The sequence below is a fragment of the Condylostylus longicornis genome, unplaced genomic scaffold (genome assembly GCF_029603195.1).
Source record: "Condylostylus longicornis isolate FDR11 unplaced genomic scaffold, ASM2960319v2 ptg000135l, whole genome shotgun sequence".
Taxonomy (NCBI): Eukaryota; Metazoa; Arthropoda; class Insecta; order Diptera; family Dolichopodidae; genus Condylostylus; species Condylostylus longicornis.
Genome location: NW_026578103.1, coordinates 8,909,352 through 9,053,530, shown reverse-complemented (window position 1 = coordinate 9,053,530; position 144,179 = coordinate 8,909,352). Strand labels below are relative to the sequence as shown.

Genomic DNA, 144,179 nt, shown 5'->3' with positions numbered 1-144,179 from the left:
CCGTTTCTTAAACAAAAGGGTGTTTTATGTGTTTTATAAGTTAGAAACCTTGTATACTTATACATGCAGAAAATGTCCTTTTTGAAATTGTGTAATTTTCTTATTTTGTTTTTTTTTTTTGTTTTAAATCACACTCTTTTGTATTTGTTTTTTCTTCTTTATTTTTTACTTTTCTTTTCACTATAAACTTTAATTTATTTTGTTTTAATTTTTGTGTTTTGTTTTACTTTTTGCCACTATACTGTTTGTTTGTTTCTTGTTATTTGTTGTCGAAAATTTATTACAGTTACAGTTATTTCACAATGTTTTCTTTCCATTTTTTTTTGCAAATATTTCTACGCATGGGAAATTCCATGTCAGTTGTAAATTACATGTGGTAAAAACTACAGGCAAAAAAGAAGGGAAAATTGAAGGGTGAATTATGGTGTTTACACAAAGTATGTGCACCTAGGTAGGTAGTTTTCAAATGTGCTATGCACAAGAATTAATTTCTTTCAACTTGTAATTTTTCGAGTATTACATAATAATATGTGTGTATTTTATAATTCAAATCAATTTACATAATATTTTTGTTTTATGCTTGGAGACGTCAAATGTGAGACTTGCAAATTTGATATAGTTTAGTACATTATAAGAAAATTGAATTTTATTATAATGTAGAAGGGTTTGGAATGTTTTTAGAATTTTAATTATAAAAAGTATAGTTATAAGGAAAATTATCTTACCTAAATATTAAATAATTAATACATTGATGGGTGATAGTAACTTACTTGAATTACATATTGTACCTTATTCAATAATGAAACGTGTTTAAAATACACGTTTTCATATTCATATTCTAAATACAAAAGTGAATGTTTTAATATTTTTAATACAAGATATTTGCTAGTAAGTTTCTAAATTTTGCTGATTTTAAATAATATTTATCAAACTTGTTGGACCAAGAGTATATCATTTTATTCATAATTTTTGTCTAACTTATACCTGACCTTAACATTATTATTTTTATACCCGTACCAACGTATGCATACTTAATTTGCTTTACCGCTTGTAACACTGAGAAAAACGGTGCGAGATATAGATTCATAGAACTTGACGCTGATAGAAAACATTCCGTCTGTCCATCTGTCCCACCGATAACTCAAAAACTAATTGAGCTAAGTTGGACATATTATTTCCAGAGAGCATAAATTAAAATAAAATGTACAGAGAGCATAAAGTTAATTGGTATAAGAGAGGATATCCAATACATTCCAAGAAAAATTTAATGCTACTTTTTAAAATTTTCTTAATTTTTTGCATAATCTCTACAATTCTTCTTTTATACTTCCAAATATGATAAATTTTTTAGGAATCTCTCATATTATTTTATTCTTTACATTTTTGTAATTTATCCCATTTTGTATACAACATTAATTCATTTTTTTTAAACAAAAGATCTTATATCTTTTAATGAAAATAGTGAATTTCTTTTTATACATTTTGATAAAAAACAATAGGAACAGATCCTTTTCTCTTTTTCTTTTGGGATGAAGCCAAAATATAAATTTAATAAATAATTAAATAAAAATAATAATAATTTGAAGTATAAAATGAGGAAATTAGTATAGATTTTTTTTAAGACAATATTGAATAATTAAAAATATGATCGTAATAAAGAATTAAAGTAATAAAGAATTTCTCGTTTAAAAATTAGGATAATGAGTATTCGAAAAATTCTTTGTTTCCTATTTTTAGTAAGGAAATTTTTATTTGTTATTGAAGTGAATAGAATTTCAGCTGAAGTAGTTATACCACAATGCTTAAATTGTTTTCATTTTAAATTGAAACTTATTAAGTTTTCTAGGAATTTGAAGCTATTTTAACGTAATCCTTATTCAGTTTATTGGCTACAGAATAATAAATATAAAAACTTGATTCCAAAATTATGTTATTTTTTTATTTCGGTTAATAAAAAGGCGATATAAGAGCTTATCTGTTAAGATTACTGTTTTGTTGGTTAGGAAATAATAAATTTCGGAAATACTGACTGATTTTTTCATGTTTCATAAAAATATTTGCGGAAAATTTTGAAAATTATTTACTCCTTGTTCTAAATTGAAAATTCTTTTGAGTTTAAAGTATTAACAGTTTTAATTTAGTTTAAACTGTTTCAAACAAGTTTCTAAAATGTTGAATTACTTGAGATGCAACAACAAGGTGTAATAAATTATGCGTGATTATAAAGTATTGGAAAGTATGAATAATAAGTTATTGTTTCACAATCATACAGGCTTCTGGTACAATACCTAAGAATTTTATTTTTAAGACAAATAAAATACATATTTAGAATAATTTGAAAAGTGAATTTAGAACAAATTGAAATTGAACCGAATAAATTTGTTGAAACGATTGATAATGTGATGAAAATATCGGAACTAATAACTTTCAATAAGTGTAATAAGTTTAGATAGATTTATCAAAATTTTTTGCATAATCAATTTTTGTTATCAGAAAGACTAACTTTGTTTAATAATATTTTGAATGCTATATGGATCCTTTTCTTCTGAACTTCGTTTAGATTTAACAACATATTTTGTTTTTTTGTTACGTGTTTTAAGGGCTGAAGCGAACAGCAATTAAATATCACATATTTTGCCTTGCAACATAAGTTTTAGAAGAAAGTTATTATATCAATAGATTGAACCTAAGAGAAGGAAAGCAAATTTTTTTTTTGTTAATTAAAGAAAAATATTCTACTTGAAGAAGGAAAAACTAAAGTCTAATTTTGGTTTTAATAACCGTTAGTCTCTCAACAAATAATCTCCAATATAGCAAAAGAGTTCCAAATTTTTTGCCCTTATTTAAGCAAATCTGAATTGCTCCTATTGCGTTCGATAATAGCAAAATTTATCTTAAAGCTATTTAATTTAAATAAAATGTAAAGATTAAAATTGTACAAGTAAAAGCTTAAATAAAGTTTTCCATAAACAAACTATAGACATCGGGCTTATTTGATTGCATAATTAAAATATAAAATAAATAATGCAAAATATTAAAATAACTTTCCTAATTATTATCGAAATTATAGAAGCTGCTATGTTTTTCTCACGCCAAAGAGTTCTATGAAAATTGACATTAATGTGCCTTAACTATGGGTTTGTAATTCATGTTGCTTAACTTTAACATTGTTTGTTACAAAATGTTACTTAATCTTGTTATTAAATGTAACACAATTTTTTATTGGAAATTGTTTTACAATTTTAATAACATTATGTATAAGTGTATTGAATTCCAAATAGGTACATAATTTTCTTATAAACATAAAAATAAAAGGATGAATGCATTTTTTTTTCATTTTCCTCTTGTTTTGAAAGCCCATGAAGTACATGTCAACATGTGACAAAGATAAGTGCAATATTATGCATAACATTTTTACTGTCTCTTTCTTACTACTTTTATTTTCTGTTTCTCTTTTTTCTTCTACTGTATCTTGTCTTGTGTACCATTTATTTCTTAAAATATTTTGCACGTATTTATTTTGTTTTTGATGTCAGGATGATATGCATATAATAAGGACATTCGCATGTGTACAGGTTTTTTAATATTGTAAATGCTCAAAAGACTTCACATCAAGGACTTCAAAAAAGAGAAAAAAAACCGAAAGAAAGAAGGAAAGGAGAGAAAAAATAAAAAATACCTATTATGGAAATGGAGATAATTTTCGAATTTGATAGCAAACAGAATCAAAAATTGTGTATCTGTGTATACATTTGCATGCACGTATGCATGTTATACACATAAAATATACCAAATTGCACGCTGCGATAAATAGTTTAAAAAAGAATGAAAAATGATGAAAGAATCTCATTTTAAAGACATCAAGGACTAAAAAAAAATAAATACATATCGTCTTTCTCCGATTTTATATACTTAAAATATAATGTGCAAATATATATGAACGTGGTACAGGTAGAAAAATAAAGAAAAATGAATATGTGAAGTAAGACAATATGCGTTCAAATATAGTATAAGTATGCAAATGTATGTATATATATGTACAGGGTGTACCGCATAAGATGGCAAATCATTTCAAGAATGATTCTTTGATTAATTTCCAGCAAAAAATTGTATAGGTGGGGGGAAGGGGGGTTCAGCAGATATATTCGTTTTCGAGTTACAGCCTGTTGAAAAAAAAGTACCGCACTTTTGCTGCATATAAAATATAAATGCTTATAAATTCGGAACGATACAACATAGAGTTATCATTGAGTGCTTGTTTTACAGGCGATTGATTTTTCTTTATTTTTGGTCTTACAATACTCTTGGTCTTTTTATTTTTTTAAATTTTTTGTTACAAAACTCTAAATTTCTCGAAAATTTTTCTTATTATATTTTTTATTTTGTTTGTTTTTTTTCAATGCGCTACGATGAGATCTAAAAGTTAACCCATATAATATTTTCCTTTATCTCCCACAGACTCCCACCCTCAAACACAATTTTTTGCTGGAAATTGATCAAAGAATCATTCCTGAAATTATTTTCCATCTTACGCGAAACACCCCGTATATACATACATATTAATGTAGAGATGAAATCAGAGAAGATGTTTAATAATATTGTTGTTATTTTTGGTCTTTAAAACTTAAAAAATATGCAAAAAACATCCTTAATCAATTTCTTTTCACATAACATAATAAAAAGTACAATACAAAATGTCTGAATATTAGAGCAATGATGGATATTTTTGGATGAATTGAATACTTGAGAAAAAAATATGTTCGTTTGTAGCTACTTTTTTTTTGGATTGGTACTTATGTCATCATTTTTCATAAGTTCATCCTTTAGATATTCATCTCAAATAAACTTTAAGTAACAACATTCCACATGTGGCCTTTTTTTCTTTATTGATGATTCAACCAACATAATATATTATACAATTATGCAGTTCAGTGTTTCGTAAATTTAGATATTTAACCCTATCATGAATATGGTTCGTAGTGCTGAAATTTAGAAAATTACGGATGTCATATTGTCAATTCTGAATTTCCAAAATTCTGCTCTGAATGTAATACAATAGTTCCAGTGTTTTGATAGTTGAAATAAAAATACCGAATTTGAAACTACAGAAAATGATGTTGCCATTGCTGATTTATAATCTCTACGAAAGGCATTTGTGATCATTCAAAAATCTATGAGGTAGCTAATTTTGTAATTTGTAGTATTCTGTGAATAGAATTCATGATAGGACTGATTTTTTAAATTTAGAAAAATATATTTTCAGGTGATTAATTAATAAATGAATGCAATGACGTAGCGTCACTATCATTTGTGCTTATATAGCTGGATATAACGAGTGTTTAAATCGTTTACAATTTTAAAAGAGCTCAGCTGTATATTGATACATAAGAAATAGCTTATAAGTGTGGAGAAAGCCATAAACATTGTTTTTCTGTTATTTTTTATAAATTTTATAATTATATCAATGACAATTAAAATGACTAGAGATTTTGTAATACAATAGTTCCAGTATTTTCCTTTATTAATTAAAGGTGCTGGTTTAACTGTTAGACATTTTTACTAATATTCTACCCAAACAACTGAACTCAAACAAGAAATTCTATTTTTAAACTAAAACCTTATTGTTCTTTGTTTCCCTTGAGATTCACATATTTTTTATAGCATATTCAATAATATTAGTTTCTATCCAGATATTAAGATCCATTCATTCCAAAAGTAGATTTAATCAAACCTTAAGATATTGTTACACTGGTAAGAGTGCTCCACAATGAAACTCATTAGATTCTTCCTTTAGCTCACATCCATTTTCCTTGAGCTGATTTTTCTCTTGCAATTGCAACTAGTATGGTAATCTGTACTTCATACTTTAACCATCACTGGATATATTCCTCCAATATTATAATCATATCGTAAATTATATTCTCTTATTAAGGTATTATATTATGCATATTTCAGTTATATACATGCCTATGTACTCGTAATACTTAATCTACCTATACGTGTACACGCAAATAATAATGGTAAACAAAGAAAGAGGTGAAATTAAGGCACTTTTGTATTGTAAATTTCCCACCTTGAAATGTTTACATCTTGTGTCTTTAATTTTAGGTGAATAATAAAGTTGATGTTGATTGTGATGGCTTAATAACATCACAATAATAATAATATAACATTAATGTTAAATATAACATATGCTTCATAAAAGTTACTAGATATTTTTTCAACATGCATACATACACACATTAAATAATATAAATGTTTTGCTCATTAAAAGTAAAATCCTTCTAAAAATGGTTATATACAAATTTCTTCCTTTACAGCAGCATTAACTAGTGAAAACAGAGCGGTTTTATTTGACAAACAAAGTCCTTATCTTTACAACAAATACATTTAAAAGCTACAATTCACTATGTGTCTCATTTTTTAAGTGTTGATATCTTCCTAAAAAGGAAAGACAAAAAAACAACAAAATGAATTTTATATTGTAAACGACGATGTTATCGAAGGTGATGGGGAAAGAGCTGAAATCTGCATTAGTAGATAATTTTGTTTTTGTTCTTCTTCTTATTTTTATAATTTTTTCTACATTTTTTTCTGTTGTGCTTGTATTAATCGTCATATGACACTTAATATTCAAGGATAACAATTTATAATCATACTTGGAAAGTTGATGAGTAAAGAAGTACTTATAAATCTTAAATGCTTATAAAAAGCCTCACATTCAAGGCTTAATAAGAAGTGGAAAAAGAAAATAAGAAAAGTAGAAACAAAAATTTAATGAGAAAGGAAAAAAATAAAAGATGAGGAGCTCCAAAAGAAAGCAATGCTACAATATAACCTTTCTGTACATGGAATATTTTTTTAAGAATCTACTAGCTATTTTTGTATTTTTGTATTGCCATTTTTGAGTATTATATTATAATAAGCTCTGAAGATAATCAGTTTTGTATTTGTTGACATCAATTCCTATGGCACAATTGTACATACATACATAAAATCCCCATAATTTTGTTTGGTCCACGTGCCACTTTTAGTATTTTGGAGTTACGCATTGTTTCATAGGTTTTGCAGAGTGCTTAATCGTATGCTCAAGTCGAATTTTGTGTAAGTGTTGTAGTTTTCGAGATTTTTAGTATACAGTTTGCCTCAACGTTGACACTTTGATCCAATTTTTAAATATTGGAATGCACCACATCACAATTTTTGGGGCACTCTTTTTCAAAATTGATATCCTCTACGTGTACAACAATTTTTTTGTGCACGTGGAAAATTGCAAGATCGAAATTACAAAATCTGTATTTGGTTCATGTTGTTGGAGAAAGAAAAAAAAATTACAGGAATTTATTATAAAACAAAATATGTTATAGAGTTTTAGCGAAGATTTCCACTTTGTTTAGTGAAAATCAACGCTCGTTATGACGTTGTTACCGCCTCCAGGAATAACTGACCCGCTTATAAGTGCTTCTTAAAATATACGAATTTCTATTGCTTATAACCAAATACTAAAAGCAGTTTTTCTATCTTTACTTGCACTAACATATTAACGAGTATTCTTAAAATTCCGAGAAATTCACGCAAATCAATTAAATTTTAAAAATAGGACAACTAAGATATTAACACTTATGCAAATTTTGAAAAAAATTTTTTGGACAAGTCTCTTTTATAACAAAACTTTGACTTCGTTTTTTTCAAAAGATTGTATATGGCGGGTGGACCAAAACAAGTTTAGGGCGACGAAATATTATATTATGTATGTATGTACATATTTAAATAAAAAGTTGATTTTATTTACATTTGTTTAATGAGAAATTCAGTCGCGTATGCTTCTATTTTATACTTTTGTATGTTAAAAGAAAATAAATTTCTTTGATGAGAATTCAAAATCTAAAGATCTAAAAAATATTATTGTGAGTGATGATATATTTGAGAATTCATACTATCTATAGAATTTTTCAAGATTCTTCTTATTATTCATCTAATTTGGTTTTGATTCAATACAAAAGTAGAATGTGTTTGATGTTTGAATGTTAAACATTTTGATTTTAAAATAGCCTTCTTATGTTTTTTATAATTCATCTTGAATATTTTAAGTAGTAAGTTTTGAGTTTCTGTCAAAATGTATTTAAAAAAAAGGAACCTTATTATTTCAAATAAAATTATTGTGACCTTCGAAGAGCTTCTTCAATGCTCCAATTCGTATTTTAAATTTTGAGTTGAGCTTTTTTGAAAATAAAGCAAAATATTTCTTTACTGTTCTGTTAAATGCAGTTTCTACTAGCGAAATATATTTTCTATTCTATACATGATTGAATATCGATGGTGATGTTCACAGATATGCTATGTAGTAAATTTTTTAAAATGCGTTTTTTTAAAAATAATACGAATTTCGAACGGTCCTCTTTCTGTGGTATAGGTTTCAGTGACGTACATGTGTTAGTTTCCGAGATCGGCGTGGTACAAACAGGTTAAACTCAAAATCGAAGTAAAGTTTTAAATTTGCTACTGTACACTTCACGATTGATATTTAAAATATGAGTTCTTAATTTTATTTGCATAACATTCTGTGTAAAGTATAATACATCTGAACGGGTCATCTGAGCCTTCGTGATTTGATAAAACTGATGATGTTACTGTAAATCATTTACTGTTCTTAAAAATCTTAAATCTCAATTGTTTCAATCGATTAAATTGAAACGATTTTTAATTGGATTCTATAGAAAAATCTCCTTCTGATACACAATAATATTAATGTATTCAATTTTAATTTATCAGTCTGTCTATAAGAACATAATGCTTATATACTGCTCTTCATGATTATTTGCTCTTCATAGTTTTTTATATGACGGCGTCATATTATACCAAATAGCTTGCAATAGACTCTCAATTTGCAAAATATAGAAAAATAAGTTATATTAAGTGCTGTCAAACAACATATTTCTTTAAAAAAAAAAATATTTCACATAAATTTTAATTTTCCATTTCAAAAGGGGGGAAAAAAATAATACCAAAAAAATAGGACGAAAACGAAAAAAAAAACACAAAGGTCAATAAAATACAAAACTAGAAAAGTATTTAAGAATTCTAGTTAGCAATATAGTATATGTAGAAAAAGTAAGTAATAATAGTAAAAATAAAAAAAAAAAAACAAAATAAAAAAAAAAAACGAAAAAAGAAATAAATGAATAGTATTTTTACTGCCATCAACACCATCTATATTTGAACGAATGAAGAAGAGCATAACAAACAAAATGATTAAGTGAAAAACAAATTGACACATTAGCTGGTACTTTCCACAGAACAAAAAAAAAAACAAAAACGGAAATAAAAAATAAAACTAATAAATTCCCTTTCAAGTTTCTTACTATTTATCCTTCTGTTATCCTTACATTTTGACTTTTTCTCATTTGTTTTTCCCTCTTTTCATTATCTTTATTTTTTTTTTCTTCAAATTTTTTCCTTCTCTTTTTTGTCTTGTCTTTTTCTTGAAAAAAGTCATTTGGACTCAATTTATTATTTTTATATTACAAAAAATTTTTTTTGTTGTGTTTTCCGATTTGGTAACCCGTGCTAAGAATGAGAGAAAAGAAAAAAACTTTTTCTTTTAGAATTCATTAAATAAATGGGTCTAAAATAGTTGTCCGCCTCGAAGAACTTATGTCATAACATATTATTGTAAAAACTGTTAACAAAAAGTCAACTAATACTCAATAAAAATCAAAGGATATGAAATTGAAAAATAATAAATTTCATAAGATGAAATGGAAAATGATAGTTTTTATTTTAAACATTTTTCTTCAAAATTTTTGTATTCTACATGTAACATTATTGGGGAAAGTTTTCATAACAAATTTACATAGCTATTTAACAGATAATATTCGAAATATTAAAAACTTTTGATGCAATATTATGTTTTGGTTGGAAAAATTACTTAAACATTAATAAAACACACATACTAAGAAGACAATCGGTTAAAACGTGTAATTCTGAGTAAACAACGGCAGAAAGGATTAGAAAAAAACTCTTCAATATTTTACATTTAAAAAAAATTGAAATCATAATTGTCAGAATTTATGGTTTATAAAAATATCATTTATTAAAGAAAAATTTTGTTTGAAAGCTTTAGGTCTAATTTCGATTCGAAAAAATAAATTTAAAAAAATTTTAAAAATTTTTGAAATTGTTGACTCAAATTTTAAACCGTTTGGTTTCTGAAATAATTATTTAAAATCGAAACAAGAATATGTGCGAAAATACTATGTGCGAAGCTTATGAGGAGAAAATCAATATGTTTTCATAAAATGCAAATGGGTGAAAGTGTAATGAAAGGAAATATCGCTTTGTTATATCTACCCAAAAATTATATGCAAATATAACTTAATATATTCTTTCCTGAGCATACCATAAAAAATGCCCTGCAAAATTATAGAAAACTAAAAATGCATAGTTCTTTGGAAAGATTTTATTGATATTATATTATATTAAAAAGAAATAAGTAAACTACAAGAGAAAGAATCAAAATCAAAGAATCAAAGAGAAAAGTCAAAAAAGCAGTTTTTTAATGCTATTTTATTTTAATCCTGAATCTTATAGGGCAAAAGTAAAAAGTACAAATTTTGCCGAACTAAAAATTATGAAAAACCATAAGGTGTTTTTGAAATTTTTAAAATTTATTGAATAGTTTAAGGTCATCTTTAAAATTGCAATATAAATCAATAACCTGCCAATTAAATTTAATAAGTTCAATATGAACTCCAATTAATGGAAATAGAATTTACTGAGTTGTTTATTAATCCTACAATTATTTACCATCCAATACCTATCATATGACTTAAATTTTCCATATTTATTTTTATTTTTCTAATTTTTTTGACTTATTTTTGATATTCCAGGTTATGCTCAGCAAATCAATGGTGAATTAAATGATCAAATTTCATAAAAAAGTTTTTGTATAGATACTCAGAATTTTGCAAACCATTAATTATTATTATATACTTGTATGTACAACTCAAAGTCAATTTTATTCCTCTATACTTTTTGATATTAGCATACAAAAAAAATGAAATTAATAACCAATTTCAAAGGAATACGAGTAATAATAGAGAATGAAAACAGGAAAAGTTTTTTAATTAAAAATACTGTTGCAAATTTCTTATGTAACTCGCTAACCTATATTGTAATAACAATATCAGAATTTCCTGTAAAATCAATATTATTTTTGACATTATAAAAATAGCTATATCTGAAAATTTGAAACATTTCATAATTAATTTTATAAATACACTCACAATATTTGCAATATTAAATTTCTTTATTTCCAATATTACGATCTATATGGAAAATATGTAGAAGTGCAATTATATCGAAAAAAACCAGCAAAATTGGTTAAAGAATATGAGAAAATTTTATATAATACTATCGAATTAACAGTGTAATACACTCTTGTAACAAAAAATAAATTTTATAAGAAAAAATTTTGAAAGTTTTCCATTACACTTCCTGTTATATTATTCGAGATTAACAACATTTGAGTGTTTTTTTTTACTAATGTCAAAGAAAAATGTACTAAACTCAATTATGTAAAATTTGCCACTTTGATCATATGCGCACTGTACTGCCATTATACAAAATGTATCACAATAAAATTATAATGGTGTGCGAAAATTATTATAAAATTTTTATTGAATTTTTCTACCGTCAAAAATGTATCTGATGTCTATTTTGTCTTAAACAATTAAAAGAAAAATCCATAATTAGTGTACCAATATTTTCAAATTCAATTTTAATTTTGTAATAAAATGGGTCAGGTATACTTACATAATAGGAAAAAAATTTCAATAAAATTTAATTACTACAATAAGCCAATGTATTTTGTGTATTAGGTATAAATATTTTAACTGTTATACATAAGTAGTATATTTTGTGTATTTACAGAGTCAATAAAACGCGATACTTAGTATATTATGGTGTTGTACTGCTTGTCATATTTTCTTGTATATGTATAAGATTTTAAAATTTCTAAAATGTTAAAATACCATTCGGCTATTATAAAACGAATTAAAGTAGGAACTTTTGCAGTGAAATATTTAAGATTCCATATATAAAATTGTACATGAAATAATGTTTAGTTTAATGTTTATATATGATTGTATCATTATATAGATGAAATTGTTCTATGTAAGCTCTTTTATTATTATAATATTCACTATGCCATATAACCAGAACAGGGTATACCTACGAACAAAATATTATGTAAAATCTAAAATTTCATAAATTTTTTTTTTGTTAAAGCAACACTGAATAACAATTTTATAGAAATTTTCGCCAAAAAATATTATTTTTTTTTTTCTTTGCGAAAATTTTTCTATTCGTACTTATAGGAATGTAGTCATACATACTTATTTTGATATAGAAAACGGAAAAGGATATAAAAGGATATAGTTCTGCTTGAAAAAATTCTATAGTGAAAAATAGAAGAAAGAACAATATGAACATTATTATTACCCGGAACTATAACCTATTAAATTCGACGCCTGAAAATTTTTCTCAATATTATTGTATATACGATGCGATATTTTCTTTTAAATTTACATACACACATACATATGAGCGTTATATTTGGAATATATATAGATAAAGGATTGTACGACTCTATTGTTATAACAGAAACGTGTTCTATCGTATTACTATTATTGCAGTTTTTGTTATGATTTTTTTTATTTATTTTTATTTTTTTGTTTTCATTTTTGATTTTAAAATCTAAGAAAGTTACTGTTTTGAACTTTAAAAATTTCAAAATTTAATTTAAGTACACTTGTAATCTTACAAGGTGTGTTCACTTTCTCATTGATAACGATCAACGTTTACTACTAACATTGAAAATCTATTACAAAATTTGAAAAAATTTAAAAAAATTTTCGTTTTAGAGAAAAATTTAACACAGGAAGATTGTAATAATCAAAAAATAAGAAATTATTATATTACTACCGCAAATGATTTCTTATAAAGTATTCAGATACGATAATAAATTGGGAGAACGAATGTGCGCTAGATCATAAACTTTTAAAATTTGATGTACAAACAGTGATCTTCTATAAGCATGTGATTCAAACTAAACGAAACATTGATTTATAAATTGTCATAAGTTGGCTACATTCAGAGAGCAACTTTTAAAAGAATTTCAGATTAAATTTATAGATTTTATTCAAAATTAAATTATTAAGATTAAATTTGATTTTAGTTCAAAATATTGAAATTATACTATACTTAATCAGTAAAAATGATGGTCTAGCCAGTTATAACTTTGCAATTAATCGTGCAACAAATACGTACAGGGAGTGAAAATGGATTTTGAGTTGATTTTCCGCTTTTTAAAAAATTGGGCCCATACAAAATTCCTAAAAAAGATTTTCTCTATTAGATTCAATTAGTAGAATTGAATTGTTTCCAATTAAATTTCTGAGAACAATTACGAATATTAAATTCAAAACTTAATTTAATTGGAACAACAATGTAGCTCACCCTGTATTATCATCAATATTTTCTTTACTCATATTATTTATATTAGTATTTTATATATATTTTTTTTTTGTTACTGTCATACGAGATATAAGTAATAAACTATATTGTAAGAATTTAATCTTTTACTTTCGTATATAACACAATATTTTGATATTGGTTAGCTTCATATGCCAACTGGTTAAAAGCTTCTTTTCTGTTATTATAAACAAGGGAGTTGATTTATTCTTTTACCTATAGATTATAGATTTTTATTTTACTGTGTATATAAAAAATATGAACTATAAAGAAATTCTTATGTTATCCAAAGCAGGAAGCGGACCACGTTCAGTTCTAAGATAATATTTTTTTTACTATACATTTTATTTTATTTTTTGTTCTACTATCTGTGAATTTCGCTCCTAATGTTATGCATCATGTATTTTAAGTTTGTAAATATATTTTCCGTTATTTTTTTTTAATATTTCAAATGACGTGTTAGTTTTTTATATTATTTTGTATATAAGTAAGTAGGTGTTTGCGAAAAATTGTTAAATGTAAATGTGATTTTCTTGTATTTTGTATAAAAAATATTAATAATATTTTAGTTTCTACATGTTGTTGTATCCCAATTTTGACAATAGCTTATAAGTCAAAAATGTAAACTGAAAAAAATTAAAAGTTTTATAACTTGGAGGAATGATGTGTTTCTAAGAAAGGCGTAAATAGTTGAATTAAAAAAATCAGTTTTTCTCAGTCTACTACTATAATGAATCTTAAAATCACGTTAAATCAAAATATTAATTGAAATAAAAATTAATATTTCGGTATTAATGCTGTTTTATAAAGTTCAAATATACAAGTTGAGAACGCAATTTGAATTAAACCAGCAAAAGAGTTACAACAACACGTTTTAAGGCCGAAATTTACTTGTACATTCTTTTTTATCGTAGATTTTCCTTGGAAATTCAATGATTCTTGAATTTATAGAAATATGGAAAAATTAATATGGTTTTCTTCTATGTGTCTATAAGAATTATCTTGAAAACTGAATTTTGCAACTATGTAGTTAAAGTTGCAAACATGATTTAATCTTGGAATTGTAAATTTTTTATTGAAAACTAAGAGTATTGAAAACTTGAGCACATTTTAAAAATTTTGCCTCTGAACTGTTTTTTCACAACATACAGAGAAAATATAAAATTAAAATTCAAAACGCTTAAAAAATGTCAAAGTAAAAAATAGAGAATAAAAGATAAAAAATTAAAATGAAAATATTTCAAGGATGCAACGTGAATTTTTATTGCACTGTGACAATAAAAAATGATTTATTCTTGTTGCTTACAACTTAAAAGTCATTTTTATATTCTAAGTCCCAGTGAATATTGAAATTCTAAAATATTTTGGGGAATTTTTCTTTCCAATTCTGTTTTACCATTCGAGAGGTAAAGTAAGTATGTACATGAGAAATTTTGTAAATTTATTGTTTTACATAGAATACAGACAGAATAGTTAAAATAAAACAAAAACCAAAATAATACTAAAATGGTCTACAACATTAAAGAATAATTTGCTCCTTGAAAGGATAATAAATGTCAAACCAAAAATTAATTTCAATTTTTTTTCCAGTCTCTTATTAATCCTAACATTTTGTCTCCCAATTTTTCTAGAAATTTTTTTTTTCTGTAATATTTGAAACATATTTTCTACAGAAATTTTTGAAGCACATACTTATTTTTCAAATAAAATTCAAAAAAGAATAAAAAAACAAAAAATGTGGTTGTGCTCTGTGAAGCTATAAAATCAAAATGTTAAGAAACAAAAAATTTTCAATTTTACAGCCAAAACGGAAATTTCGCATTGAATTTTTGTTTTTATTACAATTACACAAAAAATGTGAAAAGAATTTTTTTATTGTCTTCATGTAAATTGTAAAATTATAAGAGTTAAGGATGTTGCTTAAAAATTCACGGCAAACAATACTTAACCGGACTTAAGACTTTTTGTGAATTGCGATCAAAATTTAGTTTTCATTTTTAAAGAAATTTTGTAACATTTTTCTACTTATCTTCAAATTAAGTTAAGTTCATTGATTTCATTGGAACAGAAAGTGGATTAAAATGGAGTGGAAAATATAGAACATAAATCAAAAGCATTTAATTGAATATTTGGTTAGATATTCAGTAAGGAAGGTACTCGTACAAATGAAGAAAATTATCGCTAACCACATTTAAATCGTAGAGATGCAAGACAGCCATGAATAAAAGTCTTCTTAAATAATATTTATTTTTTCTAATATTTTTAAGCATATGTTTTCAATTTTGTTATATTATTATTTTTAGCAGTTAGGTAAATGGTTAAGGAGCGCGATCACTGACTTGCGAAAATTTTGAATCGGACTTTTTTAATTTCCATTAAAAATTTTAAGTTCTAAATTTTATAAAACTTGAAAATTCTAAGGAGTTTGGAAATTACTATGAGTTTATGTTATTCTATGTCAGATTTTCCTACACTTAAGTGTAACCAGGAAGTTTAAGTGTAAAAATTATATACATAAATATTTGAAACAATTATACATAAGTACATATAAAATAATTTTGTTGTCACAAAGCCAACTGAATAAAAATATTCTAAAAAAGTCAGAAATATAAAACGAAAATTTTGCTTTGTGTTTCTCCTTTTTTGGCAACAATTTTGTATTATTTCCTGTTATAAAATATTATTTGTGTCCTAGAATTGATCATAAAAATTAATCCGAAAACATCAACATATGGTTCAAGTTGAAATATTCAATTGTGATTCAAAATCTACAATAGGTTTAATATTTCTGTTTAACATTTTGCGTTCAATATTTTTATATTTTATATTACATATGGCTCTACTATGTACATACTTATATGGGTATATTAAGGAATAAGAGATGTTAAATTTCTTCATCCCATTTTAAATAAGGGAAAAAAATTTAGATGTAGATGTTTATAGCAATGACTAAAAGCAAATTAAATTGAAAAGAACATGCTGATTAAGAACCATGAAGAGATCGCTAAATTGAATTTACAGAACGCATTGATATTTTCTGTTATAAATGAACAAGTTTGCAATTACCACAGCATTGGTAAAATACGATAAAAGACTATGTATACATTTTACAATAATTGTTTTAGAAATACGTATTAATAAACTTACATATTTTCGGTCTCATTCCAGCCATAATCTAGGACTTGTAGAGGGCAAACAACAGGATATCGGTTTTGATTTTATAGTTTCTCCTTTACCTGAAGTATTCCAGTGAATTGCCGTCTACATAAACGGGTTAAATTTGATTTTTTGTATAGATTAAGCCAGAGCACGGGTGGCTGCTGTGGTGGTGAATAAAACTGTTCCCTGGCAATATCTTTCTTCAAAATTTTCAATCTGCAAGCCCATTCAACAATTTTCGACTCTTCTTCCTAATATGTTTTCATAGCATCTGAATGTAGTCATTTTTTCTTCAGTTACATCAAACCGGTTTTCAATAATATTATTTGATATGACTGCCTAAGATGGCTGTTACCATTTTTTAAATTTTCTCACTTCACATACTTAAAATTTTCTATATGAATGAGGAAAAAAAGAAAACTCAGGTGCTCCATTAAAACGCTACTTCATATAATTTATATATTGATTTACAAAATTACTTTGTACATTGCCCACTGACCATTATACATTAATACTACATACATATATTGTTTAGTTTTTCTTGGAATACTGTTTAACATTAACCGCAACATATAATATGAAAAATTCTTCAATTTTTTGTGTCTTTGCCAAAAACTACACAAAATAAAAAAATTATATTTGAGATTAATAATATAGTTTTTAAATTTCAATAAACTTCTTTTTGATTGTTATTTTTAACTGGAAGTTAATATAAAAGAAAACTACTCACATAGTTGCAATAAAATTTTAGAAATTGTGAGGAATCTGTTTTTAATAAGTATTAAAAGTTTGCAACTTTTAATATCGTTATAATTTTAACAATTAAATTTGGTTTAATATGAAAATTTGTAGACGTGGGAGCACAAGTCAAGTGAAATGCAAAACCACTACCTAAATATTTATTATTAAATAAAGAGAGAATATGGTATCATTAGCGGATTCAAAATACACGCATGAAGCTCAACCTCACAATTGCAATACGTAAGATTTTGGCAGTATTTAAGAAATTTCGACTACACAGACTGACTAATGATTATTATAATTCGTAGAATATGTTCTAGAGATCCGTATTATAAATAAAAGTGTTGACTTATACTTCCAAACTAGAAGTACACGATCTGCTTTGTCTCTTTCGTTATAGCACTTGGAGATATAAATAATTATTCGTAACTGTGAGAGAATTGTTGTAATTATTCTGTTCAATTCAAAATTTTTCAATTTGCCTCGTTCACTGCGTCATTTTCATTAACTTTATAAACTATCACACATTGAAATCAAAATGATTGCAGATGACTCAACCCACTTTTCGTCTCCAATTTATCCAATTTTTTGAAATTGGAGAGCATTTTCATCGTCATAATTCAGTTTTTAAAAGTGTTCGCCTTCCCAACATGGTTTTCATTAAAATAAAAAAAAAATTATTTTTATGTAGATGCTCGTTTGATTTTATATGATTTCAATAAGTTTGTACTTAAAAATTTCCAGGAAATAATTATTAATATGCATAAAAAGAATTGTTAGTTTGAATAGTTGCTGTACACACATTGTTATCCTTTTCATTAAAATTTACATGAAGTAGTTATGTATACTTTTTTAACTTCCTTGATAACTACATTTTAAGTGGAAATTGTTCTTGATGCGTGACTTCTACACTGTTATTATTTAATTTCCAACGTCCAACATTTTTTAATTAAAATTTATTTAGTTTTTTTTTGTTAGTGAGCGCATTGCAATGAAGAAAGTATAGGTTTTCTGCTTGATTGCATTACCTGTTTTGCGCAAGGATATTAAGATAACAAATTGCTTAGACAAGGTTTTAAAATAATTTAATAATGATGTTATTATTATTTAGCACCATTAAGTTCCACTAACGGCACTTCATTACATTAAATGTGTTACATAAGTTGCAAGTTTCAACTTCAAATTAGTCTACCTTAAAAGTGCCTCCTTTTTAAAATTTCAAAAGTGAAAATTGAAAGATGGTGTCACGTTTTTCACACCTTGAAAAAGGTGTTTATTAGTTTCACTCTGTCCGTGTGTCTGCTTACAAAACTTCATCACCCTTGAAGATAGAAAACCGAAATTTTGCATTGACATAATATATTAGAAATTTGTTTCCGTAGAAAATTTTTACCTATCTCTCTCCGTCTAAATATTAAAGCTGCCCAAAGTCCTAAAAATGCCATTCTTTAAATAATTATAGTAGTAAAACCAGAAACATCTTTTGAATTCTGCAAAAGCACAAAGGTAGTGGTTAACTCCTTCTATCGCGGTATACTATATTTGAACTTTGCAAAAACAAAGTAATCGTTAAAATTTTCCGTTTTTTATTCGTTTTTTACAAATTTTTGATTTAATTTTAGTAGTTCTTAGATATTCATAAATAGTTTATTTCGTTAGATGAAGTTTTTTTTTCACCACCACCCTGTCCCAAGTTAGACCTAATATTTCCGCAACTGCGAGCTTCTATAAACGCAGAAAGCTAACGATATAATATTCATACTACTAAAAAATACAATAATTTTTGTAAACCCACGTATTTAACCCTTAAAATCGAGCATTATGTTAACATCTCTTTAAATTTTTTTCCGTTCTTTCAAACAGTGCATAAATTGTTAACCCCAAATGTATGCAATTCTTGAACTAGTTTCTTTAATGAATGAAAATAATTTTAATAATGTGAACTACATTAGCTAGCTTATTTTGAAAGCAATATTTTCGCTTGTTGAAAGGAAAAGTGCTACAATACAAACCATTGGTTTGACCCAACTTTATTTATTTTTCAATATGCTTCTATTTCAATTTGTACATTCATATTATAGCTCTTGTTTTCGATAATATTTTCATACAAAATATATTACTTTAACTTTAAGGAAATTTGCTAAAATAAAAGTGAAATAAAATTATTAACGTAGTTTGTAATTTTATAGCAAATTAATTTTGTTCTTCTAGCTTTCTTTATAATAAAGTATTAAAATCAAATATCCATATGAAAAAATTTCTTAATTATAAAAAAAAAACTAGTCAATTTTCAATATAATGTTCTGTCATAATCGCTGGTTATAAATTTTTTATTATATTTAAAAAAAAAAAACTCATATTATTATTACATATATAATATTTTTATGAAGGCCATTTCATTTAATTTTTAATATTCTAGTTTTCATATTTATACTCGTATTTTATTAGAGGTATTTAATTATTATGGCCAGTTGAATTTTCTATATAGTTTCATTTCTTCATCATAAAGAATTCAATGATTAGTTTGCGTGTTTAATAAAAATTTATTATAATAAACTGTTGAATATAAGTGACGTCATTAAAATATTAAGTCAATTTAAAATAATTCAAAATAATACAGAATGTGCAGGTATAGGGGGGTTTATAAGATTTAAGGGAATTGAATTTTTTGAATAAAATGAATTTAGATGGAAGGAATATGAGAAAAAATAAAGTTGTTTCAAAGCAATGATTTGTAATATAGCACTTTTCCCTTCAGCAAATGAGTGTATCGCTTTTAAAAAAGTTATTATAATTAGCTTCATTCATAAACGAATATATTACAAAGATTGCATACATTTAGGATAAACATATTATGCTATCTTTGAAATAAAACAAAAAACTTATTTTTAAGAGGCATTAACATAATACTCGAATTCAGGAGCTAATTGCATCAGTTAAGAAGAATAATTACAGTTTTTGATTGTATTGAATTTATCGCTAGCTTTCTGCAATTATAGAAATTGGGAAAAGCTTTTGCTGTCAAGTGGATAAGACGTGTTTTTTTTTTCTCTTTCTCCACTCATTATCAATTTAAATATTAAAATTTTAGAAAAAAAAAAAAAAAAAAAACTTAATATTAAAAATTAGCAATATAATTTAAAAAACAAAAATGGCGAATTGTAAAAAATGTAACAAATACATGTCCGCCAAATCTAAGGCTTTAAAATGTAAAATTTGCCAGAAATTATTTCACATAAAGTGTGCAAATATTTCTGACGATACATATGAACTGGTGAAGTCTGGAAATATTGTTTGGAAATGCTCCATCTGCCCGCCAGAATTAAATAATTCACTTCCACAACTTGAGGATATAGACGAACAAACTCCACTAGTTATATGCGAGGATGCTGTAAATGAATTAAGGACGTTCGATTTTACAAACAGCACTATGGATAAGATTACAATAGATTACTTGAAAACCTTGGGACGTGCTGTATCGGAAATGAACTTTTCTTTGACGTTCTTAAATCAGAAATTGGATGCAGCTCTAAAGGATAACTGTGAAATTAAGAAAGAAAATGAAAAATTGTGTCTTAAAATTGGTCATTTGGAAAATCATACAAGTGCATTGGAATATAAACTAAACAGAATGGAGGCAACTTTGGATGAAACAAACCAACTGAAAAGAAAAAACAACATCGTAGTTGCTGGTTTACCATCTGGATTGAAAAACATGCATCTTTACAACATATTCAAAAAAATTAATGCTGATATTCCAAATGAAAATTCATTTGCCGTAACACCATTGGAAAAAAAAACAAAAAATGGTGGTTCTTCAGAGACCTGTTTATACATTGTCAAATTCAAATCTGAGGAAGCAAAAAATGACATTTTATCTAAAAAAAAAAGCTTTGGACCTTTGCTCGCTGCAGATTTCAACATGGATGGTGAAGGTAAAAAAAATGAAATATTTTTTCGGCAACACTTATCTTCGTTCCAAAGTAAGCTTTACTTTGAGGCGAAATCAATTAAATTATCCAAAAAAATGGAGTACTTATGGTTCAAAAACAATACAATTTTTTTGCGGCAAAATAAGAATAGTAAAATTTTTAGTATTTCTAATTCTAATGATATTAAAAAAATCAAACAAAATTTCAATATGTAATTTCTATAGTACTTTTTTTAAAATCTTTATAGTTTCGTATAACACTTTTTTCATTTCACATTTCATTCTGTTTTTATTTTTTTATGCTTTGCCTGAGTACATATCATATACATGTACAAATCATACACGTGTTTACATATTCTGGCAGATTTTAATTTTAATTAAGATTACTCCATCACTAATTATTAATTTTTTTAATTTTTCTCATTTCACTTTTCCTTTTAATATTATTAATTTCAAAGTAATATTTAATATTTCAACATTTAATAGCTTATTTTTCTTAATAAATTTAAAGTTTTTAGATTTTAAACACTACAATTCTGATTACCAACATTCAACAATATATATTTTACATTCTTTTTCAACTTACTATTTAACAATAACAACAAACACTGGAAATATTTTTTCTTTAATTCTCAGAAATTTAATCTGTAAATTATTCTATTTTAACTTTAATATTTTTTAATTCACATGTTTTAGGAAATTATCTAAATTTTTTCAAAATACCTGTTTACGATTTACTTTGTATTTTAAGTGTCTTGCGCGCGTGAAGTTAAAATTATTACTGAAATTTTTATTGCATGTATTACTATCATACTCATTCATAGAATCGTGTGCTCATTGCTACTATACCTGCATGATAACAGATTTGCTGAATAATTCTCTTGTCTCTTTGTCATCTTCACTTTCAATAATTCTCACACAAATTCTTGTAATTGAATTTTATTATTTACTTTATCGATGCATACTGATGATACAATAAATACTCTCTTCGGTAGAAATGTTGTGCATGACACAGGGGTATGCAACCCAGCTTCATTTATGTGTGGTGGGAATTTGAATATTGTATATCTTAACATTCAAAGTCTTAGGAGGAAATTATACGATTTGGAATCTCTAATTTGCTCTTATGATTTTGATATTCACATTATCGTTCTAACTGAGATATGGCTAACTAGGGAAGAAACTAAATACTTCAATATAAAGGGGTATATGCCTTATTTTTCAAATAGAAGTGAACCTTATGGTGGTGTAGCGATATATGTTAGTGAAAATATAGACTCATATTTGGTAAGTGAGGAAGAATATGATAAGTCACATTTCTTAATAACTAAATTAACTGGCTTAGGGGTGAACATCATTGCTGTTTATCGTTCTCATGAGACGCGTGTACAGGATTTTATTGATAAGATACAAGATATAACTAATATTAATAGGAACGCAATAATTATAGGTGACATGAATATTAATTTGCTTGACTACAATAATGTGCAAGTTGAAGCATACACAAATAGTTTACTCTGCAACGGGTTTTTAATATATAACAAACGTACTCCTAAATATGCTACGAGAATTACTGAATCGACCAGGACTGTAATTGATCATTTGGCTACCGATTTGGTCGGGTACGAATGTAATTTTATAATCAATAATACATCTCTTTCTGACCATGAAATGTTCCTTATTAGCATGAAGCTGAAACCATCAATTAAAAATCAGATAGAAATTAGAACTGTTCTGGACTATGAAAATATTGAGACTGATAACTTTTGGTCGCGCCTAGATATATACAGTGATTTTGACCATTTTAGTAGGGACCTACAGGAACTTATTCTGAAAAATACTAAAACTATCGAAAACAAAAAACGCAAAAATTCGAAGAAATGGATGACGAAAGAGATATTAGATAAAATAAGGGTGAGAGATACTTACTTCAAGTATTCTCGTAAATACAGAGATAATGGGCGAATTCTAGGTTTATATAAGAAGATGAGGTTAGAAGTTAGTAAACTTATCCAACAAGCAAAAAAAAATTATTTCTCTAAAGATATCGACGCACAAGTAACGAGCCCCAAGCTACTGTGGGATTATTATAAAAGACTTATTTATAATACTGATTCCTATAAATCGAATACAAGCATTAAGTCCTTGGCGATAAATGGTGAAATTGTTAGCGATGAAGGGAGGATAGCGAATATCATGAACTCATATTTCGTTAACGTTACTGACAAAATTGATGCTTCCTCACTTCCGGTGGATCATACTTACGTTAGTAGTACTAATCGAACTATCCATAGTGATTTCGGTTTACATCTAACAAATGAAAACGAAGTCAAAAAGATTATTTCTGAATTAAGGATTTCAGCAGCAACGGGACACGACAACATCTCCTCCAAATTTATAAAAAAATTCTCTTCCCGATTATCAACTCCTTTGGTTGAAGTGATAAATAACGCTATATTGAGGTCTCACTTTCCACGGTGCCTTAAAGTTGCTATTGTAAATCCGATTCATAAGGCTGGCTCGAGAGCGAATCCATCTAATTATCGTCCAATATCTATATTAAGCGCTCTTTCAAAAATATTTGAAACTGTAATAAAAAATCGTCTCAAACTGTTCTTGTCTAATAACAATATATTGCACGAGGACCAATATGGATTTGAAAACAATTCCAATACCTCTGCGGCTTGTCTCTGTCTTACGAACTATATTAGCAACAACATTGACAGCGGTAAATATGTGGCGTGTATATTTCTGGACTTTCAAAAGGCATTTGACTGTGTAGACCACGAAATCCTTCTGTTAAAAATGAATAGTCTTGGGTTTTCCCAACCGAATATAGAATTTTTCAAGTCCTACTTAACTGACAGAACACAAAGGGTTAAAATTGGAAATGTGCTAAGCGAGTGTCTCAAAATAAGAAAGGGGGTTCCTCAAGGCTCTGTCTTGGGGCCAGATCTTTTTAAGATTTATATAGATGATATTTCACGGCTTAATCTTAAGGGCTTCCTTCAATTGTATGCTGACGATGCTGTTGTGAAATATTCTTCAACAACTGAAATTGAATTGAGGATGAATATTGAGCACGATTTAAATTTAATAGGCGTATGGATAACCAAACATAAGTTGGGCTTAAATGTTGAAAAAACAAAAATTCTTTTGCTAGGTAACAAAATGTATGGCCAGGAACAGTTCTTTTACGGAAGTGAAAAAATTGGGACTGTTGAAAAATTTAATTATTTAGGTTTGGTCATTGATAGGAAATTGGGGTGGACTGATCATGTCCAACACATTATAAATAAAATATCTCCGTATCTTTTTCTCCTACGCAGATTGCGAACTTATATTTCCGCTGATGCACTTTATAAAATATATTCTTCGTTTATAATGTCACATATGGTGTATCTAAATCCAATATGGAGTGGTGCTAGCCAACAGGCATTGAATCGACTGGATATCTTGCATAGGAAATCCATTAAGATAATCCATTTTTATCGGGCTATGCATCCCACAAACCTATTATATACCGGACGGTATTTAAGTTTCGATAATATTTGTAAGCGTGAATTATACATTACGGCTTTCAAAATTATCAATAATCTCATTAAGCACAGCTTTATTTTGAATAGAATGATTGATATACATACACACAATACGCGTAATAAATCAAATTTTTACCTCTCGTTATTTAGAACTAATCAACAGAAGAACAATTGTTTATACAGGTGTTTGAAATTGTTTAATGAACTTCCTGCTAAACTGAAAAAAATCGATTCAATAGGAATTTTTAAGAATGAAATAAAAAAATTTATTATTAACAGAAACTGAGTAGTTTTGAAGAGTTAAATGTGAGATGTTAAAAAATACCTACAGATATATTAAGAAAATATGTAACAATACCTAATTGAAATTTTTTTCTCTTTAATTGAAAAGTTTAATGGCAGAACATGATTATCATATCATACAGCTTTTATTTATATAATGAATGAAATTATTATTGAAGTAATCAAACTGATATGTAACTATGATTATTATTATTATTTATAACAGCAGATAGCTTTTTTTTTTTTTTTTTTTGTTAAGTATATTTAAAATAAAAACAAAATTTTGTCGATTTTATTTAAGGTTAAAATTAATATGGGATCATACAGCTCAGGCTAAGATCCGTATGTATATATAATGTTAGTTATAAGTTAATGAATTTATATTATATTGAAAATTATTAACTAATAAATAAAGAAAAAAAAAAAAAAAAAAAAAAAAAAGCTTGCATTTTCTGAAGTATAAGGTGTTGAAAATTAAAATTTTATAGATTTCGAGAAGTTATGCATTTATATGCTATGCTTATAGTTATGTATTTATGCTATGCCGCGGTAAAAGAAATCAACTACCGTTTTTCTGCACTTGCAAAATTTTAAAAATGCTTATAGGTTTGCTACCGTAAGTAGATGATAAATGGCAATTTCAAGTTTTTAAAGGGTTATATCTTTAGGGGGAGGGTGGGATAAGTAGAAATTTTGTTCTACGGAAATAAGTTTTTATCTGTTTACATATAAAATTTGAGCTTTCTATCTTTAAGTCCACGGACGGACGCAACAGTGAAACCAATAAGAACTTTTTTTTCGAAAATGAAAAGGATAAGTGCTAAAAAACATAAAATATTAAATAATTAAATTACAATTAATAATAATGAATTAATAAAGAATCACAAAATACAGGTTTTATATGGATAGAAATGAAAGAACTTTATTACATAAAATCGTAATTTCCTGCTTATAAAAAAAAACAATGGAACTAATAGTGGTTTTATACCCTTTCCGTGCTTCTTCATTTGAATTTTCATTTTATTCCTTTGTTCTTTTCTGAATTTCTTTTTTAACTTTTACTCATTTTTAATTTATTCAATAATCTAATTAAGTTCTTTTATTGGAGAAATATTTTTTGTATTTTTTTTTATTCTATTTTAGAATTAAAATAAATGTTTACATATGAATGTATATAATATTATGTATGTGTGTACACCTACATAATAATTATAAAATTATATTAATTCTGTAAAGACCTCATTTTAGAACCTTATAATTATATTATTATAAAAAACAAATAAAATAGGAAAAAAAGTAGAAAATCACTTCCATTGTACTTTCAAAATATTGAATCCCAATCAAGTAATTAATTTCATTCTTAAAAAGAAATACATATACAATATAATTATACAGAGAGGGAAAATATAACAATATAGCAGTAATTTTAAAACCTTCCGGAAAGAAGAAAAATCGAAAAATAACAAAAAAAACAAAAAAACAGAAATGTCCTTCCGCCTTTCTATTATAACTATTTTATAAAAGTAAAACAATAAAATTATACACAAAATATAAAATAAATAAAATAATGAAAATGATATACAATTATATTTTAATTGCGTGTATTAAGATGAAATGAAATATTATGGAACAGGGTCATTTCGTTTCATATAAAACCCTTGAATTGATTGAATGAAATAAAATTTCATGAAATATTTTTAGATTTTTTATTTGAAATTTCTTAAAAATTAAAAAGCAATGTCTCTTAAAAGTTGCGACTAGATGTTGTTATAAAATAAAATATGCATAAATTTAGATTTATTAACTTTTCGCAATTTTTATTAAAAATACAATTGTATGAGAGAAATTACATCTTTTAAATGTCCACCCGAGCTCATTTACAGACTGCCATGCGAAAATCAAAATTTTCAAGACCTAAGCTCAAATATGTACATTATAACATCGAGGGAAGCAATTTCGTTTAGAGTGTTTTGTTTTAGCTCTAGAATCGTGGCTGCCTTATTTACATACACTTTATTTCTGAAAACACCTTACAAGATTGTTAATTAGTAACTTATTGCTAGATATTTCATTATTTTAGCTTTTCAGATTTATACATTAATCTCTGAAAAATTGCATATCTCCTTGAATTTGGTAAATATCAAAAAGTCAAGAATTCTAATTGTAAGTCAATATAATGGTTATTCAGAATGAAATTCGATTAAGGTTGGTGATCGAAATTCTATTAAAAATATTAATATTGCTTCAAAAATTACAATAAAATTAAACAATTTTCTTGACAATATTCTATGCTGAAGTAAGTTGACTACAATAGTATTGTAATTAAGGTTTCATTTAGTTTGGTTAATAAACTCTTAAATGGTTTGGTTAATCACTTACTGATATTATTACATTTTTTTCACAAACTAATATTTTTACATTTTTTTGATATAGAACGTAATACAAGGTTTCAATTTTTTATTTTTTTTAAATCAATATCACTAATAATTTTCCTGCTCCAAAAAAAAAATTGTATTTAGCTTTAAATTCTAAACAATATCGTATTTATACAATGTAGAAAATAAAAAGCACCCTTTAAATGCTTCTATACTATTATTTAATGTTATACGAGGAAATGTTATACGCATACTTGGATATATAAGCTTATAATAATATAATAATAAGGTTTAATAATCCTCTTTTCTAAAGTACCCAACCAATTTTTGGTAAGTTAATCTTTTAAGAGCTCTATTTTTTTTTAAATTTAATTGAAATATGACCTCGTGTACTTTATTATATGCATACGTATTAATGTATTATATTATTATAACATTACGCTAGAATTCTGAAAAAAAAAATAAATGAATACCATATATAGCAAAGTATTATAATAAAACGGAAAAAAAATATTGTCCTTTAAAAATATGTTATAGCAGCAGCTGCCTAACATATTTACTAAATGTAATTGTTTATTCATATTGTGAAACAACGGTATACTGTTTTATTACTATAGCATTATACATAAAATACACACTCATGTATGTAACTATGCAACGGAAAATTGACATTAAGGACTAAATTACATTTGAACTTATACAATAATGTAAAATTTTATATTATGTAAGAAGGTATGTGTGACGAGAATAATCGAGAAAATAACAAAAAAAAAAAAAATTAAAAGTCACATCACAAATTCGGCATTGTTTTTTTTTTGTTCTAAATTTTCAGGATATATTCAAGGACAACATTTTTTGACATCCGCTTAGTCATTCAGTTTTCTTTTTTTTTAGAGTTTTTGCTTTTTTATTTTTTTTAGTGCGGTTGTGTATTTATATGTATAAAATTTTTTTATTTTCTTGTCAAAATCTTCTTATAGGAAAAGGTCATTTGAACTCAAACACTACTTCAAAGGAAACAAAATATTTCGTTACCAAAACAATAAAAAATAAAAATAAGAAGAAAAAAAATGTTTAACGAGAATGGCAAACTGGAAAATATTTTATGAATTTTGATGTGACCTTATAGCTACTTTTTGGCATTTTGACTTTTAGGTAGGTTTTTGTAATTTTTCTTTTTTTGTTTTCCTCTTTGTTTTTATAATTTTCGTTATTAGTAAAACCAAAATTTAATAAAGCCAGTGTATATATTGGTAAAAATTTATAGCCTTGAATCTAATATGACAAAATCATTAAAAAAGTTTTAAATTAACCGCATATTTTTAATATTACAAAATAAATTCATTAAAAAAAGGCAAGAAATATTTGGACGGCCTTCAAAAAAGAATAAATAGGAATTCAATTGTACTTTCGTTAAGATTCAATATACTTTCCTGTTTTCCTGCTGTTAAGCTGAAATTCAGTTACATTATTTTAAAGTACATAAACAATTCTATGCGACTCAAATTTGAAATTATTGTGAAGAACACTGAAACGGTGTATAATACTTAATATATGTGTAAATTACGGATTTTTAATTAATATACGGAATTTTTTAATAAGATTTCATGCTTTTACAATAATAATAGACGAAAATAATGTGGCATGCTATACAGGTTTTTTTTCAAGTCGGAAAAAACTGTAAATTGAACGGTCTCTTGTACTCGAATAAAATAATTAAATTCCTAATATTTGTTAAATATATCGAATATGTTTGATTTCGAACATGTTTTATTCGAGTGTTTTCTTTAAATATGGTTTTCTTCAAATAGTGAATATAGAGGCTCTTTTATTTGCCACAAACGGAAGCGTGATTCGTCTTAGTTTGTTTTAGTACATCTATCTATCTGTCCTATCTGACTCAGTGGTGGTCATGGCCTCGGATCTTCTAACCGAAGGGTCTCGAGTTCAAACCCTTTTCAGGTCACTATAATGATTATAATTAATATTATAAGGTTTAATATACAATATACTATTATAAAATTAATTGACCATGTATATAATATTCATTGTACATCAATAAAAAACTGAACAATAAATACCAATGACTTTCAATATTACCTATAAAAAAAAACTACGGCAGGCTGGTCACCGGCAAGTTGTTAAACAGATCATTGTTTTACTCCAATGACCTGTAAAAGTGATACTTGACTCTAAAGTCAAGTGGAAGATTCTAATGCTACCAAGTGGAGTAAGGAAAAACAATTCTATCAATTCATATAGTGCTTAAGGGTTTGAAAAGTCAGCACCTATTCATTCTGTTAAATCTCGCCTAATATTAAAATGTCGTTCTAACTTTTAAATTAATTTTCAATATTAATTTAATATCATGGAATTTATTTAAGTAAACTTTTACTAATGATATTATAAATTAAAAAATGAAAGAGAAAAAAGAAAATTACAAAAACAATAAAAATTCAAAAGGGATCGAAATATTTGCGGTATTTAAATGAACGCGTATACTAAGGAAATGATGTTGTTTACCCTAAGTTCTTTATAATGCCATATCTAAGACTAATTAGCTCACCCACCAAAATAAGAAAAAAATAAAAACAAAAAAGGGTAAATTTAAATGGAGGCACGGTTTGGGTTCTTCTTGCGGTGTGGAAACAAAAGTTTTATAAAAAACTTTGCGTGGCAGTGATTTTTTTTGATACAAAATGTATAACAAAATTTTCACTCAAATAAAATTTGGTACCCATACTAAAATGTAGAATACGAGTATGTCCTTAAATTTATAGAAATTGTTATTTAAAAAAATTTAACTAACTTGAATAATTTTGCAAAAATCATGAATTGTTCTTGAATACCTTTTATTAACATGATATTTTCATTTAAATTATTGTAACAAAACTTCGTTTTTTAATCCATCGCCTTTTATAGTTGAATTCATTGATTTCTTATTCTCCTTCTCTGTTCCAAGAAGAGAAGGCAATAAGGGAAATTCGAACTTGTTGTCTTAGACAGAACAACATGTTTGAATTACTTTTTCAATTTTTTTTTCATTTTGTTTATTTACTTAATTTTTTTTATATTTCATATAATATAAGAATTTTAATATTATTTCTTATTTTGGATTATTTCTTGTCTGTTTACTCATCTTTTTGTGCTCATTTTTATATAAATTTCAAATTTTACTTTTTGTTTATTCATATGTCTGCTTGCCATCTAATTTTTTTTTCAAAATGTTTTAAAAACATTGCATTATATTCTATAGAATCTTCATGTAATGTTCTATTTTGACAATTTAATAATGGATTGAAATAATTCTGAATTTCTGTTTTTTTTTTTTTAAATTATTTTATTTTTCTTTTTCGATATCGAAAAATTTGGAATGGTTTTATTTTTTTGATAAAACATGGATCTGCAATTTTTTGTTTGAACCAGACAAATTTTTGAAATATTTTCTAGAATTTCCTTATAAAAAATTGTAAAATTTCAAAATATTTGTTAAGTGTTTTGAACATGTTTGATTTCATAAAGAACGTGTTCCATTCAAATGTTTTCTTTTAATATGCTTCAATACAAAAACAGAGATTCTTTTATCTTAAGAATAACTTTCAGCTAAGATAATTTACCGATTTTGATTTGAATTTTATTTTTAATTTATTTAGACAATTAAGTCGGATAAATGCTGTTAGTCGTATTATAACAACTTTTGAATTTGTTCAAAAAATAGTTTGATAATACAATATTCTTTGATAATATAGAAAAATTATTTCATATGTTTGTTTCAGACATATGTTTCGAAAATTTACATTTCGCACATTTAAAAATTTTGTATTTTTTGTCTTTAAATTTATATTTTGTTTAAATGTATATATACCAGAACTGTAGTGCCACTACCCTTAAAGAATTCTGTTTCTTTTCCAAGAAAGAAAAATGCTTTTTTTTTAATTTTTTTTTCAATATTCTTATTTGTATAACAATATTTTAAGATTTGATTCCTTTTTTCTTTTATTCTATGAATAGATTTTATTTTATATTGTAAGTATATTTTTAGCACATTTCTAAAATATTTTGGAAAAATCAACTTCATTTTTCTCGTCTATTTATTCATAATTTTTTACACTTTTAGTGAAAAGACTTAAAATTTTATTGAAAATAAAATTTTGGTGAAGAAATTATTATTCATTCCCAGATTTAAAAGCTTATTATTATTAAGCCTCTAAATCTGGGAATGAGATTTAATTGATGCCACCGCCCCATTTTCATTTATGTAGTGATAGCTTCGCACGACTTGTGTGTAAATATTTAAGTTTTTTACTTAAATTGTTACAAAGAAATGTACTACTTTCAAATCATAGCTTCTGTTAACACTGTGCCTTTGTATTGAGTTTTGTTTTCATAAACTCATTCCCTCAAAATGTAATTTCTTTTTTCATACTGTTGCAACTATCTAATATATTGTTTAAATTTTTGTTATTTTAATATTATTTTTATTATTATTTTTCTTTCATAAAAATTGGAATGCGATGAACTGTTTGAAATTGAATGAATGAAGAAGAGAGATGGAATGTTAAGTGAGAAAAGGATTCACATACATTCATGTGTGCCTATACAGTATACTTACATTACATTCATTCGAGAATGTACATGGGTGTATGTACCTTAGATTTTATTGTTTCTTTTCAAATATATAAAAGAAAATCGAACAAGTATATAGAATATAAAAAAAAACTAGGTTTTTCATTCGAAAAAAAAAGATGAAAAAACGAAGAGGAAAACAACGGTGAGGTCGAAATTGTAAATTTATTATTATTTTTATATTATGTGTATAGAATAAACATTAAGGAAAATAAAATAAAGAAAAAAAGTACAATATATTACATGGGAACTATTTTCTGTTTCCTATTGATTTTGAACATATATACGAGTATAACCCTTTTCCTCTGTTCTAAAAAAAGCATAAGAGTTGCAAATAGAAAAAAACAATTGAAAAAAAAAATCATTTGAACAAATAAAAGAAACAATAAATAATTGAGATAAATGAAGGAAAATATATCCTTGAATTTTTTTTTGTTTTGTTCTTGTTTTCTTTAATGTAATGCTGTTTTCAACAAGAATAAGAAAGTAAAAATTTAAAAATATATTATGTATTTTTGTGTACATACGTCTGTAACACGTACAAGAATATTACTTTATCTTATATTATATAATGTATATGAATATATATATAAATTACAGTAGTACATATTATTTTTGTATGACATTACATCAACAAAAAGAAAACTGTTATATTGTTTACATTGTTGAGGGAAAATTATTTCACAGATTTCACTCTTGCCTTACTTTACTTTTCTCATTTTTATTTTTAAACTGAAAAAATTTATAATTTTTCATAGTAATTCATTTAATTCCATATACATATAGCTATATTACATATAAATATATATACATATACACCAATTCAAAGTAAATAAACGTGGAGCTATACAATTTATATTGAATGTGCATTTCTTATAATAAGTTACAGTTTTTTTTTTCTTTTGAATCTATATTTGCTGTTATTGTTCCAGTTCCTAATTTTTATTGAATATGTTTTAAAAGAAAATGTTATATTTATAGGTTTTACAATATTTTATATTAAATGTGAAAAAATCAATTAAGTATAAATATAAAAAAAATTTTTCGTAAGACAACCTTTATAAATATTAGGCTTGAAAATAAAAATCTTAAAAGTGCTGTCTCTTAAATGACCTAAAATATTTGCATGTAAAAAAATTGATAGTGGGTATAAAATGTTTCACAATTAACAATATTTTCCATTATGGTGAAAATTTAAACTAGCTAGCTATTTATTAAAACTATTACAATTAATATTGGTTATTGTAATAATGTTGAAGCATTATGAAGTCTAAAAATATATTTACCAAAATGTACTGCTTTCTACAGTATTGTTTAAGAATATTAAATCCCTCATCTTTGAGTAACAAGTTACTTGAAACTCCATTAATGGAAGTAGCTTTAGATTTTTTTTTCTGAATTAATATTTCAAAAAATTGCATACTTTTGGGGGCGAATATTTATATTTTTATTATTGTAATATTTATGATTTCGTACATTGTTTTCGTTTGTATTGTAGTTATGTTAGTTTTTCTATCAGTAATAAAAGTCCTTATGAAATAGCATAAAAATTTAATATCTCAAAATAACTTCGGAATTTGTTACATACTTACTCACTTCAAGTAATTGGCTATATTTTATTTTCTAAAGGTTTTTTTCTTATATCAAAAAATCCGTCCAATGAAAATCCTTTTTAAACAGAAAAAGTGAGTGTATCTTCTAAAGAATCTTCATTGTGTGATAAAATATTCGACAGGTTTATTACAGTCGTTAAAGGTTTTTTCACTCTTACATTTTTGTAGTGAACTTTCAGAATGGTTTTATTCACTCTTAAGTGAATACTATGTTGATTGTAATCAGCGCCGAATCTACCATATATAAACAGGGGCGCAATTATTATGCGCAATTTGCAATAATTATTGCATATTCTTCATTTCTTTGAAAATGGGAGGGCGCACGTTATGGAAAGCGCGTAGAGCGACGAACAAGTCAGAACCGGGCTTTATTGCAATGAACATGTAATGTAATAAATTTAAATTTGTTATAAATGTTAGAGTATATTCATACACCTAATAAGTCACAAAATTTTATGTGTTAATGCGTATTTGTGATGTTTGCCTAAAATTTTTCCATTATTATAGGGTAACCAGCGATTGCAACAATCTACAAAAGATAAAACTAAAATTTTAAAAATTTATGAATTCTAATATTAGTCTATAAATTTTTGAGATTTATTGCACATTTAAATTTAAGGCATTTTTTGTTATTTTAGAATCAAAAGCAGCAATCCTAATTTTATTATTGTTCAATGATAATTAGATTTTTTACAAATTTATTACTAAATTTTTATAATTTCACTAATACTATGTATTTGTGGTTTATATCAAGATTTTGATAGCCCTTGAAAATGTGGAGTTTTACACATCAACATTATAATGTAAATTCTCTCTGGTCAGAACTATTTGGGAACACTTATGTGTTTGGGTTTCACTTCAGTACATTATTTAATGTGCGTAAATTTATTAACTTACACATTAGCAATAGATTACCTTAAAACTTGAGATTCTTGTTCAAATTGTAATTTGCAAACATGCTTGTATTTTATCAAAAATACTTGATTCTGGTAATTTTGCTCTGAATTTATGTTTGATTCCAACATACCAGTAAAGTTTTCTAGATCTTTGAAAACTCTGTTTACTTTGTAAATACAAAATCACTTATCAAATTTTACGAATATTTTATTTGTTGTTTTTCAATAGCCTACTTGTATAAAACTTTCTTAATTTATATTTAATTTGTTAATGAAATAAAACTTCTCCCTTCTATTGTTTTCGATATGTTTATTATTATTTCAAAAGAAATTTTTTCCATTTTGGAGTTGTTGTTATTTACAAAGTGCTTTCTTTTTTTGGGTTAGGATTTTTTTAAGCCATTATAGGTTAAATTAAAAATAAGTTTTGATTGAATTAAATAACAATTTTGTATAAAAATATTAAAAGAATGGGATCAAAATTAAAAGAAGAAAACAATCTAATGAAAAAAAGAAAAAAGGAATGAGATCATAATAAAAAGGAAAGTTTGAAGAGTCATTCCTTTATTTTGTTTAATTTTTATCCCATTATTTTAATGATAATAAAAACATAATCAGGAAAAAGGGTTAAAAATACAGATATGTACATAAAACAAACTACTGTATGATACTTAAGAAATAAATCTGTTTTTGAAATTTACCAAAAAATCATTTATAACAAATAAAATAATATATTTATTTAAGTTTATGTAAGTATCTGTATATGACCTCTTTATAATGTCCTTTTAAAAACGTCCTTTAAAACTTTTGTTGTATTTTAATTCTTTATTTTGTATTTATTTATTTTAATTGTTTATAATTTAATATGAGGGTGTAATATGTATAGAAATATTTAAAATAAAATAGTAAAAGATTATTGAAATAGAAGAAAATTAAAATTTTTCTCTGTCAATTTCGGGCCTTCTGCTATTGAATTTATATATATCCCATGGAATGTTTCATTTAGTTTTGAAATTGTGGGTACAAGTGAAAAAAGCAATAATTTGTTTTTACAAATTAAAATTCAATTTGGAAATCTTGTTAACTCAAAGCATGATTCTTATCTTAGAAAATTTATTTCTTAAAACTACAGAACTAGACTTCAAATAAATAAATAATTAAAAGAAAATTTATCAAAATAATTTCATGAATCGTCACCATGCTCCAATTTTAGATTTCTAAAATTGTTAAATCAAAATTTAATTTTCATTTAATAATTACAACGTTCTATTTAATACAGATTTAATTATAGAATTTAATAAGAAAATATTAGCGGTAGCACGATGAAAACGTGCTATATTGGTAACTAAAAATCTGCTTTAGATCTGTCGGAAATGATATTTTAGTAGTTCCTCTGACGAATCACTCTGATGAACTTTTGATCAGTTATTGGTCAAGTTACAACAAAATTCTTTCCAGCAATTCTGCATTGTTCGAATGAAGGACGGAAAAGAGGAGATCGGGCGATACCACAGTGGGTCTAGGTGGCCTATGTGTACCGTACGGGGGTCCGTGTTAACAAGGCGAAATAATGAAAAATATTTTCTGTTGTAAAAATTCAAACTAATTATTAATTTTTGTTGTAGTCATTGAGCTTGAGAGTAGTCAAAACTTTCAGATTTTTTTCACTATTTAAAATAAAACAACAATTTTATATTTCTTTTGTAATAATATATTTATAATTTCTTTATTATATTTTTTTTTAGCATTAACTATAATAATATTTCATTTTTTCTTTGTTATTTTAGCAATATAGCAATTTATATACTAAATTAATTATATTCGGTATCTATTTTTAGAATTCAAAAATAAAGTAATCAGAAATTTTCAAAAGAGCATTTTACTATGTAATTAAATAAAAACCTATTTATTTATTAATTCAGTTTTATATTTACATTGAAATTTAAAATTTTTTATTTTCCAAATTAGTGAAATTAATTTTTTATTGGAGTAATTTCAAAATTAAATACCGTGAACACAATATTGAGCCGTATTATTTTATTTGTCTGTTAGTGGTAGGGAAAATTTTATTTACTAAAAAACACTGCAGTTTTATTATTGTTTTGCTTATTATAGTCGACGAAATAAGTTATATTTGATTTCTGGCGTTATTATTGATAGTAGTAAAATAATAATTTGTATTTTAAAAGTGCTATTAAATTTGATTTTTAAAACAAATTGAATTTTGAGTTAAGCTTAATTAAATTGCGAACGTATTTTAAATTGAAATATAGAAGCTGAATTCAGATTTATCTGGGGTACAATAAAAGTTAATAAAATTATGTAGGGTAAAAAGTTTATATTCTATATTATATAAAATAAATCCTGAATTTATAAAAATCCGAATGTAAATCAGATTTTTAAGTTCTCTTTCTTAATTTAAGGACATTATCAAATTAAAAATAAAAATAATATGTTTCCCAAAATTAATATTATTTGTCTTTCCAAGGCTCACGTTAAAACGGATGGGAGAATAGAGGTTTAGAATACAATTTAGTAGATTTTATTTAAAATTATTAAATTAAAAATACATTAACAACGAAACTTATATTACAGAGCAATAATAATGTGTTTAAATTTACTTAAATGCTCATTTATGTATACATAGATATTTATTGAATTTCCACGTTATGCAGTGCTTCAGACAATATTCTTTATTATGTAAGTCATAATCAATTCCATAATCATATTATAAAATAATTACTTATACAAAAATTAAATATTCATATAAGGCAATTTTGAACATGCCCTCTATAAGGTACCACTGGTACTTATAAAAAAAAAAACAAAATGTTACATAATTATGAAGAATTCTTGAGTGCATACTCCAGCTAACTCCATTTTAACAAAAACATGACAAAAATGTTTAATGTTATAATGTTTGTTTTTCCAAAACTCCATTTGCTTTATCTACAATTAAAAATTACCATTATTACTGTTTTCAAGTGCGATTTAAATTTTTATTGAAATCTTCAATTTTATTGAATTGATTGACCCTACTTTGATTGAAATTTACTGTAACCATTGAGCCCGTGAGGAAATCAAATTTAAATTGCATTATATCGAAACAATTAACATTACAAATTGAATTTAATTAAAATTACTTTCCAGTGGGCTAAAAAAAATCCAAACTTAATGCTGTTAATCTTAATTGCTTAAGAAAATTATTGTACTTTTTTTTATTATAAAAAATTTTCCTAGACAATGAAAAAATTAACAGCACATTTTCTGACTGATTGTGTTTTAAGATTTTTAAGAAAAAATGGAGTTGTTCGAATTGTATACAACAAGCCACTCATAATATGCATAATTTGTAACTCTAGGCTTTATGATTATTACTAGTATAATTAATGTTCTTTTGAAAATTTCACTTTATCAAATTTATTTATTTTCATTTTTTTTATTATACTTTAATAATTTACATTCTTTATTATTTTATTTTTGTCCTTTTCTGTTTTTTTTTTTTATTTTTTAATTCCTAGTTATTACATGTACAAATAAATAAAATATAATAATTTATTTTCATATTATACCTATATAGAATACAGATACACATTCGTATATATAAATACATAATAACATAATATTATATTTTATTAGATTATCGAATATACGGGAAATTACAAATGTCATGCTCGTTATGTTAATGGAGTCTATGTGTAAAAAAAACACGAATCATAGATTCTTACCAGACAAAACTGAACATTCGTATAGATTTTTCAAATTAATACACTTTATGCCTTATTTAAAAAGGCATCATAAGAGACAAATGACTTGTATAAAAATGCCATCAAACTAGCGTTATTTTGAATTTGACTTAATTCTTTTTTTATAAGTGTGCCATCCAAATTGAATGATCCTATGCATTTTTAACATAATTTCATTGTCGGATAATTTTATTCGTTCATCATTATGTTCCAAATATATAAATTACAATATTTTTCGTAGAGAACTACTTTAGCTCTGAAACTACGCTGTATTCTCGAAAACCTGTGAAATTGTTCTCAAGTCAAAAATCAAAAAAATGACGTATGGATCAAAATTGCATTCAGGCAACAATATTTCCAAAAAAATAGATTTTGGCTCAATTTTTATTGATTATGGAAGGCCAATAATGGTCAAGAATTTAGTTTATTGTCAATCATGAATATAAAAATAAATTTATCCCGAAAAACTTTTAGGAAAAGTCTAGAAAGGTACTCTCAAGTTTTGCAAGCCCTTTTTTCTAATAACTCTATTTATTTCGTATATTTGATTGTATATAATAAGTCTTGTATATGTATACATACTAATATGCATACCTATATGTTATATACATAAATATATGTATAAATATATGTAGTTTTATAATTTTTTATGTGTACAATATAAATAAGGTAAAGTAATAAAAATTATAGTACTTCATTGTTATTTTTGTTTTAATTTTTTTTTTTTTCATTTTATATTTTTAATTTTGCTTTATTTTTTTGTTTTGCTTTTTTTTTTATTTTTTATATAATCATAATTTTATATTTTATTATTATTTTTGTAATTTTAATTATATGTACAGATTTTTTACAGAATTAACTTGAAAAATGTTAATGAGAAACAAAAAACAAAAAAAAAAACATTATTGTAAAAAATATTTTTATTAAGAGTTTTAGGGTTTTAATTTTTTTACTCTTTTTCTTTTTTCTCTCTTTCTCTCTCTCTCTGTGTTTCTCTCTCTGTTTCTGTCTCTGTCATTATTTATCATTAATAATTCATAATTTCATGTAATTAAATTTCAACTTCTCAATTATTAATGGTGTTTTTCTTTAATGTTTGTGTACGTGTGTGTGTATTTTTTATATTTTATAATATTTTACATTTTTATATAAATATATGATTTTTTTTTATTTATTTATTTATTTATTGTATGTAATGATTTCAATTTTGTTTCATAATATTTTTGTTCTTTATTTCTTTTCCATTTTTCCTCTTTTTTTTGAAATTTTAATTTAAACTAATTGCTTGCAGTTTTATTCGAGTTTTAATGTTGGCTTGATCTTTTTTTTTTGTTTTTTAAATTTTTGCATTTTATTAATTTTTTTTTTGTATTAAATTTCTCTTTATTATTTTTTGTTAATTGCCAGAATATTTTATTTCTCTCTTGATTTTTTCTATAATGAAAAATTATATTTTTAATAAAAGAAATATCATTGCTATTTTCATATGTTAATAATAAATGTTGTTCATTTTAAATATTTAATTTATTGAAATAAAATTTTTCATATTATTATCGGCAGTTTCATCTTTTATTTTTAATTATTCTTTTTTTTTTGTTCCGTTTATTATTAAATATTATTAATTTTAAAATACTTACTGAATTTATAGAATAATTTGAAAAAATAAAAATTATAACAGTTTGAAAAATCATAACAGGCAAACAGAAAAAAAAATCTGTTAACCCGTTGATGAAAAGAAGAATGTAGGTTAACTGCTCGTTACGTTACTTAAAATTTTAATTGAGATATTTAAAAAAAAATTATAATTATAAATAAATATTATTATATAAGAAATTCCGACCAATTAATTTTTGTTTTTAAAATGTAATTCAAAATTTCATAAAGGATTTCCTGTCACTTTAATTATTTTATTGAAAACGGAATTATAGTGAATAAAATTTTTATAAAAGATTTTTAAATTGAATTTCAAATCGAATGTAATGGTTTTTGTTTGTGGGCGTTATTGAGGCCGTGAGCATTTTACCCAACAAAAAAAATGTATTTAAGTTCTATTAACATGTTATTGCTGTTGTAAGTGCATTTACAGTAAGTAGCTTTATTGGCTTAATAATAAAGCTTTTGGGTTAATTACTTTGATTCAATTATATAAATTAAAAAATTAAGAGATTTATTTGGACAATTAATAATAGCATATTTTGAATAAATTTCAAGATTTCATTCCAATATTTGTAACAAAATTTTACATCCTTTATTTATATAATTTTGTGATTTTATCGACAAGGAAAATATTTCGAAAACTGTAAGAATATTGCAAATAAATTTTCTATTTTTGTATAATAGACGAATAAATCCCATTTTGTAAAATCGGATATTTTATTTATTCAGTCAGAAGAGTTGACAAGTTGTTCAAATAGCAATTTCTTTTCATTAAGATATTTTTTTGCTTTAGCACTGTAAAATTGTTGGTTATTTGAAATTTATAAATATTTTTTCTAAATTATTAAGGGAGTAAACAAAAATAATTTAGAAAAAAAAAATTTGAGAAATAAAATATTTTGTGTTATTTTTTGTAAAGAGAAATTTCGTTCTTTCGAAAATACAATCATAATATAAAATTTACACCAAATTTACCTAAATTTTTATTATCTTTTTTTTTTATTCTACACTTCTATTATACCTAATTTAGCAAGATTTCCTAATGTTGTTGGATCACCAGGTTGCAGTCTTAAAGCTTCTTTGTAACTGGCAGCTGCTTTATGTGTACGGCCTAATAAATGTAAAATTGCACCTAAATTTGTATGGGCTCGAGCATCATCTGGTCTCAAATTAACAGCCTGTTGAATAAAATAAAAGAGTAAATTTTGAAGTTTAAACTATACTTTTAAAATTATTTATTTTATCTTCAGTACTCGTATTCAATGATATAATTAAATGGAAATTGTTCTAATTTATAAAGTGATTTCAGTTAAAAAATAAGTGTAGGAATTTTTAAAAATATTTTATTATTTGTAAATGCTAACTCAATTTTACTTGAAAACATTATTTTAAAGCTTAATTTCTCTTACCTTCCTATACCATTTTTCTGCTTCAATTTTATTATCTAATAACCTATAAGTTGTTGCTACAGCTACTGTAAGTGCATAATCATTGGGTGTCAATTGAACTGCTTGTAACCTATACGATATAGCTTCTTCGTATCTAGATGTTGAAACTAGGAAATCAGCTATAAATGAAATAAGCAAGTCGAATTAATTTTTTTTAAATTTCAAACATATTTTTTATTTAAAATCTTACCGAAATGATGGTATACACTTGATTGTTGAGGTGCCAATTTAAGAGCACGTTTAAACCACAATTCTGCTTCGGAAATCTTACTACTCTATAAAATTATAATATTTTTTTAAAATGTACTGATACAATGAACATTTTAAATTTACATTTTTTGCTAAAGTTATTCCATATGATAAATGTGCAGCAACATTATCTGGTTGAATATCGAGTGCTGCACGATGATGTTTTTCAGCTTCATTCCATTGTTGTAATCTTCCAAATATATCACCCATACGTTGTAATAATACTTGATGTTGAAAATTATATGGGAATGAATGTAAAGCTTCACGATAAACAGCTAATGCACGTTGTAATTTTCCTTGTTCAGCATAGAGGCTACCCAATTGCAAATATGATGACATTCGTGCACTTTCATGCTGAATTCGATCACGAACACCTGTTCCATCAACTTTTGTGCCATCTTTTAGAATTGATGCTGCTTCTCGGCATCTACCCAATGCTATTAGTGATGCACCAAGATTCAAATAGGCAACTACAATGATTTTGTCATTTTAATAAAATTTTATAAGTAAAATTAAATGGAAAAAAGGGGGAAGAAATTGTAACTTACTTGCTAAATTTGGGCGAAATTGTATCGCTCTCTGGAAGTTTTCTATAGCTTTTTTATAATTCTGTTGATTTTGATTTAAAATTCCTCTGCAAAAACAAAAAAAAATAGAGAGTGTTTAATGTCGAAGAGAAAAATATTTGATTTGAAAGAACTTTAGGTTCTATTCGAAAATTTTATATTAAACAAAAATTCTAATTAAAATAGATTAAGAATCTTTGGGAATTTTTAAACCTGAACCTCGTTCCAACTTAAAATTATTTTAAGTTTCAGCTAAGGGAAATTTAAAAACCATTCTGAGTTGCACGTTAAAAATTCTGAGGAAGTTAGTCAAGTATTATGAGGTATACATTTAAATATAGTCGGACACGAATATAAGCAACATGCTTAAATTGAATTCTTCTAATGATAAAAATGAAAATTTCTTTAAAGTTTAAACATTGCACAGAATGTATTGAATTAAAGTAAAATGTAAAATATTGAAAGAGATTGTGAGAAGATTAAAAATGTGATTTGTCAGTCCATTAAAATTTGTCTATTTGGGTTATCATCGAAAATATTAATTATGATAAAGTGGAATTTTGCGAACTGACAAGCTGCTTGGCATCAGATTAACAGTTAATTTTGCAGATTTAACGACTTTTGATTTTGGGAAGTAGATAAGTTAATTTTGGTTTAATGAAAAACAAGTTTACATAATTTTTATTTCTGCAAATACTATTGATATTATGATTACATAAGTTGTTCGTGCACACACATTTCCGACAAGTGCAAATTGATTGCGTTTGAGCTCTTTCCATTATAAAAGGTTCGTAAAAAAACAAATATGATGAATATATCCGTGATTGACTGTACAAATTTATGTCGAAAAATATCATAGTTACATATATGTATACCTACATCTTGTACATAAACATTTCTAACTGTTTTAAAAACTCTTCAATAATTTACCGTTTAAAAACATGCATAAAGTACACAAAACTGTTTTATTTATTTCTTTTTTGCGATAAAAATCGTCTTAATCATTCTTAAATATTTTTGGACTTAATGATATTTTAATTATAATATTTATAAATATAAACGAATAAACGAAATAATTTTGTTAATTTACAAAGTGCCTTGCACGCAAAAAGCTAACAATAAATTTAGGTACAATATTATATTAACATTTGGTGGACCTACAAAACAAATGAAATTGTGTCCAACCAATGGTTTATAATGCAGCACTTTTCCCATCAAAAAGTAAAAATACTGCCCTTAAAAACAATCCGTGTACTACATTGTCTTTTAAAATTACTTTCATTCACATGCGAAAAATCTTCAAAAATTGCATACAATTAGGATGAGACACAAAAATTGGAAGAGGCGTTAATATAATGGCTATACGGTAGAAATTACTATTCTTTTTTTAAATGGACAATTTATTAGGGTCTAAACAAGAAACAATTTATTAGTGTCTAAAACTTACTAAAATTTCACACTCGTACAATTTCTGGTCTAGAAGGAAAATTATATAAAAAATTTGGAGAATATTGGATTTTAAATAGCGGCAAATTTTAATTGCCATTTTGTTTTTTTAAAGTTCAAATATTTTTCCTCTTGCAAAATGTGAAAAATGCTTATAGTTTTACTGCTATAAATAGTTAGTTAGAGGGATTATTTAGAGGTAAACAACTTTTAGAGATAGGTAAAAATTTTTCTTTAATTAAGTTAAACTTAATAAAATTTAAGTTTCTAGTAAAAATCTATGTACATATAAAATTTTGAGATTTTTATCTTCAAGGTCAATGGACGGACGGACGGACAGAGTGAAACTAATAAGCACTTTATCTTAATTTTTTTTAGAAAAGTGCTAAAAAGATAAAAATTATGTTCTACTCCTTCCTTTGTTTATTTCTTCAGTAGTTTATTAGTTATTTTTTTTTATTCATAATTTGTTGAGTGTGTTGAACAACATAATGTTGGAATTTTTTTCTAATACGTTTTGTAATAAATAATTTTTTTTTGCCTCTAGTTTACTTTGACAAGCTTGTACAACTTACATATGTTCATTTTTTTATTATTTAATAATATTTTGTGTAAGTTTCTATTGCATATATGTACATATTATTTGTAAATAATAAATTCTTATACCTACATAATATGTGTTGAAAAATTCTTAACAAGTGACCCAAACTAAAAGTAGAACAAAAAACTTAAATAAATGATTTGAAATCGTCAATTTTAGTTTACCATTTAATGCACGTTTATGCCAAACCATATGGTTACTATTTTAACAGGAATAAAGCGACAACAATAATACAACTACATATAATATATGTACATATTTATATTATTTAATATTTATTTTCAGGATTGCTTTATCGTTATGAAATTTCCGTGCCATGTTTTGTTTTATATGTATGTGCAACATTACACGTATTTTATTGCTACGACCAAAATTTATTTATTAAAAGAAATGAAAATTAATTTTTTTCAAACAAGTTTTTTTTTTTAAATTTAAGCACATTTTGTATTTTTTAAATTTTAAGATTTTCATGTAGGTATGCGTATGTAATTTGAAGATTTTCATGTACATCCTGCATATGATGTCTACAATTTTGAAACAATTTTGATTTACGTTTCATATTAGTATGCTTTTTATAAAATCATTTTTAAGTGGAAGAGGTGCTTATTTAATTTTTAAGCAAGCAATATTTATTTTTATTAGGGAAGAATAGGAAGAACATGTGAAATTTTATCTACACCATTAAACGAGGAAAATCGATATCAATTGGCTTCAATAATGCAGAAAGATTTACATACCGTTGTCCCTATTGTACTTATTTATTACTTTTTTCATATTTGATCACTAATAAAAGTTAATTTTCAATGATTTTAATGAAAACTACAGCGTGCTCTTAATATTATTTGTAATTGTATGATTTAATATAACACTTTTTGATACAAGTATATACAAATGTAAAGTGTTATTTTATATTGTAACTTATGTCAGATGTAGCAACGGTTTGAAAAATGGTATGTAAACATTTTTATTTACCACATATTCTTGTTCATAAAATTATATGAAATTATTTGAATACAGAAAGAATTCTGAATGAATATAAAAATGTTAAAGCCACAATATTTTGAATTGAAATAGGCAAAAATCTCAGTAGAGCATGTAATTCGATTCTTCAAGAAAGAACTTCAAAATTCTACATTTTTTTTCACAAAAAGCCATGAATCCTTCTAAGTAAAAATTCTACCTTAAAACATTAACTAAAAGTTGTATAACATTTAGAAAATAAAAGTTATTTTCTTGTTCCTTATTTCTTTCTTAAAATTATTTTGTAAAAAGCCTTTTGTATATGAAAAGCTCTTTTTATCCTTAAAAAATTTTTCACTTATTACATTTTATATTCTTAAAATATTATATTTCCTTTTGCCTTATTTTCTCTGTTATCTATAGAGCAATTCATATCCTTCAAATAAACTTAAATTTTAAAAAAAATAAGAGTTTTAAAAAAAAAGAGAACAAGGAAAATAATTTATGTAATTTTCTTATTATTATTAAAATAAACTCAATACTTTCATTTTGTGATTTGATTTTCAACATATTCGTTATTTTACGATTTCTATATCACTTAGAAAAGAAAGTGTAACACAATGTTTTTAAATATTTTTTTTATTTTTTATTTTATTTTTTATTTTTATTTAATTTGCACCAAGCAAGATGCTACATAATTACAAAAATTTACATAGTTTACAATAATTGACAAAAATATACATTATACATACTTATAGACTAAGTTGAATTACACTAACAAAACATTAAATGAATTTATGACACAAATGTAATATGATACATTTAAAAAAAAAAATAATAAATAAAAAGAAAGAATTTTATTATGTTATCATTTATGCTGAGTAGGTATTTAATATTAATATGATTTAATAATTGTACAATTAGGTCATACGTATAATTATCATATGATATTGTACTAGGTCAGTAGTGAATTATGAATTTTTTTTTTGAAGGTGTATTTTGTAACTACTGGTGAAAAAAAATGACTAAAACGATTGAATACAGTACAACATCTATTTATTGGTTCATTTTTAGCATATTCAGTCCTATGCGTATATTCTTTTAAGAATTTAGTATGTCTGGTAGGTCTGACGTCGTTGTTGATAATAATTTTGTCTCTAATGAAGTCCACGTCTATTTTTCCTGTTAGGACATCATAGGTAAAACAAGAAGACAACAAAGACCGGCGTGACTCCAGACTTAACATATTCAGGGATTGAAGTCTAATTTTATATGAAGGAATATTTTGGAAGTCATTGGGGTTATATTGGCCTCTCAAAGCAAATAACAAAAATTGTTTTTGAACCGACTCAATTTTATTTCTGTGTACAGAAAATGCCGGATCCCAAATAATACTGCCATATTCAAGAACAGAACGAACAAGGGAGCAATAGAGGGATTTAGTTACTTCAGTATTGTTGAATTCTCTGGCTCTCCTCTTAATGAAACCTAGCATTTTGCTTGCTTTAGAAACAATAGAATCATAATGAAAATTGAAATTGAGTTTACTGTCCATAATAATACCTAGATCAGTAATATGGTCAACGCGTTCTAAAATGGAGTTTTGAAGTGAATATTCTTGAAAGAGGTTTGAACGCTTACGTGAAAAACTAATAACATAACATTTTTTAACGTTAAGTTCTAATTTATTAGTCTCGCACCAAGAATTTAGATGTTCTAACTTTAATTGGAGATAATTAGTGTCAGAAATATCCCTTACAATATGATACATTTTCAGATCATCAGCATAAATCAGATGCGGAACACCCGCCAAACACTGAGAGAGGTCAGAAATGAAGATATTGAAAAGAATAGGGCCTAAATGACTTCCTTGGGGAACTCCAGAGTAGACATGGATAGGTTTCGACTTAACACCCTGGAACCTGACAAATTGGGTCCTTTCAGTGAAGTAAGATTTTAACCATCCCAATAGTGGGTTCCTAAAACCAAATTGTCTTAGCTTATGCTCTAAGACAACGTGCGCATTTGGCGAACAAGCGCATTTGGCGAACAAATTGATTTTAAAAAAAATTGAACATTGTTGCAAAATGACGAACATTCAAAATTGTACGAGAAAAAATCTATTCAACTAAAAAACGAACATCTAGCCTTATGATAACACAATCTACTATAGAAAAATACAAAACAAAGAGGAATAAAAATTATAAAAAATTCTAGTAAAACTAGACGAAAAATTAAGAATATGGTATAGAATAAAAGGTGAATGAGGAAATACAGAAAGTGTGGGAAAGAAATGAGTTTTCCGAAGGATACTGAAAATAAAAAGCTAGTCGTAGCTTTATAGTATAAATTTTTTCTTGCCTAGTCCTTTTAAAAGTTCATCAAATTGTGCTTCTTAATCTTTTTCTTTCTTACTTATTAGCGTAGAGATCAAGAAAGTTAATTTTTTGTGGGAATTGAGCTATTTGTTATATGAATTAGTGTAACATGAAAAGAAACAGCAAAAAAAAAGGATACGCGGACATTAATGCTATAGAAGTGTAACAAAAAAAATTAAATCTTTCTTTTGTTTTATTTGGGAATTTTGTTTCTTCTTTATTATTTTACTTTAAGGAAGTATTAACGATATTTTAACGGAGAGTGAATAAAAATTTTTTTTCTTCTATTTTTCTAAATTTTTTCTTCTATAAACAAAATAATACAAAAACAAAAATTCGAATAAAAATCTTTAAAATAAAGAAATTTAAAAATTTCTCAATTCCTGTACTTTTTCTATTTAATATTCGACCATTCTAATACAAGTTCTATGCTATGAAAAACTTCTGTGCATGAGAGGTTAAATTTCAATGAAACCTTCTTTAAAACAAAGTTTAAAGTACAAATGTAAAAAAGTTTCTTATTTTTTTTATAAAGACATTTTTTAAATGGAAAGTGAAGAAATTTTCTTGTAATTAAGTGAAATTAATTAAAATGAAAATAAGAGAGAAAATATTTTAAGAATTTCTTTGGAAAATTTTAAAAATATAAAATTTTCTAGAAAAACCTTTTTAAAATAAAATTTTTAAATTTACAAAAATGAGAGTAAAATAAAGTCTGCAATCTTGTAATAATTAAAAATTTTTTTGTTTATTTAAGACATTGTAAAACTAAAAATTGTTGTGGAGACTTTGGTTACCAAGCTGTTAATTACTTTTGTTTTATAAAGTATAGTTCAAGAGAGTTGTATTTATAATTTCCCTGGATAAATAATTAAGAAAAATAATATAATTAAATTCTTTACAATTTAATTTTTCTATTTTCTTAAAATTATTCAAAATTAAATTCTTTTAAAACCTTAAAAGAACGTCTTACTTTTTGTATGAAGTGATAAATTTTTTAATAAAAATTGTCTCACAAACCATTAAAAAACTTTCTTTAAAAGAAAGCTCTCAATTAAAATGAAAATATAAAAAATTTTCTTATGGAAACGTTTTTCTTTTTAAATTGCTTAAATTTAGTTTTTGTCAATTAGGCGTTTAAATATAGACAAGCAATTTCTAATTTTGCAATTATTTGATGGCTTATATGTATTCTATAGGTTTATACAACTGTAAGATCACATTCAATTAAGCAATTAAACAGTTTGTATTATTTTAACAAACTTATGGCAATTTTTGCTTAATACTTTCAATTTGAATTGACGCAATAGTTTAGTTGGTTAAATAAAGCAGTAATTGCAAAATTGAAAATTGCATATCTGTCTGAGCCCTAGTTTTAATTTTAATGACAAAAATTATTACCCACGCTGTTTTATAATACTAATTATATATTTTGTACCTTATATTAAAAAACTTCTAAATTTAAATTTTGTTAAAAAATTTCAATTCTTTTAGTATTCTTTCCCTCTACAATGGTTCATTGCTCTCGCCCTATTTAATTATAAGCAACATTAAGAAATAACAATAACTCTTTGAATAGGATTTTGAGATTATTGCAAAATGATTTTGAATCAGCCTTCGAAATTTTTATGTTTAAAGTTCTATAAAAGCAGGAATATTGAAAAAAATTTTATTTTTATTCAAAAATTATATCCTACATTGCTTAAACCAACTTAATACAATTCAATCATTAAGCAACATAAACTTTTGAAAATTTATTGGTTTGAAATTTCTCAATGTTTATGAGAAATTTTTGGGTAATAAGAGAACAATATTTCTAATGATAAGTTTTCATGCCATTCACATCTAAGTAAAAATTCTCTTAGACTTAAGGTGTCTTGTGAGACAAAAATTTTATAGAAAGTCATAAAATACTTTTCTAAATATCATTGTAATTAAGTGTTATAAATATAAATTATATAAGATAAAATAAAAATGTTGAAATTATTTTACAAGTTGTTACTCTTTTACAAGCGGAAACAAATCGTAAAGAGAAAATATAAAATTGAAAGCTTTACCAACTCACATTCATTAAAATTTGTTTTGATTCCAACATCGAAATTGAACAGAATATTATATAATATATAAATTTATAATCACATATTATAGCTATCTAAAGCTACATATAATACAGATTTTACTTTATTATTTTAAATCAACCAAAATTTCATTATCCTTTAACTTTAAACCGATATCCGAAATAAATTTTATTCAAATGAAATGATCAATTTTTCATCCGTAATTTACTCTACAAGCGGGTAATAAATTTTTTTTTTTATAAAGCAACGATAGAATAAAGTATGTACATATATGCATACCCTATACAGAGGAAACAAAAATTTAGCAATAACACCTAATAAAATTTATAACACCTAGACAAGTCATAATTTTTAATAACAATTTCACATTTATTTTACGTTTGTATGTTTATTTTTTATCTATACAAAATTAATATGGTACGAGAAAATATTTCTTACACAAACATTTAAAAAGTATATTATTATTTTTATACAAAAATATACAAAAAAATATATGTAAGAAACAATCGAGGACTAAATTTATGTTCTCCTGGTAATAAAACCTCCAAAATATTGCAAAAAAACGAAAACCAGAAAAACAAAAAAAAAGGAGTAAAGAAAACACTGATTTAATAAGTAAAATTTTTTCAATACACATTACATAAATTATGAAATTTTATATTTATAGTACACTTTTAGGAGAATGTATACGTGGATATCGTAAACGAATATAGTACACATAATCTTTTGGGCCGTTTCAACAATATAAAAAACAAATTTAGATAACTTTATAAAACAAAATCAAAAAATAGAACAAATAAACAAAAGCAGAACAAAAAGCAGAGTCTTAAATCTTTTATAATACGATTCAGCATCATCGGATCTGTCTATAATATAAAATGTAATATTATAACAGTGATGTAGAATATAAAAGGAAAATTTCAAAGCGGGTATAATATGAAGAAAAACAGGAGAAATTTATTAAAAAAGGAAAAAATATTTACGTTGTATGAACGCAAATTACAATAAAAAAAAATAAAACAGAAAAAGACACTGAAAGAGAGAGATAAAACGAGAATAGAAATTGGAACATTTTCTTGTTGTCATTATTATATTGTAAGAATAATGTAGGCACCATGTCTATAATCCAGTATATAAAGGATGAGTTTTAAGTAAATGTGTGTGCGTATATATGAATTGTGCCCTAAATAATTTTATTTATATTTGTCCTTTAGATCTTTTATACTCACATACATACACATACAATAGAAAATTAGAAAAAAATTTTTTATTTTATCTTTAGTTATTTTTATTTTTTGAATTTTTTTTTTATTATCGATGATTTCAAAAGCATTTCCGCTGTGTTCGCATACAAAATTTATTGTGCTCAGCAAGAGAGAAGATTTTAGTTACTGCATTTTATTTTTGTTTATAGTACCCAATGTTACGCCTAAGTTTTATAATTAATTTTTATTTTTTTAAAATATTGAATCTACAACTTATTTGTTATATTTTTCGCGTTAAGAATGTGCAATATAATTTTTGTGTCATATTGTAAATGATAGAAATTCAAATTCATTCGAATAGAAGAATTTCGGATAGATTGAAACTATTTCGGAAAGAATTTAAATAATATTAAAACTTATGAAAAATTTTATTGATATTCAGGTGAAAAATTGGAAAATCATGGTAGTTTTTGCAGTTATATTATAATAAATTTTGCCGTATAGGGAAATTTTGGCTCATTAACAAAATAATTAGATTTGAGGTATAAAGCACTCAATTACATATGTAGATTTTGAATGATAACATTAAAAACATAAATAATAACTATATTCGAAACAGTTTTAGCTGTTACGGTTTTAAAAAATATTAACCTTAAAGTTTGAAACTATTCAATTTTAACACAATTTTAAAATTTCTCTCTTCCTTTATAATTCTTAACATTAAAAAAATAGATTATAAAAACTATTAAAATGAATATATGGGAAAAATTATTATTTTAAAATTTTTTTTTATGATGTTGGTTTAAAAAATGGAACTAACATAAATGTGCTAAAGAGACATCACGTACCTACTTTTATGTTACCATGTTAACATAAAAATATTTTTCGAAAGGATTAAATATAGTAAAAACTCTTAAAAAGCATACAAAGCATATACGTTACATTTATATCTATGTAATTAAGGAATATATATAGACCAAAGTAATCGCAATGAAAAGAGAGAAAGAAGCAAGAAGAAATAAAATATAAAAAGTTTTTATTTGTCGCCCTAAATGAACGGTAAAATGAACAAAACGAGATTCAGCCTATATAAATCCTTTTTTTGTTCTTTCATCCGCTTTTGTTTTTATTTTCCTTACAATTCTGATTTTGTTCTTTATATTCCTTTTTTATGATCTTTATGTAATGTAAAAAAAAAGCAACTTTTCTTTTTTATTTTCGTTTTTTTTTTACATTCATAAGTTTCTATGTATGTTAAATGACAGCCTTTTTAAAGGTGATATAACAGCTTAACGAGAAAATTTTGTATAAAGAATTCGTAGGTATGTATGTGTAAGAATAGAGCTCACGTACGGTTGAAATTATAAGATTATCGGCGTAAACATATGCACATTTTGTATATTATATATTCATTGTATATATACATTTATGTAAGTATAACATATTATGATGTATATATGAGTAACATATTGCACCTATAAAATTTTCGATTAAGGCAACACAAACACCTTGTTTCTAAAAACAAATCCTTAAGGATTATTTCATAATAGTGATATGTAAATACATAATATTTGTGTTCACGTACAAATATCTTTGCGTATATAAGAGTACATAGTGTATTAATCTTTACTCTTAATATAATTTATGCATATGTTATCGGTTGTATGTTCACTGAATTTATAACTGCTTTATTTATATATCACGTGTTCTCGGTGTTTTCTTCTGTTTTTGTTGCTTTAGGTCGTAAATTTTGTTTGATTTTAGTACGTGCATTTTATATTTATAAGTATAAACATATTATAAAATCAAGAGTAGGTGAAAAATTTTATACACATATTGATATTTACAATAATTATATGTATGTACATAAGTATGTATATAAATTAATAATCGTAGAATCGGGTGCTTTAATACACCTATTTCGTTCTATAGAAAACTGAAATCTATTCTGTTTTTAACATAAGAAAGAATGAAAAGAAAAATAAAAATTAAGAACGTGATTTTATTTCTCAGTTGCTCTTTTTTTTCTGCTCTTATTAAAGGGCACTAGTATAGAATTTAAGAAATATTGTACTTGGCGAATACAATTTAATTTATATATATAATAATGTTATATAGAAGTGTAACGAGATTATTAAAGAAGCATTATTATTACTTTGAAGCGAAATTATATAATATTAAAATATATTTAAAATTTATGATTATATGCATATTATGTGTGCAATTATAATAATGAATAATGGGAAAATAAAAAGGAATCTATTGACCTAAAAAAAAGTTAAGTGCTACAAATATATATTATATAAAAGTAAGTTGTTATATTGCGCGTAGGAAATCGTAAATTTTTGAATGCATTTGTAAAAAGGATAAGAATGCATTTAAATATAATTTTCATATTAAAAACAAAAGCCATTTTAATTCGAAAAAAATATATTTTAGAAAATTGCATACATACAGGGGCTGTCATTAATAGTATTATTTCCAGTTAAGAACTATTTGACCTTTTAATAAATTAATAATAATGTACACTCAAAAAAAATAATGTAATAATGTGGAAAAATTGTATTTTCGAATGTAAAAGAAATTTTTATTTTCTGAAAGTAGGAATTTATTTATAAGAAAATTTTTAAAATTTTCTATATTTAAAAACTAAGTTATCCGCTACAGTAGTAGGAAAAATTTGTTTTAGAGTATAACTTCAAAGTATAAATTAAAGGAAAAAGTAGAGAGGAAGTTTTTCAAAACCAACCCCTTTTAACATTAAAAAAAATATTTTTTTTAAGTAAAATATTTAAAAATAAAAATCTGATTATAGTTTTAAATATTCGCTCCGATTACTTAATAATTTCATTGATAAAATTAAATTTACTTACAAATTGAAATGTACATCAGCCATATTTGGTCTATGTTTAAGTGCTTCTAACAATACTTCTTCAGCTTCAGCATATCTTCCCTGTGAACTAAGGACACTTCCTAAATTTCCTAGAGCTGTTAAAATAAAATTGTAAAATTTTTAATTTTATTGAATACCAATTCTTTTACCTTTTGGTGGATTAACCCTTATTGCACTCCTATATAAACTTTCTTCATCATGCCAATCATAATTTCTATTCCATGTTCTTATACTAAGTGCACTCAATACCATTACCATACATAGTATAGCAATTAATTTCTTTCTACAATTATCTACAATTAATTCCATTAGTTTACTAACACCAAAACCAACTAGTAAACAATAACCAACACTAGGTAAATATAGAAGACGTTCAGCAACAACAAAACCAACATAAAAAAATAAATTTGTTGCTGGTAGAAATGGAAGCGTTAAAAAAGCTATTGACATTATTATTATAATACTATTGATATTTTGTTGTGAAATTTTTGATTCTAATAGTAAGCTATTAGATGGCGTTAAATTAATATATTTTGTTAACGCTTTAATATAATTTGATAAATATGCTGTTGTTGTATTAAAAATATCTGTATCATTTATAAAAAAACTAGTACAACTGCTACATGAACTAATTGTACTACTACAACTGCTATTTGATGTATTACTACTTGTAGTACTATTACTACAGCTACTACTGCTACGACTGCTACGTGGTGTTAATCGACATGGATTATTATTCATATCATCACGATGTTTATCAAGTTTTGATCTTACAGCTGCAGCAACAACAGAAACAGCTGAAGATGATACATTTTCTAAACTGTTATTAATTGTTGATGTTGGTGTTGTTCTTGATCTTATTGTTCTATTTGTTGTTATATTTTCATTTGATGAGCCTGATAATGGTATTGGCGTACAACTTTTACGAAAACAATTTTGTACAATTTCTTGGTTGGTCTTTTGCTCTAAATAATTTGAACTAGAATGACAGCGACATGTTATTTCATTGGAATAAAATGTTGTTGTATTTGTATTTAATGATGATGTATGAGGAGTCTTTTGACTTCCAATAGTAAATGAATTTATAAGTACCGGCATCATTACATTATTATTATTATTAATTTGGCGACAAAAGTTTGTATGCCGTACATCTTGTTTACATGTACCGCACATTAAAAAATCAATATTTTTATTTCGATTACAATTGTTATTGTTATTATTATTGTTGTTGTTATTATTGTTATTATGATTTAGAAAGGTTGTTATGGGGGCTGTTGTTTCTGCTGTTCCACCAATTTTTGTATTTGACAACAGTAAAGAATTTGGTATTGATGCTAAAACATTAACATTTTGATTTATGATATTTGTTCCTGTTGCTGTTGTTGTTTGTGTTGTATATTTTCTTTTTATTCTTGATTTTCTCTGTTGTATTTGATTTTGATGGTAATGATTTTGATGTTGTTGTTCTCGTTGATCGTTATGCTCAATAACATTTTGATTATAATGATTATTTTGCTGTCTAAGTACCATAATTTCCGGTGATTTTTGTTCTGTAGACAATATTTGATGTTGGCTTTGTAATTGTTGTTGTCCATAATATTTATTTGATTTCTTATTATTATTATTACAGTAATAAGATGATTTCGATGTTTTTGATAATAATAATGTACCTGATGTTGATGATGATGATGATGATGATATAGATGTTGAAGATGATGAAGATATTGTTGATGACGATGACATTAAAGATTTTTTCATTAAAATTAAACTTTTACTAGAATTTTTTCCTAAATTTTTTGTTCCCATTGTCGCTAATAAATTTTGAAAACATTTCCATAATATAACTACAATTATTGTATAAAAACTTAAACTAAATAAATTCCTGGAATCCCATATTGTTGTAATTTTGGGTATTGCATCCATACCCCAATCAAAACTTAATATATTCGGATATAATAATAATTTGAAATTAAATATTGGCAAATAAAGAAATGTTAAGAAACGTGTCCATACAGAATTTGTTTTAGCTATTGGATTATCAGCTGTTGAAAATGAATATTGTGGTCCATTTGATATTGTAGTTAAACGAATATAGACAATAGTTGCTAAAGATGCTGTTATTATACTAAGTGTACGATACCGATTCTGAAATAAGAATGGCGTTTTACTAACAGCATAATTAAATAATTTAAAATATATCACGAATTATTTTTAAAAATTCGTTAATAAAAGTTATAAAACTTTTCATAAAAAATAAATTGCTCCACTAAAATTTAAAAATTTTATCTTATGTTTTCTTGTTTACATGAAATTGTTTCAAAATTTCACTATTTTTTAACCTACAGAAATATTAAATTAAATTTTTTGTTTAATGTTTCTGTAGGTTAAAATTATTACAAAATTCACACATATTTTCATAGCTGGAAGCAATCAGTTTTTTTTATTGTTTAAAAGTTTCTAAAACCAATGAAAGCAATTATTTAACACGAAATTTTCAATTAAAATAAAATTATTCAGCTAAAATTTTTCTTTTGTGATTATTTTAATTTGCAAAATTTATATTATTATTTATGAATATTTATGACGTTTTTATGTATATATACATATACATGTTTTTTACTAATATATTATTATTAGTTACAAATTCCATTTGTAAAACTAAAATAGACATTTTATACAAGACCGATTCAGTTAAAATTATTGAGTTTAAAAAGTAAAAATTTTGCACAGATTATTATTAAAATTTTATAAGGATTATATTCTTGGAACCTGTCATAGAATGTAAAATGGTTGCTCAAATTCAAAACTATTTAATCATTTCTAAATTCAATATATTTACATATATATATATGTAAAAAATTATTAAATTATTTTAAATTATTTTACCTTATCATTGAATCCACAGCATCCTCTAGCAATATCAAATATTGCACATATCATCAATGCACTTATTGCTGTCTCCTTAAATAATAATGCACATACAGCTAATATTATTGTTAAACTTAATGCAAACCATTGTCTACTATCATTACGTTCACGCCATATTAAATGTTTTAAAAATGTTAAATATGTTAATAAATATAATATACATGCAGCTAAATCAGCACGTCCAACAATACCAGCAACAGTTTCAGTATGAATTGGATGTGCAGCAAATAATGTACCAGTTATCCATACACCATAATTTGATGATAAAAAATGTCTTGCTAATTTAACAACTAAACCAGTTGCAAGGCAATGCATTAAATTATTTATTAAATGATAACCCCATGGTGTATAACCTCCCATAAGATAATTAAATTTAAAACTAAGGACACATAATGGTCGATATGAACCATGTGAACCGGAATCACTTAATGGTGTTCCCCAGTAATCATTTTGAAAGGCTTGATGCCATGGTGTTTTTCCAGATACATCTGTATTACCCAAAATTGCACGCCTGTAAGTAAAAAAAATTTATTTTTATAAGAAATTTTTCAAATATTTTGTTTATCAAATAAATAAAATTTAAATTTATTTTTTTGGGAATTTTTCATAGTTTGGTGTACGGTAAGATCTGGTTATAAAATAGGATTAAAATAAAACAAATAATTATTTCTAAAAATATGTTTTTTTGGATTAAATCTTAGAGCTAGAAAATAAATTAGTTTTTCATTTAATTTTACTATTCATTTTCCCACCAAACGTTAAATCTCAAGAGGATGCAACAACAACAAGCAAGAGCAAACACTTAATTTAAAAAAAAATTTTGGTGAAAACAGGATTTGAATGATGCAATGTTGCTTAACTTTAAAAAGTTCTCAAATTAATTTGCTTTCACTCCTAATATTCACAAAATTTCGAATTAATTTTTGAAATGATATTAAAATGCTCGCTTTTCATTCATACTGTTATTTAGTATGTTAAAAAGTTAGTAATTTTCTTGAGTAAAATACGAGTATTATGCAGTAAGAATTCGCAAATAAAAAATACTGCAACATTTAAAGTTTATCTTTTATGTTTGTTCCAAATTTTGGAAAAAATATTACAAATAGTAGAGAATTCAACGTTGTCTTTGTCAATGCTGTTTTAATTTAATACTCTATTGTAAGTGTTATGAAGAAGCAAATTTTGAGTATGTTCTGCAAATAAAAATTTTACATCATGGATTTAGGAAACTAAATGCAATATTTAATTTTATTTTCTGTTAAATGCCTTAGTGTTGATAAAGTAGAAATTAAGTTTCAAATGAAGAATAACATGTAAAGACAAAGTTTTTTTTTCTGGATGCAAAAATAATTTAGAAAATGTAAGCGAATTAAAAGTTTTTTTTTTGATTTTCACATTACTCTTGTCTTCGTTATTTTCACATTTTTCTTATGAAATGAAAAATCTACTATCATTATAAAAAGTCTATGAAAAAAATAATCTAAAAAAAAGAAGACTAAGTGCAATAAACTCATGGTATAACATTGTTGAAAGTAGAAGTTGTTCCAATTTAGAAAAATTTAGTACATGCTCCATATTGAACAATCCAATGCTAATTGAATTAATCTAGAGTAATTGAAATTTTTACATAATCGTTTACTGTTTTCTTACGATTTCATACAAGTGCATGGGGATAAAATCGGGAAGACAATAATTAAGCTGATGGATTATCAATTTTGAAAAATTAATGATGATTGATCAAAGCACGATATCTAGTTATTGATATTATAAAGTTAATTGGTATTTAATAGGCAATACTGATGTCTGTAAAATCTGTAATATGTGTACTTTGTTCGTCATTTGTATATACACGCCTACAAAAATTTTTTACCGAATTGAATTAAAAATTGGCTAAAATAAGTTTTGAACAGCTCAATTTTTTATATAATGGTATCTACTTATAAGAAATTTAATTTGTGAAGTGGAATGATGACTAATCACCTTAATTGTATTTTAAGCATAAGATTTTACTTCGATTAGTTTTGAATACTTCGCAAAGATACCAAGTAACGTTTGCATTATGACAAGCTGAAATTAATTTATCAACAAAGGATACAAAATTAATCTGATATTTCAACTGATGATACACTCTAGATTTTGAAAACTAATAATTTCGAAATACAACATTAAAGAGAGTAGTATAAAAGCAGTGAAAGACTTAAGTATTTAAAGTTATGCAATTTCCTTTTTCTTTGATGTAGGATTTGATATAAGGGATGTGTAGCAGATTTTAATTAGAAGAATTCATAAATTGCAAGTTTTATACTAATTATTTTTTTACTTAACAATTAGAATGGGAACATTAACAACTTGGATTTTGGGAACAGAACAAAAAATGAAAATAGTTTAGGTAAATGCTATTTTTTTTTTAGTAGGTGTAGTAGACAACTTTTTAACAAATGTTATGAATCTAAATGGTAGTTACTTTTTTTGTTTTTTCTACGATTTAAAAAGTCTTTCTTCTCTATTTGTTTAACTTGTATAACATCAAAGAGGTTTTAATCTTTTTTTTATGCCAAAAAGTAATTTCACTTAATTTTAAGTTTAAGCTTAATAGTAATTAATTTGTTTCAAGAATCTTTTGAATACTTGAAATTGTTGTAAGAAATTTTTAAATTAATGAAGCGAATATGAAAATAATGTCGCGGTATAAGCAACTGTCGTAGTTTTTGTTAAAATTTTGAAAAAAAGAAAAAAATGTTAAAAGTTACAAAGTAATTCTTTTGATTATCTTAGCTTCTTAGTTTTTTTAAGTTTTAAAATTTTGCATATATTTAGGTTTTTTTTGTGTTTTTCACTTTGAAAATAAAAACGTAAAATAAGCGACTTAAGCCAAAGAAAAGGATAAATAGAAAGGTTTTCATTTTATTCTTAAATAGCAAAAATTTTTAATGAATGCCTGTTTTGAAGATCTTTTTTTTTATTGTTCATTTGAAACCTCTATCTTTTTCGGAACGGAAGTTATAATCAAAAAAACTGGGATAAGTAGAAATTTCGTGAAAATTCCTTAAAATCCCTGTATCTCGGAAACCCTTGAGATTTCGCACCGGAACAAAAATTTTAACCATTTTCGATCCTTTAACTAATGGTATATGTTGTTGTATACCTTTTTGAATAACCCTGTATATAGCAGATAATAGCAGTAAGTCCGTAAAGTTTCGATCATTGTTTTTAAAAATATTCATGAAAACCATGCAGAAATCTGTACAATTGACTACAAAATTTATTTTGTTATTATATCGTGGTGAGACATATCTGTAAAGTTTCTATAGGTTAGTTTCACATAGGTGCGAGTAATTGCTTTACAACAATAAAAGTTGCAGTGTATAATTCAATCGGTTTGTACCGACTGATATTACTAAAACAGCCTATTTAAACGTGCTGTACTTCAGAGTAAGCTGAATTTTTTTACCAAAATTTCTATCTAATTGAATTTTATAAAATATTGACATAGTACCAAGATTCAATTGCAATAATTTCACGTAAATTTTACGGTAAATAAAACCTGATTATTTTATATTTACGTAAAATAAAACTATTAACTTTTAATTGCATAAAGCAAAATATTAATCGTATATTTTAGACCTCCTGATTGGAAAAAAACCTAAAAAAATTTTCACTTAGAGGAAAAAATTTATATCCAAATGTAAACAGAATAGAAAAACAGAAATAGAAAGTTAAAACCTTATTACTCTTGTGAATTCGCATTGAAAATATAAAAAAATGCATTATGCAAGCATATACGATTTTAAAACTATTTTAAATCAACTTCAAAGATTTAAATATATACAAACAAAGAATATTTTACATTTTCCTGGTAAAAAAAAAGATTAAACAACAATACAATTTAAAAAAAAAATCACATTGAAAATATAAAAAGAAAATAAAATTTAAGAGTTCTATAAAATCCATTAAAACCGATAGAAGATTAAAAATGTATAAAAGAACTCAGGATCAATTGAATAAAAATATCATGCTTGCAATAATCTCAGGCTTCCTAAAATTATATAGAGAACATGTGATTGTGCATTATGTACATAATATATATATATATATATATATATATATATAGATATTATATTGTGTAATAGTAAAATTAGGGCATCCTTGTTAAATCCCGATAAGAAAGATTAAAAATATAGATTTTTTTATGTATGTTAAGATGTTTGTATATATTTCTGTTTAAATTCACATAATAATCTATACATCATAGGGTACAGAAAACTATTGTTATTTTTTCATTTCAAATACAGGATGTTAAAAATTTAGCAAAATAATATTATATGAGGTTTTTTTTGAAGATATTAAAAAAATTATTGTTCAAATTTTTATGAAATATTTGAACGAAATGTGGGATTGGTTTGCATAAAACTTCAAATCAGTTTCCTTTAACCTATCATCGCATTAATAACATCTGAATTTTCTTCAACATCACCGACGAGACAAGAGTTTTATCAAAGTTACTTCAATTTCTTCTAAATGTATACAGGTAATCGGCCCTATTACATTTGAAATAAGCGTATATGTGTAAAATTGCTAAATTGCTAATTTATCATATAACTTCAAAAATCACCCTATTTAGAGAAAAATATAAATATAAACAAATGTTTGCTTTTTACTAGCTGAGATTCATTACTATTTGGATTTGAATGTATGTGTAGTAGGGATATTATATAAAAAATAACATTTGTATGTGTGTATGTACGTACGTATTTTATTATGCACATGAATATATGTATTACATGAACGTATGTGAGTTTATGTATCTATTAGTTTTATATTTGTATATTCGAATATAAATATTTTTAAAAAATATAGAGGAAAAAAAATCAATATTTCCATATATACCTACACCATTTATGGATAAAAAAGCACGATATAAAAAGAGTATTGAATAGAAACTTTGATAATAACTAGTATCTTCATCATTAGGACCAACAGTTTGTATAATAAAAGAGAAATCAATTGAATACCAATTTACTTATAGTACATATATATAAATCAAATATACATAGCAATATACTTATCAAGGTATGAGTATATGTATTTTACAATATGCATAAAGTAAGATTTAAAAAAAAACGCAAATTTATACAAAATATAAGAACAATCTTTTATACAAATATGTAAGACCCTTTTAATGTATAATAGGTTTGTTGAGAAAAATATCAAATTTAAATTTTAATGATTTAAGGATTTTTTTTTATGAAATACAAGTTCAATTAAGGAAGTTTAATTACAAAATTTAAAGTAAACATGAAAGATCCATGCAGCTACTCTTTTTCAGATTCAATTCTGTGAAAATTTTCCAATACTAGACCCAATATTAGGCCAATATTTTATTAATTCTATTGATAGCATACTGAATATTGTTAACAGAAATTGTTTGTAAATTATCAAATCTTCAAAGTCTTACGTCAAAGCTCAGTTAGCTTATTACTCGCTAAAAATCTTTTTCAAATATCTCAAATGCCATGTCAATTTTTTAAAATACACGAGTATCGGAATTTCACTAGAATTGCAAATTCTTTAATAAATGAACTCGTCCAATAAATTTTCATTTACACACCTTGTAACAATAAATTTAAATGAAAATCGTAAATAAAAATTTCTACTTAAAAAATGATATAATAAATTTTATTTTTAATTTGTTTATTTTTTTATTGAAAAATATACAAACGGAAATACGAGTTTTTCTCTTAAATTTGAAAATTTTTAAAATTTTTCTCTTTAAATGAATTTTTATTTTATGAAAATGTATATATATGTCTGTATGTGTATAGAAAATTGAAACAAAAAAAATAATTTTCAAATTTTATTTTGGAAAATTTATAATTGTGTCAATAGTAAAAATGCATTCGAACACAAAATAAAATTTTGTCTATGCACATGAGATGTCAATAGGGTGTCGCATTGCATTGAATTAATAAAGATGTATATATTGTATATATAAATTTATTTTTTAAATTTCAAATCTGAATTTGAAAATATTATTGAATATTTTTATAATTTTTAAATAAAAATCAATTGTACATGTATGTGTATGCGTTTTATATAAATATTTTTTAATATTGACAACACTGAAATTTATTTTAAAATATTAAAATTTTGATTTTGAATAGAAAAATTAAATAAATAAAATTTTAAAATAAAAAATTAAACTTATAATAGGTGAGAGGGGTTTTTAAAAAATTATAGAGTTTGTTACCTTAATATGCTCATTACCTCAGTGCAATAAAAAGGTATGTACTTGGGTAATTTTTAATTTTAATTAAATAAATCGAATACTAGTTAGCTATATAAAATTATGACATTAAAATTTCAAAGGGCATTGTATAATTATTTTTAAATATTCAAATTACTGAAGGGCTATTTTTTGGTCCTACATAATATTGAAAACAATTTAAATCAATTAAAAAAATATTATGTTGACAAATTATAATAAATAACAAATTTATTTGATTATCCTAGATTTTAAATTACGTGTATTTCAATTAAGTTGTATAAAATATTTTATTTTTGTATCGAATGGAATATTAGAAATTAATTTTATACCTAAAGTAGATTTTACATAAAATATAATAAGTTCATTTAAATAAAGTTGAGTCAAACCGATGGTTTGTAAAGTAGCACTTTTTCTGTCAACAAGGGAAAATAATATCTAGCTATAGTATTAGTTAAAAACAAACCAGCTTTTACCTTATTTAAGGTAATTTCATTCATATACTGAAATAATTGAAAAATTGCATATACTTAGGATGAGGCAAAAATAAAATTGAAAGAGTCGTTAACATAATACTGGAATTTAAAAGTTAATTGAGTGAGTTAAGAAAAATAATTTCATTATTTTTGATGGCATGCTATTTGCCGCTAGCTTTCCCTAATTCAATTTTGCCAAAATTCTAGCAGCAATAACTCGAGAAGAAGTGGAGGTTAGACATAATTTCCTTCTCCACTCCTTCTTATAAGAAAATAACGGGAGGGAGGCATAATTAAAAATTTTCTTCTACGATAATAAGTTTGTAGTATGAAATTTAACTTAAGTTATAATAAGTTTATATGAAATTTCAGTTCTCTGTGTTGAAGGCTATAGAAGTTTTGACACTCTAGATTCCAGAGCACTTTTTCTTAAAATTTTTTGGGAAAACTGCTGAAAAATATTGAACATAATATAATTTTCATCAAATATTTTAGTTTAATAATAGCCTCCCTTCGATTTATATCTATTAAAACAAAGCCAATGCACCTGGCTCAAAGTTGAAAAACGATTTTTTCATAATTTTTCAAATTCATTATGACCAGCCCTTTTTTATCTTACACATTAGGACTCTTCAGAGAAATTGAGCAGAACAACAACAATTTATTATGAAAAGCGAGATATTTTTATTGCAAATCCAAGCCAAGGTTGACTAACGTTTAACGCGTTTTTAATAAATGATTTCAAAAGAAATTGTTTTTTCAAAGTTGTGGTTCCCATGTCGAAAACTTTACAAATCCTGTAATACTGGAATGAAGTTTGACATAATCTATTAAGATTTATTTCACAATTTTATTAATTTACTTTATTAATTTAAACTTTTTTTGGATTATACTATAATTTTTAAAATTAATTATTAATAAAATTTGGTAGCTTAAATAGATTTTTGGTACTAATTATTAATTTAATAAAATATTATAAAATTAATTTAGAGTAAATAATTAAAATTTCAAAATATTTTGTTTCAAAAATTTATTGTTTATTTTTTATAGCTATTATTTTTGGTTTCGGACTTAATTTAATTAAATTTTTAAAGTTTTTTATATTATGAATTTTTTATAACATTTTTTCTAATTAAATTTTTGCCATGAACAAAATATTTACAGCACATTTTTGTTACATACGTATAAAATAATATTTTACGCATTTACTGTAAAATACTTAATTATTAAACCTTATTTTCAATAATTAAAAATAGTAATTTTCTGTCTTGTTCGAATTAGATTTGAATTGTAGCACAAAATAATTTGGTATTTGATGCGGTACTGTGATTATGCCATAATTTGTGCAGGATTTCGTCCAAATCTTTATTCCCTTTATTGTACAATATTATGTAATACACAATATTTTTTATTTTCTATCTAATGTTCTTACAACCTATATCAAAACTTAGGCGAAAAAATTTTTTTCCATAGATATTATTTTGAGCTTAAGTTATAGTGTTCAAAGAGTATTTTTTGTGTAAAATGCCAAATCATAAACATTTCAACACAATTAGTAGCAAATGCGGGTTGTTCCCAGTAGTGATAAATTGACATATCAGCGTATAAGTCTATTACAAGCGAGTTAAAAGGTAAGGTTAAAAAATAAATAAATTATTTTTCTGCGTTTATTGAAGGCAGACAATACAATTTTTGATGTGTGAGACATAACAGAGCATTTTTCAACAACCATATGACGAACTTCATAGCATAGTTTAGTAAGCACTTTTTCTTTCTCTGGCACACGGAAGCAGTCTCTCTCTTAGGTAGCTTTAATATTTTATATTTCTAGTTAGATCTTCTTCATATTTAAAAATGCAATTTTAATTTATGATAAATAACAAATTTACTTGAATATTTTCTCATGTTCACATAGGATTTCAAATTTGATAGATTTAACCCAGTATATCTAGTACTTCTTAAAAACCAATATACGCCTTTATTTTTTTAAAATGCAAGTATATTTTATGATGGAATTCAACTGGTTGAATAAAATGGGACAAAGGTTAGTTGAATAAAATTTCATTAATCATGGATGGCAAGAACTGGAATTCGAACATCTTTCTCTTTTTTTACAATATTGATTTTCGACCTAAAATGTTTTCTATCTTAATTTGTTTCTTCTGTAAAAAATAAAAATGGATATCAAAAATTTTAATCAATTTTCGGTTTAAAAATTAGTTATTTGTTTTTCTGTACGTGTGTCATTGATCCAAATGACTTGTTTTAATTGCTGCTTCATTATAAAATTTTATAGAATTGGGTTTTCCATATATTGGATATATTTATCACGATTAGATTTGTATAGGTAACGTTTATGTATCATGTTTATCACATGGGACAGATTTATTGACATATTTGTACACCAGGTTGGTATAACAAATAAAAATTTTAACTAGGTTCCTAGCTACATGAGATCGAAACTAATACAAAATAATTTCGAAAAATTTCTTTTTAACTTCTCATCTCACGTATTTTGAGTTTTTATTTCTTAAACTTTTTCATAATACGAATATCAATATCGACACATACATATTCATATTATAATAAAGACATACGAAATATTAAACATAAATTTTTCCATATAGAAGAAAGAAAGTGGTGTTTTCTACGAATAAAATATGTATGTTTGTATTTAAAACGTTATAAAAGTGTTCTAAACTTATTTTAAAATATGTATGTACTCGTATATAGTGTGTTCCATAAAAATATAAAATCAAATTTTATGAGAAAATTTTATGAATTTTAAATGAAATTAATCAATATTTTTTATTGAAATCAAAATACTTGTGTAAAATTTTTAATTTACTTATAATTGATAGTTATTTTTCTATCTGCTGTAAAAAGTTTATTTTTGAAATTCATATAGACCGAAATATTGATTAAAACTTTAAGGACTGCAAATCGTACAAATAATATTATTCTGGTATTGCCATAAAACTCTGATATATAAGATATTTATTGCGATTATATGTAAAATTTGATGTAAAACTAAGCATATTAAAAACAGTTGGGAAGTTTGACATTAGACAACTTGTAGAATAAAAAAATTACTAACATAGTTAAACGTACAGTCAGTCCTGTTTGGATTGCAAATTGGAGGCAGTTTGATATAGAAATTTTGTTATACAGAAGCCAAAACTAATTTAAATTTAAACAATATATTGGTAATATGACTTTGATTTTCCATACAAAAATTTTAGCCATTTACCGGAATAAATCTGCATTAATACCTTTGTATACTGACTGGTGTAGTTGGGAGTATACTTAGTGAAAAGTGTTATACATTTTAGAGTTTAATATTCCCACAAAATATTCATATTTTCTCATTATTTTTTAACAATATTATCTCATTAATGAATTATGGAATTTTTGGATCTATTAAAATAAATTTAAATATTTGCGTAGCGGAATAGTCTACAATCATTCTCAAGAGATAAACGATTAGAAGATTTTCATAATTTTATTAAAATATTTCACCTCATTTAAAAGAATTATATTTATTGATTTCAATTACGCGAATCTTAATATTTCGTGTTTGCAAAATGCAAATATGTAGTTAGTGAATTCTATTCAAATCGTCTAAAAAAAATAAAATGTAAACTATTATGGCGTTTAATATCAATAAATGATGTAAATCAATAACATGAGAACAAAAGTAAATATAGGTGAAAACTTGTTGCGTTCCCAATATTTCAAAATTCACCTTAATTAATAACACAAATATTAAATTTATAAATTTATAAAATAAATATAAATTTTTCTATTGTCTGCTTAAATAAAGAAAAATAGAAAATCATAAAACTAAAAAAAAAATTACAAATTATTTTTACAAGTCATTTTTTAATAAAAAAAATATATAACAAAAAAACAATATAGAAAATATTGAAAAACAAGAATGAATAGCAGTTAAAGTGAAAATAATCTATTTAGAACACGAATAAAATTTGAATTTTTATTTTCCATCAAGAGAACACAAAAAAAACAAAAAAAAGGATATCTTTTTTTTTCCAACCTTTAGATATTCTATGTGAATAACGGATATACGATTAATATTCCGATTGTGTTAAATAGGTTTGCCCAATTGATTTCACGCAATATTCTCTTTCCATTAAATAAACTTTCAGAAAAATAAACGAAACTATATTATAATAGGACTACTGTTTACAATATACACATATATACAAACATATTATGAACATACAATATTACGTATTATGATGAAAATCTACATAATTTTGTATAAATTTATAATAATAATACAAACAAAAATACAACAATATTATTGATATAAAAACGAGAGAGAGAGAGAGAAAAAAACCAACAGGTCCAATTAGCAATTCAATATATATAAAAATGTGAAAAGAAAATGAAAATGTTGGCATAATATACTGAAAAGAAGAATATCCAACAAACGCAACAAGAAAATTCAACAAACAAAAAGAAAAATATAAAAAAACACATTATATTCATCATTACCCTGAAAAATATTTATATGGAAAAGTTATTCCAATTGGAAAAACCTAGAATAGATAAAAATGAAAAAAAAAATATAAAAAAAAAATAATATTATCATAATACAAACAAAATGAAGGCAAATTTACCAAAAAAATGAAATCAATACAACCACACAACCGAACAAAAAATGAAAATAAAAAAGAAAATGGAAAATGATTCATTTTCTCCCTTTTTCCAAACGTGTGTCATATTACCATTACTCTTATTCATCCGTTAACATTATTTCTTCCTTTTTATATACGCAATTTACCTGTGTATACCTACACGCATTAATATCCCTCTACAAGTTGTCTTTTTTCGTTTTTTTTTTTTGTGTTATTAAATTTAATTTTTTTATTAAGGTGGAATGCAACAGACAAATAGTTTAAATTGCATATTATGTAGGCACCGTTAAGGTTTTAGTGCCCAAACTGTGTTATTGTGACACAGGGCCACACTATGTTTTTATCACAGAACAAGCAATTTTTATGAAATTTTATGTACTGTAGTGGATGCGATGAGCTCTCAGTGAGAGAAAATACATTACAGTATGCCAGTCAGAAATGCATATTGAAGTGAGTAAATTTTAAAATAATTGTATGAATTTTCAATTAAGTTTTTAAAATATTCTGTTCCATCATATTATGATTATGTAAATTTGAAAGGACAAAAATGTAAGAGTTCTGAGTGTGAACAAAATATTATAAAATACTTATAATAAAATACACCTTATTACGAGTAGAATTATTTGCATAATTTTTATAACGAAAATCATCATTTATTCCTGTTATTTATTTAATCGATATAATACAAGAATTTTAAATTCAATATTTTAAGCGGTAAGTTGACAAAGGGGTTGACTTACCTTTGCATTGTGACACATTTTTTCATTAACAAATGTTACTTATCTCCTATTTGTACTGTCAATCTCGTCTTCTATTAAGTTTCTAGCTATCAAAATAGTCACAGTTGAAAATATTTGAAATTTAATGGTGTTCTATCCGAAAAGCTCGTTTTTCGTCAAAATGTTAGTTAACCCCTTTGCCCACTTACCTCTTTTCATATGAAATAAAATGCAAAAATCTCGAAACTAGAATTATAAAAGTGCGTAAAATTAATTGAATTTATGATCATTTCGTGTACGTTTGCATTTGGTTACTCTATTACCGAATGTTTACATATAGGTCCAATCAAAAAGTTTGTTCAGAATTTAGGATTCAATTTGCCATCACTTGTTTAATTGATTGACTCGTTTATGATATTGATAAGCCAGTCTTGTAAGTGATAAGTAAGTCTTGTAAGAGACATTTCAAAATATCACAGTTTTTTCACCTGATCCATCTTTCACTCCAACCTAATAATTGTGACACACATTTACACTAACATGATCAATATAATATGATAGTATTAATGTATTTGTGTGTATTCATTTATTAAATACAAATACCCATTCTCATATTATTATATTTTAAGCATATTATGTATGTATGTATGTTTATATCTTTACATTATATTATATAATATGTATACTATGTAATTTCATCATAAAAGCTTAAAATACATTAAAAATTTTATTTTGACGAGTAAACAAAAATAAAATAAAAAAAAAATTGAAAGAAAATTGTGATTTTTTCGTTCTACCTTGAAATGAAAAAAAAAAATGAAATATGAGGGAAGGTTCTTTTTTCCAAAAAAAATTCTTTTATTAACAAAAAAATGGAAAAATCACTTATTGATTTTCAATTTGAACTTTTTACTAACAATTTTCACCTGAATTCTTTAAGGTTTTCCTTTGTTTTTTCTTGGTTTTTCTTTTTTTTATTTTCTTTATTTATTTATTTATTTATATATTTCTCATGTAATATATAGGAAAATAAGGGATAAAAGATTTTCGAATATAAACAAAAAAAAAACAAAAAATTTCGGAATAAATTGGAAAAATAAAGTACTTGTTTATAATTTTCCATACAAGTGGTCCAATTCAATTGGGGGTGGTATAGGTAGTTGATATTTTGTGGAAAATAAAAAAAAAATATTTTATTTTTTTTGTTGTGTTTATTTATTTTGGTTTTGTAAAATTAATTTATATAAAGAGAGCGTATGTTAATAAAATCATTCTTAAAAATTACGATTGAAAACTTTGGCAATTCGTCTTTTATTTGAAAGAATTTTTATGGAAAATTGGAAAAAAAAAATTTGAATCTGAGACACATTCCTAGCAAATTATACATTCTCTTCCTATTATTTTGTATTGAAGGGGCAAAATCAGAATATTATTAATGATTAATTTTAGAAGAAGGTTATATTTTATTCACGAAGAAGGTTTTGCAAATTAAATTTTAATACTGTAAAAAGAAAGTTGAATGTTTTTAACTATAAACTCTGCAACCCATGTTTTTTTTCCAATTAAACCACTTGGAATTAAATCACTTGGTATTCTTACTGTACAAAAAGCTGCTATAAGTTACGTTGGTTTTTTATTAGGACCTATATATTTCAAATATTATAATTTGATATATAGTTTCTATTCAAAAATTGGGGGCGATTTTAGGTCTCTTGTTCCTAAAAACATTGTTCCAGTGTTAAAATAGGCAAATATTCGGTCAAAATATCAAATAAACGACCCTTGCTTGATTTATTCATTTTTATTTGCATATTATACTTTCCCTATAATTTTAGTTTTTACTATAAATTTGCTTAACAAAATTAAGGCCGTGATCGTCTATCTCGCTATTTTACTCGCAAAGTGAGAAGAAAGTGAGTGGCTTTCTTATATTTGTATAATGTAATTTTCAAGTGGAGAAAAATTATTTCGTATTGGGTATCGCGTTTTTTTCATACAAAATTTATTCATTTTTGTTTTGGAAGGTAAAATGTTCAGTCGATAATTTGAAAAAAAAATGCGAGAATCCTATTGAAAAAATGAGTAATCTTATTGGAAAAATGAAATATCTATTAGAAAAACGGAGAATTCTGATTTGAAAGTGAATAGAAACTGAGATGAAATGTTTTTAGCAAAAATATTAAATTTTGTAGCACAGATCGTATTTCTTTAATTCTGCAAACATGAATTAATTAAATTTTTAATTCAAATAAAGACTGAAAAATTTTGTGAATACTTTTTTGTCATCATTGTATTAAATTTTCATTACTTACCAAGTAAAAAACTTAAATATAATTTAAATCTAAGTGGTTCATCGAACTTTATAGTCACTAATCACATTTAAAATGTGTACCCATAATATGTGCTATTTCAAGTATTCTTTAAAAAATTTCAGAGATGATCATCTCACCCTGATAAAATGGGTTCATATTAAAGACAAGTTTTTCCTTTTTTTATTATTTGTATTCAATTTCCTTGTTATACGCGGTAAATCATCATCCACAAAATACTATAATAACAAGAAAATAAAAAAACTATACGAAAAGGAAAACGTTTCTCTTTTATTGAAATCATGACGACAAAATAAAATGAGAATTTTTATTTTTCAATATTATATGAAAAAATCACAAAAATAATATCAAGGATATTAAAAACCATAGAGAAGAGTAAATAATCGTATATACAATAGTTATGTTGTGATTGTGTTTAAGCGTTTATGCATTTTTGTTTGAAGAATAATAAAATATCCAGGAATCAAACAGGACCAGAACAAAATACTATAAAAAAAAATTAGACAAAAAACAGAAAACCAGAAAAGAAATACAAAAATATTTTAAGTAAAATAGAGATTTTTTTTCTATCTTTCTATTATCCTGTATGCTTGATGTCTCATACATACGTTCTTCTATTGTTTGTCAAAAAAAAATCAACAAACATTTTTTAAACATTTTATATTTTTAGATAGAAAATAAGAGAACATTTGAAAGCATTTTTGTTTTCCATTTTTTTCATTCTATCTTCCATTTTGGTATAAAATAAAAATTTTTTTGTTTACATTTTTTCTTCTTTTTTGCTAAACAATAGAAAGGATCTTTTTTTTTCTGTTCTTTCTTATTTTATTCCGAGATAGACGTATAATTTTCTTTTTTCTTTTTTTTGTTAATATTTTCTTTGAATTTAGAAGATACACAACAAAATGCGATACAAACCTTTTTCTGGAAAGAAAAAAAAACAAAAAATAAATAAAAAAATCCTGAATCCTTTGTCATTTGATTTTTCGTTTTACGTTGCTTTTAAGCGTTTATCTTTTCTGCGGAAAAAGGATTTTCCGAAAAGAAAAGAAGAAAAAAAAAGGAAAGATTTTTTCTGATTTCATTCTTTTCTTTCGTTTTTTTTTTTATTTTTTATTTTTCTTATTTTTTATTTTATAATATTGTGTCTTACGATTGTGTTCTTGTTTTTCTCTTCTCTTTTTCTTGTTCTTTTAGTGTACATCCTGAAGAGATGTTTTTTTTTATGTTTTCTATGCAATTTTCATTTTAAAAATATTTTGTCCCCAAATTTAAAATTTACGTTTATTAAAGACAGAAATAATGTTAAAGATTCATTCTTGTTGATTCAACCAACCGTCCATTTAAATTGTGAATGCTCCTAGTCAAATGCATAATGTATAAGTCTATACAATTCAATGATTTCTTTATACTCTGATGAGTTAAAAGAAAAAGAATATTACAAAATTGTGACACGCTTAATTTATTTTTTTATTGTAATAATATTGTAACTCAAATAATTTATGTAATTTTCGTTTCTGTAATTAGAAGTGCATGATGGGGCAATATAATGTAACCGTTCCTCACACTAATATTTAAAAAACCAATTATTTTGAACAAAAACAGAATTAGCAGCACGTAATTACGTAACTTGTCATGTGATTATTAAGTAAATTTAATGATTTTATTATGCACATTTAACATATCCAATGAATGGTGGCAAGTTATCCTGAAAACGGTTGATTATGATCTTATTTTTTATATTGAAAAATTCATGAGAAGTTTGACTGATTTTCAAGATACTTGATAAGTAAGTCATTCCAAAAATTATAAGTAAACTATTTAAAAAATTTCACTTATTAAATAATATCTATTCTTTTTCTTAATGAGTTTTGAAGAAATATGAACCGTTGTTCGTTTTGATTTCAATTTATTGAAATTTCATTTCACTAGAATTTCTTTTTTGTCTTTGGGAATTAAAATGTCAATAAATCATTTTTTAATATTTATAATAATTAGATACTATACAATAAAAATATTAGAATAATTCCTCAGTTCGACAATATTGGGAATTGAAAAATTAATATTAGAAGGTTTTAAGTATGGGACTCCTAACTCACCTAAATAAACTTGCTTGATATTTGCAAACTTTAATGATTTTATTTGAATTAAGTAAAATAAATATTTCTAGATGCCAACTTGCAAATTGGAAGCAATATGTCTCATAAATCTTTGTTTATATAATCTTGTCAAATTTTTAGACCAAAATATCGAAATATTTCTGTAAATATTTTATTTGTATACGAAAATTTTCCTAACAAAGAAGCCATTACAGGTTTACAATACTTCTGACTGTTGACTAGTGATAACAACAACATTAATCATACTCAAATGTGCTTCCTGGTACCATTACAAACTTGTTTTACGAAAAAAAAAATTCTTCCTTCTTTTTTCCTAATGATTCTTTATCATTCCATTCTTGTATAGTGTATGCTGTATTCTTCGAAGAAATGTTTTAAATGCAAAAAGATTGTCAACTAAAAATGTCATGTAGCAGCATTTTTTTCTTTTTTTTCTGTAAAAATTAGAAGGCGTGAAAAGATAATGACATCCGTTGATTACAAGAGAAAGAAAAAACAACATAGAGAAAAAACTGAAAAAAAAAGACGAGAGGAGAAAATAGAAAATAATAGGCTTTTAAAATTTTTATTTACCTATCTTTAGACTGGAAAATGTTAAAGCAAAAAAAAAGGTATATATGTACGTATGTATGTAAAAAAGGCACTAATGAAAGAAAGGATTACATGTAATTTTCTTTAATATGCTTTTAAAATGATTTTGTTTTGGTATACAAAAATTTTAGCATACAAAGTATTGCAGAGGTTAAAAATTTTCATTGTAATCCCATAAAAAAAAGACATGTTTTTCATCACTTTACACCAAAAAACATAAGAATATGAGAAAATTCGTAATATTATGCATATATGCAAATGCTTGTAGAGGAAAAATACTTTTCGGTATACAAAATTTTCACGTTTATTATTTTCATGTTTTGTAGAATATTCATTTGCTTAGTATATGTATATATAAAATGTATCTTGAAACTTAAATTACATTTAAATATTATAAAAGGTAATAAAGTTTAGGGACTTCGAATGATTCATCCTATATGTTATAGTTGTCTAGTTTATAAACCTCATTTTCGGTTATAGCATAAAATATTGTGATTTCTGAAAAAAATGTTAATACATTACAGTAGGTTACTATACAGTACCAAAAATTAATTAAAAGCAACTTTTATATGGTTCACATAGTACATACAACAGAATGCCACATTCTTAAAAAATATCACAATCCTAAGAATAAATAGAATATGTTGTTAAATGACAACTTAATGCATATAATATTGAAGTAGTAACACCCGCGTATATGATTGCTAGCAGTATAAGAAACGTTATTGCTTATTTCATTATAAAAACAGCAATACTTTGACAATAGCCGAAAACAATCAAAAATTTTAAATCTCCACTTTTAAAAATTCCAAATTTTGAATGAAATTAAAAAACAAATCATTTTTGTCCAAAATTTTAGCTATTAACCAAAATTGCTTATTAAAATTATTTCAAAATAAATATAAAAATGAATTAATTGAGCAAAAAGCAGCAAAGTAGCTGGTAGAACTTTCAGTCCGTTGTTGGAAAATTCATAAAACGTTGCTTAGTTAATTTTTTCACCTAAGTACTGCAATCAAGTGAGAAATGAAAAACCTGTATTTGTAATGCTTTTAATGAAAATGTACTGACCAATCCTAAACGTGTACTGACTGCGAAATAAAAATATTTGTTTTAAGTTTTATATTATATAGATCTTCTGGCTACTGAAAAATTTCTCTAAGATATACGTACGTATAATAAAATCCAAATTAAACTCCAAAAATCCAGTCATTTTTCATTAACAATTTTTTACTCTTAAATCATACTTAAGTATTGAAGAATTTATTTGAAAATGTTATGCTTTTATAAAATTTAATAAATTCTCAATTTTTTGAATCGGGAATCAAAACTTTTAACTTTGACTCCTGAAATATATTTTCATAAATTTTTAAATAAAATATTGAGTTGGTTTTGTTTTTCCTATAGCCTTGAAAGTTTACTTATTTTTATTTTGAAATTGAATTTCTAGAATTCCTGTTTAAAGAAATTTATCTAATATGAAATAAAAATTTTATTACTTAAGGTTATAAAATTAGTTTTTGAAAAAATAACACAAAAAAAATTAATTAAAATTTTTATATTTTTAAGCACTCACAAACACACATATACAATTGTATTTTATAGGCCATAGAAATAATATTTAAAATGTCTGTTATAATTTTGTAAAAAAATAGCCTGGGGACATAAAGTTTCTGTTTAGTTTTCCAAATTTTATTTTTATAGCTATTTGTAAAATCTTTTTTTTTTCAAATTTTTCTCTTTTATGTAATAGCTAATTTGAAAGTTTTTCTTCTACTAGAACTTGTAAATAAAATATTTTGCATACTTCTAGGTTGATTGTTTTTGTCTCTGAAATTTTAATATCAAAACAAAATAATTGGTAGAAAAATGTAGAGGTAGAGCATTTAAAAATTTTTATTATATTTTAAAAATTTGGTATTTTATATTGTAAATTAAAATATTTATTTCGTGAACTTTAATTTCATAAAAGGTTTCAATTGATTCCGCAAAAGTAATTTTTTGTGGTAAAAATATAATCTTAATATTTAACAAAAAAAATATACTCAACGTAAAATAGAATATATATATATATTCAGATATGTTATTTATACAGAATAAATTAAAATGTCCTGAAACAGACAAAGAAGAAAAATAATAAATTTTATCAATTCATTTAAAATTTAAAGAACTCGAATAATTTAGATTATAGACGAAGAAAATCCTTTATTGATTTGTGTGAAAGATATAAAAGAAGAGCCTATTAAACATTTTTTTAAATTGTCTATTTAACGTGCTTAACACAGTCAAAAGAAAATGAATGAAAATCGAGCTATTAAAACAAAATATTTTTTTTAGGAATAAAACTGTTTCTTGTAATTGAGGGACTCACAAATAAAACGGCCTAACCCACACAAATTTTTTACCAAAATAAATGAAACTTAATATTTTATTTCTCGAATTTTAATGTAAAATATGAAATTGTAGTTAGAAAAAATTTCAATACCTTTTGTAAAATTTTTAAAATACGTAAGTCAATCATATGACTTTGATTAAATTTTCCCATAATTACGAATGAGTAAAGATTTTCAAAATGATTAAAAAAAAAACACAACACATTTCGAACGCATTTTTCATTAGTACCAGGCATACAATTAAATTTTATAAGAAAAAACTTCAATTAATTTTTCCGAAACATTTTTGTTTTCCAAAATTTGATTAAATAAATGCGTGTACAACAAATATATAATCCTGTTGCATATCTTGGCCATAATATGCGCTATAATTTTAAATTTCTTTTAAATTTTAATTTTTCCATTTTAATTTTCATTTCCATTCTATCCATATAGTTTTCATAATCTGTATTTCTTATATACATACAAAATCAAAATTGATTGACTTTTATTGGTATGAGCCGGCACCTTAATTTCAAAAAAACATGTTATATATGTAGGTAATCAAAATAACGATTCTATATGCGGCGCAGCCTCTAAAAAAATGGAATATAGAACTTTGTATAATTAAATTCATATTACAATATAGCTACATATTTATAAATCTATATCACAATAAAAAAAAGTGAATGAAACATAATACCGTCTGTACCACAATTTTTTTTTTTTATTTTTGATAAGGAACCCCACTCCCCACTCGCCCCGTTTTGCTTTCATAAATCATAAAAATACCTTTAAGATATTGTAATTTTTTTTTTCCTAAACTTTTTTATACATGCCTATAACTGAAAATTGAAAGGGGCTACACACACAACTACAAAGTAACGGAATTTCGTTGAATACGAGATGTGGCAACATTTTTATCAAATATGTACGTATTTACATACCTACTTACGTAAAAAAAATTTAAATTCCTTAAGCGTTTTCATTTTTTCAAAAAAAAAATTTTCTTTTCCCTTTATTTTGTTCGTCCTTTTTTTACTTTCATTTACATTTCGTTGGCAACTTTTCTTTTGAAGTGTACTATAAAAAGGATAAAAAAAAAATACGTAACAGTTGATATAAAAATATAACAAAAAAGAAAATAAACAGTTAAGAAATTTGTTAGCACAGCTTCATATTATAACAGAGCAGAAAAAAAAATTATACAAAGAGCAGAGGAGCTGAAAATGAAGGCGGAACTGCGTTATCCTTCCTTTTTGCAGGTTCACTTATTATTCCGGTATTTTGTATATATACAATTTGAATACAATGTTACGTATATAAAATATTTAAAAAAAAAATTTTTTTTTCCTTTTCCTCTTTTAAATAAAAAGGTGGGTAATTGCGATATTCAAGATAATGAAAAGCGAAAATAATAGTATGAAAATCAAATGAAAAAAATTCATTCTATCCTAAATATCACCCGCCAGTATAATGTGGTTATAATATAATAAAATGGGTTGAATAAGAAATTAGATGTCTTCTTTATGTCAAATAGTGAGTAGAAGAGCAAAAATAGCGAGAACTAGTTTTACATATTAATAAAATTTTGAAAAGTAACTTTATATTCTATAAATTGAATTTTTTGTTGGAATGTTTTACATTTTTGCTCCACATTTCAAATATCTTTTAATTAATTTTTATAACAAATATAGAATAGAAGGTTCTCAATAGAGAGTGTACTCTGAAGGGAAGGGATTCGAATTAAACTATAGGATTTTTCTGAGTATTTTCAATCTTCATCCTTCATTTTAAGAAATGCTTTTGGTCATCATGTTCACCTGATCAGTTAACTCACTAATTGAAAAAAAATTCACAAAATTTTATTTTCAATTGATTTTACCGATGCATTGTATACAATAAGCGAGTTTATGTGATGGCAACCAACAATGCTTTCACAATTACATATTAATTCCGCAGTATTTTCATAGATTACACAAATATTGCGCATTAAAAAGTTAAATAAAATTGTGAACTCTTAATTATTATTGGATTGGAGCAAAGCGGACAAGTAGCCGAATTTCACTACTTTTTATTAGTATTGAACCTTTTTGTTTGAAAATTCACTTCATATTCCACTATTTATGCTCAAGCATCAGTTTTAAACAGAATACGCCATGACAATTTCTTCAAGAAACATTTTTCGAATTTACTATATAAGTTTTTTGTTCCATTGTGTATGAGAGTGTGTATGTGTGCATTATAAATCTTCATTTGTTCATTTAGTCTGCCTTTCATTTATTCATTCATTTATCCTTTTTTTTTTCTTATGGTGTGGGTACATTTCGCAATGCTGATATTTTTTAACGCAATTTTTTGCTCCTTTGTCCCACATATTATTTTCTTTGTTACACGTTTCTCTAACACAATTACTTTTTTTCTTTTTCATAATGACGTCTCAGTTTTTTTTTTCTGTACTTACTTCTTTTCTCTTCTAAATGATTTTTTGTTTACTTTATAAGATGAAGATGTAAACGTGTGTGTTGTGATAAAGGACTATCAGTGTGTGTAAAAAGAAAATTGTTTTGATAAAAAAGAAAAAAAAAACAAATTGACAGAAAAAGTAATTTTTTTTTTCAAAATGATGTGGCAGAATAATTTTCAAAGCATCAATTTAAAAATTAGCGTGAAGTTAGAAGATTTATATTCGTTATTCACTTTGGTCTTCTTTTAAAGGTTGTCTTTTAAATTTTTTAGTTAAAAGTTTTAATTTTGTCTCAATATTCTTGGATATGTCTAGGAAAAATGAAAATATTAGGGACAACTATGTAAAAGAAAAACTGCAATTATTTTCGTCCTTATTTTCACGTTAAAAGTGCTATTTAAATTCACTAACATGTGATTTTAAAAACCAATAGGAAATCAGCGACACTGAATAAAAGTTCTAGTATTAATATTTTTAATATAATCGTAATAATTCACCTATCAAATGTAATAAATGAAATATGATGAAAATCGGATAATAACATTAATGCACGACCACCACTCTTTAGTTAATTTTATTTTGAGAGAGTCAAGTTTAGGACTTATAATATGGCCAATACTTCATGAAATGCGAGAATTGGCTGCAAGTCAGTTTATTCCTAGCGATGTACAACCATGCATTTGACAGATAGGCGAAAAACACTGCTTTTCACAGAGCCAGAAAGAACGGCTCCTCTCTTTGGATCTCTGATAACACATGGGCGAAGATAAAAAGATGTAGAGAGCTGAGAGCCAAACTCTTAACACAAATTACACCTGAGCTCAGGGCAATTTTTAACATTTTTTTTATATACATATATAAAAAAAATAACATTTTTTTTATATTAACCGGAAATGCATAGAACTCAAAGTGCGAAGGTAACTTTCTCAATAAAAATGCAATAAATTCCTAAATTTAAAGTTCCAAGTTTTGGATTCAATTACAAAAAATTTATTTTTTTCAATTTCTAAATAAATTCAAGATTTACACACTAATAAAATTTTATAATAGAAATCAAGTATTTTTCGTCTAAAATAAATTCAATTAACACGAAACTTAAGGGCAAACAAAGCTTTAAGCTTTGCTTTTATATCTGAAAATTCGGCAAATTTTTTTTAATGTTTGTTTAAATTCCCAATAAAGCACCTCATTTTAACTATAAAATACTTATATTAATATACAATTGTAATATAATATATTGGGAAAATTTGGGAGCAATCCGATGAATTCTTAGCTGCAATATTAAAGATAATGTTGACTCTAAATTAAAACTCAGGAAATTATTTTAATATCCTTAATCTATTTAGGTATCTGTACATTTCACATATTTCTTTTGATGTTTTTTTTTTCACCTAAATATTTTTAAATCTCCATCTTACACAGTATTATATAATTACATAATTACATACATGCATCAAACTTTGTTAATTTTAAATCCTGATATAAAACAATCGATACTTTTATTTAATGACCACTAGACTATTTTCATATCACTATAGTCATCGCCTTTCATTGACATCGTCGACGCCACCCCCTCTATTGTAGCAACAATTTCTTTCAATGTTTTTCTTCTTTTTAACTTATTTTTTTTTTTTAATAATTTTTATCTACAATAATATTATTTGCATTTTTTTTTGTTGTTATTGTCCTTTAATATAATCCCTCCATATATAACTTATTAAAATATTTTTTAATGTCAACGTCTTCTTCATTATTGAAAACAGGATGTTAAAGTTAAAACAAAAAAACAAATAAAATAGAATTAAGGAATACTTTTTCACGTGCCTCATTCCCTGAAAATCTTTTTATAAAAAAATTATTATTAATAAAATGAAAAAGGACGAAAAAAAATTGACTTAATGCTTAATACATTTGGGATACTTGGAACTTTTAACAAAATATGTCTACTTATATATGTACATTCAATAACAATTATATATATATATATCTAATATTATCCTTAAGAAGCGACTGACTTACTTAAGTAGTAAAAGAATTTTATAAATTTAATATTAGAACGTCTATGTAAACATGATATAAAAAAAAAGAAAAACAGTTCACGTCAAAGCAATTCTTATAACATAAAAGTGAATAAAAAAAAAAAAGTTAAGACTGGAATAATAACAACATCCTCATGAACTTATTATAAAAATACCGTAATTTCTTTTATTTTTTTTTTTGTGTTTTTTGTTGTGTTGATAAAGAAGGGTGGTCCTTGAAGACATCTTGACGTCTATTACAGGACACGTCCTCATTTTTCTTTTATTTCCTTATTTTTATTTTTTTTTGTTTGTTTGTTATTTTAAACATTATTTTAAATAAGGCAATACGGTAGAGAGCAATGGTAGGAGGACATCGTCTTACAATTATCAACAGAATTGGATATTTAAATATTTGGATAAATACAGTGAAGTCAAAATATTATGGCTATTCTACAAAATAATTTACTTTTTAGTGAGTTATGAAATTTATTAGTCTTATATTGAAGAAAGTATTATATTCTATTAAGACTGAGATTTGTTACAGATTTGTTATGGTCTGGCTTATCATAATTTTGTATAAAATATGGTAAATTGAGCTTAATTTTGAATATTTTAGAGTGGTAGCCTCTAATAACAGAAGTTACAATATTGTTTTGTATTCAATAAGCTTTAGTTTCTAAACCTGATCTTGGAACCGTAGATTTTGTATTAAAAAAATTTCAATTCTTTAGTAATTTTATTTGAACTTTTATTTTAAAGCCTTTGTTTCTTTGAATCGGCCTCTTTATTCGCCGAATAAGAAGGGAGTATGCATGTATAAAATATGTTCGTATATCCCAGATAATTTTCAAGTGAACTAAATAATTTCCTATATCCGTATATCATTTAATCTTGAAAGTTACAATATCGTCTAATCTTGAAATTTTGGTTGAAGAAATCTGTACTCTAATTGAGAAATCGTTATATATAATTAAAGAACTCCGATTTGAAAGTGAATAAAAGGGTGACTCAAAAGGCAATATTGTGGCATAATCAGGCTGAAGCAGTTATAAAATACGTATTCAATAGATGTCGATCTCGATTAGTCCAGTGCAAAAATAAATTTTATATAAAAATATATTCAACTGTATAACCATTTAGATATAAAAAATATTGTTGCCAAATTGATTGAAAAAAAAGATTATATAAGGGTAGGAGAAAATTTACATATTTTTATTAAACATTTTATTATTCTATACCTTTCTCTACACATAACATACAAAATATACAGTAAAAAATTCATAAATTTTATAATATTCAAAACAAAGACGTTAAAGGTCAAAAATATGAAAATTTTTATAGAATATAAAATTAATGGAGCTGGAAAACAGGAAAAATTAAAGGAACATCTTTTTTTATTCTTTCTTTCGTTTTTGTTTTTTCGGTTTATTGTTAAAATCTTATGGGTAAACATTTGAACAGCAGGTGATGAAAAATTGTTAAGATTTTTCCAATATTTTCCAGACAAAATGTGTGTATATTGATTTAAGTTATTTTGATTATAAGCTTTTTTCAATAAATAAAATATTTGAAAAAAAAAAATTGTAATTTTTTCTCCTTATAAAGGATATTTTTTTTTTTTTTAATTTTCAAAATTTAAACAAAGTGTTTTATCTTTTTTTTTTCAAAAGGTTTCGAGAGTCTTAAGATGTAAGTACAAAAATATTTTTTTTTATAATTTTTAAGGCTCTCTTTTTGAAATTCTTTAATGACTTTATTTTGATGGCGATAAAAAATAATGTCGAAAGTACACTGTTGATGGTAGATAAATATTTTGTATGATCAATAGCTATAACAAATATTGAAAAATCATTTTAATTCTGAATAAAAATTATCCTGTTTGCGTATAAAAATTGTAAATTTCGATTGGAAGATATTCTTCGAAAAAATTCTACTATGACAGACTAATGTAAGAAAAGAAGCAGTGATTGAATGCAAATAAAATTAAAAGCAATTTAAAAATTTTTAAATTTTTTATTAAAATGAAATTTTATCTAATTAGTGCTTTATTATAATATGAAGGAAAGAGGTTCGCGATCATAATTATCATGTTTGGTTAATTATTATTATGTCACTGTTAAAAGTGTTATTAATCAGCTTCAGAATGGTTTTTTCGAACAGAAAACAGAAAGAGTTTTAATTTTCGTTTGTTTTTATGAAGATGTCATTATTTTAACATAATCTCATATACATTTTTAACAACAAAGCAAAAGTTTTAGGAGTGAGGGTTAGGTCACTCTGCTTTTGAGTCCCTCAATTATCCTTATTCCACCTTATTACATAAACTGTAAAAATAAAATTTCTTTAACTTCAAAACAATATTATTTTACAGCTGAAATTACAAAAGTCGTTCTGGTCCCTATATGCAACTGTATATTTTAGCGAGTATCATATACGAATTATCTATTGATTTTTTATTGATACGCGAGTATAAAGGACATTCCGACGTTTCTATTTTTGTTTATTTTTTTTTCTTTTATTATTCCAGTTTATATTTATTTTACAGTCTTGTTTTAGTTTACCTTTGTTATTTTTTTTTTTTTGTATTATTGTGGTAATTTATCAAGCGAAGACGATTCTTCTTAGAGCCCGACAGGTGAAACAGAATGAAAATGGTATAGATGATGGCTTGTTTGCGTTTTACATAATAAATGAACGTAAATCAATTTTGATTAGGTTTTTTTTTTCTAACTGTTTTTCTTTGCTTATGTATACTTTACATTCATTCACTTGTGTCGAAGAAAATTGAAAATTTGTCACATTTTTTCTTTTTGTTTTTGTTGTTTTTTTTTCTTATTGTTTAGTCAATTTTTCTTATTGACATTTTATTCTTTCATATTAATGAAATGGAAAGAGAAGTATAGGAAATTTTCTAATTCGAGGTGTTGTGTAATATTGCTAGTTCACCTCACTCCCATCCAAAAAAAAAAAAAAATCTGAAATAAGGTTTTCGAATTTTTATTTTATTCAGTTAGTTGTTAGCTAATGAAAATTGACATTTACGTTACGATGGCTGTGAAATTAATATAAAAAAAGAGAAATAGAAAAGAAAAATGAGAAATAGAGGAATTTTATTAAGGATTTTCAATGCATGAATATTATGTTTTCTTTTTTTGTGCTTATTTTTTTTCTTTTTGAAAAATATGTTATTTTATTGATATTGTCAGCAAATAAAGGAATTATATTTTTATAATAGAAAACGTTAATGAAATTTTATGTATGAAATTATTTTTTTGTTACTGAATTTCATGCTTTCAATTTTGAATTAGAAAAAAGAAATTATAAAAAATTGTGAATGAAATTTTAAATTAATGTGATATACAGGGTGAACTTATATCGTGTTTTCATATCTCGGGGGAAGAAAAATGGGACAAGTTTATGAAAAAAATGAAAAATTAACAATTCTTCCAGGAAACCGTCCAATTTACAACTGAATATTATCTGAGCAACGGGTAATTGCATAAAACAATTATGAGAGGTAAAGGAAATAGCTATTTTTCAGCTATTTTTTAAATTGGTTAGTAATTATGGAAATTATAGTCATTTAAGTTGATACACTTTTTTGTAGAAACTAAATATATTCAATTGTGATTTTGGGGGTTAAATATTGATTTTCTTGCCCACAGGAAGGATTTAATACTCGTAAATATTCATTTCATCTGTCCACAGGGTCAATTTTTTTCACAAAATTGTCCAACCATTCTGCCTCCCAGAGACTATACTATGTTACAAATTCGTCCTGTATACATAATTATTAATTTTGATACTATTTCAATCATAATATATTAATTATATTTAAACATATAATTTTAGAGGGGATGTTGTAATTTAAAAATGCTAAAAAAACTAGATCTGTTGTTATTTATTGTTTCGGATCTTTTGTGATTGTTGTTATCTATTGTTTCGACCATTTTAATGTTTTTCTGCCTTGCAATTTTTAAAAATTCTTAGTGGAAAAATTCCCAAATTTCTTGTAGATTTCCTGAATTAAGGTTTAAATGCAGAAAATATTTTTAAGCCAAAAATTCTATATTAATAACTCAAAATTAGCATATTTATAATTTAATTTAAATCAATTTTATAATTAATTGCAATTCCACAATATATTTAACCTTGATTAGAATAATAACTATTTAAAAATTTAAATTATTTAAAAAAATCAAAGGAACTTAGTTAATCTTCCTTTTAAACTTATGATTTGAATTTAATAACATAATTTTATAATTATAATTATTTTCATGTTACGTAACCTGAAAAAGAATTTTTAAAGGATTCTTTTTATTTTTAAAAAGGAACTTACTTTAAGACGATTATCAATTCTTTATACATAATATATGGGATGACAAAGGCTTCATAAATAAATCAAAGTTTCATTTTTAGAAAACTTTTAGTAAAACTAAAATTATACTGCAGCTTTAATGAATGTAAATATTTTATGTAATGAACGTTTAATAAGAAAAACCAAAGACAAAAACCAAAAAAAAAGGAATTTTTTCCAGTATTAATATTAAAAAAATATAAATATATAATATTTAAGTATTCAGGACTATATTAAAGAAAAAACATAAAAGAACTTCTTTACCCATATGGTAATAAAGTTGGAAGTATTTTTGTTTTACTATCATTCATTAATGCTATTTATATAATATGTTAACACTATTTATATCCTTTTTATTTTATTATATTATTATACCAGTATTGGTCATGAAAAAGATATCCTTTGAGAATTATATGTTTATACATACATATATGTACATAAAATATTTTTTTTTTATTTTTATAATATAATGTGTATACTCGTAAGAGTCCTTATATAATATTCAGCAAATATTTGTACACGCATATTGTACATTATATGTAGGTGTTTGAAGGTATTAAATATATACGAGTACTATGTACATGAAGCATGTTGTACCATAAGAATAATATCGCAACACCTCAAAACTTTTAACTTCCTACCAAGACTTGTAGATGAAAGCGCAAAATATTTCTGTATATTTTGCTCCAAATCAAGTAAAGATATACAGAAAACTATATCGCTTTTATTTAAAATTTTCCGAGTTAAGTTTTCGGATTTTTTTAGAGTGACCCAAACCACCCAAACTCAACAAATGTTTTACTTTAATATCGTGACATATTGAAATGGTACACGGTTTTCTCAACTCGGTTGCAGCAACATTTCGATTTATATGAATTTTATGAAAAAAAATTGAAATTTAAGCCGTAAAGCAAAATTTTTCGGTGTTTAATTTCCCATATAAAAATGGCATAACTTTGAACTCAATTTACTCGAAACTATATAAATTTAGAGATGGTGCGATATTATTCTCATGGTGCGATATATTTAAATGTCATTCTTCTTCGATCGTTAATGAATTAAGAACCGAGTATAACACAAAATATACATAATATTTAGCACATTTCAAATCAAATTGAAAAAAAATGGGTTTATAAGATTGTTCCTCCGTCTTTCTTATTATTTAGAAAGCTGAAATTTTATATTCAAATGGAACTTTGAGAAAAATTTATTTCCTTATCTTTAAAAATTATGCTCCATTGGCCATATTTTAGACCATTCGGTCAACATTTTTTTTTTTTGTAATCCTGAAAGTATGCAATTTTCTTTTTCTTTTATAATATAACTTCGGTTTTCCAAAAAACAATATTTTGTGAAATATACTGTTTCAAAAACCATTCCTTTCATCCGAATTTTATTTAATTTGTTATACAAACTTGATATATGCATTTTAATATTAGTTTTTTATATTTTTAAAAGATACAGGTATAATATAAAAATGAACCTTTATGACCTTAAAGATTTTTTTGTTTTTGCTGGACAAAGAGGATATTTTATGTTATTAAGAATTATAAAACGATGATATCACAAATCTGATTTCTGAAAATCTTTATTTTTGAAAAAATTGATAAAAGTACGAATATTATGAATAAAGATAAAAAGTTATTGTATAAACACAACCATCGATATATAAGATAGAAAATAAAAAATAGTTTCTCGCAATTTTCATGAAGTTAAACTCTATATTGAAATTCAGTTCTAAGTAGGACTCTGCTGGACACTCAATACTTGTAATTGCTCTCTGTTTAGATATTTTATTGGATTTAAAAAAACATTTAAATTTTCGCCACCCAATCAGTAGATCTGAGAATTTAAGCTATAATATTGTTATTAGAAAAAAATAGAAAAAAAAGTCATTTTCCCATATTTAAATTTAAAGTAAAAATTCACGAAAAGTTTTACCTTGAATTTCAACTACAATATGGTTATAAGCAAAACGGTAATTATGGCTGCAAAGTTTATCTCATACACGACAAATAAATACGACTTATTCATCTTTTATTATAGATGAATCCTTTGAAAGTATAAAGCTTCTACGCATTAACTCATGTAAGTGTGTAGTTGAAATTTGACATACTCCATATATAATTATTTAGTACACATGAATTACTATAATATTTATAATTATTTGAATTTTTTACTGTGAAGATTTTAACAATTTGTCCCCCTTTTTGACTGGCAAAACATCAAAAAGATTTTAAAGATACAAAATATTTGAAATTTTATTACATTACTATTTGAATTTACTTATTTTTTTCTGTGTATTGTAAATGTTGAAATTTAATTCACATATGTACACACGAACATAAGAAAAGGTACGTTCACATTTATGCGTGTCTACTTTTCAGAATATTAAATTTCTTATATTTTATAAACACTTATAAACTATATAGGTATTCCTCACATTATATGCACATACTGAATAGATATATGTATATATATATATATAAGAAGAAAATTGAAAAAATTAACAAAGGGTAAGCTTGAATTCTTTCTTATATTGAAAGTAATTTTTTTTGTATTTTCATTGAAATTCCTCAAATATAAATCCAACAATACGCAAGGAAAAAAAAACCAAGACAAAGGTAACCAAAAACAAAAAAAAAATGACACAAAGGGAAGCCACATAAAAAGTTGAATATTCTTAAATAAATTTTCTTTTAACAAAGAAAAAAAAAACTTAAGAACACTTTAGGGTAATCTTGAAATCACAGCTCATTTAATCAAGGTTAATAGTTCAAAGGCAAAGAAAATAAAGTACAAAATAAGAATTCAAAAAATAAAAGAAAATATTTCGCCAAAGGATATTGTAAAATATTTTCAAGGTAAAGGTTTCTTCCGTTCTTGATATTTTGCTATTTTTTACATTTTGCTTAAAAACTACAAAAAAAACATAAGATAACATGGAGAAATCAAAATAAAACTAAACAAATAACTTTTGACATAAACGAATTTGACAGCGGTTTTTATAGGACCGATTTATTCATCTTCTCCAAAACTGTTAGACATAATAGTAGTTTAAGTGGTATCAAATTTAGTCAAGTGTATAAAATAATTCGAAGAGTAATAATTCAAAAGTACTCTACAATTTCAGGATCTTGAATATTGAAAAAATGCAAGAGGAAGTTGTGCTCTAAGCAAGTTACTCTTTTAATTATTTTTTCACTCGTTTTACAAATAAAGCTTATTAGATTCTTTGCTAAATCTAAAGACTTTTTCTAAGAATTTAAGAAACCAGACCAAAATTTTGTATTTTATTTTTTTTTATAGCTAACGAAATTTTTTATGGTTACAAATGATATAGGGTAAAAAAGGATGGAATCAGAGAGCATTGTACAAATTGAGGGAACAAAAAACAATACAAATTTTCTCTTTTCTGTTTCAAAGAGTGATAGAATATTAATGTGGTTTCCTGGCTAGTGCAATCACTATTGCACCGGTTATGTTACCAATTTTATGTCCTTTGAAAATTTGAAATTTTTTGAATTAAAATTTTTTGGAACAAAAAAAATACAAATAATTTTATTAAATTTTTTTTATTCATATTTTCCTAATTTTTATAGATTCAACTTTGAAGGATTGAAGAATTTTCGTATATTTATAGAAAATTTTTTGTTTATTCAGCTTTTTTTTTTTGCCGTTTGTTTTTTTTAATTTATTTTATTACAATTTTTACACCCACAATTTTTGGACTCTGATGTATTAAGAGTAATTGAACAAAAAGAAAAGAAAATTGTTGACACTTACATAATTTTTCCATATCATTCACTTAAAGCAATCATATACTTACATCACATATGTACATACAAACTCATATAAATGCTCGCAATATGCCATAAGAATATTATCCAAATACTGCAAATGATATCACATTGTAAAGTCTTCAATTCATTCAAGTGAATATGTGGACTTTAAGAAAATCCTATTTACACTTAATCAAATAATATTTTTTTTCTTTAGCCTTACACTTTGTTATATTGTGTTATGCCTACGTTTTGTTACGTTCCACCCTTATTTAATTTCATCCGCTCAATTTTCTATTCCTTAAAATTCATTGTCATAAACGTGTACTATTGCAAATGTAGATACACATTTTTATAGCATTGTCATTGTGTGTTAAAGATTTTCGTAAGAAATGAAAAGATAAAGTGAAAAATTTTGTTTTCTAAATAGAAAAAAAAACAAAATTAAATAAAATTGGAAAATCACAATATTTTCATTCTTCAGATATAAGTGCGTGCGTGCGTACCCTTGTACTTGTATAATGTAAGTTGCTTCACTATGTTTTCATTTTATTCCGTAAAACAAAGATTAACTATAAGTCCTAATATACAAAAAAAATATTTAACACATTCGTACATACAAGTATACATTTATATAGGTAAGTATTTTATAAACATAAAATACCAGGGAGACTATGTATGGGTACATATACACATATGTATACACACAAAATTTGAAAAGAAGAAAAATTCGGATGAATAAATATTATGAAGAAAATGGTAGAAAAACAACAGAATTCTAAAAAAAAAGAAAAACGTCATTTACAAGCCATTAATTCCATTTGAGAAATGAATTCTTCATCAATGTGTGTGCCAAACTGCCCATATATTTTCTATTAAGGATTAAAGCTTTATTTTATTTTTATTTGTATTTGGTTTTGTTCTGTTCATTCTCTTGAATTCAATTTTTATCTCATTTTACTGTTTTTTATGATATTATTATTGTGTTGCTTCAGCAGCAGTATGTTACTCTAATGATCGTTTATATTGGCTCTCTTGTATTTGTGTGTATGTTTAGTTTTTAGTTAACTTATATTTTGTTTCTGGTCTTAATTTTTTCCTCTTTCTTTTGCTTGTTTTGTTCTATTGAGTTTCGTGTATTCTTTGCTTTTTTGTTTTGTTTTATGGTTTTGTATTGTGGTAAAATTATTTTGCTTTATGTCTTCCATACATACCCACTATAAAGTTAAGTATTAAAACGAATTCTTAGCCCTATGTGTACATAAAATGTCTTATATGCTTTACTCTTTTGTGGTATTAAATTAAACCGCAAAAATGAAGAAAAGAATATAAGACGAAGAGTAAAATGATATGAAATAAGCCCTCAAAAGACTGAAAAGTGATTTTAGTCTTAAAAGCCCGCCTTACATTTTTCTTCTTAACTATAAAATATAATAATATAATTAAAGTGACCATAATATTATAATAAATTAAGAATCTCTAATAAATTAATCTCTTCAACTTTTATAAGAGAAGGTGGACAGAGAGTGCCTTCTTCAAGTTTGAACAGGAAAATGGCTTTACCGGAAGTATGGTTCTCGTTTTTTTGACATTAGATTATGCTGTTAATAAAAATGAGTACGGCCTGTTATTGCAGAACCGTATAAGATTTTCTTTATTTTTTCACAAATAATGTTCGAGGCTAGTCATATCTTTGTTATACAGTTATTATGTTTGATACATTAGGGTTTACATGGCTTAGACTAAGTTTCAATAACGTAATTGAATAGCCATGTTAGGAATAGTTTAAATTTCTTTTATTGTCGATTTTTTGATTAACCTTCGTTGTTGAATCTATTTTTTCAAAAATATAAATTGTTACTCCAGAGTTGACGTCATAGCTAATTCGTATCCTTTTTTTTAACTTTTGTAGAGAAAATCAAACCACGAATTTTATGCAACTTTTTTTGAGTAAATTTGGTCACTCTAATAAATTTTATTTTATTGTCCGATTTATTTGTGAATTGGGAATCTTTATGTTTAGCTAAAGTTTTAGGAACTAAAAAGTCTTAAATAACTTTTCCCTTTACATAAATATAATTTATTTTTTTTCTTACTTTTGGATTTTTCACGTTCTATAGCTTTTTTTCTTTGTAATACAATATTCGTCCGGTTTATTTGAAATCACAAGGGTGGTTTTATAATAGTGTGGTTGGTTGGAATGGCTCTTGTTAAATAATAGCTCCTTTAAAGGAATTTTAGTTTGTTTTTTTCCTTTTTGTTTTTTTTTTTAGTATATTGTTTTGTATTTCGGATTTTATTTGAGATGTTAAATATTTTTTAAGTGAAAATAAGCTGATTATGGGTTGAATATTATTTTCTCTTATTGAGTAGACATTTAACTGATATTTTGGGAATCAAATGTAAAAAGAAAAATAAGGTTCGAAGAACTGCAAATAATAAATGGAAAAAAAAAGAATATCAAGAAAGGGGGAAATGTTTAAATAATATCCAACTAATTTTATTTTTCTTAGTCTATCAATGTTTTTTCCTGTTTTCATTGATATTTTGTTGACTTTTTGTTCGTTTAAGGTACAAACAAAAGTTACAAATATTTAATATACAATTTAATAATTTGTGTGACTTACCTGTCATCGTAGACGAATCCTGCATTTAGGGTATTTAAATAGAGAACAAAGGCCAACGCGCAGCAACCCAAGCTTGTATAATCCATGCTGAAATTAAGAAAAGAAAAACGAAATATAAGTATTAATTTGAGTGTTTACTACTATTGTGTGAGTATTAATAAGAGTGTGTATTTTATTACTTTATTTAGTAGTTGCATAAATTAATAATTTCAAGCGTTATTCCGCAATAGTAAGTTTACTTGTACCTATGTACACTGTTCACTTCATGTCCAATAATATCATAGGGAAAAAAATTTCAACCTAATAAGTTTTCATGCTGTGAAACAATATTGTAAGTAATTGCTACTTTCACAATAGTAGCTATCATATAATTATTGTAGTCTTTAAAATGAAATGTCGTAAAGAAAGAGTGTTAATCAATGCTGTTTAATTTCTTTGTACATGCACTCTATTCAATTATATTGCAGTATTAGTTAATAAATGAAAGATATGAAAAATACATAAAGTAAGTCGAAACAAGTTGTACTTTGACCATATCAATATAATGTATCAGTATGAAGCGATGTGATATTAATAATTATGCGCATACTTTGTAGTGTTATACAAGTTTCTCATAGTTATTATAACATAAAATCATGTTTCCATACTGTAGACTTATTTAATAAGTTTTCTTGTTAATTCACACAAAATTATGATTTCCTTGCATTCTCTTATATAAAGAAAATTGTTTCTTTCCACGATTTAATAAGAAAATAAGAACAAAAGCAAAATATTATTGAAAATTTTTAATTGCTAATATATGCATAATATTTGTTACTATTTTATGAGAGGCTTTAAATTAATGATTTTACGTCATTAGTTCTGAAAAAGGACCTTATGTGGGATACTATTGTCAAAAGTTTAAAAAAGACGTTCTTATCCAGTTAAATATTTGCGATAAGATTAATGTTTTCTTAAGAGAAAAGAAAGTTTTGAATGAAAGTCGAATATTTTTCATTGGAAAAGGTTGTGACCCAAATACATAATTATGCCAGAAGTTGAACAAAAATTCATAATATAGTTTGCCAATAATTTTCGGGTTAGCGAAGCAATCTTCAAACATAGTAGCATTTTTAAGAGAACCGAGTGCTGCATGAGAATTTCCAGCGAGGCACAGCAACCATTCGCGACTTATTGTAGCCAGCTCACGAACGCTGACCAAACCCTGTACAAAACAATTAGAAGACAATACTCCACTGGATCTTTTCTGTAGTAAGTCTTCGTTAATTCGACACCTCACAGTACATAAAATATTTATTCAAAAACACACAAATATTAAAAGCATTAATTACATTATTTCCTTAGGTTTAAGAATTACTTACAATATTTAGATCGTAACTCAAATATAAATAGGGAATTTGTGCTATTTACATAACTTTAATAATTTACAAAGAAAATATCACTTTGTTTTTTTTTTTACGTAAATTTATGAAAATAAATCTCTACAATAGTAAAGTGTTATACTTAACTTTCAGGAACAGTTTTACTTTTTCATAATTTTCTTGAACTAATTTTAATAAATTTTTATTTTGCCCTACTTTTTTTATGTAATAAAAACAAGGATATTAAGCTAAATATTTAAATAATATGATAATGATAATAATTATAATTTACCTTCTTATTGTCTATATGTGTATGTATAATAATATTATAGAGTATAGTTAATAAAATGAGAATGCATTATTATATAATTAAATGACAACAATACGTTTAAGTATTATTTCTATAATTTCGATCATTAAACTATATATGAATATACTTATTATAATTATATATATATGCATTATTATACTAATAATTACTAACATAATTTTCTTCTCCTAATTTAATATCCCAGTGCGTCATGTAAGTGACAATTGCACTACATGTACCTCAAATATATAAAAGAAAAAACAGGAATTAATAAAAATTAACAATAATTTAAATAAAATGTTTAAATCTTTAGAGAGTTTTTGATGCTTGAAAATTCCCATATGAGAGGACATTTTCTGTCCTTGAGTTTTAAATAATTAAATTACATCCTAATGCTAATTAAATGATAATATCATATTTTGTCAACATACAATTTATTATTTTATTATATTATGTAAATATATTAAATTTAAAATTAAATTCGTACATAGAACGTAATAGTTAAACAGTTAAATAGTTTGAATATATATCAATAAAATCAATAGTTTTCATGCAAATATATTAAATACAACCATTGAAATTTAGAGATTATCAGCACTATCATAAATTCCACTCATAAAATATTACGAACTACAAACTTAGCTACGACGTAGACTTTTAAATCATCACGAATTCCTTTCAAAAAAATTATGAATCACCAATAGCAGTAAAAAGCTATTTTTTGAAAATAGCCTTTTGTATGGAAGTTTCGCAGTTTTTGTAGTTTTTGGATATTTTTTAAAAGTGAAAAAAAATATTTTTTGTCAAATACAAATTTGTTATCCTTCATGGTTCAAAAAAATTAAAAAAAAACTTGGTGTGGTTGCTTGTTAGTATGATTATATTATCTTTCGTAGACATTTGAAGGGTATTTTTTATTGCGAACGTAATTTATGATTACTCCATTACGAACATTCGGAGCGGGATTTATGTAGATAATATGTAATTGGCAATTTTCCGAAATTCATTATTTTAGTCATACCCACTTAATTATTAAAATTATTTTAAGATGTTTCACCATTTAATAAAAAACTAAAATTAAATAAGCTTGTCCAAAACTGATTGAATTTAAATTTCATTACAACTGTGGTAGTATTATGGTGCGGTGCACCGCCTTCAATATTATTCTAAACTGCTTTTGGTTTTCGAATTTCTAAATTACTTTTCGAAAGAAATTCTATAAATTTTGTTTCGAATTCATGTAAACTTTGAATATTTTGCTAAAATTTTTGTTTTTGGTCGGATTAACGTCACAGGTAAATGAATTCTTATTAAAATTTTCTAAAGCTTAGATCAGTATTAACACGCAAAATTGTAATTAAAAATTTTTTTATCATTTTATAATAAATTTTCTAAAATAAAGCTCAGAAAATTGCCATGATTTGCCGTGAAGTAAAAAAAAATATTTTGAATTGTGTATAAAAAAAATCTTTAAATTATTTGGTTTATTATTATTCCCTCTAGTTCTTCTAGTTAATTTACGAGTTTTAATTAACCAAAAATATAACGAATATTAGAATTTAAAATAGCATTGGAAAAAATTAATTTTGCATATTTACAGGCTTAGTACTTCATATTTTACACAAATATGACTTAGAAATTCTATATAGGTTAGAAATTCTGTACTTTATTTTTCTTAAGTAGCTCTTTCCTATTTCGGTGGACTGGGAAAAACGCTATTAAGAAACAGCTTTTAATTACATTCTTTTGAAGTATAAAATGTTATTGTTAAGGACTGTTTTCATATTCTATATCCATAATAAAATAAATAAGTAAGTAGAGCACAATTATATACATATGTGTTTTATATATTATTCATTTATGTAAATTATATTTACTTGTATATTATCCTTATACATAATCACAATTAAAAAAAAAAACGAATAAACATAGCGTATATTCCGTTTTTATTTTTATGGCTGCGCTTCACGTTCCTCTTTTTGAATATTTTTTTCATTTTTTATTTTATGGTTTTTTATTAAATTAAGTTTTTTATTCGACATTTTTTTTTTGATTTTTTTTTTATGTATTTTTGTCCTTTATTATAAATTATTGTTGCTTTGTTTTCCCTTTCAACATAATAAATTTTAACCCCAACTGTCATGTTTTATTATAATAATTGCTCGGTACTCTAAGTGTTGTCAAAAAAAATATATGTATATGTATATATTATATTTTTTTTACCGCTTTGTACATAAAAATATTTACAGTTACAATTTCGCTTATATTTTTTTTCTCTTTTATGTTCTATAATATAGTAGTGCTCTGTTGCTGTTCTTATTGCTTTTATTCGCTTATTTGGTAATCATGTCGTAATTTCATTTTTTTTTTTTCATTTTTCTTGAATAATGACGAGAAAATTATGAAATAAAAAACGAAAACAGAGAAACAAAAAAGTAAAATGAAAAAAAAAAAAAAATTGAAATAATAATAAAAGTTTACAATTAAAAATTTACATACATACATGTACATACATACGTATATAAAAGTATGTAAGTGCGTGCACGTTTTTAAAATATAAAAGAGATGGAATATATAAGAAAATATGTAAAAATGATAAGGAAGGAAAAAAAAACGCAAATTTAAAAAATTTAAAAAAAAAGGACTAATGTTGGTTGAATGAATTAATACCCAAATAACAAGAAATAACTGAGTATCAAATGTATAACAAAAACGACAACAACAGCAGCTCGGTTATGTAGCAAAGAAAAATAAAACGCTTAAAAATTGTAAAAGGAAGGAAAATAAGTTTTTTTATTTTCAGCTTCTCGTCTTTTTATTTTCTCGTATACAATTTTTTAATCTTAATAAGCGAAAATATGTACTAGAGTGTATAATGAATTGTATATACATATATGTATATGTATATAGATATTAAAAATTATGGTTGGTTATTATTAAAGGCTAAAAAGGACATAAAAATGACTTAAAAAGGGGTAATTAAAAACAACAATTTCGTTTTTATTTGTTTATTTTTTTAATTTTTTTTACTTTTATTCTAAAAAATATGTGCGGTATGATTTCCCTACCAAATATATTTATATTTTATTTAAGTTTTTTAATAATACTAAAAATGATGAAAATGAATAAATAAATAAACGATAACCAACAAATGTATACCATAAGAAAATAGAATTTCAAGAGGCATAAGTAGCATAAGAACCAATTTAAATTTAAAAGTAAAATTATATGTTTGATATACACAATAGGTTTGCCATCTTATTGTAGAAATTATAGCATTAATAAAATTACAGAATATCAGGTTAATATAGATGAAGCAGCGGAAAATTCAATATGAGTAAAAGTTTTTGTAATTGCTAAATGTCAAGACTTTTTAAAGAACTGGTACATAAGAATTTATAATAGCTTTTAATATACTGGGTTAAAATACTGTTTATTTTACAGAATGCATTCGACCCGCTAAAGTCCTAGCCATCATAGAGATAAAAGTGTTAAATACACAAAAATAAATGTTTCAGTTTGAAAAGAAATTTCATGATCTGAAGTATGTTAGAGGAATGCAACTTTTATGACATGAAAAAGAATTAAATTTTTTGGTAATTTTATTCAATATCACCCAATTAGGTAAATGCAATATTTGATATAAAATTTTTATATTTAACACACCATTTTATATCTTAGAAACTGAGATGGTGACAAAAGCGTACTTTATACAACGTTCTTATTAAAATAAAATGTCGACTATAAATTTTAAGGAATTATTAGAAACACTGAGAACTAGTATAAAATATTTAAAATTATTCAAAACAAAAATAGGGTCAATTTTTTGTAATTTTATTTGGCAACTCTAACTAATTTTGCAAATTGTAATAAAAAAATAAAATATACATTTTCTGTTGTACATTATGACACAGTTGAACTTGGATAAAAGGGATTTTAATAAAGAGAGTAATGTTTCTTTTGAACTAGCTTCAGAACGGGTCTTATTCGTGTTTAGTTAGCTTAACTGTCATACAACTGAGGCACACAATAATATTTTGCTAATGTATTAGGAAACAACACAAGCTCCATTTACAGAGATTTTAAGAAAATCAAGGGACAAGGACTATTTATATTACTGATAGATAAGATCCACTGTTGCTGACTTATGTGCGTATCACAGGCAAATTCGGTCTCATATAGGCAAAATTCATAAAAGTAAATATTTTTTGTAACCATAAAAAATTTTGATGTGAGCAACGAATAATGCTTTTATAAAAAAATGAAATGACAAAAGTTTCAGTGTGCTTTTTATCCAATCTGATTCACTTAACTAGGTTCAACTGTACGAAATTTTTAGAATTTTAATTTTACCTTTTATTTTGGATTTTTATAATAAAAATTTTCTTTTATTTGCTTTTTTTATTGAGGTTATAGAAAAAAAGAATTTAATAAAAAGTAAATTCAGCACTTTCTGTTTCTATGAAAGGCGCAACAAAGAACAATAAAATATTTTTAAAATCATTAAGAAATAATTTTTTAAATTGGAAATACTTTAAATTTGTATAAATTTGAAATGGAATAATTATGGTGGCTTTAAAAAAATCAAATCCGTGATACTGGCGTTGCGTTACCCAAAATTTTTAGGTGTGCATTTACTTATTGAAATGTTTTACAACTATCCTAGATGGAACTTTTGTATAATCTTTTGTACTCCATTATAAAAACACCTTCAAAATCGTAGCCGCTTAGCGTAATGTTTACTGATATACAATTTTATATACAATCTTGAGTGTTTCGGAAATTTTTTCCTTATGCAGTACTCATTTAATTTCTGATAGTATCTTCAAGTTAGTAAACCTAATTAGTAAGTAATAAGTATTTTTTATATTTGCATTAAAGCGACTCAAGTCATACTCAAGTCATACTCAATTTTGCTCTTAATATTGCAATATTATGCAATTCATTCTTCAGCAATACTAATTTTATTTTGAATGAAAATGATTATTTAATTATCCTAATTCAACTTTCATCAGCTATTACGTTGACGTCATTGAAAAATTCAATTTATTTAAAAATTCAAACTTAAAAGTTCGGAATTATTTTTTCCGTAAAACTAATTAAGAAAAAACTTAATTTAAAGCGCTGTAAAAATATTTTAATTTGTCAACTCCTTATAACAAAATTAAATTATTCAACAGTTTAGGTTTTCAAATAAGTTTTTCAGAACTTTTTTTTTCTTTTACATTTTTACAAAATTTAAAGAACAAGCAAATACCTTGCAAGTCCTTGTTACCAAAAATATGAACAGATAGTTCAAATTATTTTAGTCAATTTCTTATTGTACCTGTGTATTGCAATGAAAGGGAAAATGTGATCAGGCAATAAAACTTCTCCGTAAAATTTCGAAATATTAAAATTTTGATATTTTTCACAAAATCGTTTTGGAGTTTTTTTTCCAAAAAAATAATGTCTTTCCCTAAGTTTCCTTTTTTTTAAACATGTCAACACCAACAGTTTTTCTTTTACATTTTTATTAAAAAAATGCTCAACAAAATGCTTTTCATGAAAATTTTTCCACGAACTTTAAGTTAAACTTTTTTAGTTAACTAATAATTGCTGCTGAGTATTTCCTGACCTCCTGCAGCTAAGACAATGAGAATATTATGAAAATAAAGTTAGGTCAAACCAATGGTTTGTATTATAGCACTTTTCCCTTCAACAAGTGAAAATTCTGCTTTTAAATACAGTCTATGTATACCTATCCCACTATTAAAATTATTTTCATTCATATTTAACTATTTCTAGGATTGCATATATTTAGGATGATGCATTCATGCAGTCTTTGAAATAAAGCAAAAATTAATATAAAGAGGGGTTAACATAATGCACGATTTTAAGGGCTAATTGTGTGAGTTAAGAAAAATAATTATATTTTTTAATATCATGGAATTTACCGTTAGCTTTTTATGTTTATGGAAATTTGAAAACGTTTGCGGTTTCGGAAATATAAGGCGCCAAAAATTCAAATTTTACAAATTTCAAGACGTGATAACTTGAGAGGGGGTGGAGATGGAAAAAAATTTTAATGTCTATAAGCCCCTAAAATTTCAAGGTTCTACAGGCTGGGGTCTAGAAGAAAAACGAAATCGAAAATTTGGGAAAAAAGGATTTTAGATAACGGTAAATTTGAACGGCCATTTTGTTTTTCTAAAGTTTAGCTGTAGTATACCGCGCTAGGGGAAGCAAGCCGCTGCCTTTATGCGTTTACAAAATTTCAAAAATGCTTATGGTTTCATTGCAACAAATAGTTAAAAAAGACCATTTTTATGGTTTTGGGGGGGTATAACTTCTAGAGCGGGGGAGATAGGTAAAAATTTTGTTCTACGAAAATAAGTTTCTGGTAAAGATCTATGTACACACAAAATTTCAGCTTTCTATTTTCAAGGGTGTAGAAGTTTTGTAAACAGACACACGGACAGACGGACGGACGGACGGACGGACGGACGGACGGACGGACGGACGGACGGACGAACAGACGGACGGACGGACGGACGGACAGAGTGAAACTAATAAGCACTTTTTTCAAAAAAATTTTTGGAAAAGTGCTAAAAAGGAAAAGTACTATGATGACGATATAATTTTTCCGGTTCGTTTAAATATTATTTTTTATAACAGAACTATAAATACTTTCAATATACCCAAATTATTATTTACTTTTAGAATTTTGAAAACCCAAACGAATACCCTTATATAACATTTTTTGAGGAAAAGACCGCATATTTCTGAAATATAGAATATTTATTTTTATTAAATGTCGATCTATGTCGATAATATTTTGTAGGCAGAACTTTGATGAAAAAGCCTAACAATTAAAATATTATTAAACAGTGAGAAAAAATGTTACTCAAAATTACCCCATAACCCTTCTTTTTCTGCTTTACGAAGAGGAAAATCTTTTACTAACAAATTGCATTGATTATGAAAAAAATTTCCAAGGAATTTCCCAAATTTTTTAAATTTTTTTCATACTCTTTACATTTTTAGTAAAAAGGAAAACAAATATTCCCTTCAGGGTTAGAAATACTAAAATGGTAATTTACGTAGTAGATTTCGTTACTTTTTGTTTTCTCTTTTATTTGTATTAAGGTCTCAATATCAAATGAATTTTTTTAAATATATGTAGAAAGAGAGTTCCAAACCCAAATACTTCAGAGTCCGTATTAGACCGCAAGGATTAGGTTGACATGATTCTTTTATTCTTTGTGCCACGTAAAGTGTTTATATATTTACAATTCAATGCGTGATTCATATTAACAGATCGACGTAATATAAACTCAGTTTCAGTTGCAATTCCAAGGAATTACTTTTATTTAACAGGTTTTAACTAAGAATGCATCCGGTAGGCCACTAATTTTGAAGTTCACAACCGATGTAAAATTAAGTATCAGTTTTGGTATGTATAGTTCACCGGGTATTTTAGTCTAAATTCGTAAAAGTTGTTCATTCGAAAATGTGTTTTTAAATTGCATTTTCTGTATGTTTTCTTAGAATTTTAACGAAACGCTAAAAAATCACCTTTTATTCTGTTAAATTCCATGTTATAACAGCAAAAAGAGATGCCGGTCATACAAAGATTTCAGTTTTCCATAATTGAATTATCTTACTCGAAAATGCTAAAATTCTGAATTTGATATGAAAACTGAATTTGAGAAAGTATTTAGGGTAAGGATTGGCAGAATTTTTTGTGAAAATTTAATTTTCCTAAAAAAAATGTCCTGAAGAACATTTAATTCTGCGGACTAATACTATTCAACAAAAATATTTTGTTACCTGGAAGTTAAGTTCAAGGCTATTTATAAAATTTTATTTCCTTTTATTTTTCGTTGGGTATTTTTCACGAATTTTTTAATGATTTCATTTGGATTTACGAAAGTTTACGCAAATGATTTTTTTAATATTGGATCTAATAGTGTGCTGCCAACTATTATATTATGTAAATTTAAAATTTCTAAAAAAAAAAGTATTCAATTTATTCTGTTGTACTCCAATAAATAAGAAAGATACTCGTAGTGACATTTTTTTTTAAATTTTTTTCAATTACTTTTACAATAAATAAAAACGTAAAAATTATTAATAAATTATGCATAATATTAATTAAATGTTTACATGATACAAATGTTTACAATTTCTAACTAATGTTGTTATTTCTCGGTGTCAGTCGTGTATGTGACAAGTTAAAAAATTTGCTGTTTAAGATAAAAAAATTAAATTTTAGTAGCAAAGTTACTTGTGAGAAAAAATTTTTTACTTATAGACAACAATTTTTTTTTCCAAAGCATTCAAAAACAATGTGCCATTTAATTTCATTACAGAATAAAGTCTTTTCAATTTATTTAACTATATTAAGGAGTTATCACTTCCCAAAATGAGTAAAATTTCAATTATACGAGTATTTACCAACTTCCTGTTAAAATAACAACCTTAACAATATTTTCTCTTCAAAACTATAATTTATTTCTCTAATTAGAAATTTAAATAAACCTTTAACTTATATCTACTTCTCCTAGTTGGATGCAAGTTCCATATAGAAGACAATCATTTCAATGCCTTTTATTTTTTACAATAGGGAGATTATGTGCGCATTTCGAGTTTTTTGTGGAAACGCATTTCTTCGTGGTAGGGAAATGTAAAAAACTGATGCAAGCAGTTTGTCTGTCGGTCTGTGTATGCACGCGTGTATCTGAAGTTCGATTGAACCGATTTTGACGAATTTTTATATGTGAGTTTGGCTATGGGCTATGGCACACAACTTTTGGGATATATCAGACCTCGGAAACTTATATTTTTTGCGAGCCAATTTCACATATTTGCATATATAAAGAGAAATAATCAATCAATTTCCTTGAAATTTAATATTTAAATTCGGGATGTTAATATAATGAAAATATAAATTTTTTGGAATAATCAGGAGTCGGAAACCGAATTGGGGCACAAATTTACATTTTTTATCATATCCATGGAACTAATTAATAGAATTTCCTGGTTTTAATATTTAAGCTCTGAAACTAATTTTCGAGCTGTTCCGGTAATACGGATGCGACAAACCGAAGCTTTACTAAGGGCAAAATTTACATTTTCCTAGGTATGTTAACTAAAAGCTTGCTGACTTCCTTAAAGTTGAAAGGAATCTTCTTAACACTGTAACACTTTCGCTAAACTGAACAATATACATTGCGGTCAGTTATGTACTGACTCAATCAGATTTTTTTTTTTTGGAAATGTGCTACTTTACTTACAATATTAATTTCAGGTTCATTATTATTTATTTTATAATAACATATTCTATGTTTATTTTAAAATTTTTTAATTTTTCCACTTTAAATAAACAGTGATAGCAAATTATTATTTTATTTTTTTTTTCATTTTGCTTCTACTTAATATGTATGGATGTATTATGAATAGGATTATTTATTTACTTTTTACATATGTATGTATGTATAATAACATTATAATTCATTACAAAACAAATATTTTTCTATGGTTTTTTAATTTAAAATTTAATTGACAATAATATTATTAATTGAATTTCAATTTTAAATACAATATTATTTTTCTAAACCGTAGAATGACGTACTTGAATAGAACACGTTTATATGGAATTGTTCATAAATAAAGTAATGTTCTTGTTGAATTTAAATGCAGGATCATAATAAGTTGTCGAATTTTCTCAACAACAGTGTTATACATTGTCTTAAAATTGTTTAAAATACGGTAAAAGATGCATTACGTTATATGCAATTTATTTTATTTTAATGCTAGATATTAAAGCAAAAATTTTAGCTTTACGTACTGTACTTCAAAGCCATACACTTTTTCAATGAATACTCTATTACGAATTTTTCATTCATACCTAATAATCACACCACACTTAATACATAAAAATTTAAGGAAAGTTAAATAAAAAATCGTAAGTATTACATGCATAGTCAGTGTACAATCTTACCTTACGTTCAATTCATGTCAACGACAATTAAATTATTGTTAAAATATCCAATTACTATAAATTACATTAATTTTCTTTATTAACAAGGAAACCATAACAAATATATATATATATGTATATGTATATAAATAAAAGAAAAATATGAATGATATTCTTAATTTTTGTAGACAGGATCCTTTCAACTCTTATTAAAGCTTTAGTTTGGAATTGGTAGTGTAGTTTTGTTGTATTATTTTCGTCTCTTTTTGTAATTATTATTTTTTTTAATAATTATAATTGGATGGGAAAGTCCTGATGAAAGGACTTTTTTTTTTCTATGTTAATTTTTTTTTTCGTTAGTTTTCCTTTATGATATTCTTTTTCATAGAAATTCCTTTATAATAATTTTCATGTTTTTCAATGTTTTCATTCTTTTGTTTTTCATTTTGTTAACAATTTTTTTTACCTCATTCTTTTTTTTTGTGTATTTGTTCATCAATACTCCTGTTCATCATTTTATAATTTTTATTATTTTGTTATTCTTTTGCGTTTGAATACCAGGAATTCTAAGTTGTACGAGTTGAACATGGGCTGATTGTTTTCTGTTTTTATTCTTTTATTGTTGTATTTAATTCTTCCCATGATCCTTTTTTGAATTATACATCTTGTATTATGACTGTGTTTTCCTTTTTTTTCCTGTTTATATTTTTGTGTTTTGTATTTTATATTGCTTGTTGATTGATTACCTCAAAAGCACTCAAAATGTTCTCGAGAAAAACTTTTCTCTTTTCTTTTATTATTTTGTTGTTTTATTATTTTTTTTTTTTATTTTCCTTTTATTTTGATTTCTTTCACTTCACATTAAAAGTTATAAGCATGTTATACGTAGTTATTTGAAATTGACTAGTTGATTACTTTTAAACATGATTTGATGGCTAGTTCCTTATTCTGTAAATATATTATATATATATATACGAGTATGTATGCATGTGAATAGTTATGACTGATTTATGTAGTTTATACAGGCTAACTAACAGTTCATTATTGATATTGTGTTAACCAGAATATTATGAGTAGTCAATATTAATTGTACAACATTTAATTAAAGAAAATTTCAAGTAGTTTTTGTTTTTTACTTTTTTTTTTGCTTTTGAATTGGTGTGAATTAGTTCTTTTGTTCTTACTGTTATTGTAGATTTTCTTGTTATTATTTTTATAATATAAAAGATCATTAATTACAGTTAAAAGCATTTGTATTCACAGAAAGTTGAAGTAATAGATTATTATTAAAAACCTATAAAGTTTCGTGCATAATAAGGCTTTTGCGAGAGTTAATATCACTATGGAAATAAGGCGAAACAGCCTAAGTCAGGTTTATAAGTTTGGAATTAGTTGAGGTTAAAGATTCGAAATCACTTTTTTGTAAAAATATTTAAAAGTCTAAGAAAATGAAATGAAGTCATTTCATAAGAATTTTATTCGTTTAAACTACGAAGTTCGTGAACGAATTATCCTGCTCTTTGAAGCCACAAAGCTTCTATAACTGTAGGTGAAATAATTTTTGATTCTAATAGAAATATTCAATTCGAATTAAGTGAGATCCGAAACTAGATTAACTGATCGAATAGGTTAACTGAAGAATAGGTTAACTGGAATAGATCGAAACTAGATTAATTGGAGACTCGAATAAAAAGTTTCTCAATATTAAGTTTGGGGACTTAATACTTTCAAATTTCATTAAATAAATCATGATATTGGTTCATAAACAAAAAAATTATACATAAACCTTTATTAAGTTTCAAATTCCTCAGAATTATAAAAGTTGTTAATAAATTATCATAACAGAATTTAATATGTACAAGAGTAATTTAATTATAGGTTATTGAACTTTCTTCAATTGAAAACATTTCACTTATATGTGCATAATGTTCTTAATATTATTTCTTTACATACACTCTTATATACATAACATAAGTACATATATATATGAACATAGTATGATAATAAATAATTTAAGAATATTAAGCATTTAATATGAGTTTTAAATTTGCAAGGTAATCCTTTTTTATGTTCGATTATGCACAACATATGGAAAACAAGGAAAATATTTATAAAAAAAAAACATTTTCCAGACAAATTTGTTTTGAATTTTAATTTCAATATCTTTTTTTTTCAATACTAACATAAAGAAAATTCTTATTATATTTTTTATTGTAATTTTTTGAATTCTACAGAATATTGCAAAAAAAAAAAACCAATTTATTACAGAAGAAATTAAAACCTCATGGCTGATTTAATCAATATATAATTTTCAATTCGTTTATCCATTAAATGAAATTGGGATTGGAATTCTCGATACTCTCGAAATGTTATGAAATGTTTTAAAATATTTGCAATCATTCAAATTTGATAATCCAATATTCCATTTGAATTTGAAATATTGGCTTACCAAATTAGAAAATTTAGAATATCTAGAATTGATCAGGTTTAGTGAAATTTATTGTACCTACCAATCCAAGAAACATATACCAAGAATGCTGTCCTTACCAAGCTTGCCAAGCTTGTTTCGATAGGAAAATGTTCCAAAAATTACGAATTTTCGATTCAAATTTTCTCATAAAGAATTGTTTTAGACTGGTTCATTCGGACCAAAGTGATAACTTTAATCGGAAACAGTTTAGGTACACTATTAATTAATATTAAATTCAAAATTTGAAGTCTTATATTTTTAATATATTTAACATGTATATTATAATTTCGAAGTTTTGCATATTTGAATTTTCTTTAATAAATTCTAAATATACGTAATCATTGATCGATATTATAAAATTTCCATTTTATTTGTCGTTTTCTTCAATAACTGCCGGAAAATACCAAAGATTACTTAATTAAAATTTATCAAAATTCAATTATGTTTAAATTAATGATTTCCAATATTTTTAATAATACTTCAAACATGAAATTCCAAATAATTTCGAAGTATAATATTATTATTCACTTTTAGGAAAAAAAAAGGTCTTTCAGCTTCGATTCCGTACAACCCTTGAAAATTTGTATGCATGAATGTATAAGAAATATGTTCTTTATCAAAATTATGTTCGGAGAAATACATGAGAACAAGAAAATTTACTATCTATATAAAATATAATGGCATGTATTCACATTTAACATAATATAATATTCTTAGTCCTTTTTTCAATTTTAATTTTTCAATATCGTAAATATTAAAAAGGGTTTCCTGAATGAACCCCTATATGTATATTCTATTGAAAATAATATTTTCATCAATAATAAATGTAGTATATAAGTAAGAATAAAAACATAATCGGATCTGTTATGTTAATGTGCATCATTCATTCATATTCTTTTATGAATAAAAATATATAGATATAAGGAATTTTTAACATTAAAATGTACAAATATAATAATATATTTATATAATATAGAAATGTAATATATAGGTACATATACACATAACATATAAATATAAATTAATAAACGGTACGCTGTAAATATACAAATATTATGTATATGCAGAAAATATCCTTTTGTTTTATTAAGGATATAACTTTCCATTATAAAATAAATGAGAATTTGTTGAATTGGTGTATCGGTATTCCACAATTGTTAAAAAACAAAAATAAGAAAAAAAAAATGGAAAAACAAGATTTATATTTGTGTAGCGGTAAAATTTATGGATTGTGGTCAAATTGATTTTGCATATGAATGCAAATATGTGTATGTATTGTGCGTACATGCTATACAAAAAATCAGCGTCGGTTCTACCATTAAATGTACAAAAAGTAAGCATTTACAATGAGCTACGAAAAACAGGGGCGCCATTGAAAACTAAAATTAAAACTAAACATAAAAAATTAAAAATATTTTCTATTAAGTGTTTTCCAAAAACTTTTTTCTTTCTATTTGTAGCAGAATTAACTTGATAAACTGAAAGTTCAAAACCAGTCTTTAATTCTATGGCTAATCTTTCATTCAGTTTCCAAGAACCTGATTCTTTATGCGCGATGTGCAACATTTATTGCATATTGTTCATTGTCTTGAAAGCGGTGACGGATAAACGCACTTTTTGAAAACCGGGTAAGGCGCCGAACATGTTAGAACCTATTCTATTAAGTGTTTTCCAAAAACTTTTTTCTTTCTATTGTAGCAGAATTAACTTGATAAACTGAAAGTTCAAATCCAGTCTTTAATTCTATGGCTAATCTTTCATTCAGTTTCCAAGAACCTGATTCTTTATGCGCGATGTGCAACATTTATTGCATATTGTTCATTGTCTTGAAAGCGGTGACGAATAAACGCACTTTTTGAAAACCGGGTAAGGCGCCGAACATGTTAGAACCTATTCTATTACGTGTTTTCCAAAAACTTTTTTCTTTCTATTTGTAGCAGAATTAACTTGATAAACTGAAAGTTCAAATCCAGTCTTTAATTCTATGGCTAATCTTTCATTCAGTTTCCAAGAACCTGATTCTTTATGCGCGATGTGCAACATTGTATTGCATATTGTTCATTGTCTTGAAAGCGGTGAGGAATAAGCGCAGTTTTTGAAAACGGGGTAGGGCGCCGAACATGTTACAACCTGGCCTGTATGCAATTATATTATAAATACATTTTACATATATGTTTTTAAATAAATTGCTGCACAAATAATCATTTTTTTTTGTAAATTTGCGATTAAATCTTGAAAATGTTTTCACTTTAAAGCGGTTGATTTAAAATAATTTTCATTTAAAATATTCAAAAAGTGTACAATAACAATAATTTTTTCTGTTTTTTATTGTATTTTCATATGCATTTCTACATATAACATTATATTAACGAAATAAATGACGTGTAATGTAATGAATTTACATATCACAAACATATATAGATAAAAATTATTTTAAATTTGCTAGAGCAGAAAAAATAGCAGCATCAATTAGATTCTGAAATAAAACTCAAAATTTTGCTTTAAAAATATTATAATGAAAACAGTTTCCAAAATTTTTAAATTTGAAAAACTTTAAATTCATCATTATTATGATTAACATTGAAAGAACAAAATCTGAATAAAGTTAAGACATTTTTGTTCTCATTGTAACTTAGAAGCTGCAACGATAATAATTAAATTATGGTTCTTCTGAATTCCTGGTAGTGATCTGTTTCTTATTTAACCCTATTATAATGCAGTAGATTCAATTGAAAATAATAATTGGATATTGAGTATTAATAATTTGGCGGCCAAAATTCTTTTACATCTAACACACAAAAGTGAATTTCAAATAAGAAGCCTATTACTGTTTTAGTATAGCGAATAACAATAATTCAATCAATTGTTATTGCTGCTGAACACCATATGTACCCTTACGGAGTTCAGCAATCGATGACAAAGTTTTATAATTTTGCAAGAATACATTTTTCCATAATAATATGCTCGATAATCTTTTATAGTATTAAGTAAATGAAATTATAAAGAATTTTTTAATTGTAAATATTTTTAAAAATTTTAAGTTTATACTTTTTTAACAGCATGGTTGGATTTTAATATTTTGGCAATAAATTTTTAAATGACTCCATTTCTAAATCACTCTTTAAACTAGTACAATTCCAGCTTTAATTCCATTACGAATACACTTTTTGTAGAAGTACTTTTATTGCATTGCACATTGTAAATTGTAAATCTATTTTGTCGCAATAATATTATTATGACTCATTAGTAATAAAGTCGTCTTACTGGATACTTCTAACAATTTGATTAAATTATTCAGAAAATATGATTAGATTATTTAAGAAAATTTTCTATACTATTTAAAGTAGCAAATTTATTACAAAAACCTTACATTAATTAAAACTCTATATTATGTAGTATGTTATTAATATTTTACTTGTTAATTCGAAATTGTTACAAGTAACCCTTGCAATTGATACATAGATCAGTATTTATTTTAATTCCATTCAAAATTCATTATAAATATCTCTTATGTGTATAGAAAATAATATTTGGTTAAAATTTAATTTAGTACTAGTATTATAGTATTTGCCAATAGTTTGGTTACTACTTAATTATAAAACTGTATATTGGGTGTACGAATATTTTTGTATACCAAAATTATTTGCGAAATTTTTAGTACATAAGTACAAATATAATATTATAAATATATTATGTAATTGTATATATGAACATATTATTATATTATGTATATATACATATGTATATATTATTATACCACATAAATAGTAAAAATGCGTTGAGAATTTTGGCTATATGTTATAACGAAACTTTCATGCAAGTATGAGGTGTATATAATTTTATGATAAAATGCACATTAAAGTGGAACAAAATCCTTATATTTATTTAATATGTTTACCTATGTATATAACGGCAAAATATCACATATGTAATAAATAATATTATGGGTATTAATATTCCCCCTAAATTTAATATTGATTTTATGATCGAGTTTTTAATAGTGTTATTATGAGTGTGCATTAGAGCGTATAAATTGAATTGGAGGCTTAGGCAAAATGCAAAAATTTATATCTGAGGTTTATTGTAATCGGTAATTTAATTTTACGAGATTTTTAATTTTAGATTAATCACAAAAAAAAATTTATTATTTATACTTTATTTATTTTTTTTTTTTTTTGGATTTTCTCAATGATATGAACGAATGTGTTTATGTCTGTAGAATGAGCCTGAGTCATATTTTGACTTAATTTTTATTAAAATGGAATTCATAATAGCATAAGGACTCTCTGATGAAAGTATAATAATGCACACTAAAACCAATTTTTTGATTTCCAAATTAATTTTAATGTGTTTTGTACTTTGTCGTAAAAAAATTTTTAAATCCTTCTTTTTATAATTTATTTCTGCACTAAGAATTCATTTGCTATTTTTCTTTGGAAAATTTTCTATGTTCTACCTAAACATTAAACATCCTTAAATCTTTCACATATTCACGCTATTGAATTTGATTACAGGTTTAATGAAAATATTGATTTTTATTTCTGAATGTAGGTGAATAAACTGATTACAAATTTTAAAATTAGACAACAAATAAAAAATTTTTTTGAAAGTTTTTCATCGAAAATAAAAAGAAATAAGCGGTAAATAAAATTTTAGTTTTTATTGTCCCGTGTTTGGTCTTTCTTTTGAAATCCAATTATTAAGAATAAGCCCGAATTAAATTTTCGAGTTTTTTTTTTTTTTCTCTCTTTTAATTCAATTGTCTGTAAAATTTAAAATTTTTTGCCCTAATTTTCTTTTACCAAAATTTTCCTTCCTTTTATTGAAAAATACAAATAAACTTTATTTATTTTTAGTTGTCTAATTGTATTATGCATTTCAATCTATACCAACTGGTTCCTGTCGAATTTTTCATAAATAAAAGTAAAAATTTCAATTGTCTATTTCAATTATTGTTAAAATATCTTAGTATACGTCTTCAAGTAGAATTCTATAAGATGGGGACAAGAAGGAGACATACTATTTTAAAGTCTTAACAGATTTTTTAAATTGAAAAACATGATATTTATCATGTTTAATTTTGTCATATTGAATGAACAAAATTAATTTCTTAAATTATACACAAATTAATATTTTTTCAGTAAATCTAGGAGATTGGATTAACGAAGCTAATAATTCATCTAAAAATGTTTATTTAAAGTAACTTGTAACTCCAAAAGAACCATTTACCATTGTGACTTTAAGAAATTCATTTATTTTACTTGAAAATTTTAATTTTAATTATAAGACTTTATTCTAGAAATATTCAAGATTTCAAGAATTTCTTTATTCAAGAAATTTTAATTTCATTTGTAAGATTTGAAAAATATCATTATTCGTTAAATCGTTGGAGTATTTGTAACACGATTTTCAGTAATTAGACTTCACACATCGTGTTTATTATGTGCATGGCGATCTGAATTGAGTTGAAATAATTATAAGAAATGTGCCTATAGAAAATCAAACTGATAATTATTTGATTGGTGTGCCCTTTGGATAAAAAATATTTCAACATAAAATTATTTAGTATTTGAAGCTTTATTTCACATTTGAAATCAGTAAAACAAGAAAATTTCAACTTCTTAGAAATTTGTTTTTATACAAAACCTTAATGAACCAGGACAGCCAAAAATTTTTAAATGAACTTTATTTACCTGATCAAAAATAATCAAATTATGAAGTCCCCTATAGTTGAATTTTTTAAAAGTTTATTTACTTAAATACGCAAATGATATGTTGACTTTAAGATAAGACAAGAACAACAAAGGAGAAAAAAAGTAAAATTAAAAATAAAAGAAAACTAAAACGAAAGAACAAAGGAAACGTTTTTATTTCACCTCAAGTCAGCACAATTAAGTTTTTCCATTTTACTTAAAAAAACGGAGAGGGAAAAAAGAAAACCTGTAAGAAAAATATTGGATAAACAAATAAAAGAAAAACCTTAAAAAAATTTTTTTTAAAAATTCAATGAAACAAATTTTCTTCCCCAATATTTGTGGGAAAAGGAATGATTCGCTCTTGGTAAAAAAAAAGAGAGAGAGAAAATAAAAGCAAATTGTTACTAAGTGCTGTGTGGCATCCTCAAGTTCATACCTTCGGGAGATGAAAAACCGCAGAAATAAGAGAAAAATAAAAAAGAATTGAAATAAAAAGAATGCAAAAAAAATATTTATCTTTTTTTTTCTCTGGAAAATTCATTTTGATTGTGAAGGATGAAAATCTCATTTAAAGAAAACAATTTTCATTTTATTTTTCATTACACTAAAATTGAATTGAACCAACAGTGAATGTAGTCAGTCACCCTCATCAGAAATTTTAAGAATTTTTATTTTTCCTTTTCACTTCTATATTTTCTATATTCATGTCGTATAACTGTAATTTAATTTTCCATTTTTATTGTTAATGTGTAAAAGAATAAAAATGAATTAAAATTTCCCAAACTTTTGTGTAACATCAAGGGTATAGCTATGTTTAAAGTGAAATTTAACAATTGATTTTTCTTTATTGTCTGGAATTAATTTTCGAGCATGTCTTCTGATACCTACACATTATAATATAGGTAATATTATAGTTTTTCAAAATGCACATTAAACGTAAAGAATATTGTTTTGATTTAGGTAATTGTTATTTTATTATGCCAAGACTAAAATAATGAAAAATTTTTTAGAATATGGTTCTTATATGTAGGCACTATTTTAATAATTAATGTTGTAAAAGTGAAGACGTAGAAGTTAGAAGTAAGGTTCAGAATTTCAAATTTGAATACTTCATAAACCCAAAATATAGTAGCTTAAATTCTATATAAAATTTGTGAAGCACACTTTTGAAGCATTTAGTTATTTAATTACAGCAGCTTTCGTGCGAATCCAAGTGGAAATATACACGCCAATATTGTTTGCAACAAGTATACTTGATAACCAAATTTAGAATTAAAAATATTGAATTTTATAATATACAAGTACATACATACATTTATGTATTTTTAAAATTAGAACTAATATTATGTATAACAGCAATTTGTAAAAATTTAAATGTATCAGGTGAAGTTAGTAGAAAGGTCCTTGTTCAGATTTTATATATTCGGACAATACATCTCGTTACCAGTCATGTAACTAATTAATATTAATAATTTAAAAATTAATAATAATTTCGAAAATTGTATATAGAAACTGTTGCATATTTTAAAAGTTATTGAATTCCCTCTTATTATTGTTAATAATTTTTTAATTATTCTTAATAGAATACTAGAAATTCTTAATTGTCCTGTTGCTAATACGGAAATCAATAATGATTTTACTGTTTATAATAAAGTTATCCAGATAATCATTGTACCTAATAAAAATTTGGCAATATTCAGTCCATACCAAACTATGAATATTGTAAGAATTTTTCTGAAATTTCGTTTTTGAATAAAATATCGCCAAGTTTAAATAATCGTTAATTTTTATAATAAAATGGAAATCAGCATTTTGGTATTGTAGGATCATAAAATTTCTACTTTACATATATACATTCATATAAAAATTGCAATAATTTCTTAATCCTTAATACAATAAAAATTCATTATTAATAAAGTGTTTGGAAAATTTTCTTAAAATTATTACAATAAACTTATGTCATGCTTTTGGAAAACAAAACAAAAAAAATTCCCATTTAAATCTAATAAAAATATTTAAGTAGAATTAAAGTTTAAAGTTTTTATAATTAAAATTAAGTCAGAAAAGATTATTTTCTGCGCTAATATTCTTTTCTTCTTCGGTTAAAGTTTATTACCAAGTTTAATATTCTTTTATATATACATAAGTATTAAGTTAGAAGTGGAAACTAAAGATAAGAATTTTTATAATTATTTTCGTTAAGAAATAAAAAAAAATTTATATTCTTAACTCCTAAGATTAAAATATAATAATATGAAGTAGAAATTAAAAGAAAAAACGAAAACGAAATCAACACAATATAAAAAATTCAACAAACAAAAAAAAAATAAAAGTTTTTAACCCTCTCCAAATCTGTATTAACAATTGAAAATGGAAAATGCTCTTCTTTTCTGCTTTTTTTCTCTCAGATTCATTAAAAAATAAGCAAATGAAAATAAAAAGTGGAAATCTTTTTTAGAAACAATTTTAATGTTAATATATTTTTAAGATCTGAAATTATTATAGAGAAATGAGAGGGAAAAATGATAACATACAAAAAACAAAAAGAAAAAACAAGGAACAAAATAACTTCTTTTGGAAAATTTTTCTAAATCAACTCATTAGCTTTTATATTGTACATTTTTGAAATGATGTCCTTGATGAATCCTTTTCATTTAACATATACTATATCATATACATAGGGAAAGAAAAAAAAATTAAAAATATTACAAGAAAAAAAATATTTACTTTATCATTAAGATTAATTCAAAAATTTTGCTCTTTTCTTTTTCAAAAAAAAAATAATAATAATAATAATAAAATATTTACTCGTCTCTTATTTTGTCTTTTATATAATAAAAAAAAATAATAATGAATTTTTTCATCTTAAGAATTTCAATCTAGAAAATATAGAAATGAAATAAATTTATGGTATAAGACCACAATAATAATTTTTAATCATACAATTATGAATAAAGTTGGGTCAAATCAATGGTTTATAATGTAGCACTTTTCCCTTCAACAAGTGAAAGTTTTGCTTTTAAAAACAATATGTGAACTACTTTATCAAAATTACTTTCATTTTTGTTAGAATATGTTTCAGAGATTGCATAACTTTGGGGTAAAACAAAAAAAAATTTAAAGAGGCGTTAATATGATGCTCGAAGGCTTAATTGCGTGAGATAAAAAAATAATTATGTTTTGTAATCGCCTACTGTTAGCTTTTCGGATTTATAGAAATTTGGAAAAACTTGCAGTTTCGCAAATAAGTTATCGAGTGGCCATAACTTGAGAGGAGTGGAATTGGGAAAAAAACTTCTAACGAAATGAAATATTAATTAGTGTCTAAAACGGGCTATATTAACAGATTTCTACAACTTAAGATTTAGTAGAAAAACAATATCAAATTTTTGAAATAATTAATTTTAGATAACGGTATATATTGACAGCAACTTTGTTTGTTTTTAAAGTTCAAGTACAGCCACTACTTTTCTTCCTTTGTAAAATTTTATTTTTTATTTTTTTCAAAACCACTTCCCCAAATTTCCGTATAAGTGGAAATACATATTTTAAGGGTTTTCAAATTTTACTCTTAACAATTTTTTCAATTATCGTATCCAAAAATTTCTTCTTTCTATTTCCTATTAATAACTTACCGTTATCTAAAATCTATTTTTTCCAAGTTTTTGATATTATTTTTGATCTCAGGTTGTACAAATTTGTTAATATCGTTAATTTCGAAATAAAAATTAGGATACGGTTGAGACACTCTGTCATCTTTAGGAACGCAAAAAGGAAGAAATTTATTTAAAAGAAAAATAAATAAAAGTAAAATACATTTTTTTTTATTTTTCCAGTTAAAATAAAAAAATTAAGAAAAAAATACTAAAATTTTTTTCGTTTGTTTGCAAAAGGCAACAGAAAAGTAGAAAACTTTCTAGAAAATTTTCAATAGGCAAAAAATTATAGATGAATACATACATCTATATATGCACATACATACAAAATTTTTATTAATTAATCCTTTTTATTAAAGTCTAGACATTTTACACAATCCTCTAATCAATATGAAACATAAAATTTATCTCAATTTTCATGATAATTTTTTTTAACAAAAAAAAAAAATAAAACACAACTTTTTCTTATTTTTTTTAAAATTTTCTACTCCCAAATGACGGAAAATTACATAATGTAGAAATTATTACAGTTAAATAAATATTTTTTTTTCATATCTATTTTTTTTTTTAATAAAATTATATGGTCTAGATTTAAGGGGTGAAAAAAAATATTTTCTTTTTAAAAACGGATGTTATATTAGAGCGAATCTTGGAAAATTTTTTGATGTAGGTGTAATTAGGTTGACTGTGTAAAATTTTTAAAATGGAAATAACAAGTAAAAAAGGAAAAAAATGAATGTGTTTCTACTAATAATTAACTTTGATCTAATAGACTCACTAATTTTCTTTTTTTCATTAGAACCGCCCTTGTTTTTTCATTGCAAAATTTGTTTTACTTTCAAATTGTTAAAATATAAAAAATAATAAAATATAAAGAAAACGTATGCTTATAAAATAAGGAGACACGCCTATATACGACAAAAATATATTTACTAAAACAATGTGAGTTTTCCACTTCTCACGATATTAGAGTCTGTTATTTTTACAAAACAAAATTAAAGTTAAAATTCAAAATAATGGCTATGTACACTGATGTGTATTATTTGTAAAAGGAAAGAGTATTTTTTTAGCACTTTTCCAAAAAATTAAGAAAAAAACGTAGTTTCTCTACCATTCTGTCCGTCCGTGTATATGTTTACAAAACTTCTACAGTTTTGATGATAGAAAGCTGAAATTTAATATTTAATAAACCTAGAAACTTATTTCCGTTGAGCAAAATTTTTGCCTATCTTCCTCCCTCTAAAAACTAAAAATGCACATCTTTAACTATTTCTTGCACCGAAACCAAAGTTTGCAGAAGCAATAGTTGACTTCGTCTATCGCCGAATTTCTTAATTGAACTTTAAAAAAACAAAATGACCGTTAAAATTTAGCGTTATCTAAAATCTTTTTTTAACAAATTTTTGTTAAAGTTTTCTTCTAGGCTCTAGAACTCGTAAATTAGCAGCTTTTAGACACTAATAAATAGTTCATTTCGTTAGAAGAAAATTTTTTTACAGCTCCCTCCCTTCTGTATGTTAACCTCTCTTTAAATTTTTGTTTTGTTTTCTTTTAAAGATTGTATACATTGGTCATCCTTAATTTATGCAGTTTTTTGCATTATATTGAAGAGTATAACATTGCAAACCATTGGTTTTTTTTTTAAATTTCCAAATATTGCACTTTTAAATATTGAAAATTTTTTCGATCACACAATTATTTCTGATTAACTATGTAGATCTACTACGATCCAATTTAAAATTACTGTACTATTTTACAATTATAACAAAAGGACCAGTTTTTATGAAATTAAGTAGAAAAATTAAAATTATTAAATTATAATTGAATATTCTTGTTAATATACTGAATAATATTATAACATTATTATTAATTCACTAGAAGCTTAAAAATATTTCCAAATTAATTCTTAATTAAAAACTAGTGCCCTTAAAAGTTTTTTTTAATATAATTTTCAAAAAGGAACAAGTAAACACAAATATAAAAATATTAATACTAAATTAAAATAACTGCAATTTAAATTCTCATTTAAAAAGCTTAAAAAAAATTTAATAATAAAAAATAATTAAAAATGAAAGACAAATAAAACAATTTATTTTTCTAATCTAGATTTTAAAGTTTTAAAGTAGCTCTAACAAAATAAAATATGAGAAAATAAAGATAAAAAGTTAAAATTAAACTTTAAAAAAAAATTGCCTTCATAAATATTCACTTAAAATATAATTTAGATTAAAAATATTATTCACTCTTAAAAAATATTTTGTGAGCTTAATTAGAGGTAATACGAAAAACAAGAGTAAAAAAAAAAAAATAAAAATATATGTACCTTAAGAAACATAATAATTTTTACTTTTTAGCAAGAATCCTTAAGTTAACGTTAAAGGAAATATTTTTACCGCAAATTTCGTAAATTATTAATAAAAAAATTTCACTTTTTTTCCAATTTGTGTTTTTTTGTTGTCGCCTTTTTTTGTTTTTTTTGAACAAAAAGAATCGCTCCTGTGATAAATATCAGACAATTTTACATTTAAAAATAATTTCGTCCTTATTTTGGTTTTCTTTTGTTTCTTTGTAACTTTTTCTTAAATTATTTTCATTTCTTTATCACAAGAATATTAATTGTATCTCCATGGAATTAAATTCAGTGCTTTTAAAATAATTTTATTTTATTTATTTCGTGGAAACAGAAAAAAATAGAAAATTATGTATAAAAAAAAAAAACTAAAACAAATTCTAAAGGAAAATAATTTTTTTTTCTTTTCTTTTCAAAGATAATCCACGCAAAATCGTATATACAAGGACTCTGAAACTTCAAGATAAAAAAGTATCACGAAAATAAATTGAAAATAAGAGAGAGAGAGAGAATGAGAGAGACAACGAATGAAAAAAGGAAAAAGGGATTTGATTACTTTATTTAAATTTTTTTATGTAAATGTTTTTATAATATGTAAATTTATATATACCATATTTACAGTTATACAATGTATATTTATCTAAGTACATGTGCTTATTTATTTTGTTATTCATATTTGTTATAATATTAATTTTATAAAGGTCTTTATACAGAAATATTAATAAAATAAATTTAATTTCCTTTTATTTTTCGGAATATTTAAACACAAAATTTAATTTGATCGTATGTTTGTGTATACTTGTAAGATATTTATAAAATAAATTTGTTTTGAAATTTTAGAAAAGATTAAGATTTAAAAATAGATAATTTGAAATTTTGAAATAAAATCACATGAACTTCTTATATGTTAGTTTTCATGTTAATATTTCGGGTTGACAAAATTTCATACCAAAATTTTAAAAGTCGTAATTAACACTAATATTTTCAAAGTATTAGTATATTTTTAGGCTCTAGTTTAACTCTAACTAAATTTCATAAAACCGATTCAATTAATAAAATTATGTAAAATTTTAATAAATCAAAAATAGTACAATTATATTTTAATAATCATACTAATGAGATTTTACTGACCATTATTCAAAAGTATTTTATAGGTACAAAATGCGTAAACTCCAACAATATGAAACAGTTAGGGAACTATACGCCAATTATTTAATATTGCTTTGATATTATTTGGATTTTTCATTCACTGTACATTCTTGCATTTCAAATTTTGTATGCAATCATGAAGATTATCATTTTAAATATTTAATTTTCAAAATTATCATTTTGTCTGTGTTTAAGAGATATCCTAAGTCTGGCGATGTCGTTATCAATTTAAATTTAATACAAAGAATTTTGATTAAACACATTGACCCTTAAATATTTTATTGTAATTTTTGGTTCTAAAGATTTTAAACATATATACTTATGTATACGTCTAGAAATACATATTATATAAATTATATTTCATTATTATAACTTATGGTAATACTTTAAACTCACGCCATATTTACACCCAAAGTTTTCCATTTATGTTTTTTTTTTTCATTTCGTAGGACGGATAATAAAAATGAAATAGCAATCTTAATTTTTTTTCCCCTGTCTTCCTTTAGTGTTTTTGTATGTATTTTTTTTTTGCTTTCCCTTGTATTTTGTGCACCTTTTTTAACAAAATTCAAAAAAAAAAAATTTTTTTTTGTCTTGAAATTTTGCTTGTTTTTTCCTAACAGCCGTCGTTGTCCTAATTTGCAAAAGATGAAAAATTTTCGTATTCTTACTTTTCTCAATTTTTTTTTTCTACAAATGTTACTTGGAAACTCAGCGTGCGTTTACAAATACCTACAAATATTATACGGTATAAATTGAAATTAAAAGAAAAAAACTCAAATTTCTTAAACTTTACGACTTTTTCTTCTTTTAATTTTTTCTTAGCAAAAATAAAAATAAAAAATTTAAAGTACACTTGGATGTCTTCATTTACAATTCAATTTTAAAGGAAGTGAGAGTGAGAAAAAAAATATATTAGAAAAAAAAAAGTTAAGGAGGAAAAACTTCTGCAAAGGATAACAATGGGTCAAATATGGAGGGTAGACTTTTTTGTGTTAATTTTTATTTTTTCTTTTTTATATTTGTAAATTATTTTTTTTTTATTGTGAGGTGAAAAAAAATTTGTTTCAAGAGTTTATTTTTGTAGTTTTCTTGTTTACTTTCAATGCCATAGAGCAGCATTTCCATATTGCCAGATTTATCTGATTTTTCAAGTTTTTCAAAGGCTTGCCAGATAACTAGATTTTTTGCTTTAATTTGTCCGATTGTTTACTTCAAATTTCTTGTTTTTGTTAATTGTTATTACTCAAACCGTAAACCATTATTTCAAAAATCAATATATAAAAAAAAATATTATAAATGAATTAACACCTAGTTGACGCTGAAGCTGGATAATAATTATATTTTTGTGAATTCTGATAGACAGCGACAGCTTAATTCTGAACCCAATTAATATTGATTTTGATGTGGTTTATGAAGTATGGTTGATTTTATTATGGACCTACAAATTAAGCTTAATTGTGTGATTGTGTTAATGCAAAAGATTTTCTGTGCTAGGTTAACAAATCAGGTAAGATTTATTTTAAAAATAATTAACCAACAAAATAATTTATTTTTCTATTTAGTGGATCAGCAGAAAGAAAATCAAAATCAGCAAAAAAAAATTAAACTTTTTAATTCTTTTTTCACAAATTAAACTCTAATAAGAATAGTTTTTAATATACTTAAGCTATCTGACAAAAAAATGTCCCAAAATTAAATATTGAAGATGGTTTTTTTATCAGATTTAATTTAATGCCATTCTTTTTCTATGTTGTAAGATTTGTCAGATTTTTTGGAGAAATTTTCCAGATTTTCTGTGAAATCAATATGGTAACGCTGCCATAGAAATAAACGTTGTAGTGGTAGGTAAAACATTTTATTCATACTCTTATTCAATTCTCTTCTAATTTTTATATTTTAAAAAGTCTGAAAGGTGAGTGAGCAACCGATTGACGAGGAGATCAAATGAGTGAAACTGTGGTAAAATATAAAACGATGGTAAATTTTTGTTTACTTTTTTATTTTTCAGAAAATAAAAGACTGAGGTGAATACTTTTCGAATTTTTCTTTTTATAATACAAAAATTTTCTTGGTTGCTAGTTGCGATCAAAATGTTTTCTTTTAGAGGATAAGAGAAAAAAACAGAAAAATTAAATATATTTCTTTTATGTCGGTTTCAAGTTTCTCAAAAGAATAAAAAAATGAAAAACAATATATAAGGTAAAATAAAAAAAAAGAAAACAAAGCGTGCGAAGAGGTGGGCGGAATGGAGAATGTTTAAATAATTTAAGCTTTATTGTGTACCTACTGGAAAGTGAAGATGAAAATCATTTGCTCTTAACTTTAAAAAGATTTAAATATGATATTTACTTTGATCAAGATTTATTTTTCATTCTTCTACTTATTAAACATTCAAAAAGAATTTCACAAGAATTTTATTTTTTTTTTAGAAAAACTTTTGTTTTTTATTTTTCTTCCTTTTGTTTCTTTTTTTATTTTTAAATTAGGTTATTCGGTTGAAATCTGCGTTTATGTGTAATATATTGAATGCCACAAGAAAATAATTATTCTGATAAAATACCTAGAAAATCCAAGTTAATATTCGAGTTTTACTTGTTTTCATTTTTTTTTTCTCAAATTTTGGTTAATTAGTATTTTTTTGGTTTAATTTGAAAAAATTTTTTCAAATAAAAATTTTGTTTTATCGCCCAAAAAATTTATTAGAGAAATGTAAACGGTGAAGAAATAAACTAAATCAAAACAATAAACTTTTGCAAAAGCAGGTTTTTTAAGGCGTTCTTACTTAATCTTTTTGACAGAAAGTCAATGAAAGAAAGAAACGCATTAATAAAAGCAATTCTATATGTTCTTGGTGGTTTAATTTATCGTCATCCCTTAGAAACTAACGATAATTTTTTTAATTTTCTAATTTTGATTTAAAATTATTATCTAAAGCAAAATTACCTTGTTTCATAAAAAAATTTACTTCAATGAAATTGAAAGAAATTTAATTAATATAATAATTGGATTCCAAATTCCAACTAAGGTTTTTGCCTTTCAACTCACATTAGTAGATATACCAGTTTCATACAATTAGAAAAATATTAGATTAACTAATGGAAATTTCTTCATACCACTGCAAAATTGATAGATGATTTAATCTAAGGAACAACTTTATTAAAAAATTTTTCTCCTTGAAATGGACTCGAATTAGCGACTTACTGCTTTCTAAGCGGATACTTTACCAACTGCTATATAAAGGTATGAAGAAATCCTCGGCAAATTGTTCTTGAAATTGCTTTATATTGTAATTTAAATGATTACCAAGTATATAGGATGATTATTAAGTACAATAACAATTTTGAATTAACAATTAGTAATAACACTTAGAAAATTTTAAAAATTTTGTATTTAAGAATTTCATATTAAATAAAATAATTTCGTTAGTGTTAAGTTACTACATATAGAAAAAAAATTATTTAAAAATAAACACTACCTTTAAGAGAAAAATTATAGCAGGTACAACAAAATCATAATTTTCGCAGTAACAAAATTAATAAATAAAATTTTAAACATTTCGATTCTATAAAATAAGATTCCATATCAACTGAAGAAAAAAATATTATTTGTAAATTTATTATAGTAATTTTAATTATCTAATATTTCTAATAGGAAATCTAGTATTCTAACTCACATGTACTAATCATATCATAAAAAATACTTATGTGTATTAAAATATATTTTATATCTGGACTCAATGCAACTTAAAATATAATAATTTTCTTAATTATAATATTGGATTAATAATATATTCAAGAATTCAGAGATTCTCTGAATTATTCAAATATGAATATTGGCATCATCGAAAATTGTATAAATTTTAAATTTTACTGGTGATTTTGTGTTGCATAATATTCATTTGAAAAATTTAATTTTTATAGAATTATAGTAGAATTTTATCATATATGGTTTAATCGTGATAATGTTATAATTAAAAATCCATTTAAATTAATATATCTATGTGTGTGTGTGTAAACTATTATATCGTATGTCCTGTGATGAATAACTTTAATGATAATTTTATGTTATGCATTCATTATGTATGCATGTAAGCATGCAAATGAGTTGCTTTTTTTTATTTCTTTCTTTTAAATTCAATATTGAAAGTAATTTATTCATTATATGTATCTTAAATATTTAATTTTATTGAAATTAATTTATTTGTACATAACAAAGTGTTCCAATAGTGAAAATATTTATAATTGTATATGCAATTGAAGGATATCATCTAATATCAAAATTTGTGTGTGGCTACACAGCACCGGATTTACCATATATGCAAAATATGCATTTGCAATAGGCGCCAGAAAACAGGGGTGCCATTAAAAATTTTGAAAAAAAAGATACATGAACATTTCAAAAGAAAAATCTGGAAGTTTAATTCCAGGCTTTTAATTCTATGACTAGTCTAGCAGTCAGCCTTGTACGAAAGATATTCGAAAGTGATTTATTATGCGGAATTTTATTATAACGAGAGCGGAAGGCGGGTGTACCCTTTTTGGAAACAGCTTAGGGCGCGAAACAAGTCAGAACTGTGCCTGTGTCTACATAATACATAACTAGTTTCGTCTCTCAAAACTCGAAATACATAGTAGGAAAAACTTTCTTTTCACTTGAAAACTAAATTAAACAAATTCATTATGATACTGATTCACTCTATTTTCACCCGGTAAGAAAAAAAAGAGGAAGGTACACAATTCAGATTATAAAAATAATGCCAAACAAATGTAAAATGTATCATTGGAGTACATAAGTTATATGGTTATTTTACTTTTTTGACATTTATTTTATGAAACTGAAATAGCCATTATGCTCCAACGAAATCGATCTTTAATATAAAAATATTGGAAAAGTCTGTTTATTTTATTATTTTATTTTATAGATTAACTGTGAACCAAAGGCAACTTAAACCAAATTCGAATTGCATAGTATATTGAATTCTCTTGGACAATGTTGTCCAAATATTCTCTTGAATAGTAAAGTCCAAATCAATTTCAATAATTTGATCTTATTGTGGTTTAATATTGAGTTTAAATTTAAATTATAATGAATAACTTAGTTTTTAATTTAAAACAAAAATTTTTATTTATTTATTTGTATGTACATATAAGGGTTTAAATATTGAATAACTTCAGACTATATTTTAGCTTTCGGACCCTCTATTTTGCAAAGTTGGCTCACACACTCCAACTTTGAGGCCCTCGCGAAGAAGGGTCCAAAAAGTAAAATGTGTTTTTTGTTCGTCTGAAGCTATTCTATCACTCTACTTCAGGAATACCATTAAACCTGAACACCTTGCATAATATTAATTCTTGCATACGGTATGTAGCCTATAGTATACGAGCACTATTATAAATGCACAATATTTTATATGTTACCATACAAATAATATGTACAAAAAGATTATATTAGAGCTGAATATTTTATAGTTTTACCCTATGTAATGCATTTTACATACGAATAAATGTGTACATGAATGTGTAAATGAATACATAACAAATTTCAACATAGCAACAAAATTCGATAAAGGTTATTTTAATGGTTTTAATACAACCATCATATTGCATCGTCAGCAATTTAAAATATCTAAGGTTTTTTTTTTTTTAATTTTTATATTAAATTTATTTTCTTTATAGAAAACAGTCTTTAATATTCACTGTAATAAAAACTATATGTACGAGATAAAAGGATTGAAATAAGTTTCTACTATGTAGAAATAATTTTTGTAACATGATATGCTTTTATGCATCTATATGCGTATAATAATAATTATTGAAATATGTATGTAGACATGAAATGTATATACTCTTAGAACAGTCGCTTATTTCAGTGTGGATGTTGCTTTAAATAAGTTGAGGAATTAAGAGTAATCATGCAAATAAATTTACGATATAGATACCATACTTCATTTTAAAATTTATTTTATAATATGGATAAAATTTTTGGTAACAAATTAAAGATGCCTTTCAAGTTGGAATGTTAATCAATTTTATATTAAATTTATATTGAATTTTAATATTAATCTAATCGCTTTTATATACATGTAGCATGTAAGTTAATATATATAATATTGTAATACATTGTGCATATTACGAATATAATGAGAGTAAAATAAAAATTTCAATTTTGAAATTGTGAGGCATAGTTAGTACAGATTGTATTTTAAAATAGATTAAAGCATAATAATTTTATATAATAATTATATAAAGTATAAAAGCATTACCCCATAATTTAATTTAATATTTTTCCTTAACAATTTATAAATGATAACTTAATATAAATTTTTGTACTACATATTTTATAACAATTGTTATATACAGAGAGCCTATAAGTGTATGTTTTAAAGAATTTATATGCTTATGTAGAATAGATTATATTTTTAATTAATTTATTTTGGGATATTATAGTTACAATCATGATATTCTCTAAAATAATATTAGTAAAACATAACTATGCTGTGTATAACAGTCAACTAATATAAATATTTTAAAATTTAAAGAATTTAGTAACTAATTATATAAGCCAGTTTATCTGTATTATATTAAAACTGACAAATAATGTTATGTTAAGACTGACAAAATTAGGCAGATTTCTCAGAGTAAGTTTACTTAATATCACATAATATTATTCGATTATATTTATCAAATATGCGAAATTGTTATCTTAAAATATTAGCCATATACATCCAAAATGATTTACATTATAATTATTATATACTTCCATATATATTCAAAACAGTTGTAAGCTATCATCTAGTAACTGGTATCTCTGCACAAAATTTTGTACATAACATCATTGCTACTTAAATGGTTAACAACATAGAAAAATATATCGTTTTTTAAGTAAATTTCATGTACTAAAAGTAAAACTCGTCAAAATTCAAAATCTATTTTAATAGGCTTAAAGTGAGATTATGAAGTTTTGTTTCAAATACCGGAAGCCATTATATTTAATGTTATTTTATTGAAAATAAATTGAAAAGCATATTACTATACCGTCGATGAATAAAAGAATAAAATAAAATAAAAATAATCTGACATGGTCAGCACATAACCGAACGAATTATCGGTCTAGTTTAGTGAAAGTGTTAAAGAGGATTATAAAAATGCCTTTTAAACATTTCCTTTCAATTTTAAGTAAGTTTTCAATTTCAAATTTAAGCTTTTAATTAACATTCCTCGTTAATAAAAAGTTAATTTTGCTTTTGTGTCACCCGAATTTCCTGAAAAGTTCACTCACCAGTTAAATTCGATATGAGCTAGATCTCAAATATCAAATTTCAAGAAATTCCATAAATCCGTTCCGTAGATATGGGGAAAAATGTACAATCGGTCCCCAGTTCGGTTTCCGAGCCCTGATCTTTTCAAAAAATTTATATGTTCATTGTCTTATCACGAAGAATTTAATAATATTAAATTTTAAGGATGTTTGTTGATAATTTCTATTTATATACACAAAAACGTAAAATCGACATACTGAAAGTTCCTGTTGCCGAGGTCTGATATGTTCCAAAAGTTGCAATTCGTTTCATAGCCAAAGTAAATTTACATATAAAATTTTATCGCAATTGCGTCAGCTGAATTTGAGATACATACATGCACACACTGACCGACCCACATAGACAAATAGATCGACATCTCTCTTAAACTAGTTTATTTACGCTTCCCTTTTACAAATATATGTGTACCTGTCAAAATCTTGACATTCGAAATTTGGTACCATCAAGCAACCTCCCTTATTATATGCAATGCGGTCTGTAAAAACATTGTTAGAGCTCACAGAACTTGAACAACAATAACAACTACAAACAAAGAAATTTTTAAATCAATAAAATGTACCTATACCTTAAAATAAATAGAAGGCTTAATAGTGACGTTTAAAGAAGATTTCGATAGAATTTTAAATTAAATGAAGCTCTTTTGGAGGTGGAGAAATTAAATTGTTGGGAATAAGAAGAGAATAAAATTAATTTTTTTACATACCTAATTTTCCTATAAAATTAATGTGAATGACGAAAGAGTTTAAACCGATCATTAAAAAATCAATTATTTGAGTAGGTTAATAATAATTTTATAAAAATTTATGAAAGTTCAAGTGGATAAATATTTTTTTCTACAAGGTCAAAGTTGAAAAGTAATAATTGTACCTATCATATTTGGCTCGTATTGCGCACAAATTATATTTAATAGAAAAAATGTATGGTGTACAATATTTGAAACCATAATTTAATTATTTATAACTTCTTCAATTCGGTTTCATTATTCTAAACTTTTACGTAGCAATTAAAATGTCTTATATTTTAAAATGATTGAATTTTCTGGTTTATAAAGAAATTTCTAAAACTATTCAACATTAATGAGTAGAATTAAGAAAATTATAGAAATTTTCTACGTGATATAAGATGATTTACTTATCGACAATAAGATTTTAGTTTTAAGGCAGTTGCACATTAAATGAAATTGTGGTACATTTTTGTCACAATTAGTCTTCTATCATTTTAAAGTTTTTTTAGTAATCGCTTTACAAAAGAAAAGAACTCGTAAAAGCTATCTTTTTTTGCCAGAATTACGACATTTATTAGAAAAACATTTCATGCTAATTTGCAACATTCTTCGAAAATTCTGTTTGAAAATTATACTCTAAAAGTCGCACAATCTTTATTATCATCTTAATTTTATAAATCTCAAAGCTATAGTAAATATCGATTACTTTAAGAAGCTTATATTACTTTGCTTATACTCGTAAGTTAAATAGAATTTAGCGCACTAATCCCATTTAAGGTTTAAAAAAAAAACATGTTTATTATTTTGCTTTTTTTAGGGTTCAGTTAAGCGTGTTTTTAATTGTTCTCCAATTTTTATAACAAATTAAAGTTTCATTCAATTTTTGACTTGCTTGATACAGTCGTAAAATTTCTATATGGTATAATTCTAATTCCATTAATCGATTAATACAATACAGCAATCCCTCCTCTAACGTAATTTTTGGGACCAAAAAATTTTTACTTTAAGTGAAATTACGCCATAGGAGGTTCTCTAAAACATTATAGATTAATTATGGCCTAAACTACAATGTCGCTAAATAAAAATATGTAAGAAAATAAATTTTTTTAAATCGAAATCATGTAGTAAGAGGTAACGTTATAAGAGGGATTACTGTATTTTAATTAAAAATTTCCATACAATAAAAAATAATAACAATGAGACAAAACTAAAATTTTCTTTTTAGTTTTCCAAAAAAAATTTAATTAGCTAGTTTCATTCAAATCAAATTAGTGAAAATAAAAATGAAATTTAATTCAGTCACAAAATATCCTGGTAATGAATGCATAATAAAAACAAAAACAAAACACGTCATTTTTAAAAACACTTTAAAATTACATTATGGACACCACAAAGTTTTGTAATTTAAAAATAATTTTGAGGACAATAATAACATCATTGTTTTTCATTATAGTGTTTATTCAAATGTACATTTATATTTAATTTTGTACTTTTTTATATTACTTTATCTAGTATACTACGTATTTGATATAAAGGAAATTTATGTAACTGAGATGCGCATCAACAGCTCATCGTTTACATGACCTTTCTTTTTCATATTTAATTCATTATTTTTTATGCATTTTTTATTTTTTTATTTATATTGTTTTTAAGGACAGAGCAATGTCCGCATTGCTCTTTATTGTTCTTTCAAAAAAAAAAACAATAACAAACAATACATTTTGTTTATAAATTTATGCAGATGTCCTTTAGAATATTCAGAGGTGTTTTCTTTCCAATTGTTCTACCCTTCCACTTCATTATTTTTTTTCCATTTTAATACAAAAACTTTTTCTAGCGGAAAACTTTAGACTTTCTTGTTTCCATTTTTATTTTTCTTTTTTTCTTGTTCTTCTCGCTTGTTCCATTTCTGAGACAACATAATATTATAGTAGTAGTAGTAGTTCTCTTGTATTATTTTTCTTTGTTTAATTTGATTGAAATAGAAATTCTAGGGGTGAAAAAAACATTAAAGTATACGAAAATGAAAACAAACGAACAATACGTTAGAAAAAAAAATTAAATCCACGAAGGACAAAAAAAAAGGAATGGAAATGGCATGAAAAAAAAAATTTAAAACGAGAATCCAATTGTAAACGTGATTCTTTTACAAAATAATTTTAAGGATGCTAAAACAAAAAGAAAACGAAAAGGACGTAAATAAAATACGGAAAACAAAAAGAACAGAAAAACTTTAAATTACACAATTTTTCTCTCAAGGTGTCTCATGATTTCTGTAATTTTCTTCTTTTTTTTTTGAGAAAAATTAAATTTTTGCACAAATTTTTCAAATATTTGACTTTAAAATTATTTAACAATTTTTTGAGGTATACTCGTATCTAATGTAAAGAAAAAAATTAGGTACCCAATTTTGTGTTGACTTTTAAGCATAAACCATGAATGAATATTTTAACATTTTTGTTCAAAAATTTTCACTCTTACTTCAATAGCAGTATTAGAGAGACGACGTGGAAAACGTTTTATTCTTACAATTTAGTTGATTAATCTTTAATATTATCTGAATATTTTCAAAGGATTGATTTAGTATCGGTTTTCCTATCATTTATGAAATCCTAAAATTTTGAAATAGAGGAGCAAAACCAATAATATTTTAGCTTAACTAACTTTTGATCTTACTTAATAATTATTTCAAAACAATAGTTTTAATGCTTTTCCAAAATATTAATTAACATTTGGAGATTATAGTATATACGTGGTGTTATAAACGTTATACTGAATTCGTTTAGTTTTTTTACAGATTCAGAAAATATGACAATAGAAAGAAAACTTTTGTTTTAGGTTTTTAGGCGATTACATGATTTTGAGAAGACAAAAGGAACCTTCACAGAAATACTTAGCAAAGATTTTTAAAATGTATCGTAAAATATTGAAGTGTTAAAAATCAATTTAAGAATTTATAACGTAAAGTCAAAATTCTCTGTCTTCTATAGCCTACAATCAATTAAATTCTTCTATGAATCTCGAAAACAATTTTTTTTTAATTTTACAACAGAAATCCTGTAAAATTTTCGATTTATTTTCAAAAATTAAGTTGAGTATCCTAGTACAAAAGGGATAAATAAACATATTCTATATTTTTTGATCTTATATATACTTGCATATTTTGTAAAGTCAGCTCTAATGAGTACATAAAATATCTAGACAGAAAATACACAAAAAAAAAACAAAATGTAAGGTTAAACAAAAAATGGAGTTAAAAAACAACAAAATTAAATAAAACAAAAAAAAACAATTACAACAAGAATTGTAATCAGGACACAAAACCATAGAAACGAATTTAAAAGCGCGGTTGGACCCAAAAACCTGAACAAAAAAAAAATAATAACAATATTATATACAAACGCTATTTTGTTTGTGTAATTGTAAAGTATATTCTTTAGCACAGAATATATTGTGTATAATATACAGGGTGATCTAGTAAGGAGTACAATTTTATTAAATAAAATCAATGAAAATCAAAAATAGTGTCAATTTTTTGAGTTTCTACGTGTTGCTAGGACCCTTAAAATCTTGAAATAGAAATGCTTTTTGTGCTCTGCATTCTGTTTTCTAAATTAAATTTTAAGAAATCAGAATTTTTCTAAAGTTCGAGTGCTTGGTATTCCGAAAGTAAAAAAAAACAAATTCTGAAAAAAACAAAATCCGAAAGTAAAAAAAGGAACCTTAACAAATAATATCAAGCTTTCAAGCTTTTTATTAGCTGTCCCAAGAACTGGTTATATGAACCTTATATTTTTTTCGGAGTGAAAGTTTTAATCAAAAATGCCTTGGCAAGTGAAAATATCATGAAAATTAGCTATAGTTCCTTAATCTCAGACACTTGACAACATCTCAGATATTTGACAACATTCTCGATGATTTAAACAATGATCTATAATATTGTATTCTTTACTGAATAACCTTGTATATATATATATATATATATATATATATATAATAATATACGTGTTGTTTTAAGTAAAAGAGAGTACATTACAAAATAGTTACAATTGAATGAAAAAAACGCTAACGAAATAACATGAAAATTCTAATTATACACCGAATTTTCCATTATTTTTGTTGTTGTTTTTAATGTTTAGGAGACACTGAATAGAAAATGAAAGGACATTTTGTGTATCCCGAAATGAAATAATAGATTATTTTTATTTTGTTTTGCCAAGGCTCACATTTTTTCTTTTTTGTTATATATGAAAGGAAGGAAATTCTAATTAGTTAAATCGTTACTGTAAAGAACTTTAAAGGGGTCCATTATTTTCTATGTTCCTTGTTTTTTTTTTTTTTGGGTGCTTTATAAAGAGAAAGAAATAAAGAGAAAACTCTCACATTTAACGCGTTGGAAAAAATTGTTTTCAAAAAGAAAAATATTTAAAACATTTTAAAATAAAAGAAAATAATTTAAAGGGTTTAATTTTTATTTTCATAAAATTCTAACAGAAGCATTTTATAAAAATTATTTTTATTATTTTAATTTTTACTAAAGCAGTTATGAAGCTACGAAAACGTACGACATATTTTAATTTGTTTTAATTAAATAGTAGGTATTTTTAATTTTCTTTTATTTTTATTTAAATTGAAGCGTTTGGCTTGAATTTAAGAAATTTTTTATAACAATCGCAAATAAAATTTTAAAGAGTGTAATAATGATAGGCAAAACAAAATAGTAGTGATAATTTAATGATGAACGAAAGTATAATTTTGTTTTATGAAAATTAGTTTGGTTTCTTTTTGAATTGAATCAAATGAATTTATAATTTATGAATAACTTGTGTTATATTTAAGAGCTTCAATTTAATATAGACGCATTCTAATTGAATTAATTTGGATTGAAAAATTAACTGGATTCCGTCTGGTTAATCCCGCAATTATTTAAATAATTAATTTTTTTATATTTGAATTTGTTTAAATGAATATTCGTTGCAGAATTTTATAAAATTTTAATATTAATAACTTTAATTTTAACAATTTTATTGCGGTAAGGAATACAATCGATAATATGCTAATAAAAATATTAGTTTTTAACTTGTAAATATATTGTATGTAATGCAATGCTATATAAATTTATATTTCAGTTTTGGAAACTTACATTGTTGTTATTTATTTTCATAGAATCAAAACAAAGATCTCCGCTTATTGAGTAATAGCTTACTAAACACTTGTATTTATAAATAAAATTTTATTTACCTCGTTTTATTTTTCTAATTCGACCTCTATGTAGTTTGACATTATACTAAAATAAATAAGGCATTTTTAAATATGAAGAGTTGTTGATTGCGCTGAATTGCAGATGTCCTTTTAAAGTAACTTCGTTATACACATAAGTAATTATTGCTTTGAACACCGAATAAAGTTAATACTAACCTGCAAAATAGAAAATATGAAAAAAAAATTTATTAACTTTGCATTATTATGAAAATTATATTTTATTATTTAATTTTAGAATTGTAATGCGTTTTGCCGGAATAATATTTAGAATATTCTAGAAAAAAGGAAATTTTTATGATAATCAAGTTCTATAATTAATTATTCTATAATAACACTACTCGAATAGTTAAAGAGGAACTTCTTTTAAATTTACTGTTAAAATATTTATTTTTCATTGAATTTTTGTCGAACTTTTCAAAGATAAAATTTTTGAAGACTTTGAATCCAACATGAACATTGGATATTCCTAGTCGTAATCATTAAAACTCATTTAAATATTAGTCATTTATTCGATTTCAAAAACAGTAATTGTTTTTGATTTTCTAAGGAAATTTTAACTTTCGTTCTTGTTTTGACCACCAACTTAATTTTAAACTAAATTATAAATATAATCTAAATTTGTTCTGATTAAGTATAAGCATTAAATATAATTAAAAATTATGGACCCTGGTCCAAAATACTTATACTTAATGCAGTTATTGTTATTTTATTGCATATTTTTAACAATTTGAAGTATTTATTATTTTAGTTCACAGATGAAATATTTGGTAGACTTTGTGGATTCCAAGAAAACCAAATTGGGCAAGAGGACATACTCTTTAGGCCACCGCAGCTATTTGCGTCTTATTGTAGCCTCCCCACGATCCCGTATATAATATCTTCGTCTTAGAGATATCGCAAAGAGAATTAGACAGCACAAGGACGCTCAGTGAAACGCTCAGTTACCGCTCTCACAAGATGTGCACAAGGAGGAAACCAATTTCCCCAGCTTATACCATTATCTTTTCATTCGTATGTAGATGAAAATGTATGATGTTATAGGGATACATCAAATTCAAAATGTAAATTAAAATTGACTTAAACTTTAAGCTCTTTTCTGTTTTGCAATTGAGAAAATTCATTTTTGATTCAATGTTATTATTTGTGTAATTATTTCTTTCTCTTCTATTAAAAGTAGAGAGAGCACTCAGAGAAAATAAAATTTTATATGAAGTCTTAATTTTTCTCTTTCTTTGTTTATTTTTCGCCCGGCCTAATTAACAAATAAATTAAACCTGACTTTGTTATTGAGCTATTAAATTTTTTACTGAATAAAAATTATTAGCTAAAATTTCAATTCGATAATTTTTTTTTTCCATACTAGGTTAACTTTAAAAATTTTATTTTAAATTTTATTTGAAGAGTTTTCTAATTTCACTTCGTTTTAAGCAAAAGAGTCAACATATTTATAAGTAGGTAAGCAACTAATTCAATTTCAAATATAAAATTCATAAATCATTTCTTTCGTTTTTTTCTGTTTTTTTTTTTTTTTTTATATTCTTTTGATTCAAGGACTTTATATACAAAATATTCATGTGTAAATAATGGATACACACAAACATACATTATTTTTCAACAGTTTACCATTAAATGAAAAAAAAAAGTCCTTTTAAAATTTCTGAATCTTTCATTTGCTTTCATATCAATAAATTTTCGCATTTTTCAATATTAAAATCCGACAAAAAAATAAAATAAAATCAAAAAGACTAGGAAGGAAAGCATTTTTTTTTTAGTTAATAAAAAATATGATATCGATAATAAGTTCTTAGCAGAAGCAATATAATAAATCGTTTATTTAAAAGCTGACTTTTCTTCTCTCTATATAATATTACGAGTTGCATATTATATTTTTTGCATCGTTTAATAATATTTTTTTTTAATAGAAAAAATGCCATCAGAGATATTTTTATTTATACTTGATAATATCTACATATATACGAGTATATATAGAGGCATGCATATGCTCTAAGGATATATAAATTTTCTGAAATTTAATAATAATAATTCATATAAAATATGAATGATATTAAAAAAAATATATATATATATGCATGTATAACAGTATATTATAATATAATGAAGAAGGATCATTTATAAAATTTTATAATATCAATAATGTATAATACTCGTATCTATACAGAGTCTGATCAACAAGTAATAAAAATTATATTCAATAAGGTACACAAAATTAAAATTTTATAAATGTGATCATAAATTCTTTAAAGTGTTTTAATTTATTGAAATTAGTTTTCTTTTAATCCAATCAAGTATAGTGTATAGTTTATATTATATAGATTAAATGAGGGTAAAATAAATTAAATGTTGTACAACAACTTTTCAAGGAATCGTCATTTCACTCCCTTTAGTCTCGTAATAGTATGGTTTTTCTATACGCAATATTATTTTATATTTTAAACATTTTTTACATAATTTCATGCACCTTATTCTATTTAAGAGTTAGAAGTGAACGACAAAATCGAGGAAAATAATTATTTGAAATAAACTGAACTTTTTGGAATTAAACTACTTCGACTATCACATTGAGATTATTTTTTTGAATTTATTTTTAAAATATTGAGTAAACAAATTTCGTAATATATTTTCCAATAAAAATTATTAATTATGATTAAACACGGCTATTTGAAAAAATGAAATTTCCTCAAACATTCTCTTTAAAAATTAATATATATAATTTGTTGATATCCACATCAGCTAAGGATATCTGGTATGCTTAGCTGCCTCAAGGATTAGAATAAATTCAATTGCCTATGTATACAGTTATCATAAAAATGTAAGAATTTGAAAATAAAGTTAATCATAAATAAGACACAATATCTAACATGAAATATCAAAAAATATCGGCCGTAATTGAAAACATAAATGGGAATCAAGATCCATAAGTATACTGCATTTTTGTTATGGATACCTACGCAATTTTGATATCCCTTCTTATACCGTCATTAACAACCCTTTTTCTCAATTTTTCTTCTATTCAAAATAAAGTCTTGCATATCTCTATAATAATGTACTTTACGTTAATACTGAAGTTCGTGCAATTATAATATGAGATCTTCCTTTCTTTAGATTTCTTTATAACTACCCTTATATGTATGGAACATTTTGTCATTCCTCTTAACATTCTGCTGCTTTTTTTTCATCCTTCACCCTTCTTTATACAATGATTTTTTTTTCTATTATCGAGATTTTTCATTTATTTTCTTCTTTTTTTTATGTTTTTTTTTTTTTTGCTTTCTATGGTGGTGTTTATGAATTCTTGTAATTGCATATAAAGTGGTCCTTTAAACTGAAAATAATTTTCAAGTTGAATTACTACTTTTGCCCTTTTATAATATAAAGAAAAAATTTTTTGACTCTTGAAAATTTTGAAAAGCAATAATCTTACATTCTATATAAATAAATAATTATATCTAGAATTGGAAGTCTAATGAATATAACTTCAATATGAATGGCTGTGTTTGTTTGTATTTTGATGAGGAAAATTTGATATAAGCTTGCATGTATGAATATAGGTATATTATGTTATATTAATATGCTTGTAAATTTATTACTATAAAGTACTTGAGCATATGTGCCATTTTTGTACGAACTAAAAAAATTTCAATTTCAAAATACTATAAATATTTCGTCTTGATTTTTTTAGAATGGAATTTTTTTGTTTAATTTGAAAATTGTGTTCGGATAATTTTAATAAAAGTATAAAATATTTATAATGCTAATTTTCTTAATAAATTCTACAATTGTAGAATAAGTCAATTGGTTGCTGTGTGTTTTTATGAATATAACGTATGTGAATTTGAATGCGACCGTACCCTTCTCGATAAGAAATTTTGATTTCAGGCAATGTCAAATTTCTTTCTCGTTTTCAGTGAATCACAAATATGTAAGAAAATAATATAATTTAATAATATTGTCTGCAACTATGCCAGTTTACTTTCAGTTGCATCAAAGACAGAGAAAACTGTATGAGAAGGAAATAATCCTATTAATGAAACAATTTTAAAATTTTAATAATTTTACAATCTCTTTAAATAAATTTTCACATTGACCTATAAGTGCAATTAATTTTGGAAATTAGAGTGAGTCTCTTACTTATGATCATTAATCATAAAAGCTGAAAATTTTTTACAATAATTTCTCTAAGTAAAAACATTTTCTATTAACAAATAATAATAATTGTTGAATAGCAATGAAACTTGAGTGGACTGAAACTTTTTAAGTAGAACCTGACTAATAAATAAAATGTTTGCATTATACAAAATATCAATCATACGATAGAAAGAGAGAGAGAGAGATAGATCGAAAGTGATAGAATAAAGCGAGTGAGGGATGGATGAACAAATAAGTTTCTTTTTCTTTTGCTTATTTATTCATTTTTCAATTTATTTCCAACTTCTTTTTGTATACAATTACTGTTATTTTATTTTATTTTTTCATTTTAATTTTCTCTGTCGTTATTTTACTTGATGCGCTCATAATATATACATAGAAACATATACATACTGGTATTCAAAGACCAAAATCTTAAGTAATATGATGATAGCGATAATAAAGGACATCAAAAAGGATAAATGTAAAATATATTATTATCTAGTTGGTATAAATTTAATATATAACATTACTATTGTATTGTAAATATAAATCTATAAGACGTACATATTTATTTAAAAAGGTTTGTCTATCCCGAAATATCTACGCATATAGAAATGTAATTTTTATAAACGAAAGTAAATTTTTTTTTCTTGATGTATTTATAAAATATGAGAAAATTGTTTTATTTTGGTATTATTATTTAAAAACTGAAAATGACAGAAATGATGGAATATTTAAGGGCATCAATATTGTTATACAATATAGAAATAATATTCTTATGTATAATCTAAGCATAAGTATATGTGTGACTTTGCACATTTTCCATTACATACATACATATATAGCACTTTTCTAATAATGAAGATAGTTTAATGTCGTTTATATTTTGTAGATTCATTACAAAATTATATTGAAATGATAGTGATTTGAAGTAATACTGTTATACATAGTGGAATTGTAATATTGTAACAGGGGTAAATATGTGAAGGGTTGCTTTTTTACCAAATTTTGTTTGTTATTTGTTTTATTTTTTTTTCGATTTTGCTTTTAAATTTTTTAATGATTTGATTCTGTGCAAATGACTTGAAGATCAGTTTAAAAGTGCTATTTATTATTATGTAGAAAGTAGATGGGGAATAGATGATGATATAGTAAAGACGCAAAGTTGCCTCTTGTATGTATAACAGCAATTGAAAGAAAAAAGTTGATAAGAATGGAAGCATATTTGAATGTAAAAAAAAGCAAAAAAAAAAGTTGGAAAAATAAAATAAAAATTGTCGAGACAAAATAAAATTGGTTTGCTTTGACCCAGCCTCGTCCTTTATTTATTTTATTTTTACACATTTTTTTTTTTCTTATTGAACGTCTCACTAACCTTTTGCCCCTTGAGTTTTTATTAACATTTTTGTTCTTGAAGCTTCACAATATTTCATTTCCAAGCATATTTGTGTACAAAATTGTTTTTTTTTGTGACGACGGAGTTTCTGTCGTAGATGTGAAAATATTTATATGGAAAAATTGTGAAAATTTTAAAAAATTGTTTAAGTTTTCCTTTTTTTTTTAATTCTATTTATTCTTGAGGTTTCTTTTTTCTTTCGTTTTATTTTTATAGTTAGCTTCCAAGTAGTGAAGATTTTACTTTACTTGTTTACTTTTCTGGTTGTTTTTTATTTGGAAAATTTGTGGTATAGAATTTTTTTTCTTTAACTTTTGTTGATTTCCCATTTCTTTAATAAATAAATAAACGAGTATTTTGTGGACATTTTTTTTTCTTTATTTAATTTTTATAAATAATTGGTAAATTTTTCAAGTTTTTTTTTTTTTATGTTTTGTAATTCTGAACTTTCTTTTTTATTTACTCAGAGGAAGAAAAAAAAGTAAATAAGTACATGGTTTTTTTGTTTGATAAATATTTGCATAAAACTATTTTAGGAAAAATTTTCGATATTGAAGAGAGTATTGGAAATTTAGATGAGTATAGAGTGGAATAAATTTGAATATAAAGAAAAAAACAGTGAAGACAATTAGTGGTTGCAAACGTTTACAGTTTATTTTAGTAAAATTGTATAGTCAGAAATTTATTCCTCAAGATATAATCAAATAAACTAAAAATTTTACTAAATAAACAGATATTCGCTAATTTTTAAAAATTAAATTTTAGAATACTAGTCAAATCGTATGGTATTTTTAATGATAAAATTTAATACTGTCACTTCTATTAATTTGATTTTAATTGTTATCTAGATAAGATATATCGTTCCCTTTTTCAACTTAATAGCTCCATAATATGTGCAATATTTATGTGTATAAACTGGTAAATATTTTACTAAACTAGGTACATTATTTTTATAATATTATAGTGTTAAGCTAAGGTACGCGATAATATATATAATTTATCCTTTTTTTTTTGCTACAAAAATATATACGAATATAAATTTCGACTCTATGATGTATATCTACGAGTACGTACACATAAATAGAAATTTTTGGAAAGAAAGTATTTTTGTGTTGCTACTGTATGTTTACATAGCATACAATGAATTAACAATAATCATGTTGTAAAAACAGAAATGAATTAAAAATGAAAAACTAGAATTTTATCACAAGCCGAAAAGAGTGTAAAATTATAAACCAAAAATGATGAGAAATTAATGAAGATTATATGAAAAATTCTGTAAAAATGAATTTTTGTTTAAAAATAAATCTATCAAATGTAAGCATAAATTTCTTCGGAATCATCAAATAAAATTTGTACGATTTTATCAAAATCGTACAAAACGAAATTTCTATTTAAATTTTGATGCAATGCATTATTTAATTATATTGTGTTTATATGCTAAAAATTTGTTTTAAAAAATTTCTACTTACAACTGAAATAACACAATATGCATAGAAAAAAATTAAGGATACATAATTTGACAATTATTTCAGTGTTAACAACGTGGCAGACACAACATCAAATAAATTCTGAACATAACATATCGTAAAATTTATTTTTGTAGACATTTGAGAACACGATACAAAATGTTTTCAGAATAATTTTTCATTAAAAATTTTCCTCAACTTGCTGCTATTACTAAACTAGGTACATAATATTAAGCTAATTTTAATAAATATAAAATTCAGGTTTTAATTTAATATAGAACCAAAAATTATTTCAGTCATTTCTTTTTGACATTTTGACCTGATTTCTATTCAATATTTAAGATTAAAATATCGCCTTAATATTGTTATACAAAAAAAAAATTTAATTAAATAAAAAATTAAGTATGAAGAAGCTCATTTTTAGATGGTTAAAAATTTTTCCTGTAAATTTAATAACAATTTATTTGATTTCATACATATACATACATACTATATAATATGTAATATTGTATAACAAATTATGTAATATATTTCTTAAAAAAAAAAATCTATTTTCTTTATTAAATAACTTGCCTTATACTTGATCATAATTCTTTATGTAAATATATGTAAAATTTATAATATAAAATTTTCTTTAAATTTAATTTTCCAAAAATTCAGTATCTAATTTTCTTTTAAAATTTTCAACAAAAACAAAAATAGAATAACAGGGAAAGTAAATAAAATTAAATTTTCAGTTTTATATACTTATATAGAATATGCAAAGACACCGCATATACATATACAAATTATGTAAACGAAGCTACAGATATAATTTAGTTTAGTGAATTTATTTTCTCTTTCCTTCTTGACTTTTTTTTATAAACCTGTATACACTCCTTTTAACTATATATATATATATGTATACCAGCCCCTACAATATTAGATTAACCAAGATATTAGAAGAAAAAATAAAGAATGAAAATCATAGAAAAAGTATTTTAATCTTTAAAATATAATTATTTATCCTTGCGAGAAAAATGTTGAAAATTAAGTTTAACATTTTAATATAAATTTAACATAACTATAAATATAATATAGCTACACGCATATATACATAATAATATTATGTATACGCAAATACCGAATGTATATATACAAAAATATAGGTACCATAAAAGTATAACACAAAGTAGTAGAATAACCTGTATACAAGAAAAGTAATATCTTACGTAAAATATTGTTATTTTTAAATAAATTAAGAAAAAAAATCTTAGACAACACTATTCAGGCTACATAAATTTTAAGGATAAGATATATTATGTATCCCATCTACATATACCACACCTATACTATATTGTAGGTATTATATATAATACGGTACCTAAAAAAATATATATACAGACATGTTTATAAGAAATTGTAGGTAAAAACTTACAAAAATATTTTTTATCCTTATATAAAATATTTTAATTTAACAAAATTTATAACAAAAACAAACAATAACAAAACTGTAAACATTTTCAAGAAAACAAAAATCTGTAAAAAAAAAATAGAAATAGAAAAACACCGGGAATACAAACAAAATTATAATTTTTACAAACCCCACACAAAATATTACAATTTGTTGAGAAATAGGATTTTTTTTTGGTATTATCCTTAAGGTAATTTAATAATATTATATGAAGAATAAAGAAAAAAAGACAATAAATAGTTTTGTACCTCAGTTTTTGAGAATATTTTTTAGAAAACATAGAAATTCTGTCAACTTTTTTTTTTGAAATATTATAATAAAAATATAAATCTAAAGCTAGTGTAACTGAATTTAAAAAAAAACCAAAGAAAAAACCAAGAAAAACCAAAATTTTATTTTAAAGTTTGAAAAGGATACAAGGATATACAAAAAAATATAATTGTTCTCTCTATATACTTCAATAATTATTATGTATAAATCTTTTGTGTACTCAACTTGTATACTTTAACAATATTCACACATACCTATACATAAATGTAAAATGAAATTTAAATATTTTGGCTTAAAGCTTTTAAGGATATTAAGAAAAAAACTTTGATAGTTTTTTTCATATTTTTTATTGTATTTTTTTCTGATTCTTCTGTTACAATTTACACAAAATTTAACAGTAAAAATTTTTTTGTCTTTTATCTTTTGTTATTATTTATCATTTTTGTTTTTTGTGAAATATTCACCATCAGGCTACCCAAAGATACAATTGAAATGTATGTCAGTAATTTGATAAGTACACTGAAAAAAAATTTTCAATGAAATAATTAATTTTTTTTAAAAAACAAATACAAAAAAAAATTAAAAAAAATTTTTCATTTATTTTACAAAATTTGAATTATATTTTATTTTTTACAATTATTTTCATCTGACATTGAAAGTAATCGGATACAAGACCTCTCAAATAACATATTAGTACATTTAATCAATTCAACAGTAATTGCAAATTCTTATAATGAATTTCTACTCCAAATAAATCCCTTAATACTTACAACAAACTGACACCTTAATTTTTAAATTCAATTTCAAACCGATTTCTAATTTTGATCACTCACCAGGTATTTTCTATTTGCGTATTTTACAATCCAGAAAAAATTTAAATTTTGCAAATGTTCCAATTTTCTTACATATTGTTTATTTTAAATTTACTGAGAAAAAATTTAAAATTTTAAAACCCGCTTAAGTACACATTAAAAAATTTTATGCAATTTTTTGCAATATTTTCGAATGAATTTTTTACAGTGTATTTAAATGTAATCTTGGAGTAAAATATAAAAGAAAAGTATAAGAAAAAGGAAGATCTTTATTCTGTTTTTGATATTTTTATTCTTCTTAAATATTATAAAGGATTTAACCTTTTGTATTCATTTTTATTGTCACAAAAGTATGAAATTATATCTGAGCTCTATATAATATGAAGATGTATGTATATTATTATTACATATTGTAGAAAAAAAGTATTAAGAAAATATTTTTGAATAAAGGGACGCGAAAATGGAAAATGTATTTACAAAAAATAAACCATAAATCTTGTATTATACCATATTAAGAATAAGAAAACAAAAGAATAAACCAGAAAGGGGAAAAAGGGACATTTTATTATTTCGAACGACTTTGTACATATTATACATTACATAAGAATACATACATAATATATTTTACATTCTTATGTGTGTTCCCATATATGAAGGTATTACATTTTCGGGTTTAAGGGAAATTTAAATTCTAGTTCGACATGTTATTATTTTTATTGTAAATTCTTTGTAAATTTCAAATCATTTTCTTAAACGTAATTTGGTTTGCATTATCGTAGTATTTTGATATCTCATTATTTTTATTTTTTTTAGAAAATATAACACGCAAATAAGATTCCTTTTATCTTATCAATTCTTATTTTTGGATAATGTAAAATGAGGCATTTCTGACAACATCGAATAGGTAGATCACTCTTGGCGTCAATAAACGCATGAATAATTCGCCGTATTATGGTAAATCATTTTCAGAAAAAATAATTCGCAACGTTTTCAAATGTGAACATATGGTATACTGGGCGATTCATCAAGTTACTCTTCTGTGAAATTAATTTTTCTAACTTTAATAATACGTTCATTATAGTATTAGTGTATAAAAGTTTTAATAGAGTAATTGCTTCACAATTGACTAGCATGACTAGCCTGCCGTAATTGCTTACGGCATGCTAGTCACCTACCTAGTTAACTCTATGACGCTATGAAACTAGTGCATGATATCATGCATTAGCCCTATGCTCCTTCTAGGACTGAATAAGAAAAAAAAATTGCTTCACAATAATTTTGTAAAGACTTAGTTCTGAGTGGCAGAAATTCTTGTACTTTGAAATTATCTTTGACTTATACAGTTAAGTAAAACTTTTTATTAATAAATTTTTAAGTAATTTTTAAATAAGAGAAAAATTTTAAACTCTGTGGCTACTTAAGGTATATTTTCTTTACAAAATTGACATAGAAATTTTTTTTTATCATTATTAAAATTACCTGATCTGAGCAAACCTTATCCATATAGATCGTTATACATTTATGTACTTTGATAATGAAAACGAATAACAAAATAACTTCTCTGAATTTGTGTGAATTGTAATATTTCATATATTAATTATGCTGTACTTACTTAGATACATATGTATGTAAGAAATTAATTTTTTCAAATACTAAGCCAGAAACTTTTCTAACAGAAATATTAAGCAGAAAAGAAAATATAAATTTTAGGAACGATCCTATTGTCTTATTTTTTATGTCATTGAAATGCAAAAATTTTGCATACTTTTAGGGAAAGACAAAAACTTTCTTTGAAATATTATTTGATCTGAAAAAAAAAGTTGGTTATCAGTAATTTTAATTAATCAATTAGTCTACTAAGTCTTCAGATTAAAATTAACCAAAAATTATAAGTCTAGCTTCCCCCACTGATTGTGTAGATTTTTGTTTTTGTTGTGTTGAATTTTTAATATTGAAAGCTTGAGCGATATTTTCATAAATTATCTTATATTTTCTGTTTTCATATTTTATTCATTATTTGGGTTCAATTATTTTTCAATAATAATCCATGAATATTTAATAAAAGCATAAAGACACTAATAATAAAAATGAAATTCCAATAAAACAATGATTGAAATTTAAATTCCATTCTAAATACCAAATTTATTGCATCAACACAAATTAATTACAACAAATTAATTAATTTCACTCACTTTTCACTAACATTATTTTATAAAGCAACCATGCTAAGAACAAAATGTTATAAAAAACCTTACTAAATCTTTCATTAAAAATATTATGAAAAAATACTCCAAATTTTGTACCACAAATATTTTTTACACATCCTTTTAATCGAAATCCAAAATATATTCGTGGTATTTACGTAGTACAAGGTAAATTTGATGCTTTCTGTTCGATAAAATATTAAAACTTTTTATTTACATAATTTATAATAAATATTAAAATTTCACGTTCCAGATGCAAAAATTAGAATTGCTAATTTCAAAACTTTAGGGCAAATAAACTAATTACGAAACTTTTGTGATATCAACTTTATATTAATCGTCATTTTATAAATTTTTTAAGTTTATGTTTTTCGTCTTTCCCATTTTATTTTTTTATGAATATTTATTATAAACAAGGAATATATGAATAAGGAACATATACATATGTTAATAAAATTCCATTACCGCTACAATATTAATGTTGTCTGGGTATTTTGACTTTTACATGCAAATCAGCAAAACTTTTAAC

General features: G+C 24.4%; 1 protein-coding gene across 1 annotated transcript; it reads right to left on the bottom strand.

Moving 5' to 3' along the window:
• Positions 1–40,939: 40,939 nt before the first annotated feature.
• Positions 40,940–135,165, bottom strand: LOC129615441 (protein O-mannosyl-transferase TMTC2). The gene is made up of 11 exons (XM_055530651.1): positions 135,037–135,165; positions 131,877–132,053; positions 91,635–91,721; positions 56,808–57,360; positions 54,071–56,066; positions 53,902–54,016; positions 42,343–42,428; positions 41,879–42,264; positions 41,736–41,820; positions 41,507–41,664; positions 40,940–41,275 (listed from the first exon to the last, which is right to left on the bottom strand). The coding sequence occupies exons 3-11, from the start codon at positions 91,718–91,720 to the stop codon at positions 41,102–41,104; spliced, it is 3,639 nt and encodes a 1,212-aa protein (XP_055386626.1). The 5' UTR covers position 91,721; positions 131,877–132,053; positions 135,037–135,165; the 3' UTR covers positions 40,940–41,101.
• Positions 135,166–144,179: the final 9,014 nt, after the last annotated feature.

What these genes read in the sequence shown, in the direction of transcription:
- LOC129615441 (XM_055530651.1), bottom strand. Translation starts at nt 91,720, where the DNA reads ATGGATTATACAAGCTTGGGTTGCTGCGCGTTGGCCTTTGTTCTCTAT. An exon ending in GGATTCGTCTACGATGACAG is followed by an intron (nt 57,361 to 91,634) that starts GTAAGTCACACA and finishes TTTTACTTACAG; the next exon opens with GCGTGCAATTTTGGGTAATA. An exon ending in GAATAACTTTAGCAAAAAAT is followed by an intron (nt 41,821 to 41,878) that starts GTAAATTTAAAA and finishes ATAATTTTATAG; the next exon opens with AGTAGTAAGATTTCCGAAGC.